Source organism: Carassius auratus, chromosome 32 (assembly GCF_003368295.1).
Source record: "Carassius auratus strain Wakin chromosome 32, ASM336829v1, whole genome shotgun sequence".
Taxonomy (NCBI): domain Eukaryota; kingdom Metazoa; phylum Chordata; class Actinopteri; order Cypriniformes; family Cyprinidae; genus Carassius; species Carassius auratus.
In genome coordinates this window covers 19,421,706-19,543,120 of record NC_039274.1, presented here as the reverse complement: position 1 = coordinate 19,543,120, position 121,415 = coordinate 19,421,706, and the positions used below count along the sequence as shown (strand labels likewise).

Genomic DNA, 121,415 nt, shown 5'->3' with positions numbered 1-121,415 from the left:
CACAACTGTATTCATGACCGTATGAATATTGTGTGGGTGTGACCACATTACAGATAATGAGTTCAGACGGGAAACACTGCACCTCTCGTTGGTTTTATATGAATTGCATTAACATGAAATTATTATATTTTTTTTTTCAATATAAATTGTTTCTTTTAAAAAGTAGACATTGATGCACCTGGGTCATTTCTGACACGTTTCAGAAAGAAGTTCAGTGAAACAGAACGAGATGGCAGAAAGCACACCCTGTTAGGTTCTTTATTTTACAACAGAGTTTTTAAAGTTTTCTTGTTATTTTGGATGTTTTACAACCAAAACTGACAGAGCTGAAGCTCTTTTGCTGTTATCGAGATCCCGGGGAATGTGCACTAGCCTAGCTTCAGTTGCTGTTGATTGTAGTAGCAAATGCAAATATGTTACCTGTGAGGTTTTTCTTAAATAGGCATAGAATAAAATGAGTAGGCAAAAAATCAGTAGGCTATCATAGGCCTATTCCATGTCGTTGTAGATCACATACAGTAAAAATAAAATGATATTGAATAAAGTCGTTTCCGTTTTGTCAGTAACATGCAGCAGCCGTGAAAATAAATAATAATAATAATAATAATAATAATAATAATAATATATTATTTTCTCAAAGATCAATCACAAAAAGAGTTACAAAACAGAAATGTTCAAGATCTCCAAAGGATTAATGATGCACTCAGTACTTGGTTGGGGCTACTTTTGCACAAATTATTGCTTCAATGTGGCGTGGCATGGAGGCGATCAGCCTGAGCCACTGCTGAGGCGTTATTGAAGCCCAGGTTGCTTTGATAGTGACCTTCAGCTCCTCTGTATTGTTTATCAGATATTAATTATCTTCCTCTTCACAATACCCCATAGAGTCTCTGTGAGGTTCAGGTCAGGTGAGTTGCCTGGCCAATCAAGCGCAGTGATATCATGGTCAGCAAACAACTTGGAAGTGGTTGTTGCAAAATGAAATCAGCATCTCCATAAAGCTTGTCAGCAGATGGAAGCATAAAGTTCTCAAAATTCTCCTGGTAGAAGGTTGCATTGACTTTAGACACAAAAAAAAAAAAACACAATGGACCAACAGACATCACGGCACAACAAATTATCACTGACTTCAGAAACTTCACACTGAACTTTAGATTCTGTGCCTCTCTAGTCTTCCTCCAGACCTTGATTTCCAAATGAAATGCTCAATTTACTTCCATCTGAAAAGAGGACTTTAGACCACTGAGCAACAGTCCAGTTCTTTTTCTCCCTAAACCAGGTGAAATGCTTTTGACGTGTTTTCTGGTTCAGGAGTGGTTTGGTTCTAGGAATGTGACAGCTGTAGCCCTTTTCCTGAAGACGTCTGAGTGTGGTGACTCCGGCTTCAGTCCACTCCTTGTGAAGCTCTCCGCAGTTCTTGAAAAAGTGAAAGTGACATGACATACAGCCAAGTATGGTGACCCATAATCGGAATTTGTGCTCTGCATTTAACCCATCCAAAGTGCACACACACAGCAGTGAACATGGGGAGCTCGAGGGCACCTCAGTCGTGGTATTGAGGGTGGAGAAGAGCGCTGTACATTCACTCCCCCCACCTACAATTCCTGCCGGCCCGAGACTTGAACTCACAACCTTTGGATTACAAGTTCAAATCTCTAACCATTAGGCCACAACTTCCTCACATTCCCTTCCTTTAATCGGCTTTTCCTGACAATCTTCCCAAGGCTGTGATCATCCCTGTGGCTTGTGCACCTTTTCCTACCACACATTTTCCTTCCAGTCAACTTTCTATGAATACATTTTGATACAGCACTCTGTGAACAGCCAGCCCTTTCAGCAATGACCTTCTGTGGCTTACCCTCCTTGTGGAGGGTGTTTATGATTGTCTTCTTGACAACTGTCAAGTCATAAGTCTCTCCCATAATTGTGGTTGTTCTAAACTAGCCCAAGAGGTACCCAGTATTTATACTCAAAATTAATCAAACCAATCGAGCTCAAAATGGAATATTCAAATTTTTGGAAAAAATCCCCCCCCCCAAGCTGTAAGGCGTAAACATAAAAAAAAAAAACACCTTTAAATATTTCAGTTTGTGTGCAACGAATATAGAATATAAGAAAGTTTATTTTTTATTTAAAATACAAAGAATAAAGACATCTTCCATGATATTACATTATTTTGAGATGCACATATATATATATATTTAATCTTGTAAACACCACAAGAATCCGCAGGATTAATGAACTCGGCTCACCTGGCACATTTCTCCTGCTGAAAATGAACTGAGCACATAGTTGCCGCATATCGGTACAGTACAGAAGGGATGAAAGGGGCATTTCAAGCATTAGCAAATTTTTTACCTATGAACAAAAATACGAAAAATCCAGCTACATTTTTTTCCCGTTTTTAAAAAAAACTAAACAATGAAAATCAATCAGTTTTTCATTTATTTTTATTTATTTTTAAGTAGAGAAATAAATGACCAAAAGATACATGGACCAGGAAAGCACACGAATCTAACAGCAAACATTGACTGACAAAGTGCAAATGAAACAAAATGGCTATTAATACCCAGGAAAACAAAGTGCTAACAAGCAACAGGTGAGACTGATTAATTGCCATGACATGATTGTAAGATAAAAATCACAATTACCTTTTTTTTTATTATTCTTTTGTGGAAACAAAAACAAAATTGCAAGATGTAAACTTAGAATTGTTAGATGTAAACTCGGAATTGTGAGGAAATAAGTCGAATAGACAAAGTTTTTTGATTGTGTCTAAAAAAGTAAGTTACTGAATATTAATAATATGAATATATAAAAACTAATTTAAAAAAAACTTGATTAATCACAGTACATTAAGGCTATTTTTGTGTTGTTGTTGTTGTTGTTGTTGTTTACTTCATATGTGCAAATAACGCATTGTCTAATGAATATGCAATAATTTGCATAAAGATTCAGAACAGAAATCTAAACATTTATGTTGAAGCCAGGTTCAAAATTCAACATTTTTTCAATCTGGTGTAGGTTCTCCTAAAGAAGAAATTCCAGGCTCAGTGCAAGAGAGAGAGAAAAAAAAAAAAAAGAAACGGAAAAAAGAAAAAGAGCCTTTAAAGATCCACATGCACACACACACACACACACACAAATTGAATACATAAATAAATAAATAAAACCGTAAGTGTATTTTGGATGTTTCTTTCCACTGGCCTGGAAGAAGACAATGGTTATTTCCTGTAGTGTTTTACAAATATGATATGGTCACTGGTCATGCATCCATAATTCTACATGATCATAATTTAATTCACATATTTATTTATATATATTCACAGATCCCTCTCTTAATATGGTTAAACTATGTGAAATGTCATATTCCAGCCCTCTTAAATCCAGCTCCAAACTGAACCTCCAAAATTCTTTCCATTACCAGACTCAAGTGGGTGAGAAAAAAATGCTTTCAAGAGCTGTAAGTGATGATAAGTGTTCAGAGTGACCCTGGATGAGACCTTCTTTCTGGCCGGACATTAGACACATGTAGGTTTTCGGGGTGAGGTCCAGGCTAAATTCTGCATCACTTTCATGTGTGACTGTTCCTGCTTTCTAAAATCTAGTCTTCATCAGTGCATTATCTCACTCCATAGTTACAGGGGATACTTTCACACAAAACCAGTATGCATATTTTAGGTGACAACGTGTTTGTTCTTAAAACGCAGAGCTAAAATATTTTCTGACATCTGTGTGAAATGTACTATATTCAGAAAACACTTCTCTTCACATCCCTGAAACTGTTTAGTTGCGTGTTTTGTTTGGTTATATCAAGATACATAAGGAAAGGTGGCTTGCATGTTGGAAGTTCAGTTTAATTAAAACCTCATTTTAATTTGATTATTCTGTTTACAGGTTGGGATGATGAATCAGGGTCATTTCCATGACTGATTTGCAAGGGAAAGACCAAAATCTCCTGTTGCCATTCATTCAGAAACAAACAAATAAATAAATGAGAGATACACTCATAAGTAAGAATAGCAATACATAAATAAATAAGATAAATGAGTTTTAATCTTCACAGAAGCCTCATAAACTAGATCTGTCAGCCTTAAACTGGAGAGAGTAAATATGACCCGTTAACGCCCTCAAGTGGTTTAACAAGAGCAGTACAATTCAATAACACTCCTTTAAATTCCATCTCATATTCAAACAATTCCCGGACCTAGCTTCAGTAGATTTTAACGTTTACTTTAAGATGATTTTTCTGCAGGAAAGTCCAGTGATCCTCAAAGCTTCAGTCTAGATAAAATCACTACTGTGGAGTCAAGACACCTGCAAAGATGAAAATGAGACAAAACTACAGAATGTCACATCTTATTACTATTTTATTAGATGTTTTTCCAGCTAAGAAGATTAGCCCTTTTAGAGTTTCATCTCCCTATCTGATATGAGCATTAGTATTGGGACAGTTGCCTCACAAGTCTTTCTAAGTGTTCAGCTGTGTGCTGTTGCAATAATTGTTCAGATATTAATATCAGGGAATGTGCTGTATCAGTTATAGCCATTGCTTCTGCACTTTGAGTCTTGCATTTGATTATGACAAGCAGAAGTGTGGGAAAAAAAGAAAGGAACTGCAAATAATCATAAGCATACAACCTCATCTGTGAAGCATGGTGGAGGTAGTGTCATGACGTGTACATGCAAAATTCATGAGGCATGATTTTTATATGGATATAAGAACATAATGATTGAGAATTTGCAGATTCGATCACATTGACTTGTCCTTCTTATGTTCTTGTCAATTCAGCAAATCTACCTTATCTTTGGGTAAAATACTCTAAGAAATATGGGCTGGTGTTTTTCTCCAAAACTAAAGATATTTCTGTAACCTGTAAAAGAAATATATATAATCTAATATATCATCAATTTATTTCCTATCAATATTTACATTTTTCAAAAAAAATAAAAAATAAAAATAAAATAAAATAAATAAATAAAATTACAAATCACATTTAACTTTTGAAATCTCTCTCTATCTATCTATCTCTCTACACTTTTTTATTGTTTTTTTTTTTTGGTTCCATGCCTTTTTTACTTTGAAAATCTCTTAGTCAAGTCTTAATTCTAGGGTAAAATAAGTACAGAAATATGTACACAATGTATTTGAAATCTTTATGTATTATTGCAACTCTATCTGCTGTCTGAATCATTAAGAAAATAGCAATATGTTTCTAAAATAAGCTTTTATAAACATTTAGCATTATTTCTGTGCACGCGAGTGTCTGCAGACAGTTTATGAACACTAGAGGGCGATATTTACCAACATAAACTACAAAATGTTGTTTAAAATTGAATTTTAGTGCTTTATTGGCTCAATTATTTGTTTTTGCTGCTATTCAGTTTGAAATCTGTATAAAAATGCCATGAAAGCTTTTTAGTTTTTTTTAGACAGGTTTCTGTATTATTCAAAAACAACAACAATTAATCTGCACAATGAAAATAAAATGGCAAAAAGTAATACAAGGCACAAGATTACTTCTTTATGTCTTAATAAATTAATAAGTGTATGGAAGCTGTAGCATATCTAGAGCCCTTTCTTTCTCCTCTGAGAAGATAAGAAAGAGAAGAATCCAACATTCATAAGCGGAAGGTTATCTCTTTCTGCCATCCACAGAATGAAAAGGTTAAAGCTGTTCATTTCTGATGTTCCTTGTTGTCAACTTAGGAGTATAGATATGTCAAAATGTCAAAACTAAAACGACTGTTCTTAGTATTCCCTTTTTCTGCTTCTTTGTTTTCTAGTTGTCTAATTCATTCTTTCTATCTCTGCATTCTGACGCCTCTATTTCTTTCACAATCTTGCCCGGGCTCGGTTCTCCGCAAGGGATTGCGTACAGTGCGGATTGATTTCATGTCTTTCCACCAACATGTGCTAGTCAATTCAATTATGTGATATGGGGCATACGTTACAAAACCATTTAAAACAGAACACTCTTTGCTTACGCAATTCCTGAAAGTAGATATCCAGTTGAAAAGCATTTAGCCCAATAACGCTGAGCAGATGATCTCTTCTGCTTTGGATAAGTGGTGTGAGGCGTGCAGCATTACATGCATGGAGACCAGAGAGAAAAAAAGGTCAATAATATGGAATTATACAAAGCTCTATGACTATGAATTATACAAAGCTATGTTTGTGTTTTTGAATGCTGTCTGTGAAACTGAAACATTGATATAAAATAAAGTCTATATAGTTTTTAATCAATTTGATTTCAATTTAAACATATATATGCAATGGCTTTTAAATCTCATTTACATGTTTGCATTTTCATCATGAACACCAATGTATTGCTTTTCCACAGCAGGTGTAGATGGAACAGACCCAAAGAAAAAGAGAGAGGCTGTAGTGTCAGGAGGTAAAGGAGGGGGGTGTTTTCTGTTCCTGACCTGGGCCAGAGTGACCTCAGCAGGGGTGCAGTGAGAGCCTCTGCGGTGGCCGGAAGCCAAAGGCCAGGATGTGAGTGGAGGCAGATGAGAGGGGGGCGGACCGAGCTAACCCTCCTCTCTCTGCTGTGCTGCTCTGACTGTGCACCTCTGCAGGGTCCCACTGAAGTGGAGGGAGAAAATAACAGATCAAACACATCTACAAAGGCCCCTGGAGGAACAAAAATACAGTGTTTCAAACATACCAATCATATCCTAAAGCACTCAGAGACTGGACTTTTCAATGGGCTAATCTCGTTCTTTAAGGTGCGTCTCGCTTTACTGAACGATCAACAATCATTTTTGGGAAAGGTGTCTGTGAAAAACCGGTAAGGTTATTTATAAATGTTTTATGCTAAACTTCGTTATCAAATGTTAAATTTAAATGTCTTCAACTTGTGTGTTAAGGTGTTGCTTGGTGGTTTCTGGAGGTTTTGGGTGGCCCATGCAAGTCTAAGTCTAATTGTAAATATACTATTATTTATTGTCAATTAATTGTTAAATAATTTTAGCCAAAAACTCTTTCATCATTTACTGTCATGTCATTTCAAACCTATAAGACTTCTGTTCATCTTCGAAGCACAAACAAAGATATTAATGAAATCGGAGAGATTCCTATCTTTCAAAGTCCATTCCCCGAAACACTGACACTTCAAAACGTTAAAAAGATATTATAAAAAAAGAAATCCATATGAAACAAGTAATCTAATCCAAGTCACAATTGCTTCATATTACGAGTTCATTTAGGCTTTTATACTGTGTAAACATTGATCAACTTATTTAAACTGTAAAAAATGGTTAAACAACTTGGCACAAGCTGATTGGTTCTTGCTGCATATGCAGCCAATGAACTTACTGCCTTACATGTATATGGCTGGCTAGAGATTCCTGCAGTGCGCTTTCAAAGTCTCTCTGAAACCCTCCACCTTCCCCAGCTCCACCTGTATTGATCTGCTTTGGGCTATCTTATATGCTATTTGTGCTGCAGCAGTATGTCTTAAATACTCATGGCACCATTTCGACATATGCATTGACAGTAGCAAGTTCCTTTACTTGCTTGAAGCAGCAGCAATAATCTACAACTACAGCAATTATCACCAGCAGCATCAGTAATTGAGCAGCAGCATAGCAGATCTATTTTGCCAAGACCAACATTGTCAAATGCATCATTTGTTTTCTGTATCGTTCAATGCAATTTCCACTTCATTTCAAATGAAAGCACGAAAGCTGTAATGTTTTATACAAGAGAGGACAAAAGCAAGGAAACAACCAGGACTTTTGAACTCTGGAACAGCTTCTAGTTTATGCTACTCAAGAAGTTTCTGTATCGTATCTCCACTTATTTCATAACATCCCAACTCCAGTTGGAGGACAAAGCCACATTAGGGCCTGCTTTGTTGGAATTAATGTTAAATGAGAACAACATCCTGACATCTGTGTTGTTGTTTGTCCAGGTGTGGATTCCATATGTATAGTTTTGGCATCCTCCACGAGTTTGTTTGTGCAGCAACTTCACATCCTCAGAGACGAGTGTGACTCATGACTTACAGATTATGTATGATGTGAAAGTGTTCACAAGGCTCCTTTCAAGCTCTTCACTGTGGCAGAAAATGGCATGTGGAAGAGTGAAGCATTGACCTCACAGTGAAGGTGTCAAGAACTCACAGTCTGACCCCACGCTGTCATTCGGCGAATTGAAAATACGGGGGGGCTAGTTGTGTAGCGTAAACTGAAAGCTGTTCTAGAGGTCAATTATAGTCCTGGTTGTGTCTTTGCTTTTGTCCTCTCTCGTAGCTGAAGATGGAGCCTGGGAGATTTCAGCTTTTCATTTGAATAGTCTTAGATGAAAAAAAAAATATTCTGACATGTACAACAGAATTATAGCATTCAAAAATGAAATTAAGTGGAAATTGCATTGAATGATAAAGTGGAGATAATGACTTAAAGATGGGCCAGAAAAAAAAAAAAATCAGCACCACAGTTTATTACAGCACTGAAAGACTGAATAAGAACACTACATTTGCTCATCCCAAAAATCCTTGGAAAACATAATACGTCTCTACAGTTATTTTATTGTGCATTTATATCAGACTTTATTATGTATTAAAATTCCTGTCTGAGTGCATGGCTTTGTGATAAAAGCTATAGAAGAAAGGTCAGACTATGTGTCGAGGCAGAGCGGTGACCTTGTTTTTCAGTGAGAGAGTTATACCGGACTGTGCGTAAGATTTTAGAGCATAACTGCATGGGAAATCTGCTCTGATGACAGCCCAGGGCCAGGCTGTGTCCATTGTGCCGCTTGTTTACATGGCTTTGAGGAGATAATTGTATCAGAGGGAAGGAGAAAAGGCTTACAAACTCAATGGGGTCTTTGTCAGGCTGAGCTACTCATTGTACTAAATGAGTTTTAGAGAAGTAAGTAGCAAGTCATGGCTAAATGATGACCGAAAAGCCAGTGCAATGATTACTTCATTTAAGGTGTTTTATAGAACCACATGCAGTTATAAAGAAACAATGTTCTAATACAAAGTACCAGAAACAGAGATTTCAAAAATCTTTCTTTCTTCCTTTTTTATTTTAATCACGTTTTTGTTTATTCTTTTCATGTAGAGTGTAAGTACAGTTGCACTGTTGTTGATATACAGTAGACTCAGTTATATGAGTGTTTTTAAAAGGCTGCACGTCTCTGCTGTGACATTAGAAGGAAGAGAAGTGGTTGTTGTTCATTGTGAGAGGTTGGGTAAATATTTAGGAAGTAAATTCATATTTTCAAATTAAAATTATGAATATATCCCTACAGTACACTGCGAGAAACGTTTCACAATTTCATTCATTTTTACTGGAGATAATGTATTTCAGAGTTCCCATGCATTCAGATTTCTTTATCAGTAATGAAATTCAAATATATGAATATTTAACCCTGTGCTGTGCAGAAAATCCTTTACTGAATTAAATTTTTTTTATTATGCTATATTATCATCAAATTCCGTCATTTTGTCAATTTTTCCTTTCTTTCAATTATCAGAAGTTGGAAATGACTGACTGATTAAAAAAAATTAATAATAATAATAATATTTGTGGATAATTTTGGCAATGTTCACTCAAAATCTGAGGTGCAAGATGAGAGATTCACAAGCAATATTTGTAGGCTGTAATTTTTTACCACCACAAATGTAACAAGATAGAATAATAATAACAACAGCAACAACAAAAATGTAGTTTTTTTATTTAGTTTGTCAATTTTGTTTTGTTGAAAAGTTATTTTACAAGCTGTTAATTAGCTGTTATGCATATGTTCTAAACCTAGTTCATGGGGAAGCTGGGAAGTTGCTTCCCTTGCCCTCAACTGACTGTGTTTAAGGCATGTTAGAAGCAGCTATAGCAGGATACAGTGTTGATTAAAAACAGGATGTTGATATCTCTAGGGATCTGTACCGATTCTTCTTCTGGACTGCCTCTCACAGGCATGTGCTGCAGCATTGCTTTACTGATTGGCCAGTATTGATGGGACCACTGGGCAGATGGAGAACGAGAGGCTGTTTAGAAGATCACCTACCTGAGGGCTAGTTGAGACGCCACGTGTCTGTGTCATTCACAGGATGGCAGACAGAGTCAATTAAATGAGAGATTCAATGACAAAGCAAGATTTAGAGGCTGAATCTATAAGCATTAACTATCACTAAACTGGTAACAGGTTTGAGAGTTACATGTCAACTATAGCAGTAGAAAGCCAACTAATGATACATTTGACACTGTCTGCATATTCAGGTCAACAGAGTGAATAGCAAATAAGTGCACTTAATCGTTTTGAGTATTCATTTATAGTGTTCTTTATATTTTTAAAAAATATATTTTGAAAGATAGTATTTGCAGAAAATATTATGTTGATTAAATGAAAGGTCACTGAAGTTTATTTAAAGATAGTACACTTTCATGTTTCTCAGCATACAGTACAATTAAAAGAAAAGTTTCTAATCACTTATAATGTCAAATTAACAGTTTTACTTTAAAGTTGCATTTTGTTTTAATAATGTTTATGCTTAATGAAAGTACACTTATTTTGATGTGTTGAGTAACATGAGCACATGAAAAGTAATTTTAAATGCAATTTAACATTACATTTACAGTGTAAAATAATTTTTTTTTAAATGTACTAAATTGAAAATTCATTATTAGAAATGTGCAGTTTCCTATATATTTAAATACATGCACACATTTCAATAGAAATTACATTAAAGTATTTTTTAGTTTACCATAACTTCTTGTTAGTATATATGGCAGCACACCATATTTAAAAAAAAAAAAAACAAAAAAAAAAAAAACAATACAAATAAAAATTACATATAAAGATGTACTTAAATCCTAATTAAGTGTGACTTAAAACCAGTTTACATTTTAACAATGCATTTAATATACGTTTATCTTAATGGTGATAACATGCAATTACATTCAGTTTTCACTTGTAATTTTGTTATTTCATTTATTTGTAAGCACTCTTTTTAAAAGTATGCATAAGTGTTTTTCTTTTTGAAGTGGGAATTGTAAAACTGCAAATGGGTTATAGTTGTCTCTGCATATTGTGCATATATTATGTAATAATTAAAATGCATACAAGTATTTAGTATTTTAAATAGAACTTATTTTAATCTACAAAATGAAAATAATAATACTTTTTAAGTCTAAAAATACACTCTTCACCTTCAACAGTGTTGAAATGTGTTTTTTTAGCGCTTTCTAAATATTCAGCAGATTTAGTGAATTGGGGGCCTCAGGCAAATATAGGAATGGGGCCCAATACATTTAAACACATTTACTTAGATCAACCTTGAGGTTCCTTTTTTGTTGTGATGCTTGCTGATGTGCAGTGATTCCACATTGTTGTGTCCAATGTTTCTAAATTGTTTGTGTTAGGGCTGCTCCGATCACAATCGACGGATCATCGTTAATGCGCATCTCGTCAGTAAAGCCGGTTTTCTAATCAGCAGTAAATTTCCTCAGGTGTGTGATTTCACATAGAGCCAGTGTTCGAACTATACCGTGTCCTTTGGGGGAGCCCACTTTTTTTTGGCGGGGTGGGGGGGTTGTGAGTGACAACAGCAACAAGGCACTATTATACATTATCGAAACGAGTGCCTCAAAAAAGGACTTACAATGACTTACAAAGGTACATAACAGCTACAAATGCACTATTATACTTTATCCACACAAATTGATAGGTCAAACAGCAAACAAACAGCCACCCACAAAATGTCTATAAATAGGCTGTCTTTGAGTTCACATAAACAAAGGTTAAAGGACAATTTCGGAGCAAAATGAACCTAAGGAATATGAAGCATTGAGAACTTTTTAAGTGTACTAATAAGAAGATACTTTATAAAGACGGACCGGCCTCTGTCGAGCTGTTACCATCTTCATAGTTGTCTGTTCTTCAGCTTCTTGTATTGTCACTATGGGCGCGGCAGGAGGTAACAGTGCTTGCAGCAGGTGAATCAGTCGTGCTATTAACGTCATCACTAAACAATTTCTTAATAAAACCAAAATTAATTAAACTGCCTTGTTTTCTTTTTGCCATGGCTATGATGCTATAACTGCAAAATGAATTAAGGACTATGCACGCGATAAATGGCCTCCAACGTTTATTTTTTTCTACGAATGTATATGACGTACTAACATATGGAATTTGCAGCGCAGCGTCCCCACACATTGATGCTCATTACAAGAATAGCATGTATAGTAATCTTTATTGAAGTAAATTAGGCTTTAATTGCCGTCATGCATGAATGTATGCATGAATAATATTTTTGCTATTTTACTCTTAATAATCCATCATGATTACATTACACAACTGACATCAATATTTTTGAGACCCCCCAAAATTTCACATTTCTCGTTTTCAGGGGAGCCCATGTCTTATTAAGGGGAGCCGAGCTCCCCCTAGCTCCCCCGTAGTTCGCACTATGCATAGAGCAGCTGTTACTACACAGAGCCGTTGTTAAATGAGAAGATGCGCAAATAAACGCTGAAAATGAACATGGATTTGCGCATCTTCTCAGTTAACAAGGGCCCTGTGTAGTAACAGCTGCTCTATGTGAAATCACGCACCTGATGGAATTTACCGCTGATTAGAAAACCGGCTTTACTGACGAGATGCGCATTAACAATCGGCCGATCGTGATCGGAGCAGCCTAGTTTATGTACGATATAATGGGATTCTTTCATTTACATTTATTAATTTAGCAGAAACTTTTATTATTTCATGTTGGAGACCACAAAATAACAATTTATTTACCACTTAAATACAAGTTTTAACAAACAAATAAATAAATAAATAAATTAATTAATTATTAAATAATTATAAAATAATAAACCTCACAGTTGAACCTTTATATCAATTTTTAAATAAAAGGGATGAGTCAGAAGTATAAATTATTATGTTATTTAAAACACTGATCTGAACAAAACTGCAGACTGGATTATTGAAAATGCACATTCATTCTCTGCCAGTAGGAGGTGCTTTTGGAATGTCAGAAATACAGTGGTTTCCCCAGTAACGGCTGTAAACAAAGCATTTAATTATACTTTATAAGGGAAAATGAAAATGCGATCAAAATATTTCTGAAGACAATGAGTTCCCTTCATAGGTTCATTCATATGAAAACTTCTAACATTTTCTTGCTTAAATATCTTAATTTAACTAAGGCCTAGTTCTGGCTTAACCAGCAACAGTTCACGTGTCCTTTATCTCATATATGAAAATCATTTTAGGGGGCCTTTTTGGCTTTTGGGGGCCGAAGGAAGTCACCTACCTTTGCCTAATTGGTAAGTCCACCCCTTCTTATGTTAATATATATATATATATATATATATATATATATATATATATATATATATATATATATATATATATATATATATATATATATATAAATAAAAATTAAGACTAAAAACTCCTCACCATCAACAATGCTAAAATGTGTTTTATAGTGGTTTCTGAACATTCTCTATTTTAATGAATATTGCACAATCTATTGATTGAAGGTCTGAGTTCTTTTGTTAAGCTGAACGTGTTCAGGGATGAATGCATAGCATTAAATGAGACGCTTTGAGTAGTCCCCTCCCCACTGAGGCCAATACTGCATAACTGACCTCCAGCAATGAGAAGCACAGCTTCAAAAAAGCTTTGTGTTCAGCTCTGCCATTTTGAGAATTGCTGCTAGATGACACTACCTTTTATGAAGTCATAGCATAAAGTGTGTATTTTTAATATTATATTCCTCAGATTGGCTTATAATATTAATCAAGGTTTCTTGCATCAGTGATGATTTTTGACTTTCTCTGGGAGACAGAAATTCCATGTTGCAGATTGTATGCCTAGGTTCAGTAAAGAGACTTAAGTTCAGAATTCAGAAAATTACAGCATATTTTCTATAGTGCTTTGAAATCTTATGAAGGAGAATTCAGTTTTTCATGACATGAAGCATAAAGTGGTTCAAGAGAAACCCTTTTTAGTTACCTTTGTATCATATTTTATTGATGTAGTGATGCATTTCTTTTCATAGTGTCTGAACTCCAGGAGAAGGGAATGAATGCGATTAACTTGCCCCTCAGTCCCACAGTTTTAGCTGGACCCTGAAGACACCATGCTTTCAGTTGGTAGAGCATTACGCTATCAAGAGCAAGGTTGGGGGTTCGATTCCCCGGGAACACGTTAGGTTAAAATTGATAGCCTGAATGCACTGTAAGTCACTTTGGATAAAAGCGTCTGCTAAATGCATAAATGTATTTATTTAAAATTCTCAACATAACTGAAGATTCAGACATGAACTACACATCCTTTGTTGTACTAAAAGCTGCTGTATTTCCCATTTATCTCTCAAAAGATTAGAATGAAGTCTGCACCATGGTTGATCCCAACTCAAGGAACGATCCCAAACTCCAAGAGCTAAGGAAAGTAAATCAGCTCCAGAATGATTGTAATACAACTCCTTCTCTGATCTTCTTCACAAGCGTTGGTATTTTTAAGCAAAGACTTTCATTGAGAGCTTTAACTTGCAACAATACAAGTTAGTTGAGTGTTACTGTTGTCATCTATCATGCAAAGGGACACAATGTTCAATTCCTGATCTAATGTTATTATACAAAGTACAATACTTACCGAAAAGATAACAATGGCAACCAAAATGTAAAATATGTGTAAAAAAATTACTGAAAGTACTCATTGTAAAAAACATATTTTGAATTTGTGAATAAAACTTTAAGATTATTGGAGTACATTTTAAAATTAAATACAATTTTTGTATTTTTACTTCAAAATGTAATTAATTTAATGTGTTATTGCCATTTTTGTGCGTGTGAAATTTAAAAAAAGTTAAATTTTTTTCAAAATAAATCCTTCACCAAAGTGTTTCAGTGCAGGTCATATAATAAGAATATCATCAAAAAGTTGATTTATTTCACTAATTCCATTCAAAAAGTGAAACTTGTATATTACATTCATTCATTACACACAGACTGATATATTTCAAATGTTTATTTCTTTTAATTTTGATGATTACTCAGGAATATCCCAAATTCAGTATCTCAGAAAATTTGAATATAACTTAAGACCAATACAAGAAATTTTGGCCAACTAAAAAGTATGAAAATGAAATGGTGTAATTTTGGGGTTGCAATCCACCAGCTGATTATCATTATCACTGATGGATATACCATACATTTTAGCATGTTTCATTGTTGAACTTTCTTTTCATTGTGATGAATGTAGATTATATTTAAAATTTCCATACATTTAAAATACATTTCCGTAGTTTTCTCCTGGTGTTTATTCTTTTGAGTATTTCTCAGCTGTTCATGCTGGTCACTCATTCTTCACCTGCTGGTGGTACTTTCTCTGCATTTCCGGTCCCCTATCAGACTGCCAGAACATGTGTCCATTCAAGTTGTAGTGGTTCAATTGCTTTATTTTTCTGTTCATAACTGATAGTTCTGCTTGTGTTCAGTAGTAGCACATGCAGAAACTTTATTTTCTGATATTAGGTTATAAAAATAAAATTATAAAAGATTATAAACTTTTTCTTGCTATTTTCACATTATTTAGTCAAATGTTACTCTATTCCAAAAGAAACGAGAAGGAATACTTCAGTCTCTGCAGATTCAGGAGGAAATTACAGGCAACATAGGGTGTTTTTACAGTAGGCCTATTGCAGATAAATAGCACTAGTTGATGCACTATTGTGAACTAACAATGACCAACAATATTTTATATAATATAAATGAACATTACCTTTAGATAAACCAACATTAAGTAAAAATGGCTCTTCATTGTAAGTTAATGATACTGAACCCTTGGTAAAAGTATATTGAAAAAAAAGGTCAACAAAATGTTGCTGTATGTAAGATTTTGACTCTACAAAAGCATAAAAATACCACAATATGTTTGCAGATATTTAAGAAACATGGCATTTTATCAGTTAAGTTAACAGTTTATCTGAAAAACAATGCTACTGTCAGCTATTCTCCTTTAAAAATGTGCGTTCCGGGCTGGAATGTCAATCTTTGTTTTGGTTTGTGAATACCGCCTACTGCCAATTTACCCAATTGTATTTCTGCACCCTGGGTTGTCAGTTGGCGGAAAACACCGCATATTTCATTTAATTTCCGTTACCTGGACCCCTCTGACAGCCACGATGTTGTCTCACATGTCTGAACTGTAAGCATGCTGAGAATTAGTTAGTGGATGGTTCATGCCCTCATTTTGACCACATGTCCATTGCAATTTTTCCCTCCACACACAACTTATTTTTTTTTCCCTTAATTGTTAATGAAAATAAATGCCTTTCTGGTGTGATATGAGATTTGAAAAAGGAGAATTTTTTTTTTTTTTGGTAAAAGGTAGATCCTTATAACATGTTTGTGGGAGGAGCTGGTTTAAATAGCCTCAGCCAGCAAGGAGTCCCATTCTTTAATTCACTGTGCCAGTATGTATTAGTTTCACACTTTCAATGCCATCAATATTTCTTACAATCCGTATGAACAGGGTCCAGTAATTACCCTTGTATCCAGTATGTATTCAGGGAACCTCTGCCTTGAATGCAATGGACATCCTACAATTCTATCAGGCCAAAGCACTAAAGGAGCTGCATGATGGTAGTTCTGAGCTGGAGTTGATGCAGGAACTGTGCCACCAACTTGGCTCTATGGGAGACCAAGGTCACAGTGTGGGCCCTTGGTGGTCCAGAAGCAACATCTCTGAATCAGCCTCGCTTTCATGTCACCCCCATCTCGCAGACTGAGTTGTTTTAGTGACACTGTTGAGGACTGCCCAGCAGTTCTCAGTAGACCAGAGACAGATGCAGGCCATCAAGCATTTCTTGTCCTGGCTTGATACCACTGCCACCAAGCTGCGCGGGCTTGCCTCCAGTCTGCTCATCGTTGAGTGAGTCCTCCTTTGGCATCTACACCTGGTCGGGTGCAAGTCCTCCAAGCAGACAGCGAAGTGACCCTGACATGGGTGATAGAGAATACTGCACTTTCCTAGGAGGTAGTGATGCTACTCCACATTCACCCCCCCCCCCCCACTCCAGGACATAGTGCCTTCTGGATTGGGTCCCACAACCCTCTCCCATGCTGCCCCTCTGTGTGTGTGCCGCTTGTGCGGAGTCTGAGAGCCTAGCTGCCGCTTCCTAGCCTGTCATGTTTGGCTTATTCAGACAATCATACTTGGCTATGAGATTCAGTTCACCAGGCATCCCCCCCAATTTCAGCAGTGTCCTCTTTACCTCATTGGCAGCCAAAGATGCTTCTGTCCTGCAGGTGGAGATCCCTCCATCTGAGATGAGGTCAGGGTTTTACAGACCTTACTTCATTGTACCCAAGAAAGGCAGTGGGTTACAGTCAATCTTGGATCTGCAAGCCTTGAATTGGACCCTGCGCAAGCTCCAGTTAAAGATGTTGACGCAGAATCACATTCATATGTATGGCCCCAAGATTGGTTTGCAGTGATCGACCTGTAGTATGCATAGTTCCATGTCTAGGTTTTGATTCGACACAGACAATTTCTTCAGTTTGCTTTAAAGGGCTGGGCATACCAGTACAAAGTCCTCCTCCGTGCTGTCCCTGTCTCCCCAAATCTTCACCAAAGCAGAGGGTGCCCTTGCTCCTTTAGTAGTAGTAGTAGTAGTAGCCCTTTATTGTCACTGGTCACAGGTACCAGCGAAATTAGCCATCAACCTGTCCATACTGCACATACAATATGACAAGTGGGTAGACAGGACAGGAAGACAGGGGATTAAGGAAGAAATACAGCATAACATGAGGGAGAGGAGGAGAAAAAAACCCCCAGACTATGCTCCTTTAGGGATTACAGTGTGGGAACAGGAAAAAACACTTCAGCAACATAAGCACATAATCAATACAGCATAAAAAACACACAACTTGCAACAAGGGAGGGGAGTGGGGGGTGGAAGTCTTGTCCTGGTGGTCCTCTGAGACAAGGTCTTTACAGGGGATCTGTATCTGGGGCTCTAGTTGTCCTGGTCTCCACTGTCTTTCAGGGCAGTAGAGGTCCTTTCTAGGTGCTGATCCACCATCTGGTCTGGATACAAGGTGGCGAAGGCGAGGTGGGTGTCTGTGAATGCATATCTTTTATATATGTGCATATGTATGTTTGTATGTATGTAAAAGTTCTTCTATGTGTAGGCCTGGAGAGTCGCAACTCCTGGCATCAAATCTAGGTACCTCAGTACCGCAGGATTGCCATAGCGATACACAGCAAGTTGCCATGGAGACAGCCTTGATCAGGTCCCAAGGGAGTATTTAAAGGGAGGTGCACATCTGTATCCTGCAAGATTCATATTTCAACCAACTTTTGCGGCTTAACATTTACAGATACTGGTCCCTATGGAGATTTGATTTGATTAATTCATGCTATCTTTGACAAATTCCGTGACTGTCCATATAAAAATGTAGATTTCATATTCATGACTGGACTTAAAGAAACCTGGTACCGTGATATTTTCATTTTTTTTTGTACCGACTTGGTACCGAAGTACTGGGTCTTTTGACAACACTAGCTGTTACTTAGCCATGATGAGAAGAAACACCACCTAGCCTCGTCAAACTTTAGTTCTGTTCTTTTAATTTAGTTTATTTTCTTTTCCAATGAGAGTTTCGTGTCCTGATTTAAGTTTTGTAACGCCGTGTCTCCAAGTCTGACCTCGAGTGCCCGTTCAACTTCAACCAGCCCACAACTCTGCATCTTCAGCCAACACCCAACCACAGCTTCCCAAGACATCACTTCTACGAATATTGAACTTCCAGCAACCTCAGGAAACCCCCTTTTCAACACAACAAAGGGAACCCCCTTTACAAAGGGCAATGCAAGCAACTTAACTCAAGACTCTGATCTGTACTGGTGTATCTAATATAATTTTAACCTCATTGAGGAACTCAGTGCAATGGTTAATCATGTGATTGATGGTTGTTCATGTCTATGCAATTTCAAGTATCGCTGAAAACTTGGGATTTAACATTTTCATTCTCTTAAACTCTATAAAAATTCTCTAAAACTTATAAGTTCCTGCATCTTGTGTGAATGTGTGAGTGCTTGTGCTTATGTGTTAGACTAGTTTATATGTATTAGATCTATCTAATAAAGCCTTATTCATACTGAAAAGACAAGTATCTTGTATTTTGTGCTTACAAGTTAATGTCTTAAACTGCCGATCTTGTTACTTTGCTAATTGTTAGTGTTTTCACTAACTTTGAATATTAATATCCATTGCAGAGTTGATGTTAAACTCTACCGGCATCTCCTCTTTTGAAGTCAGATGTGGCTCAAATCGATGCGTGCCATTCATATTCTGATGGAGCTTAATCATCCAGCTGGCATGCTTTCATGGCAGTTTACATTCCCTGAAGAATGGAGACTCCATGCCTAGGAGGTCCAGTTAATATGGAGCCGAATCAGGGACCCTCGGGTAGGCTTGTTTGCCTCCCACAATTCCTTCCACTGCCTGCTCCTTTATTCTCTGACCGAAGTGACCCTTTGTAAGACCAGGGAGGAGGTCTTGATGGTTGCACCTTACTGGCCCACCAGGACCTGGTTTTCTGACCTGATGTGTCCTTCTTTCTCAGGGGCAGGGCACAATTTGGCACATTATTTTGGGGCAGTGTGACACCAATCCCCTTTGTGAGCTTCTACAATCTCCACACTGAGCCAGTCTCTTCCAGTGTGTTTTCCGTACTAACAGGTAAATGATGGGGACTGTCTTGCTTTCAGTGCCATTCCCCCTCAATTGGGGGTGCGAGTGCAATCTATCTTGACAGAGTTGCTTCTGTCCAAATGTTGCATTAGTTTCTTCGCCATATGTAGCACTGCTTCTCTGTCAGTTCATATGTGTACTCTGCACATGCTACCTCCCTTTGGGCAGGATATGGTCTCCGTAGTGTCCTGCTCTACTTAGACTAGGTACGCTCCCCCAGTGTAATAAATCTGGCAATGGCTGTACCAACAACTATTCTCAAAAAGCAGAAGCTCTCTTTTCTGTTGGAAACAATAACAGTGTCTGCTGCCCTCCTCATTGTGAGTTCTGATTTTTGTGATCCCAACTGGATGAAAGTTTCTCTGGCTCACAATGTGGTTGAACATGACTGACTGAAAGGGAACATATTGGTTATGTATTTAACCCTTGATCCCTGAAGGAGGGAATAGAGATATCATGTCCCTCATGCCACAATCATGATCCCCACCGCTTAAGGGACAGGGATTCAGTCTCGGCTCCTCGGCACAAACCTGAATGAGTGAATGCATGATGCCTCCTTATACCCGTGAGCACAGATGAGTGGCAATGTCCCATTGGCCTATTTTTTACTACTCAGAGGTAAGTGGGGCTCCCAAGGGAAACCCCAAACATTAGTGTCTCCATAACATCTCCATTCCCTCCTTTAGGAAACAAGATTTACATACAGGTGCTGGTCATATAATTAGAATATAATCGGTAGGTAACTTTTGACGCTCTAGCAGTTAATAAACAGAACTGCTTGCGTGCTGCGGAAGAACATCGTAGCCGGAACTACTTCTCTCTGTTTATGTCTATGAAGAATCACAAAGGTACTGGGTTACTCCGCCGCGGTACCCCCTGGTGATTCAGGACAAGCTAAAAACACGGTTTGGAAAATTGATTCATGGTGTACTCGCTTATTATATACATTTTTCTACATTTTGAACACAAACAAAGTTACTGACCGCAACTCTGATTGGTTGTTTCTTACCGGGAGCGGATGAATTTCTGCAAATGGCAATAGGATCACTGGGAGGAGCCAGAGGAGCTTGATTTTTTCACAGATCATCTTGTCTCATATTCTACTGTCAGGGCATAATGACAGGTTTAACAAATATGTAAAAAATATATTTTTACAAAAGTTACCTACTGCAGCTTTAATAGAGAGGCAAAGGGAAGGAAAAGATGTGGTAGAACAAAGTGTACAAGCAATAGGGATAAGTGCACCCTGGAGAGGTTTCAGAATCAGAATCAGAATCAGAATGAGCTTTATTGCCAGGTATGTTTACACATACGAGGAATTTGTTTTCGTGACAGAAGCTCCGCAGTACAACAGAATGACAGCGACAGAACATAAAACACATAATAAAAGAATAAAAATACAAATATGTAGACAGTGAATGACAATATACTTTGTGAAACAAAACACATTGAAAAATGTGGGGGAGATTCACAAAGAGTGGACTGCAGCTGGAGTCAGTGCTTCAGACGTATGCAAGACATGGGTTTCAGCTGTCGCATTCCTTATGTCAAACCACTTTAGCCTAGGCTAAAGACAAAAAGTTATGTTCTCTGATGAAAACAAATTTTGCATTTCCTTTGGAAATCAGGGTCCCAGAGTCTGGAGGAAGAAAGGAGACGCACACAATCCATGTTGCTTGAGGTCCAGTGTAAGTTTCCACAGTCAGTGATTTGGGGTTTGGGGTGTCATGTCATCTGCTGATGTTGGTCCACTATGTTTTCTGTGGTCCAAGGTCAATGCAGCCGTATTCCAGAACTTTATGGACCAACTTTATGGAGAAAAAAAGGACTTGGCTCCTGCACATAGTGCCAAAGCTACCAGTACCTGGTTTAAGGACCATGGTATCCCTGTTCTTAATTGGCCAGCAAACTCGCCTGACCTTAACCCTATAGAAAATCTATTGGATATTGCAGGGGCGGACTGGGACCAAAAAGTGGCCCTGTACTTTCTGGCCCACAGCAGCCCACCACATCTAAACACATCCGCTCCTGTTTTGATGTAATTTATTAATTTAATATCTAAGTAAACAGTTTGGGGATTTTAACCAATAGGGCAACTGATCCTCCGTTGAAACAAAAAAACCTGTGTGCAGCAGCTGTTCATTTAGCGACTCCTAGTGAGCGATACATGCTCATCACGACACAAACATTCTCCCAGAACTCACACTCTGCATTCAGTTAATAGATCCATATGAATCATGCATAAAATCAAAAGATAGCTGTATGTGCTTTACAGATGAACTTAAATTCTTTATTCATGCGATATGTTCAATAATAGATCGTCTTTGACTCGGTAATACAAGTTCATGATCCGATTCGCGAACAGATCATTCTTTTGAGTCAATCTTTTAAAATAATAATTTCCTTGTTCAACGAAACCAGTGTGGAAACTAATGGTTCACAAACTGGATATATCTGAGGTGCAGGGCTAGCAAAATCGCAACTTATCGTAACTTCTGAATGAACACATACAAACAAAATTATCTCAAAATAATTGTCTCTGCAAGTATTCTCAGAAACACAGTCAGTTATGTTTTAAGTGAACGTATAGAGTTGCCTGCTGCTCAGAGAAATTCGCTGTACCGGATAAATCTGTATCTCTCTCTCTGTAAATAAGACGACGTGAAAGAGGGCGTGTTTCAAGATACGCAATGGAGTAGGCCAAACTAACAGGTAGGTAGGCCAAAACGCTCACATGCAAACAAAACACAATCCTTGTTGGCTGTGCGATCGACTCACTCATCCATTTGCGTAGAAAAGAGATGTAATATTATGATTTCCATCATTTAAACAATTTGTGTACCGGGTGGGCCGGCCCACATTGCCAGCAGCTCACTGGGAAAAGTACTGGTGCTCCAGATTTCCAGTCCGCCCCTGGGGTATTGTAAAGAGGAAGATGCGATATGCAAGACCAAACAATGCAGAAGAGCTGAAGGCCACTATCAGAGAATCCTGGGCTCTCATTACACCTGAGCAGTGCCACAGACTCCATGCCACGCCGCATTGCTGCAGTAATTCAGGCAAAAGGAGCTCCAACTAAGTATTGAGTGCTGTACATGCTCATACTTTTCATGCTCATACTTTTCAGTTGGCCAAGATTTCAAAAAATCCTTTCTTTGTATTGGTCTTAAGTAATATTGTAATTTTCTGAGAGACTGAATTTGGTATTTTCCTTAGTTGTCAGTTATAATCATCAAAATTAAAAGAAATAAACATTTGAAATATATCAGTCTGTGTGTAATGAATGAATATCCCTTATGAAAAATAACCATGGTTTTATTATAGTAAAACTGTAGTAACCCATGGTTTTTTGGCGTATTGACTGCCATTTGTAAAACCACAGATTTACTACAAATACCATGGTTAAACTATGGTTAATATAGCAAAACCATGGTTAATTTGTGGTTACCATGGTTTAACTACAGTAACCATGGTTTTTTGGTTTTATTTGTAGTAAAACCATGGTTAATTTTCGTAAGGGATAATATACACGTTTCACTTTTTAAATGGAATTAGTGAAATAAATCAACTTTCTGATGATACTCTAATTATATGACCAGCACTTGTACATAAACAAGACATTTACCATAAATACTTGTCAGTACATCTGGCATATTTCAAGAATATAAATAGAAGTAATTATAAAATAACATATAATAATGTACTTAAGTCCCAGTTAAGTGGGTCAAAAAAAAAAACACACCACTTCACTGTACATTAAATATAAATTTAAAGGGGGAGGGGTGAAATGCTCGTTTTCACTCAATATCCTGTTAAACTTGAGTACCTATAGAGTAGTACTGCATCCTTCATAACTCCAAAAAGTCTTTATTTTTATTATATTTATAAGAGAAAGATAGTCTGTACCGATTTTTCCCGGGAAAACAGGAGCGCCTAGAGGCGTGACGTGTGGGCGGAGCTAAAGAATCAAGAGCGCGAGTAAGCTTTTGAGTTGAGAGCATGTGGAAGCTGTGACACAGATCCAGAGGCTGAAATTTAACAAGAGCAGAATCAGCAAAGGCGGTATGCTATGTGGTATGTATTGAAACTGTATATATTTGCTTAGCGGTTTTGGAAAATGACTAAGTTCCACTTTATGTCGTCTTTTTTTTCTTTTTTTTTTTTTTTAAGCTGTACATGTGGAAAGTGCAGTTTGATGACAACATCGCATGTTGTTTACTTGATGTGCTTACGCGCTGATAGCTTAGTTAACAACACAGAGATATTTGAAGCAGTTTTACTCACCGCATGCGGTTCCAACACACGATCATGACCCTTTTTAGTTGGGACTGCATTATCCTTAAGAAATAAACGATGTGCAATCCAAAATGCAGGGAACAAACAAAAACACTTGCATAACTGCGTTGATGCTCTGTAAAAATAAACTCCATCCACTGGTCCCTTAATGCTGTTTCTCTTTTGGTAATCTGTGCAGGGTTGTCTTGCCCTGGCAACCAAAAACACACTTCTTTTGTGACTTTTCGCGACGCTCTCGCTCTGATCAGGCTGTGCTCAGCCTCTCTCTGCTCTGCTATATGGGAGCGCGCGCTCTTCCGGCAGGAGTGCCTTAGGACCCTTATAAGGAAATTCAGCTCCATCTAACGTCACACAGAGCCATACTCGAAAAAAACTTTCCGAAACTTGTGACAAACCGGAAGGAGTATTTTGGGAACAAAAATACTCCTTCAAACGTACAACTTAATTTTTGAAACTTTGTCCATGTTTAGCATGGGAATCCAACTCTTTAACAGTGTAAAAAACTCAGTATGCATGAAATAGCATTTCCCCCCCCCCCTTTAAACTACAATACATTGTCATCTAATTGCAAGTAACATTCAGTTAAGTGTTCAAAAACATTATATTCAGTTTGCATGTAGTTTGCATGAAGTATTTATTTCTTAACAAGTACTCTTTTTAAAAGCATGCTAATGTTAACATTATTTTTCACAAGGGAATGCACTAATGTCAATCCCTAGAACCTTTATATGTTATAAATGCATTTATAATGCTAATACATTTACACAGAATACACAGAATTTTAAGAGTATTAATAATAAGCTTGACAGAAAATGGGAGCACGAAGCAGATATAGTATTGTTTAATATTATATATTTGGTTTATGTGGTTAAGTATGAAGTAAATGGGGATCCAGAGGCTGGAACATGCAGGGACATGCCAGTCACTGAGCTGTGGTGTACAGGATGTGTGTGTGGGTCGTTGTGAGTTGGATCCTCCTGCTGCTGAGCAGATTTACAGTGGTTCTAGAGGTTGAGCACCGGAGCTCCTCACTGCCAGCTCTCCACTGCTGCTGATGATTAACAGCGGTCCAGTGGGCACAAATTAGCTTGGGAGATAAGGAAGAGAGCAGCTCCTTGGCTGCCGATGTGGACTCGGGCAGCAGCTGCTGAGACATGCCTCTGCCGGGGCAGAATTGACTGTGTGGAGATGAGCCGCTGCTGGGCAGACTTCCACTTGGCCATTATTCTGGAACCCAGTTCTGTTTGATCGGCCTACTCTTGGGACCGGAGCATCCCCTTCCCCCTAATCTTTGTGTTTGCCTTTCATCCTGGCACTCTTGATATGTCTCTTTGAATTTGGTTATTATTTTGCCATTCACGCTGTTTGTAAAACACTTTAATTCAAACATAAATAGATTGTTGATCTCTTTTGTTTCTCAAATTGATACTGAAATAATAATGCCCTCCCCCCCTTTCCCATAGGGCGTTGTCTGGAAGATATGATGTGTATTTTTAGAATAACAAAATAATTTATCATAATAGTATAATGTGATTATATATTAGATGATTTTCATATTCTAAAATGAATATATTAATAAATTATTTTAAAATATATGATTGATAAAATAATAATAATATATTTTAATAATTATTATAAAATATAATAACCATATAATATGACAAAATAATGATATAATATAAATGTAATATTTAAGTAATATTACACAGTTAACAATTTTATAAAAAAATATATAACAAACGTGGGCAAGAAAAATAAGTAGTTAGAAATTAGAAAACCTTTTTTTCATTAAAAGATATTTTATAAAATAATTATGCTGCACCAGAAATACTGGATTTAAATGATAAAACAATGGATATGCTTCCCAAAACTGAGGCAAACAGTATACAGACACTTTTGTCCAACTGAGAATTGAGACTTGCTAAAAACTGACTTCATACATTCACTAAAGTCACCTTGATACCAGCTGCTAATATTAATTGCCAACTGGTTTTGAGAAAAGGTTTACTATCATTTTTTAATATCTAATACTTTCTGACACTTTTTGCTTTAGTGTCCAAATACTTTTTGGGGACACTGCAAAGTGTAAAGTGATTTAAAATGTATTTTTTCACTTAAATTATGCCGTGCTGCCTTATGAGAAATCATTTTTATTTCACAGCGCGAGATGCCTTTGATACACTTTTTGATACACTTTTTGATAAACTGAATGAAGAATGGCATCTACGCTAATATTTGTCTGTTTCTGTCTTATTCCGAGGTCACCGTAGCCACCAGATCCAGTCTGTATCCAGATCAGAGGGTCACTGCAGTCACCCGGATCCAGTACGTATCCAGACCAGATGGTGGATCAGCACCTAGAAAGGACCTCTACTGCCCTGAAAGACAGTGGAGACCAGGACAACTAGAGCCCCAGATACAGATCCCCTGTAAAGACCTTGTCTCAGAGGAGCACCAGGACAAGACCACAGGAAACAGATGATTCTTCTGCACAATCTGACTTTGCTGCAGCCTGGAATTGAACTACTGGTTTCGTCTGGTCAGAGGAGAACTGACCCCCCAACTGAGCCTGGTTTCTCCCAAGGTTTTTTTCTCCATTCTGTCACCGATGGAGTTTCGGTTCCTTGCCACTGTCGCCTCTGGCTTGCTTAGTTGGGGTGACTTCATCTACAGCGATATCGTTGACTTGATTGCAAATAAATGCACAGACACTATTTCAACTGAACAGAGATGACATAACTGAATTCAATGATGAACTACCTTTAACTGTCCTTTTGCATTATTGAGACACTGTTTTCCTAATGAATGTTGTTCAGTGCTTTGACGCAATGTATTTTGTTTAAAGCACTATATAAATAAAGGTGATTGATTGATTGATTGAAAAAAGCAAGTGCAGAACACTATTTCTTGAGAGGTTTTACAAACGGAGAGCGTTGACTCTTTGACACTGATATCTTGGTCTTTTTTCAGACTCTTATCACATCTTAAGCACTTAAAAGTTGAATCTGGAGGTATCAGAGCTGAAAACTCAGGTAACATGATCATGACTCAACTTGACTTGAACATCAGTAGAGAGAGATATCCAAAAACAGAAAATGTCAGTGTTCTCCTCCAATCTGCTGATGGCGTGTACCTGGTGTAAATGATGGGACTCCTAGAAGGATGCTTTGTGCCCTTTTATAATTTCTCCATCATCCCTGAAAATTTTGATCATAAGGTATTATAAATTACTGTAAAAGTATGGTTAATTATTTAAACATAATAACCTTTAGCAAGAAACAGTAATAGCTACCAACTTTACTTATGTATTGTGACTTACTTCTGAGTAAAATGTCTCGAACAAGAAAAAAAATCTATAATTGTATAGATTTTTTTATTGGATGACAGTAAGACTCCTAACATGAATAAAAAAAATAAAAATAAAAAAAAATAAAAAAAGCCAAAGCCGAGGCCAGAAGGTAAACATTCTTGCTCTACTATGACTGGAGATCATCTAGAGATGCATGTAATGAACAGTGTGCTTGTGTTTGGTGTAGTAAGCTTGACTGCGCTTGATTTCTGAGGAACAGTCATGGCATGTTGCCTGATTGTAGTAGTTTATTGTAGTTGAGAGGAGTTGCTATCTGTCTTGTTAGTGTGGTCCAGGGGTGTAGCAAGCGGATGAGCCTGACTGGCATAGGCCCGCCCATTATTATGAATAGCCCCCTCCCGACGGTTTATTAAAGCTACAAATATAATATTTTTTAAATAATTTTCGTTTAATCTATTTAAACACAATTACTAAAGCATTATAACATCTCAAATACTTAAATAAATAAAATGTATTTTTGCATAATTCTTGATAAGTTTGATTGACAGTTGTGTTAAAAAATGAATTGTTACCCAAGCTGTCTCAGTAATGTGTCTCCGGATTTATTCACCTATTCAGTTAGCCTATAATTTGCAGTTGTGTGTAAGAAAATGTAATAAGAACAGCCACAATACATAATTCTTAAAAACTTGCACTGACATAGGAGAGATCCTGTCTATCAGCTTGGAAGTAACGGTAACGGTTTTCAGTTCCAAGCACAGGCTGATCCGGTTGATTCTGTAAAGCCATAAACACACTACTGTCAGGCAGATTATGAATGCAGTTTAGGCTCAGTCAGTGTTTTCAATGTGCTTAGTGTGCAGTGTCTAAAGAATTATTTTGACAGCCGTCCTCACAAAGATTACTTTTCTTATAGGATTTGCAACTATTAATAAAAAAAAAAATTAAACATTGTGAATAAAATATTTCTATACAGTTTACTTTTATCTATATTAATTTTATGTATTTCTAGCCTATTGTAATCTCCACTGGTGTGGGCTGCCTCAGAATATGTTCTCAGTTCTCACTAAATGAGGTTTAATGCAAAATACATTGATATTACACATAAAATGTTTTGCTGTTGTTAGTGGTGCTTGCTAAGGCTATAATTGCTCATTGCAGGGTGAAGGATTTTAATATAGCTGGAACGCCACTCTTTTGTGAACGTGCATACAACTGTTAGTGGAAGCTAGAGAATACAGTTTCTAAAGTTTTAAATATGGCTATTTGTTTTACAAAAAATACATCAGATCACTTCAGAAGGCTTTTATTAACGCCCTGGAGCCGTGTGGAGGATCTCTTGTGATGGAAGGATGCCCTTTATCATTCACAGCCATTGTTAAAGCTTGGAAGAGCCAGGACATGTTTTAATATAACTCTAACTGTATTCATCTGAATGAAGAGGCAGGTATGTTGAGAGAGGAAAGATAATGTTTCATATTGAAATGAATGGTGTGCGCCACCTCATTACATACCATGATCATGATCAGATCTTTTATGTGTCTCCTCAGACATTGTCGACTGTGACCTCAAGTCTACACTGAGAGTCCCCTACAACCTCTTCACCAAGGAATGTGGTGAGACAGAGAAGCTGAAATGTCTCCATTTAATCAAACTACCAAAAAAATGCTCAACACAGAGACATCACATCCTTATCAGTATTTTATATCAGTCCACAAGATGGGAAAAAAAAAAGATTTTATTTTGAATGTGGTCATGGATATATGGAAATATATGGAATGTATTGTGATATCAGTGTTTTTTGTTTACTGGCTAGATTTTCTCAAACAAAAAAAACAAACAAAAATATCAGCTATTTAATGTAAATTTTTCCAGATCACTTTAATTACTTTATTATTTTTGCTACAATAGTGTTATACACTTTGTTTGTTATTTTCACTTTTTGATTAGAAATTTGATCAGCAGTCCCATGTAATGCATGAACTAAAAAAATGTCTACCCAAATGTAATATAAGTCACTTGGATGCTTTGGATTTGTCAACCAAATGCATAAATTTATATAAAATATTTTCATGATAATATGAAATGTTCATCTAAAAATTGAATGCTATCCTATCAGTCTTAAAGTGGATTGAGAACAATCAGGCTGTGGGAGAATTATAGCATATCGATACAGAATATGATTTCTAGATTATAAAACTAACATATACATTTAATTAATAGAGATTTTGTTTTAATTTGGACGTTTCAGTCAGTATGACTGAAATATTAACTCCCTATAAATTCAACATATGTACACAAACATTCATTGCCAAAGAAGCTGGCTGTTCACAGAGTGCTGTATCCAAGCATGTTAACAGAAAGTTGAGTGGAAGGAAAAAGTGTGGAAGAAAAAGATGCACAACCAACCGCAGCCTTATGAAGATTGTCAAGCTAAATCGATTCAAGAATTTAAGTGAACTTCAGAAGGAATGGACTGAGACTGGGGTCAGGGCATCAAGAGCCACCACACACAGACGTGTCAAGGAATTTGGCTTCAGTTGTCGTATTACTCTTGTTAAGCCACTCCAGAACCACAGACAAATTCAGAGGTGTTTTACCTGGGCTAAGGAGAAGAAGAACTGGGCTGTTGCCCAGTGGCTAGCGTGATTTCTCCAAATACAACATGTACAACATTCCAATCAACCAATCAGAATTGAGATATAACTTTTCAGAAAATATCTGTTTTAGGCTTCAATTAGAGTTAGGTGCATCTACACCCTGGTTAATAAGTTATTATTTCCCACTGATTTTAGGAATAAATAATGGGTAAGGTTAGTTTTAGGGGTAGGGATTTGGTTTAGTCTATATTTTTGGACAATAATCAATAATGTTGATCCAGGATCATCAGAAGATGTTGATCCAGGAACATGTTTTACTTGGCAAAATCACGTCGATCATTGCCCAGTGGTCCAAAGTCATCTTTTCAGATGAGGGCAAGTTTTGTATTTAATTTGGAAACCAAGGTCCTAGCGTCTGGAAGAAGGGTGGAGAAGCTCATAGCCCAAGTTTTTTGAAGTCCAGTGTTAAGTTTCCACAGTCTGTGATGATTTGGGGTGCAATGTCATCTACTGGTGTTGGTCCATTGTGTTTTTTGAAAACCAAAGTCACTGCACCTGAAATTTTAAGGCACTTCATGCTTCCTTCTGCTGACCAGCTTTTTGAAGATGCTAATTTCATTTTCCAGCAGGATTTGGCACCTGCTTACCCTGCCAAAAACACCAAAAGTTGGTTAAATGACCATGGTGTTGGTGTGCTTGACTGGCGAGCAAACCCACCAGACCTGAACCCCAGAGAGAATCTATCGGGTATTGTCAAGAGGACAATGAGAAACAAGAGACCAAACAATGCAGATGAGCCGAAGACCACTGTAAAAGAAACCTGGGCTTCCAGACCACCTCAGCAGTAACACAAATTGATCACCTCCATGCCACGCCAAATTGAGGCAGTTATTTAAAAAAGGAGCCCCTGCCAAGTATTGAGTACATGTACAGTAAATGAACAAACTTTCTAGAAGGCCACCAATTCGCTAAAAATGTTTTATTTTTATTTTATTGGCCTTATGAAGCATTCTAATTTGTTGAGATTGTGAATTGGTGGGTTTTTGTTAAATGTGAACCAAAATCATCACAATTAAAAGAACCAAAGACTAAAACCACTTCAGTCTGTGTGCATTGGATTTATTTAATACACAAATTTCACAGTTTGAGCTGAATTACTGGTTGGTTCATTCAAAGTTGAACTGAACTTTTTGGTGTTGCCTTTTCAAGCATGTTCTTTTGAAGGTGTTAAATATTTCCTCTGATCCTTCTACTGTACACAGTAAGTGTAGGACTACATTTCAGGTTTCTTTAGATGAAATCCTGCTGGCACCTCTATGGGCTGATGGTATTGCTGTCTAAGTTATAGTGACATTGGGCCTCATGCATAAAACAAAAGCTGAAAGTTGTATGTCATTCCTAGATATCGAACTGAATGCAATGATTTACTCAAGAAGGGTATTAGGGTCTAAACAATTTGCTCAGGTTTCACTGAATGCATGTTTGACGTCTGTTTTATTTATTTAGACACATTTCACTCATTTCAAGGTTTTTGTATATATATGTATTCAGCTATTCAGTCTAAAGGTCACATTAGCAATATTTCAGAGAAATTTTGCAAGCAGAAAAAATGGTCCATTGTCAGTAGTGTAGCGTTGTATAAATCAAAGCTCACCCAGAAGTCACTTTCTGTTGATATAAGCGCAGCAAATTCAGACATGAGCGAAATCTGCATTAGTGATTATTTCACCAAAACTAAATTTATTTAAGTGTTGGTATTTGTTTACGGTCACTGCTTTCTAAAGAGTATGTAGAGTGGTGAGACAAAAACAAACCACGTACTTCAGTATAGAAAGATATTTTCTGTAGAAATGTGACAGAAAGTCTAATACTGAGAAGCACAGAAGTATCATAGCAGTCCTAAAAATTGTAGGTTGTCTGTCTCTTAATCTTTTTTTTCTTCTTTCCCTTTAAGCTTCTAAATTGCAGAGCCACACTGCAGCCTGTCCGGCATATGAAGTGTTCTGAAAAATAATGTTCTCCTATCATACACTTTGGCTGGTGTTAAGTGCCGGTGTTAAATACAAAACATGTGTTTAGGAGAGTCTGCAACAATGCCTTTCGATAAACCTTTGTTCTGACGCATTTTCTGCCGCCCCATTATCACGAGAGGTAGGGGATTAAGTGGCGAGTGTGTCTTCATCAGAGAAGCGCCTTTGAGAGCAGAAATAACAGAGAAGAACACCTGTGCAATCGAGCGTCCTGTGCGAAGGTGTCCTGAATAGCGGTGTCCCCACCATTAGCGGCCCACTGCAATTACCTTCCCCTGAGTTTCCTTCTGATCCCTCCCTTCATAATATCAAACAAGACCATGAGCTCGTTTCAGCTTCACCGAGCCAGAACTGCTGTTTACTCACAAATACAAAAGGGTGAGGCGAGGAGCCACTGAAATAGCTGCTAAATGCTTGACTTTCACTGGCTAAGCATCTGATCTGAGCTTCTATTGATTTGTACTAAAGATCCCGGTCATTACGAGTAATTGATTCCAGCATCTAAGCAGTGTCTTTAGAGAATTATTAGAAGGCCCCTAGCATTTATTCCCACCAGGGAATGCTTTTGAAGCTTTTCTCATGTTTTTCTCCAATTTTATTAGCAAAACAGCTATGAAATCTTTAACCGAAAAATCATGAAGTCAAGGTTTTGGTAGCCTTGTGAAGCAAGACATTTGTCTGATGAAGGTCTGTATAGGCACGATGTACTGACATATGTGAAACGAATTAGCATTTTAGCTTCCAGTTCCATCGTCCCTGAGTCACCTGTGTCTGTGTGTGTGTGTGTGTTTAATAGGTTTTCAATGCCTGAAACAAACTCTGTGGTGAATACAAGCTCAAGATATTTCCATATTTTAGTCTATGACATAAAATGTATCTTTAAAACTGGATTTTATTTTTTTTAAAGAAGCTTCTACACAATATGGTTGATTTCAAGCGACTAAATGCGACTACAGAGGCTGTCAGGGACATTAAACTCCATCACACCGAACAGGTAAACTCATCTGCATAAAATTGCACTCTTGCAATCTATTCTAACTTAATAATTTTTTTTCAAAATAGTCATCAGAAGCCTAATAGTATCAGATTCAGATGTCACACTCATGAACCGTTGGCTAAACGTCTGATGCATATGGGACACAAAAATAGAAACACTTCAGGAGTTTCGAAGTCGTCATCGGATTGGTTGAATTATACGGGATTTCCGGGAGACGTGTGTGTTGCATTCTTTAAAGTTCCACCTGAAAACAAAGATATTGTGGTGCCAAACCCACTCACGAAAAAAGCAAGCCGTAGTGTTTACAACTGTGATGACGAGTGCTTATCAGGATCAACTAAACGCTGGAGTTTCGTATGTGAAATTTTTAAAGTTTGCGAGAGATTTACACACCTCGAAATGTGCCGCGGAACGAAACGAACTGTGATTTGTTGTTTGACAACCAATGACAACCGTCGATCAAACGGCCTCATGGGCGGGCATTGGCAGTGAAAGTGAGACTAGAAGCCTAAATGTGGTGACTTTGAAGTCATGTGATCATAGTGTAGTTCCTTGATAGCCTACATTTAGCTTTTTAATTCTGGCAGTTATATTTATGACTTATGTCATGTTGAACAAAACATGTATTAGTCACAGAGCTTATTTTCTGCAATAATTTGAAAGACAATGGAAACCCCTTTTTTTTACACTTCCTTTGTTGGCCTACAAAAATATGTCACTGCTACAGAACTGCTGTGATTTGCCAAGAACTGCCCTGTTAGACAGGAACAGGCCATCCGACTGACATGTAAATTGTATAGTCACGGTTTATGTTGCTTATCATTAACATTGCTTAACATAGTGTTTAGGGGCGGTTCAATCTCACTACAATAACAGACTGCAATACAATAACAAATGATCGGTACTTTTATATTTATATGTTCCTTTTCAAATATATAAATTAATTACTGTTAAATACACACATAGAAAAATCATTCATTTTGCCCATGCTGTGGTTAAATTAGCTGCTAAAACCCACTTTCTGCCAATTCTGTAGCCCCGTGTCACTGATCTAATCATCCCTCACATCTGGTGTTAATCGTATTTAACGGATAAGTCATGCCAGAAGCTACCTCAGCTTTAAGATAGCTTTGACAGATCCTGTTTGTTCCTGAAAACTCCTGCTGAATCTCACCAATCAGTGCTTTTGGTAATATAAAATGGAAATAAGTTCCTTAATTAAATAATTTCTTGCTAAAATCGTGTCTTAATAGAGACTTGCGATGTTTAAATAACTTTTTAATGACATTGATGAATGAACCGTCATTAGGTGGAAATCTCCCTCTTCTACATTTCACTGTGCTCATCTTACATTAACCTAATAACATGCTTTTAGAAATAGGGAGGAAACAAACGAACAATATGATTTGCCCCTTTCAGCGTGCTGGTCTGTCGTATAGCATGTGTGGCTAATCCTTTTCTGGCAAGGATTGGCTATTAAACCCCCCTCCTTTCTCTTTTAGAGCAACATCAGCAGCAGAATATGATCATAGCTTTATTTGTTGCGTCCCCGCAGTGTGGGATTGTCACAATGACATGCCTCTGAGTACCAGGAGGACCATCAAAGGCAGTAGCCATTGATCCATATCTTCAAACACTGCATTACAGAATTGAATTAAAGAGACATTTAGTCCACAAACATTTGGACATCAAAAACCTCAGCTGTTGCCTGGAGACTGCTGCTCTTCCTGGTACTCAGCCAGAGCACAGCAGCTAGCAGTCCTACTGTAACACAGTGACATCTCAAAACCTTAGAGTACATATTCAGATGGATTTCTTATTCTGCTGTCACAGTGCATAAGCTCTGTTAGGGACATATATTATGCCACAAAGAGTGACTTGTTGAGGAGAGGCGTGCTATTAATTTTCCAAGGTATTGCAGAAATGCCATAGACTTATATTAAAGGGAGGACTCAAGTGCTGGCTGATGAGCTGTTTTTACTTGAACCAGTGAGCAATCTTCCAGAAACCACCCGGAGCACCCTAGCAACCAACCAGAACATCCTAGCAACCACATTGCAAGGCCTTGGCAACCATCCAGAACATCCAAACATTGTGGTGGCGAGTTTTTTTTTTTATATATGATGAGGACTGCCCATGTTTAATTTAGAAAATGTAAAGATCTAGAGAGATTATTTGTGAATAGATTTTGTGTAACAATGCTTTCCCATACTGTCAAATTTCAATGAGCTGACTTGCTGCTTTTTTCCAGACTGGGGTTTGTGAGTTGATTAAAGGCCAATAATTAAAAAATCCTAAACATGTAAAATTAAAATAAATAATTAAATAAATAAATAAATGAACAAACTATTTATAAAAGTAAAAAGGCAGAAGGAGTGAAAATATTTGAAATAACTGGGGGAATGTGTTTGGCACCGGTCAATGAGTAAAATAATTCATCAGGAAGCTTTGAACACATGCCGATACTTCTAACAAAGAGTTAATTAATGAGAAATGTTGATTAAATATTGTGGATGCTGCTTTTCATCAGATTCCTCCATTGAACAACAGAGTAATAACTGACATGCAAAATCGCTGTGGAAATAATGTCACCAAAATCTAATTAAAATACTTTTGATGACAAACAAAGGCAGCAAATATCTAGATGCATGACAACTTATTTAAACTTTGCGGTATGAGAAATCAGTGTTACACAGATTAATAGAACCTATTCATAAACAAATAGTCACTCTAAAAGAAACACAATTTTTGTATTATAATAATATATATTTAAAATTGGAAAAACCTAATGTTTTTAATTGCATGTCGATACCATTAATTAAAATAATTTTGCCAGAACCATTATCAGAAAGCCATGAACGTGAATGTGTGAAAATGCTTTGTTATTAAAATATTAATTTCAAATCTCAGTCATCTCAGGTGCTTCAAGTAAATATTTTAGGCAAAAATGATTCAGCAGCAACAAAAAAGTTAGGCAATCACGGTCTCAGAGCAAAAGTCTGAGGCCAACTTTTTCACATTTTTCTTCAATAAATATGAAATTCTGGTTTCTTGAGTGACTATTTGTTCATGAATAGGTTCTAATATTCTATGTTACTCTGAATTCCCATATTGCAAAATTTAAATAAGCTCTCAGGTGTCAAAATATTTCCTTATTTTGTTTGTCATCGAAAAGATTTTAATTTACTTTTGATTGTTTTGAGGTATTTATTTGGGGCTGGTTAGTAAAGGTTTGCAATCACTATGGCACATCCGGTTAGAATGCAATGACTCTGATGTTTCTTCTTTAATTTTTTTTCTCCACTGTAGATGGGTATGTGTGGTTCTGAAAGGATACACACCATAATGGTAAACAAAAGGTACACAATAATAAGTATAACAACAATAAACATTTACAACAATATTATATAGTTACAAAAGGCATTAAATAGGATTAACTGTATTCAATGTATAATTACAATAAATCAACATTATGTACAGACTGCTCTGAGCGGGACTCGAACCCGGGGCCGTAACATTATTAGCGCCATTCCGGCGGTCTTATGTAAACAAATGACGGTGCAATTTTAGAACCTTAATCTTGAGGCATTTATAGGTACGCATGCAAATAAGCATATAATCCACATAACGAGTCTGATAAGCATATAAACAGCTGTCATGAACTATCATAATTACATTAATTCACACAAAGGAATGGCAATTGCTGAATCTTTGTACACACGCATACAGTATTGCCATTAATATCTGAAGTCTGGGATTAAATTAAACCGCAACAATACACAAATGTATTAATAACAAAGATAAGAACATTGAACTTACTTATAGCTGCACGCACACTTGAAATAAACTTTTGGAGAACACTCATTAGCTCCGCACTAAACTTTCTGATGCAACACACTTCTATATCCTTTGGCGGAGCTACTTTCAGATGACGCTAAAGCTGTACTGATTCGTAGTTTCAACTGTCAATTAAAAAGCCCACCAATAGCATTCACTGTCCATTGTTTGTTATCACAGTCCTTTACAACATTGATAAAATTATTTCCTTTCAAAAAGTGTTTTTGAGGACAGTGTGACCTCTGAGGCCCCAGCACTGACCACAAGGTGGCGACTCCATATATGCAATATTTAGTCTCATATTTAAACTACAACTAGAATGCATCGAGCATCATACTGAAGCTCTTTTGTCCACGCAGGCATTTTATCAAAACACATTTTAATTCAACGTGCAATTCGTGCCCAGCTGGACACAGTTTAAAACTAATTTTCCACACTGGCATCTTAAAGTCGCTGCTGAATTTTCATTTAATTAAAGGTGCTTAAAGTCTTTACCATTAAAGACACATTCCCAAAATCTGATGAAAAAGCCCTATGTGGTGGCTTTGATTTAGCTAGGACCTCTTTCCCCCTGGTGCTCCATGCTTTGATTGAAATGCAGCTCTGTGTTGTTATCAGTGAATGGCTCTGGCTGACGCGGCCCTTATCTCTTAGTAAAGCTCTGAGAGGCTCTGAATAGGCAGAGTAGAGCTCTGTGGCCGGGTCTGCTCTGCACCTGGCCTCGCAGGGGCCCCTGATTACGTGAGGTCACAGGGCAACAGCCGAGTAAACTAAACCAGAGCTGTACCACCTTGCTCCACCTCTAGCCCCCTGGAGCAAAAAGGCTGACACACTCCAGTCTTCAAAGTGCGCACACACACACAAACGAGGCCTTTGGGGCTTGATCTGATGACATCAGATTACACTGCTGATAATGGACATGGAAAAGACGCTCAATCAAGCAAAGGAGCTACAGCTTGTTTCACGTGTTTGTTAATGTCCATTTAAACCCCTGCTGCAACTGAACATTTTGCCTTATGTCTAATTAACTAAAACGTATCTTTGTAAATATGCTTGCTTTGTTATGTGAACAAACCCCTCATTACTTAAAGGTATAGTTTGTTACTCACCCTTATGTTGTTCCAAACCCATTCTTCTGTCGAACACAACACATTCTCATCCTTTTTTGGGAAAGAAAGTTAGACATACAGGAATGATGTGGGTTTGTAATAGATGACATCATTTTCATGTTTCATCACTTTAAGTAAGAAATCCTTCATGCTTTGTTTGTGCTTCCGAAGTGAATGATGTCTCAAATCGTGCAGATTAAAGAAGGGATCAAGAAGTATATCTGGGGACCAAAATATCATAAAGTTACAGCTGAGCTACAGTCTTTATTCCTCTGTCCATACACACAATGCACAATCAAATATTTGAAAGATTAAAAACACGTCGTGTGTCACGTCTATTTATCAGACCAGGATTTTCCAAACTGGGGTTTATGAGTTGATGAAAAGCTAAAAATGAATAAATGAATCTACAATTATTATTTTTTAACTAAAATAATACATCTACATTATGTTATTTTAATTAATTAATTATTTAATTATTAGTTCTAATTCCATGCTGTGACCATTAACCGACATGTGAAATATAAACTAAAAATCTGTCATCTCAGGTACTTAAAGTAAATATGTTTGTATTGATGTGCAGAAATGATTGTGGGTTGTAAAAATATTTATTTATTTACATAGAAGATATGATGCATATCACATTAAACAAAATTTTAAACTGTTTTTATATGTAAACACGATTAAACATTGACTTACAAAATCTTTAAGTACTTTTTATTTGAACTATTTTAGCTTTTGTTTATGGTGAAATCAAGTTGTAAAAAAAGGGAAAAAATATATGTTATCTTTTCAATTTGTGTTTAAACAGAGAATTTCAACTGCACGCTTTATTTGAACAAAATATCAATTTTTGTGAAAAACAGAGGCAGTCTGCATTGAAACTCCATGAGTTTAGCATGTTATTTACCCCTGCTTTACTAGCAGCTCCTCTCTGACACAGGCTCTCTCAGGTTTCCGCTGTGCATCAGACGCTTTGTTCTCTAGCCACACCCAGTGTTAATTCAGGTGAGCTCTGCTTGTGTGCACTGGCTGTTTGAGCATATGGAGAGGCCTGTGTGTGAGTGTGTGTGTGTGTGAGGCACAATATTGAGGTTGACACCTGAGAGTGTGTTTTAGAGTAAGCAACATACAGCTTTTGATTTGTCCACAGCTCCCTCTTTTTTGCCTGAGGGTCTCTGCCAGTACCAAAATATTTGATAATTGTTTATCTAATAATAATCTTTGGTTGAGCCACTGTATAAACATGTCTTTTTATAACAAATATCAGGTGTGCATTTACAAACTCTGTGTTACAGTGAGTCATCATATGCGTAACGTGGTTTCTTAACTAGGCCAAGGCTCCACTAAATTGTGTAAGTTCTCATATTGTTCGTAATATATCAAACTGCGGTTGAATGTTCAGCCTCCAGGCATTGGTAGGGATTGCGAGAATATTGCTCAATTGTACCTTGTATGAAATTGATTGAATCAGATGCACAATGCTGCATGAAGCTGGAATGCTTATTGGTTTCTCAAATGATGCACTTTATCATTTTATCTGTGTGCACCTCAACCGTGCCATCATGAAATATGTAAGCTCATCCATACGTTTACAGGCTGTGTGCGATTCTTAAATTGTCTGCGACATGAACAGATCCACGTTCTGCACTACACCGAGACGATTTAAAGCTACTTTAGCCAACAGCGGCATTGATTTACTTGGATTTTGTGCTGCCAAAAAAATCTGTAAATGCATTATTGACTGATGTACTTGTTCCTCAAAGAGCCAAACGTGGCCTTTAATGTTGCTAGCTGAGCACGGCGGCTCGAAGATATACAGTACGCCTTCTGTGTTTAACGGTAACCATTTGCTTTGGCATTGTATTTCCTGAACGACATTTCCACCTGGGTTCACAGACATGGAGGGATTTTCATATGGCTGCTTTCCACCAATCCAATCTGTTTGGGCAGCTCAGCTCTTAGATAAGGCAATGAAAACAGGCTCTGATGTAAGGCTATGAAGCCATTTACAGTCCTCTATTATGCCGGGATCCTTCGCTGAGGCTTCCTGGATACACAGAGCTAATGTTTAACAAGGAGCTTGTGAAAACCTTCTGGCAGATGACCCATGACGGTGAATGAATCACTGCTGTGACTGCACTCAGGTGCTGGAGCTCTGCGCCTAGCTGAAGGGAAAGGCTGGCTCCTCCAGGGCTAGCTGGATTTGCATAGATAAGCCTTCCCTTTTGATGCTTAATAGTACGGTATTGAAGGAACAGACACCATTCGCGAGGATGAGAAGCGGCAGATAAGATAACAAAGACTTGGAAAGCAGAAGGGATGCTGATATAACAGATAGAGCAGGAAAGGGAAGCGCTGCACTTAAGCAAAAGTCATTATTCACTAGTAATTAAACTTTAGGGGTTTCAAGGAGGCTATTTTATGTTTGTTGTACTTTTATAGTGTTACGTTAGCTTGATAGAAGAGAAGCTTGTGATTCTTAAAAATCACATTTAAAAATGTGTGAAGAGGATGAACAGTAAACACATATATTGTGAAGAACAATTATGAATCTTTTTATATAAGTCACTTGTGCTCACCAAGGCTGCATTTCTTTGATCAAAAATATCATAAAAGCAGTAATATCATGACATATTACATTTACTTGCAATACATTACATTTATTAAAGTAGCAGTTTTCTCTCTTTTTTATAATTCATTAATCCATTTTCAACTTCAATCTTCAGTGTCACATGATCCTTCTGCTGATTTAATGAACAAGGCAAATGTATTATTATTATCAGTGTTGACAACAATAGTAGTGCTAAATATTTTAGTGGATGCTGCAATACACTACTATTTAAAAGTTTAAGGTATGTAATATTTAAAAGAATAATAATAAGAAGAAATCAATTAATTTAATTTGAAAAGGAAGGTAAATACATTTATAATGATACAAAAGATTTATATATATTTTTAATGCTTTTCTTCAAAGCTACATCTGAAAAAAAAATGATCATTGTTTCCACATAAATATTAAGCGGCAAAAAATGTTTTTAACATTGATAATAATAATAATAATAATAAGAAACATTATTATTAATTCAGCACCAATATTAATTAAGCACAACTGAGCATCATGTAACAATGAAGACTGGAGTAATGACTACTGAAAAATCAGCTTTACTTTCACAGATATAAATGATAAAATCATATATTTTAATATATGATTGTATTTTTATATATATTTGAATATACTGGAATATATCAAAAAATGTTTTCTTACTTTAAATAATATATTAAAATAGAAAACATTAAAGAAATATATAAAAAATTTATAAAAAACAAGGTAAGGCAATCTTACTACTGTATATAGGGTAAACTTTGGAAAAATATAGTCTGTAATTTGTCTTGGATTATAAATACATATATATATATATTACAATGATTATTCATGTATAATAAGGTTTTTAAATATTTTAATATGATTAAATATTTCATTACACTTATCTAATCTAAATAAAGGCATGCCTACTGTAAAGACAGTGAGCCATTAAAACCTCGAAAGCGCTACTATTGCATTCATCCGAATCAATAGGTTGCAAACAAGTGGGCACGAAAGTATAAACAAGCCAGCGCTGTCTCCCATTGGAGGACGGCTTGGACGTGTCCTGTGAGGTCATCCCCATGGATGTGGGAGAAGCTGCGGGATGACGCCACCCTCTGGCTCCGCCCTCCTGCAAACTCGACGCAACTCGCGTTCATTTCATTCCTGCTCTCATTCCGAGCATTCTTCGCATCTCTCTCGGTGCGGCGGAGATTCCCGTTCACATTCCCGGCCGGCCCCAAAACACAAGAATAACTTTACACAGTTCGCAAACAACTATACAAACCCACAGTAGAACAAAACAAAGGGGCCGAACTTAAATGTTGATATAAATAAAGCGGACGTTAAGGTAAGTTTTAAGGTAATTAACAGCTTAAGAGCAAACGATTTTAAGGATTAAGTAAAAGCAGACGAGCAAATATAAAACTGTTTTGCACGATTATGGCTATTGATAGGCATGTATCAAGAGTGGTCGGGCTCAAAGTATCTTTTCAATGGGATTTAGTTCGACGCTGCAGCAGCAACAGGGTGCTTTCACTTTGTCCAGTGACTCAGTCTGACATAGCACGAAAATCTTTGACATTTTTCACATTTTTGCTAAAGAAGCTGACCTCGCGCGCTCGTGCTCTGCAGTAAGTCCTCTACATTTACACCCAGAAACAATACGCGTCGTTTTGGGGGAACATTTTTATTTTATTTTTGGACATTGATTATTGCATGAAAAGAATTTTGGACAAGATGACGGATCCAAATGTTGCTGTTTTCTCCTCCATAGTTGGCTACGCCGCACATTTCGGAGCTGAGCACAAATATAGCGCGGAGAGAGACTTGTTGCTCGCGTATCTTTGGCGTTTATTCCCCAGCTTCTGTTCACATCTCACCCGTAAGTACACATTTGACTTTTCTTCTCTTTATTTATCTGACTTACGTCAACTCTTGGCGTCTTTATTTAGTTATATCACAGTGCTCGTCTCGTTATTTAACATACGCAGAATGACGTGGACAACACACCACATCCCTAAGCTTTAACATTTGTGTCCTTTATTTTTAAAACGACAACCTGTGTACTCGCACTGAACTTTCCAGTTACTCTGGAGAAACTTTAGCCTACTTCACGCTTGTGCAATTGTAAAAGTAGCCCATTTGTTTGTCCAAAGCTGCTAGCTACAGTCGCAGCAGTTGCTGACATTGTTTTAATGTATCAGCTTGTTCCAGAAAGATTGCATGGGAGAATCTGGCTGCTATTCCTCTGTCATTTCCTTTGTTGGGATTTGCCCGCCCTGTTTTCCTCTGGAGTAACGTCGTGCTTTGGCGCGTTGTATTTGGACTTTATAAACGACAATGCCAGTTAAAACACAGCTTTTGTCTTTTAAAGCCACTTATTATTATCACACGGAACGAAACTATGAACGTAACGAGAGTATAACAGCGGGACGGCGTAGCTTAGCTTAGCACGTCATCAGAACTAGGCTTTACCAACTCCACTAACTATCCAGGCTTTTGCCTAATGGCGTACAGGTCGTTATTTTAAAATGCCTTAAACATTTCACTGTCCTTTTGTGAATTCATTCATAGTGAAATCACACATGCCTCTGTTCTTCATTCACACATCCATCTGCTCAAACCCCAAAAATAAACCGAGCTGTGAGTTTCACTTTTAGGTGATACATTCTATATAATCAAGCTAATTATGATTCATCCATTATACAGACGTGCTGTTATTACTATTGCAATAAAACTGTAACTTAGTATTAATCACCAGAAAAAGCTTGTGAAAGCTTCCTGAAATTAAAGCCCTAATGATTTATTACAGCTTTAAATGTAGAAACGCATTTTAGTGGAAACTAGAAAACAGATGAGCATTTTTTAGTCACAACCTGCAGGTCATTTGACTTTTTTGGATCAATTCAAATGTCATTTTGAATGAAAATGGAGTTCATGACATACAAAATTGAGTAGAAATGACAGAAATGATTGCGAATGGATGGAAACAAACTGATTACAGCGCAGGTAGAAATAGGTAAAGGTGTCCGCTGCACTTTTTCACATTTTACAGTGTACAATAAAGAGCATACTATGTATTTATTGTCTTTCTAATGCAAAAGCTTTAAAACCTTAGCCCCTAAGCCTGTTCTGGACTTTAATACTTAACAGGAAGCAAGTTCCTCTGTTGTGTCTTTTTGTGAAAATGCCTCTTTCCTTGTAGTTAATTATTGTCTTATATTTCACATTTGCCCTTTTTATAAAGAAGGGTCTGAGCGACGACACAATGTGTTGTTTGTGTCCTCTAACTGGCCCATGATCATGTACTACAGTAAACAGATTGAATTCTAGCAGATGTAACCTCTGACATACAGTATCACAGCGATGAGAAGCAAATCTGCTCGTTGTGTAGAATTGGCATAGCAGTAAGTGCTTTGTGCTCAGTGTTATAGGGTGCATACGTAGACCTGTTGAACACACGCTTGACATTTTCAAGTGAGCGGATGAAACATTGTGTCATGTTAAATCCATGACTTAATGTCAAACACTCTTGATCAGATGGTTCGAAAATAGAGGAACCTTATCAAAAGTGCTCATTAGCTACATATATAAAAAGAAACCTTACATTCAGAGTACAAACATATTTTGATGCTATGACTAAATAGTTTCAAACTTAACCTTTACTTAATGTGCTTTTTGTTAGTTTATTGCTAATTTGTGTGTTTACTGGCTTGCCTGAGTGTAGTTATTATTGTAAGTTATGTGTTGTTAGTGTGTGTTGTTAATATATTGATAATATATTATTATTTATTATGTCTATGAACAGCATTGATAGATGGATGCAGGCTGCCGGCGAGCTTCATATCATAAACAGTACTGCATCTTTCACATTTAGTGTAGATCTAAAATGTGAATTGAGTATGTGTTACATACAGTGGAGTTTTAAATAGTTACTTATTGCTCAAAACACAACCGAGAAAACTTCAATTGAAGCTGTTTGTTTAGCTTCTAAAAGAAGTGGGTTGCCCTTTTCAAAAAAGGGCGACAATCTCTGTTAAGGAAAATCGCATGTCACTGACCATAAATAATGAATTTGAACGAGGAGGGAAAAAACTGTAATTTCAGTACTTTCTGTTTCAGTGGTGCTCTCCAGTGTGGATCAGGAAGAAGGCAGTCTTTCAGTTGTGAAATGAGAAGAGAATAGGTGCATTGCTCAGACATAGTGGATTGGGTTACCTCTGGGAATGAAGGATTGTGGGGGAACGGGAGCGCACAGAGAGAACCTATTGTTTTTCCTGTTGCTGAGCCGGGGAGGAGTGTGTGTGTGTGTGAGGATGTTGAATTGTAGAAGGCAAACAGTGTTGCGCTCAAGCAGACATCTGGTTTAGACCCTTTCTGCACCTGTAAGAGAGAAAAAAAATGCAAATATGAACGTTTGCTCTCACGTTTACTGCTCTGGGAATCCAAGCTGATGCTGTGCCCGTTATGCCATTACTATTGTCATGCCAGCGACAGACGGCAGCGGCCGTGGCACCATATGGCCCCCGTATGCTTCAGATAAGTTATCTGTTCACTTTAGCTTATCAATGGCATTTTAAATCGCTTCATATTTGAGTCACCAAGTTTCTGTTGACTGCCATCAAATTGTTCGTAAGAAGTTTCTTTGAAAAGGATGAATGATCAAAAAGTCGAACCGAAGTCAGATAATATTCTAGTCTCACTGACATCCTGCATGCTAAACAATAGCATTTCCTCTGTCTGTATTTTTCATGTTCCCGTGTGGGATGTTTGCTAACAGTCCGTTTTAAAATTTGTGCACTGATGGAAATCAGATGGAATAGGAATATGTAGTATATGCAAGTTCAATATTTTTAGTATCACTGCTATCAGAATCTACTTATGGTTTCTAAAAGCCTATGGTCGATCCATTTTTGTACTGACAATACCCCCCGCTTGAAAGATTGCATCATTCTAGTGAATCATTTGAAGAGTTGCTCTGAATAATGTCCGAACGAGCGGTTTTCTTGAATTAAATCCTGGCACATTAAGAACAAGCAATAGGTGTTCAGAAATGCACTCGGCCTCGCTAGGCGTATGTTGATGTTTTTATTGACTGCATGTGATTTATGTTCACCCGGCGGGGAACGTGAAACAAATAGGTTTATAATGGCGACACACTATGAAATAGGGTTTACCACTACAAGGCTACAACAGATATGAATGAACCGCACAAAAGTGCCTTTGCCACTTCTAGAAGCAGCTAACTCACTTTGCTGTGCTCTGTGGTCAGGGGTAATGTGAACTACTAAACTCTGCTGGGAGACAGACCAACACAAACAGCCACGTCCTGTGTGTTTTACTCTTCATAGGCATCATTTCCTATTAGAATCTGTCTGTGGTCGAACAGGAACTAAGATTATCACCGGGAGGGGGAGAAAAATCAAAGCCATGGAAAATATGAAGGTCCTTGGAAGGTCCTGCTTTTAAAGATTTTATTTTAAATTATAGCAGGTGAACGTTAAGATGGAATTCCGTATTCTGTAATATATTTAGTGAATACAAGGATTTAGTGCATACAAGGATGTTGCATTTTGCAACAATATTCTTGTCTCTCTTCTTAGTAGTAATGGAAACAGCTGTTTTAAATGAAGAGCTTGATCAGATGCTGTTTTGTTTTCAAACCCAAGCATTAGTCACTCTTTCCTGATGGATGAACTCAGTAGATGTTTTTATGATCTCTGGATGGACCCTCCATTTTTGTTTGTAACACAATGCAATGTTTTGTAGAAAATAAATCACATACATTGGATGGAGAAAAGAGAAAATGTGTCATAATGGTTGAATGTTGGTTATTAACATCAAACTTACCAATGATTTACAGCTCGCTACCGCAAGCATCAAACCCGCAGATGCTACAGTGACATTTTAAAACTAATCAACGCCCATCATGTATCGTTCACTGTTCACTCAATTCACTTAATTCACTTTCACACTAATGTTTAAATTGAGTTATTGCTGCCACTCTGTTTTTAATGTTTCAGTGCTGGAATTGTTTATATTCATTCACATTAACTGATTTAAGTTGCATTTGTGTAAAATAAACTGCCATTGCCCCTGGTTTTGTCAGACTATACCTGGAAGTATTTTCCACTATCAGGGCTGAGTTTCCCAAAAGCTTTGTAAGCCTAAGAAGTTCGTAAAAATTATCGACTGATCTTAATATTACGGTCTGTTTCCCAAAAGCATCATAACTTAAGTAGCACTTGAAAATCATTGTAGATCTACGGCTGCTCTGGAGTAATCGTAAAGCCCTAAATACATTGTAAAAAGACAGATTTATGCAGTCACCTGCAGTTTGGTATGTCAATGACTTGCTGAAGTGCACGAAAAACAGTTATGTATTAGACCAGGAAATAACATCTCTCTCTCTCTCTCCATACTGTATATAAAGTATATTATTATGTAATGTATAATATTATACACTATAATATAATATTGTATTGTATTATAGTTATTATATCTATTATATTAAGATCCATTCTATAAGGTGACATTTCAGCACTTGACAAACAGATAGCGAGGCCTAAATAGCACTTAAAGCTCAGATATGTGCAATTGCTTTACGTGCATTTTTGGGAAGCGCAAGTGAAACAATAATGAACGATCATAGAATTACTCGTACAAAACATTCTTAAGTGATAAGATCAATCATTATCGGGAAACCCGGCCCAGGCTGGTTTACTTTTCCATCAGTTTTATCACAAATACTTTTTTTTGTGTTTGTAGGGAGCCGTATCTGTTATCGGCGAGAATCATAAAGTTAAACACCACAGCACTAAAAGAACCCACAAAAGCGAAAATACCAAATACCACAATACCAAACACTACAATTTAAGTAAGTAATCCAAATATTTAATGTTTCTTAATAATTTGATACCACATGAAAATTAATGCTTAAAACACTTAAATAAAGTTAAATATTTATATAGCACTTAATATATTAAAATAATGCAATGGTATAATAACAACAAAATGGTATATACATTTTTTTTATAAATTATTCTAAAAAAGATAGTACATGTATTTCTGTATGTCTCAAAATAAACACATTTTTAAATAAATTATTCAAGGAAACATTTAGTACTTTAAAACAATGACAACAACAAAAAATATTTTTCAAAAGTTGTTTTTAATGAACTTAAAACATAATCTTTCTACTTCAAAAAGTCACATTTTAATATAGTGTGTCACTCGCTGTTTTTATGTTTACTGATCTAACGGAGGTTAAATCGAATGATCATTTGCTACTTTCAAAAAATAAATAAATTGTGGTTGTTTAATATTGTGTTACAAACCAAAACTGGTAGCCTTGAGTCTGAGCACGACCCGCTGTAAATTGATTCTCCAAGGGAATAACTGAGTGTGGTCTGCTGTTTAGTTGTAACAACAAGCCCTTAAAGAAGCTGAGGTAAATTGCCACCAAATGAAAAGCTGGTTCTTAGCCGCTGACGTCATGTGAGTAAATGTGCTTCAGGACAACTGCCATAAAATGACTGCCAACCACGGAGCGTACTTTGGTCCTGACGACCATTTCTGCAAGCTCTGTTTGTGTTTTGCCCCCCGCTGATAATATACATTATTTTTTTAAATATAAATTTGGACTTGGCCTATCAGCTGTGGTAGGGATTATGATGCACTAATATGCTTTGGAGTGATTTGTACATTTAAAACACTGAGACCAGTTTAGTTTGAAGTTTAATTGTTGCATGATTTTGGAGTGTTCTCCGAGTAAACATTCCTAGTAGAAGAGATTTTCGGTGAATTCAAGAGCATTTTTTTGCTTGTTGTTAAAACTGAAACGACGAGCAAGACAAGTTCCAGCACTTCAAAGTTATAGCCTTGTAATTCAAACCAGATGGAGGGCTTAGTCAGTTCAGAGGAAGAAATTAATGTTGATAGAAATGGCAAACAGCAGTTATTCTGAAGAACGTATGGTTTACATCTAATGATATTGTGCCATTCAGCCATCTTTGGCGCACCAAAATGTTATATGTTCTTATTCAAGCAAGTTTTTCCATGACCAGACACATGTAAAAAGCAATCTCTGATCCATGAATCATTAGATGAGTCAGTTCCTGAAACCGCCATAAACCTCCAAGTTCTTGGCCACAGCTGAAAGCAGGAAATCCAGGCTTCAATAACTTCCTTTCCCAGAGCTGGCCACGCTAGTGGTTAGAGCGCCCTGTTCCTTGCTAGCAATAGGAAGATGTACGCCTGTGGAACAAAGACACTCAGTCACTTCATTTACTGAAACTGTTTATAATTTGTGGCCTGTATTCAAATGTCTAGCGTCCAGGATCTCTGGCACCGTATTCTGGTCTCCTCCATCGTAATAAATCCCTAGCAGGCCTTTCATTAATTCCTGCTGTATTGTTATCATGAGCGGCGGAGCCCGGGCAGATTCCCTCTGCCCTGGAGCTGGCCTGGATTTACAGGGAAAAGATACAGACTTTAAGCTACCTCTGGACATTAGTATGCAAAGTGGGCATGCTCATTGAGTTTGAAATCTTGCTACAGTGGGGCTTTAAGCTTTGTAAACATCATTTAACCTCTCCAATGCCTTATGCAAATACTAAATTACAGGGTTTTTATATTAAGGTTACAGTTGCTGGAAACATTTACTATGGTATTCATCCATTGATTTAAAGGTGAAGTGCATCATTTTTATATTAAAGGGATATTCCATCCAAAATGGTTTTCTTCCTTGGAACATAAAAGAAGATATTTTGAGAAATGGCTCAATATCTCAAGCCAATGGCCTTCAATGTTGTTTGGTTCCCAAGATTCTTCAGATTTCTTCACTGTAAACCCTAAGAACTTCACAGAACTCAAAAAATATTTTGTTACAGATTACACAAAAACATTTAAGTGATGTTTTTAATTTTTTTAAGTTTACATAAAATTAGGGGTGTGACGGTTAGTATATAACCGTGAGACAGGCGGTTATAGTTGAACACCGTCATTAGAACTCTATAACCGCCAAAACCGTGTCATTAAAATATTTTTTACAAACATTTTTTATCAAAAATTATTTTCATTTTTTAGATAGGATCATAAGATGCGCAATATATCGGGAGACATGGTTTTTACCACTTAATGAAGTTTTGTAAATCGCAAGACATGATATTTACCACTTCATAAAATTTTGCTTTGTAGAAAACCTTTCCTAAAAACGAATTTCGTTTTGTACAAATTGTATCTTAATTTTAATAAATGTTTCATCAACCAATTGTATGTATTTTAATAAATAAAAAGCAAATATAGCAGACAATGATAACCGTGACGCATTCACTTGCACTGCACTGTGAACTAGAGCGCATCTCATCATAAATGAAACTCAGCGTAGGCCTATGCCTCATACTTTAGCATTAAATATCTTTGCTGCATCCTTTCTAGAACAGACAATGGCTTTTTTTCGCGGCTCGCATCAGCAAAGTATTGCATCGCCATAGACCGCAAAATATCAGCGGATGGCGGGCGGGTGCGACTTTGAAATTTGCTCAAAAAACGCTGGCGCAGATGATGAGTTTTGTGACAGATCTCCTTAATAAACGGAGGTCTGAAATCTCTGCCCCTTTACCGATCAGAGCGAGCGCTGACACAGAGTTAACCCGCTATCTCCAAAGACAACCAATTGACTCTACGGCAGATCCACTAACCCCCCGCCCCCCCCCGACGGTTATGTTATGAACCGTCACATTTGACTCACGTCATAACCATCATCACCAATTCTGAAACCGGCACACCCCTACATAAAATAAAAAATTACATTTCCAGTTGCCTTAAATTAACTCAGTTATCTTATAAATATTGATATTTCTCAAATTATAATTAGGGAGTAATACACTAATTACACAATTTTCTCTATTTTTCAATATATTTTTCATATAACGTGGGAAATACACTCAAATTTAGTCTTTTGCTGTCCATCCTCAGCCGGACCACAGGCTCTAATCTTCACCACAACGGTAACACTACAAAACCAACATAACAGAAAACTTTGTAAATTCTAACACAACATATAAGTACTAACTTATGTCCCTCTATGTTAATCTTGTGTAAAAACACACAAGATAACACTTCATTTCTACATTTATATTCCTTGTTTTCTGATGCAATGCATGCTGGGAACTAGAAAACACAATCATTTTACAGTTTACAGGACTTATTTAAACTAAGTCCAATGAAATTTCATTATTATTTGAGTGCAATTAACTAATTTAATTTGATTAATTTCACTGTTCTGTTTGTTTTCTAAAAAAACAAAAAAGGCATGCGAGTTTGGAACTACACAAGGGTGAGTAAATGATGACAGTTCTCTTTTGTTGGGTAAATTATCCCTTTAACATAGAAACACCTTTAAAGCATTTGTGTAAAAACTGACCTTGTGGTGCTTTTTAAACAGTTTGTTTGAGCTGCTCAACATGTCTACTTCTGGCTCAGCCAGTGGCGTGAGTGTGGGGTGGGACTCCCTGTTTTGCGAACAATGGAAGACTGAATAAGTTTTTGCAGTACAGTTAGTGGCTCACCACTAGCAAACTAATTACACATTTGAGCTTATAAGGTTTATACTTTAAACTTGAATCTAAAAACAGTCAAGTAAAGCTATAAATACACTGGAAAAAGGTCTAACCTAATGGTCTAACCTAATTTGAAAGGCTGATTTAAAAATAAATTTTTTGACTTGAATGAACACTTTATTTTTTAATTTTAGAGTGTTGGTTTATGCTGAATATACTAAAGAGCCTCAGTATTTATATTATAACAGTATAAGCTAAAAGACTGTGATTTATATGTAGTATTACACTTGGAATGTCATAATATACGTTTTAAAACATTTCCATTACATTATTCTGAAAAATATTAACCTAAAAAATTACTGAATCAACCTAAATACAACAAAAGGAAATTGATTTTAATGGCGTCTTAAAGAAATCACACAAAAATGAAAATTGTCATCATTTACTCACCCTCCAATTGTTCCAAACCTGTGTGAGTTTGTTTCTAGTGTGGAATATAAAACGAAGACATTTAGAAGAATTGTGGTTACCAAAACGTTGCTGGGAGCCATTGATTTCCACAGTAAGGAAAAATACTATGGAAGTCAACATGTTTTAAACATTCTTCAAAATATCTTTCGTGTACTACAAACAAAAGAAATTCATATATGTTTGCAAAATGAGGGTTTGTTAATGATGACAGAATTTTCATTTTTAGGTGAACTATCCCTTTAAGGAAACTCGTATTAGAGGTTCTAAGAAACGTTAACATTTTGTAATATGGTCACGATTATTTTTCAGTTAACTTTTTTGAAGCGATACTCTTTCAAAACATTATTTTTAATTAGCTTTGCTCAAGCTGACCATCCAGGCGGTTTTACTAGCATGTTAGTGGAGAGCCCTGTGGATGGGTCTCATCTGGTCTCCACTGCTCATGAAGCACCAATAAACACTAGTGCATCCCTTTGCTGGTGGATGACAAACAAACAGTGTATCAGAAAATGCCATGTGACCTTTCCGCCATTAGTGCTATGGTGGGAAGAAGTGATTTATGACAGATGGAGGTGCACTCCAAACAGACGCTGTCTTTGACATGCTGGGACTTGTGAAATGCAGATGGCCTCTCTGCTCATCACTGCCATTTCATTCTTCATGCCTCACCGCATGTCGCTCGGCCCGTGTCCTCGGCTCTAGCCGGGAAATCTCTCTTTACTCACAGCTTTTATTACTTGATTTAATCAACTATTTCCACACTTGCTTAACATCTACACAAGTTGGGATGGTGGAATTTGGTTCATATTGTGATACACAACTAATGCATTCTAAAGAAGCATGGATAAGGCCAACAATACTGAAGTAGAACTGAACTCTTCAACCCTCTACGCGCAATAGAATCGCCATTTACTAGTACATTTTTTTTAGTTTACTTGCAAATAAATAAATAAATAAATACACTACACACACCAACCAACCCCCCCCCCACACACACATATATATAAATATCAGTTCTAAACACACTGGCTCACACACTTGTGAGTTAAATCGAAGAATTTATTAGCCAATAGCAAATGAGAGACATCATTGAGTTAGACAGAGTGAAAATTGTAATCGCATATGCGAGTGAATTATTTGCAATGTAGAGGGTTGACTTTTTATTTTTTGAGGCTGTACTACAGTATTTAAAGAAATGCATTAAGTGCTACTTAAGTTCAATGCTTTTGGAAAACAGACCGTAATATTAAGATCAGTTGTATGATCGTTTAGGCTTAGGCTTACAAAACGTTTGGGAAATGCATCCCTGATTGTTGTCTATTTTGGAACAAAAAAGAGCAGAATTCGATCATTTCCATGCAATCTAATTTACATTGTTTATCCTTGATAATTAAATTGATGTCTATTCAAAACTGCTCCATCAATTTTTTTTTTCTCGTAATATGGGCATAACAAAGTTGCACAAATAAGATTAAAGCTTAAATTTATATATGTTTCTCACACAAAATACTTGGAATGTAGTGCACAAGTGGTTGGACTTTTTTTCATCATAATTGGTCACCATTCACTTTGAATGGAATTAAGCATGAATTAATATTCTTTAAAACAGGGTGGGTAAATTATTAAAAAAATATTCATGTTTGTGTAAACTATTACTTTGAGCCTCAGGCAGGAAAACGGACTAATGTTTCTGCCCTTCCATGTGCCATCGATGTGATGGGCCAAACATTGCACATGATTGTGGTGCATTGGAGGCAGGTGGAGAAAGTTGTTTTGACAGCCCCTGTAAATCAATCCAGCACTCCGGCCAGCAGAAATTGATCCCAGAGCGGCCTGTAGTTGCAGCACCGGGCGGTAAGCTTCGGGCCTCAGGTTTGAGTTGGATGCTATCAGACGGTTTCACCGCATCTAACCCCATCGGTTTAAAGAGGCATGAAATAAACGCTTGGGTCTTGCCAGCAGGAGAGCGCCAGTGGCCATCCACTCCACTGGACCTTTGCTGTCTGCTTTAGGAGATTGGTCGTGAGAGACTCAATCATTGATTCATCAGCGTTCTGGGACTTTAGATTTATTCATGGAACCAGCAGAAAGATCCAGTACAAAACAGATCAATTGATTTTCTCTTTCCGTGCAAACAGAGATTCTTGGAGAGTTCATAGACTTGGGCAAAACTCGAAAAGCCTTCCTAATGATGTTTAGATACTTGTTTAATTTCAAAAAAAATATTTTAAAAACAAATATGGAAAGTTTAAATATTAAAAGAAAGGAATATCGCAAGACCTAGTAAGTTATATGCAACAAAAAAACTGATAATTGGCTGACAAGGCATTTTGATGAAGCATTTTTTATTTAATTTCAGTCATTGTAGACTTTGGTTTCTATGAAAATATGTTATTATGCAAACAATGTTAATGAAATCTGAATGGTCCTTTTCAATTTCAACTTAAAAATTAGTAAAATTGTCTCTCAAGGTTCATGCGTTGTACTAAAGTCGTTTCAAACATTCCAGCGATAATGAATTTGTTAGGAGGACGGATGCGGAGCGTGGAATCTCAGTTATGTCTCGCAGCTATGAATATGCATAATTTGATGCTGCTTGTTCCAAACAAGCATACTTTGAAATACTTCAGACATTGCTGAAATAATTCCCCATAGCAAATAATTGACAATATGAGGTATTTAGTAATTATATGGTAATTATAGTTCTTCATTCAGAGGCCATAACTACCGTGGGTCATTATTGGGTAAGTGAAAGTCGTTCAGCGAACCATTATTGCACCTTCAGAGATAACAGCACAAAAGAAGTCCACACGGAAAATTACATTTCAGACCTCTCGTCTTCTATTTCATTACCTCGGCCCTGTGCGATGGCTGAAATTGGTTCTCTTCATTTAGGGAGTCAAATTCCTGCTTAGCTAGAACCTGAGTGGTTTATGTAATCTGTCGATAAGTGTCATCTCCCATCATGCCGTGTCACAGCCACGGGCCGCTCTCACCATGGCATTCACTTGTTGCCTGCTTCCTCCTTTATCTCGCTAATAAGACCATTTCCATGGTGCTGGAGACGGGCAGATAGGAACATGCAATTATTTGTTAAGGCTGCAACTGTTTCTACAGGTGACATTCCTGCCTCTTAGAAGCTGTGATAATTAGTGTTCTAACAGGCTTTGGCACACTAGACTTTGACTTTAACAGACTTGTGACCAGATGCAGAGATGGAAGCCGTCGTCACTAAAGTTAGTGGAGAGCCACTTATCGCGCACCCGTTCGGTGCTGTTGCTTTCGCCTAGTTCAAGTTCAAGTTCAAAGTAAGATGCTCAAAAACGACATAGTTTCAAAGTTGACTAATTTGCGGGCTGCCCAACTTACTATTTGACTTGGTTTTGTTCTGAATTTATCAGTGAAATTTACTGATTGTAGCAACTGCATGTTTTCACTTTTTAATCAGCAATCAAAAGTCAGATTTCAATTAATTTCAGTTTTCAATTAATTAATTTAGTAGGTCTTACTATATGTCAGCAATTTCTTTTTCTTTAAAAAGTATTTCCTAATACATTGGAAAAAAATAAAAAATCTAATTTCTAATCTAAAATCTCTTTATCTCTTTCAATCTCTTTATTTTTAATTTTTCAGATTTTTATGTTTTTTATTCTTATGTTTTTATCATTTTCTTTCTTTACTTTTTTTTTAAATATCTATTTGGCTTTAATTTTTTTTATTTCAAATAAAAAAAAATATATATATTTTTAGTGTAATTCTTCCATGGAATATTTATTTTCAGTTTAATCAGTTTAAGAAAAAAAAAGATATATTTTTTAATAGTTTTAGTTCTAGCTATCTTGAAGAGCAAAAAAGCAATAACATTTACTAATGCTGAAATTAAATGAAACCTTTTTGGAGATAATAAAACTAGAATTTAAGACTATCAGCTCTTTACAGACCTGTTTATTAAATACCATTTAATATATTTGTATAGAACTTTAGAATTTATATTCCAAAGCAGCTTTATTGTGATTAGTGGCTTGCAATTCCCAGCAAGCATCCCACAAGAAAAACTCCCTCATGTTTGGGTTTGCTTGGAAACAGCATCATCCACAGAATTACATAGAAAGCTTTGCAGATTTCCACAGAATTCAAAAGCTCGCCATTAACAATAATTCTACATGTCCATTACCCCTTGCATGTTCAAAATATATTTTAGATGACTATATAATGCTTTTTCTAATGATATTGTAGTCCTCTCAACCTCATTCAATGTATATTAGCAGATTTAAATTCCTTCCACAGGAAAAAAAAAAAAACAATCCATGTTTCTCTAGTCTAAACTTTTACACAGTTCGCCTGTATATTATAATTACTCAAAATAGTTTGATATAATGATGACAAGTTAATGAACATGCAAATGGGTGTATTAAACATTGTGAAATGTTTCAAATGGCCATAGCGCATGAAGCATGATGCCTTACAAGACTTGGAGCAGAGCCCACACCACTACAATAAGAGATGTGCAAACACAAATATGCTATTGAAATGCAAATTCCCACCACAAAAGAATAACCCCTTAAAGAGCGCATTCATAAACCTTATTTGAGATTCCTAACCGATATATGAAAAAGCATAAGAATTATGCTAATAATGTAATATATGCATTATATCGCAGCAGAGAAGCATCAAATCTATGTACTCACAGTAGTTACTGTGCACAATACAGTACTTCACTAATAACTTGTTCACCCACACGTGACTCTCTTTGCCTGGTTTTAAATAATCAGAATAATTGGAGCATGCAGACATGTGTTAACTTTATTGACAATGAAGAAACGCCCCCACATACATGTTCAAAACTCTCCATGTCACCTCTCATACGTTTCCTCTCTTCAGTATCCTGTTGTGAGAGAGACTACAGTATATAATGGCATCGAGTTGTGAGGGAGGCATGTTCAGGCACATCCTGGCTCAGGTCTGCTGGTCTATTATCAGCATCACACACATATAATGCAACACAAATGTGCTGACACATTTGAGCACCCAGACACAAAGCTTGCACGCATACACACACACACACACACATACACACACACACATGCATGCATAGAGTGGTATAGAAGTGAACGAGCCTCTAATGTGTGCAGAAGGTTAACAGTGTTTGGTTTAGTGCCTCAGGCCAGTACAGGGAATTACAGCTTGTTTGGCAGCTGCTGTATAATGTATGAAGAATTAAAAATAACAGTCAATCCTGTAGGAAACTGTGAGCTCGTATGATCACAATCATGATTATTCATATCACACAGGTTTTGAACATTGTATTTTCTCCTAAAGATCTTTTTATATAGCTTCAGCAAGATGAATACAAAATATAGACATTCAGATGAAAGATGATGTTATTTAAAATATTTTTATATGTGATATACTTTGTTCTGTGAATTAATTTGGGTCTGGGGAAGAAAATTAGGTTTGTAAGATATTCAAAGGAAAATGAGTGAAAAGGTTTTTTGCTTTAAGGTATTATGTGTGAGCGTGCCCTCTGAGCAACTTGCAGGTGCTCACATTGTTTAAGCACAGAGTAGCACTTGTTTCTCCATTATAGTGCAATTTTTAATGAATCAAAATGGAGAGGCTTCTAGCTACATTCTTATTCACTCTTGCCAAAATGCATTCGTCAAGGCTTTTTGGCTGTTTGTGTGTCTTTGAGCTGCTGCGCCATAAGGAAAAATCACTTTGCCTTTCTTTCTGTAGTCTTTGCGGTAGTTTAGTTGTTTCATTAGGTAAGCAAAGTGTCAGTTCCAAGTCTATATTAAAAATGTAACTATACCAGTCACTCATTTGTATAAAGGTTTTGTCATAACGGCTGCATGTGCGAATCAAATTAACTTCATGGTCAAAATGTGCTCTTGCTGAGTTATTAATACATTACATATACATTATACAGTATTATAATGCTTTATATACATTTCAAAATAAATATTCATTTTCAAATATTTAAACTCATTTGTAGCATACAATAAATTCATTTTAGTTTTAAATAATTATCAATATATCAATATCACCAGATTTAATATTGGCACACCCTTAATGCTGATAAAAAAACTGTGATAAAAAAGTGATAGAAAAAGTGTACAGAAAAAAACTGTGAAACTAATTTAAATGCGAATTCCAACAGTATTAAGTCTGTTTTAAAGTAGTATGTTGAATAATCATGCGTGCCATTAAGTTAAAAATTATGGAAAAAATTTGAGTGCAATACGTGAAGGCTACATAACATTGTTTTCATTTAATTGAATTGAATTTTTTTTTTTTATCAGTATTTCACTTTTTTGAATAAAGCAGCTTCTTCAATAGCATATTATTTATTTTGTTTGGTGTCTAGTATTGTGAAATTTCACTGGTTTTAATAATATCAACTTTTTCGATTTTAGTATTGTGACAGCATTCGTTTAGATAATATTAAAGTGTAAGAATTACTTTCTTTGTTCATAATTCTTTTGAAATGTATGTCTGTTTCTCTCAAGCTCCCTCCTAGAAGCAAAGAAATGGTCCCATTTACTACTGACATTTAACTACTGTTTGTCTCTATTTAGAAAAGACATGTAAGAACTTACAGTTCGCTGTGAAATTTTTCAGAGAGCACTCACCATAAGACGGAGACCTGATAGAGTTGTCTTCTTAAATGTTATTCACTTTTATAGCAAGTATTTTGTTTTCCTCTTAGAGCGCCGTAAGACTTGCAATGGATTTTCTTGGTCCCATCTGATGAATGACTGCTTTATTATCAATCGCAGGGGAAATGCTTAAAGATAAAATCCTGCTTTAATCAAACTCCCATTTTTTGTGCATGTTGAAGTAATCCAATAATGCAGTGCTCTCGAACTAGGCGGAAATTATCATTATCTTTTAGGCAGCATTGATCTGGGCCTCCCATGAGAGATGTTGCATGAAATAGTGGCAGAGGTGAATCAGTTACGATGATGTATCGAAGGCTAAATGATCGTCGAGGGACTTTAGCATTGGAGCGTGATTAGGCTGTTTTTAGGCTATTGATTTTTTTCTTTAACACTTGTTTTTGAAAATGCATGTCCATTTCAAAATTGATCTGCTACAGCAAACACTGCTTGTTTTTAATTGTTTTTTAAATGTAAAAGATACAACCCATGGCCTGATCTCTAACATTTAACCCAACCATATGACCCAGTCCAGCGACTGTTTCTCTTCACTAAAGAGAGTCTGCCTATCTAGAACCAGCTACTACACTTTCCATTACCATCAAAGGCAGAATAACCTCCAATTAATGTAAGTGGAAATGTAAATTCAGAGTAGATCCATTTGGTCTGATGACAGAACTCAGAGCAATGAGTGGTTAGAAATTGCCATGGTGTAGTATTATTCTGAGCATCCATCTCATGCAGTTTAAGCTTGGCATTCATCTTGTGCAAATTAAACTTTAATTGCTAGCACATTTTACTACCAAGGCTTAAATAATCTTTTGAAAATATGGTCATTGCCTAAACGATGTGTGATTTAAAATAGACAAATGACTGTCCTTTATCGGTAGGCTTTGTAATATTATCAAAAATGCTTTATTTTGAATATTGACTGTGTTTTTTTATACACTAATTTTCCCAATATGTTATATTAAATGCATGTAATGCATAACGATTTGCTACAGGTTGGCATGTGGCTGTAATGTTGGTCGCTAATAAGTATGTGACTTTGTGTCATTGTTAAAGGTGCTAATGTTTCCACAAATACCAATTTGCTTGCTTAGTGTTCAGTAAAAGTACATTGTGTACTTTTATTCTGGCCTGTGAGTATGTAGTAATAAATTGTTTGCAATACAGCATTGGGACATACATTATTTAAATTGCTAGTAAATTTCACAAATTATAAGAAAATAAGCAACTAGTTAATATTGAGAATTGGACCCCTATACTAAATTGTTACCTAGAAAACATACTCAGGAGTAATTTAGAGAATAAATCTCACTATTAACTATTACTATTAACTATTAGTCTATTGGCTGTTTATTAGTAATAATAAAGTAAATATTAATTATTTAATTTGCATGACCGAATACGAATACAATACCGGATGGGAAGCTAGGGGCAGAACACACTTTAAATACACAGGAGCAAATGAACATAATTAATGACACAGCTGGAACTAATAGAACTAATCAGGTAACAGGAAAAATGAAGGACCAAATAAGGGCATATAAAATAATGGTCTGGAATTGGGAACTGCAGCCCTATCTTGACGCTGGTCTGGGGATAGAGCCATCTCTCGACTGTGGTCAGAGGATAGAGCTGATTGTAGAGGACCGAGGAGACGAGGAGATGCATGAGTTAACTCAAAAACACAGTCTTTAATCTTCCAAATACAATACCGAACAGGAAATGAGGGGCAGAGCACACTTTAAATACACAGGAGCAAATCAGGGAACAGGAAACAAGAAGGACCAAATAGGGGTATAAAAATAACATGGTGCACGTTGGGGGAGGAAAACACACATGGAATCTACCTGTTGAGATAGGATTGCTCATGTCACTTCGAAACCACACCCTCTTGTCACTGGTATTTTTCTATAGGGAAATCAAACTCCATCAGGTGAAACTGACATGTTGAAACATTGGCCTTAGATCCCCCTAGGCCACGCGTGACCGAGGGATCCATGGCAGCCATTTTTCAAGAAGGCTTTCTGTTAGCATATGGGAGTCAGCACTGCCAGAATAGCCGAAGTAAACATGTTTATCTACGCTGAGCTCCTGAGCGTTCCCTTGAAACTGGCCATCTTTAAACAGTTTGTATATCTGACAGTTGGGGGAGAAAGCAGTTCCAGGATGAGGTACTGCACTGAACAACCACATTATGTTTGCAGCAGCGCTGGAAGTGATTACCAGTGTAGTTCATTATTCAGTTAGGTCGGGGGGGGGGGGGGGGGTGCAAACCATTTAGTGGTCAAAAAGGGGAGGCTTTTTTCCCTCTCTCATCAGTCTGTGAGTCTGTTCTGCAGTGTCAGCATTCAGCACACAAACACGGAATTCAGTAAAAGCTCCCTCCACTCTCCCAGAGCGTTTTCCCCCCTTTTTTTTCCCAACAGCCTGCTCCCTTCCCCCCTCGTGAACTGACATTCTAGAAGAAACATATGCTGCTAGTCCCACATCACAACAGCTTGTGCTGGCTGAATGGAAGCATGCACGGAGAGAGGAAGCTGTCGGGAGGGTGGGGGAAGCGGTGGAGTGGCACACAGAGTAATGGGGGAAAGTCTCTAAGAATTAAAGTCCTCAGAGCTGTTGTGTGTTGGACATCCTCGTCAGTTCATGTGAAGCTGGGTGGAGAATTGAACATTTTAAGAAGGAAATTGCATTCTCATGGTTTATGACCCCGGTTTGTGGGGTGATTTGGAGTAGTGGCCAAAACTCTCTTGGTCTTGAATATCTTTATTTTCATTTTAAAATATGTCAGATTAGTCACTTGTTCAGTCACTTTAAAAAAAAAAAAGTGACCTTAAGAAAGGCACACTTGGATTAAAAGATCTGCCAAAAGACTACATATTGTACATAAGTTTTCTTAAGGCCATTTAAGTTTTTCCACTTCCTCTATGATTTTTATTTATTGATTTTTAATTAGATTTCACTATTGTATTGTATTGTATTGTGTGCTCCGTCCTTCGGATGAGACGTTAAACCGAGGTCCTGACTCTCTGTGGTCATTAAAAATCCCAGGATGTCTTTCGAAAAGAGTAGAGGTGTGACCTCGGCATCCTGGCTAAAATTCGCCCATTGGCCTCTGACCATCATGGCCTCCTAACAATCCCCATATCCGCTGATTGGCTTCATCACTCCGTCTCCTCTCCACCAGTAAGCTGGTGTGTGGTGGGCGTTCTGGCGCAATATGGCTGCCGTCGCATCATCCAGGTGGATGCTGCACACTGGTGGTGGATGAGGAGATACCCCCTGTCTATGTAAAGCGCTTTGAGTGCCTAGAAAAGCGCTATATAAATGTAAGGAATTATTATTATTATTAATTATTATTAATTATGTTGCTCAAGTTACAGCACATTACAGGAGACATTGCATTGCAGAACAGATGTTAGGTCATTATTTAATTCCTTGGGAATATGATTGCCCTTGATGTTGACAGGAAGGGGCAACTCGAGACCAGGCAGTTGGGTTTTATATTCTTCTTTCAACAGATGAGTTTTATGGTTTTTATACAATTTTATGGAGATGCCAGGTGGTTTTAGGAAATGTTTGAAGGTTAATCCTTCTAGTCAGAAACATTTTCCTCAGGCAATTGGATTTCAGTTACAGTAATCTTAGATGGATGTCTTCAAAATTCATAGTCATAATTCTGCATACAAAAAGAAAACCTTAAAAGGAAAGGAGAGTAATTTAAGGACCACTACCTTCATTTTGTTATTCCCACTTTGACTTTTTAAGGAAAATAACACATTCAGTGTCGCGGTGCTATGTAGTTAAAGCTGAAGTGTGTAATTTTTTCTTTGTTGTCTAATGCCAGTTCAATATGTAGAGACAACTATGAGTAACCCATTCACTGAATTCACCAAGGAGGGCTACCTATTTTAAACTGGGCTCTGTTTTTACGACCAGTGTCATGAACTGAGCATGATCCTACCACAAAACAATTGTATCACCTGATATCTCAATGACACATATCTGTTCCAGAGAGAGTAACCACAACTAGTTTTTGTTTATTGTCACTTCCAGGATTCACCCTAGTCTGCTCCAGGCTTCGGCTTGGAGGTCCCAACCGCCACCATTGATCCCAGCAGCTGGAGTGGCAGTGAAAGCTCTGCCGAGGATATTGAGAGGATGAGTGACTCGGCAGACAAGCCCATTGACAATGATGCCGAGGGGGTGTGGAGTCCTGACATTGAGCAGAGCTTCCAGGAGGCACTGGCCATCTACCCGCCCTGTGGACGCCGCAAAATTATCCTCTCGGATGAGGGCAAGATGTATGGTAAGAGCTCTTTCAGACTGTTCCCTATAAGATACGGGCAAAATCAGTTTGTCTGTTTCAAGAGTAGAGAGAGAAATGCAAGGTGTATTTATAAAATGCCAAATAACACATTGCCCTTACCAGCTGCACATGCTGTATCTCTTTAATGGTCATCTAAGGGTTCTTCCGAAGCAGTCACAACCATTGATCACAACAGTTTGTCACTTAGGATCACTTGGTTTCCAATTTTTGTTGAAGTGGGTGGTCCCAGACACAGTGCGATCTAGAAGGTCCAAAATCTTGCTCATCAATATTGACCCAGTAAAAAAAAAAAAAAAAAAATGAAGACAGGCATTCATTTTATTTTTATTATTTAGCAATATTGATATAATCACAAAGTTATGTGCCCTACAAATAAGCACAGAAAATTAATTTTTTTATCCTCATTTTAAATTAAAATTTTCAGGGTAGAAGAAAGAAAATTGTAAAATTGTGCCCCTATTGGCAACAGGACATTTTCGTGTAGCTCAGTTGGTAGAGTAATGCATTATACGACTATATGTAATCATGTGATCATGAGTTCGATCCCAAAGAAGGCATGTACTTATAAAATGTATATGATCTATAAATTATAATTTTGCATGATTTCTGTGAGAGGTAGGATTAGGGGTGGGGTTAGGTTCGAGCGAATAAGCCACCAAGTAAAATATGTACAAATTACTGTGAGATTGGTGAAAAAAGTCTACACATTCCATTTAAATATTATTATAGTGATTGGTAATGACGTTATATGTCATTTCATGATGACAGACACAACACAATACTGTCATTATTTTTACGCTCGTTAGAGGGCGGTTAACTCAGTTCATAATAACATGCTTGCACAAACAAACTATATGGTCATTTTTTGTTGGAGGACAGGCTCTATTTTTCACTTCTTCAGCTACCTGGACAACTAATAAGAACCAATCCATTGCTGGTGCATTGTCAGAACCTAGATAGTTTTTATCTTATTGAATATCCTGTTACATATCCCATTATTAAAGTAAAATGGATTTGGCAATACTGTTTTTGTGTTAAATATGTAGAAATATGTCATTTTTACTGTGGATAGAGATATTACTTGTTGCTGGTAACTTGTCAAGTTGCGTCTGGTTAAGACACATTGTCAGTGTCACATGACAGAGTAACAAGACCAATTCCCTATGATGTAGCCTCAGCGCTCAGGGTGCTTGGATCGTCCCAGAGGTGATCGCTGGAGGTGAGAAGTGAAACGGAGGGCTCGGAGGATTCACATGAGAGTGAAGTGGTGGAGAAGATGAGAATAATTGTCAATCAGGAATCTCCAAAGTCTTTGCGGGCCTCTGCAGCAGGCTTCCCATTCGTTCACTAGTTGTTGAGTAGTGGGAGTGTAAGTAAAGCAGCATGAACTATTAGTCAGGAGCAGATGGTACTGCGGCTGTCACCAGCTGTGCCACCTCCTCCTCCTCCTCTCCTGCTCCTGCCGTCCTCCCCCTTTCCTCCATTCCAGACTGGGTGATGTCATGGAAAGAGGGAATATTTCCACGGTGTTGGAGTCTCTCACAGCTTGTCAGTGTCAAGTGAAAGCAGAAGGCCTTCGGGGCATTCGTTTACAGCTGTCATGTGACCCCTCCAGCCAAATCAAATTTAAAGTTTAGGAGTGGCAGCAAAGCCTCTCATGCTGCTACTGCAAAAAGCATTTTGGGGCTCACTGCTACAGAAATACTCTTATGCAGCCTCTTCTCTCCAACTTGCTTTCACTCTGTTCAAGATTAAAGCATGAAAATAGGTTTGACTGACCAGTTTTTAATGACCAAGTCCAAGTGCAAGATTCAGTAGTGCTTACTGATATAAAGAGGGCTAGGGCTGTCGATATGACTAAAAAACTAAATTCACATTTTCTACTTAAATAATATCAAAATTCGAATTATATTTAAATTAAAAAGACATAATTTCAGTTAGGGGGGAAAAAGCTTTTGGACTCTCTACTGAGGCAACAAGAGGGTGCATTGAACAAAATATTATGCACGTTTCTTCAAGGCGTAATAAAATAACACGACGATCTTTGTTTCAGTTTTGACGTAAACAGCATCTTCTCCACACTAATGCTTTCCTTTTCCGCAATATATTGAATGAACAATGTAGCAACGCCACATCTAGTGGGTTCATCAGGATAGAATAACTAAAGCGTTAAAGTGCAAATAATTTACATCGTCGTCACATTTCGTGCACCACTGAAAAAGCTGCCTGACGGCTGACGAAGACCTAAGATTTGAATGCAACGTTTTTGTATTCGAATGTGGATTTTTTTTTATTTGACATATATTCGGAATTCACTTTTTTTTTTACGGCCCTAAAGAGGGCTTATTTTGTGGTTTTATTCATTACATTATATAAGTAAATGCTGAACCAACAAATGATTTACACTACCATTCAAAAGTTGGGAATCTTGATGAAAGTCTAACTATGAACTAGTTGCATATTAGCATGCATATTACTAGAATATTAGATGTTTAATAGTACGTATAAAGCCTTATTCTGCATATTTTAGATCCCTTTTATCCTTCCTCATAGTTAACAACTACCCTATAACTATTAATAAGCAGCAAATTAGGAGTTTATTGAGGCAAAAGTTGTAGTTAATAGTTAGTTAATATTTACAGTTGGTCCCCAACCATTTCTTCTTATTAATGTAATAAAAAATTTTTTTGCTGCTTAATTAAAATAAACATTATATATATGACCATTTAAATAAATAAATTGTATCTTAAATTTTTGTCACATTAGTGGATTTGTCACTGGCTGCTTTTTTAACATAAACCATAGAAATAAAATATTTTTTTTCAAGGTAAATATTTCACATTAAATAATATTGTTTTAAATTAAGGTATTTTAACTCAAAAAGTACTAAGAACAGGATTTTTTGCATTCATGAATAGAATTTTGTACAGTCACTCAAACAATCCTGAATTTTCTATTACGGTTTGCTATGATTTGTACAGAGGAAGTAATATGTGAGCCAATATAGATCCAACAGGAAATTGTAATGACAAAATCACCTGAGTGTGAGACCAGTAGAGAGCTGGTGTGCAGTGCTGGGGTTGCTGACCTGTCTGAGAGTGCAGAGATTGACCAGAGGTCAGCTTTGGCAGCTGTTCAGGGTGTCCGGTTGCATGTTTACTCAACAGCGATCTCCATCATAGCCTCAGGAGTAATGTTTCACAGTCCTCCAGACCACAGGCAGAGACAACAGGAAAACAGCACAGTGTCACGGGCCACATTGTTACACATGTAATACGTATTACAAGCTAATGATCACAAATTGTAGACAAATCAGATTTGTAAACAAATCACTGACAGCAAAGTTTAGACTTGATGCTATACAAGCATATTGATTCAGTTACTCTTCAAATGAAGACCTCAAGATTGTTTGTTTGGGAGGTTTTTGGTTTTTGTGCTCATAATCTGTTACAGAACGGTGAAGTTATTTTAAGAAAATACAATTTTTCTGGACTCAAGTAATACACTGTGCTCAAATAATATCAAACTGTATATTTATTGTTCTCTACAGTAAATAAGTTCAGTTCAGTACCACATGAGAAAATTGTTATTATAATATTTATGTGAAAAATACTGTGGATCTGCGAAATGAACACTGGCAGAACATACAACTAGAAAATATGATGCTTTAAACCATATACTCCTCTTTGACAACATAAATAATTTTACAAATATTAAAACAACATATACAAATATTTACTTAACAAGTTTGTAGACTTGGTGGAGAAGCTCACCAAGATGGATGACGAACGTCTTCTGTCTGCGATGGTCTTCATAAGTCTCACGATAAGTGATTTGGGAACATGACATTATCAACACATTCTTTAAGTTGAGGCGGCAAACCTCTAGTTCTGTCAATTTACAAACTAGTTGAGACAGTGAAAATGTAAAATGTTAAGTTGAATGAACAAACTCAGAAACTGTACGGTGTGTCAACTTAAAAAAAAATGTAAACAATTGAACTACAAAATATTTTTTTACAGTGTAAACTGTAAACAGTTTATTTAAAGCAAAACTACCATGTGGTTCAGCATGAATCGAAGTTTTGTGTGCTTGGCATTAAGTGCATGATATAAGTTGTTTTGGAATACAAATCTCAGCACTTTTCAGGTGATAAAAAAAAGGTCTTGTTTTCCGGAAAATACGGTACATGATTTGGAAATGTAAACTTTTTTTTTTTTTTTTTTTAGTGTAGTATCTGTAGAGTAGAGCTCTGAAAGGCAGTGTTTGGGCTTTTACAAAGTTTGGCGGGACACTGAAGGCAGCAGATTGAGCGCAGAGTCTTTGTATAGTCTCGTCTTTCAGCTCTGCAGCTGTCACTGGGTCCTAGTGCCAAAGCCATCACACCGTGAACTGTGACCTGCTCACTCACTCAACCATTAACAAGGGCCGTTGCAACTGTCAAAACAAGTGGATGCGTCTGTCAGTGGGGTTCCGGGACAAATTAGAGAAACAGACTTGATTGGCATTTTCGGTGAATTGAATGCGGGTTAATGGGCCGTTTTTTATGCAGGTTATTTTGACTCCTGGGTTGTTTTGCGTGTCTGTTGTGGCCCATATAAAAAAAGCAGACATAAAAGGCTTTACTGAAATCTAAAAATTTTATCAGCTGAGCTTCTTTTGATGTCATTCTGCAAAATGATCAGCTAATTTGCATTTATTTTATGTATATGTAATTTTGTGTTAGTTCTTTTAGAGTCCCTGTAATTAGTAAGGAAACTTGACATTAACCAACTAGCATTTTTTTTCTGTTTCATTTTTACAGTATTTTACAGTGAAAATTACAATGATTTTTGTAAAAACACATTCAATGATCTAGTCAGACAGCTGACTAGTGATAATTGATTTTGAGTAGATTTTTTTTATATCTTTTTAAAGGGGGGGTGAAATGCTCGTTTTCACTCAATATCATGTTAATCTTGAGTACCTATAGAGTAGTACTGCATCCTTCATAAATCCAAAAAGTCTTTAGTTTTATTATATTCATAAGAGAAAGATAGTCTGTACCGATTTTTCCCGGAAAAACACGACCGACTGGAGGCGTGATGTGTGGGTGGAGCTAAAGAATCACGAGCGCGAATAGGCTTTGCGTTGAGAGCATGAGGAAGCTGTGACATTACCGTGAGGGAAAAACCATCATCCAAAACAAACCATGGCTTACAGTCAGATTCAGCCATTTATTTATGATCCAGAATCAGATCCAGAGGCTGAAACTGAACGAGAGCAGCAGCAGCAACGACTCGCTCCGAGCGGGGCCCGTGGACATTTATCCTAGTTAAACAAATCCAGGTTTCCTGATTTGTAAATTAGTTGTTTGGCCTAATCTTGAAAATATGTAGTTTTTTCAGTAGTGAGCACCCATTGATCTAATAGTCTGTCTGCAAATCTTTTTTAAATCTTATGATAATCAAGTAAACCTTCTTAACATTGTCAGGTCACACAAATAGGAACCTTACAACATTGTGACCTTACAACATTGTGACTCGTGTCTCTCTGTTACTACTCCATTGTGTAAGACCGCTATAATGAAATGCACTTTCTGGCAGGCCACTCTCTAGAATGCCACAGGAGCTGATGAGATCTGCTTCGAGAGGTCCTCCATGCTGATGAAGCACCCTGATTGGCTGGGGATTCAGTGATTATTGTTGTTTTAGGGCCACTTCGAACCTGATGGCATCGAGATTCACACAGTCCTCTAATTGGTGTCCAGCAGCCTTTTGCCTTGATAAAATGACCGCCGCTTGTCTCCTGGCTCATTCAAGGAGGAGAGAAGCAGAGGCACAGGTATTTTGGTGCAGAGAGACCCACGGGATCGCACATATTCGCTGCACATAGCTCTCTGCGAGAGACGCCGTCCTGAGTACCCTTAAGCCCTTTGTTCCCCTGGCTGAATGCAGTTAATTAGCAACAGTCACTATAGCAACTGCCTCTCACTTCAAAACAATGTCTAATTTTTGCAGCAAAGCTTATCATACTGTTTACCTGATGGGCTCTCTAGCGCCCTGAGTTGTGCCGGGGCTGGCTCCTTGCCCAGCCTCAGAGGTTAATTGTGACCGCGGTGAAAAACATCACAACAGCTGCTTTGTGATGAGAGGAGCATGAAAAGGGCTGGAAGAAAGTGGCGGTCCCCTCCAACAGAAAGAAGTGAAGACGCAGCACTTACATAATTCACCTGTTTTGCGAGCCTCCATTCAGCACGCCCTGCGTGATTGCATACCCTCCGGAGTATATAAATGAACACATGACCAGATGTGAAAAATGACAAGAAATGCACAATGGGACATTCAGTTCCCAGAAATTGAATTTAATGGGTGTTATTGTGCACGCAGCAGAGCCTTAAGTCAAATTGTTAGGAATAATGCGCCACAGCACGATGCTGACTGTAATGCATAATATGTAGAAACTCTTGAGTTTCGTTTTCCAAAACTTCAACTGTTTCAAACAGATTTTTGAGAATTTTTTTTTTTTTTGACATTTTTTTAATTAAATGCAAAAAGCATCAAATTATAACATTTATATCTTGCATGTTGCATGAGTTTTTGTTCTAATGAGCCATTGCTGCAACATTTGCACTGGGTAGCCTCGCCCAAAATCACACTGGACAGAAGTACACCATCTTAAAGGGATAGTTCACCCCAAAAAAATTTAATTCTGTCTCTATTTACTCACCCACTTGTCATTCCTAGCTTGAATGTCTTTCTTCTGTGGGGCATAAAATAAGTAATTTTATGAGAAATATCAGTTTGTGGTTACTAAAATTCTTCAAAAGATCATCCTTTGTGTCATGGAACAACATGAGTATGAGAAAATGTTGATTTAGATTGTCAATCCAACAGTGTCTGATGCAATAAATAATTCTCTAAAACAGTAGTAATGCTTTGTTTTCTATTAAATAAAAAATATATATTTAAAACATGGTGAATTATATATATATAAAAAATCTCAAGTCTTAATATTTTATACAGTTTAGGTTTTCAAGTTTAGATGTTTAGATATTTTTGCCTGAAAAGATGACAAAACCGCTGGTTAAGAAATAGAAGTAGAATGCACTGGATTTCATACATGTGTTGTGTAAGTTTTCATGACATTTATTAGTATAATCAGTCAGATTATTACCATAAAGCAGTGTAAATATCACAATGTGACAGGAGCGTGTGAATACATGAGGCTGCTGTAATTATTACGTGTGAAACGACCATCTGTCTCAGGAGCAACGAGCTGCTTTTAGTAGCCGTAGCACTTGCCGATATCAGGTTTTCGCCACCAGAGCGGTTCCCACAGCGCATCTGTTTGCTTTGAAGGTGGCAAACATTTATCATATTGTGTCATTTCCACCCTGACCGAAGGATGAAAGACATTTCCAAGGAGTGCTCTGCCACATTATCACCCAAACGTTCGCTGGACCCATTTGCTGGAGTTACTGTCGCCATTGTGAGGCCATTTTTGTTCGCTGTGTTATTACAGATATGCAGTGTGCTCAGCAATCTCATCAGGGCTGGACTGGCGTCTCAGATTAGCACTAAGTGGCACTTGGTTTGCAGGGCTGCCGTGGATCATTTAGGCCTAATGAGTGAGCCTGGCCTCCCCCGTGGGGCTGCCAGAGCTCTGTTCCCAGACCTGCCTCAGCGGAGGCCCGCTTCTCGCTCGCACCGCTGGCGCACCCTAGCTACCCGCTGTGAAGATAATGAGGAATTCTGGGATCCGCTCAGGCCCCTGCTTCCTGCATTCGCTCAGAATGGAGTCTGGAGAACTTTAGTCTGACACGCACCTCCAATATAATCCCTCGCTTTTGTTTGTGCGCAATTGTAGCTTTGACACGCTGCTGTGATTTTACACCTGCAAGAAACACATTTCCGATTACAAAACGATTACATTTTACACCGGCAAAATGAGTCAGAAATACCACCAGGGTTGTTCTCATGCAGTAAACAGAGTGTGAAGAAAAAAAATGTTTCTGTATCATTCAGTTTGGGCTTTGTTTTCCTTTTGCAGCATTTTTCTGTTCATTGAGTTAATTGTGTCATTCTGCTCAGGTGTGTGTTAATAATGAGTCTCTTCTGCTTGTGTATTTAATTTGCTCTCTTTCTGTTCATTGTGTCAAGTCTCGTTGATGTTGTGTGTGTTGTAAGCCCTCTCTCTGGATTTACCTTCTGTATATTTATTAAAGACTGCCCATCATCATCGAGTTCATCAACACAGTAGTGTGACAGACGACCTGACCCAGAAGTAATTACACCTCCTGTTATAGTTGGTGACTCTCATGTTTTTGTGTGCATTTTTCCCTTTATTTTTGGATTCACTTTTTCCCCATCATGGACAGTCCATCTGTTGTAATGTTATGCATTGAGCATGGAACTCGCTCCCTCAAAGAACATGTGGAGGATTTCCTGTTTCTAGCCCCTCTCATCCACTACCCTGCCAACTGCTTATGCTCATTGTTGAGTGGCTGCTGGTATCCTGTGGATCATCTTTGACCATTGGACCAGCTAATGATGACCCAAGCCCCACTCCTAGCCCAGTGCCCAGCCAGAAACAGAGACAGAAGGAGCCACCTCCTCTCCCAGCTGCTTTAACAGAGTTTTAACTTTTTTTAGGATTTCATGCATTTCTTCATTGTCCTCAGCCACTCCTGCTGTCCATTCATCTTTGTTCCACATCAGTCTTTCTGTGTCTCCTCCTCTCAGTGGTGGGGCTCCATATTGGGCCAGCCAGGAGTCTTAGTCTCCTGGACTTGAGGAGCCTCTGGCTCCGCCTCCAACATCGGATGGCTCCCCTACACCTCATCCTGACTCCTGCGCCTGCGCTCCTCCCACCCTCTTTTCCAGTGGACGGCCCGCAAGTCTACAGTTGAGGCATGGTGAAGTCATGGGCAGAGGGAGTCATGTCATAGAAGTGTATGTTCCCATCACACCATAGGCTTTCCCTCCAGCGGCGCCACCATAGAGTACAGTCCTGGCTGTGGCATGGGTCATCACTTTCCTGTTCCTGTTCAAGGCCATGCATTGGATCACACCACCTTCACCACCCTGGACTTTTCATTTGATCCTTCTCCTGGACTCTTAATCTCCATCTGAGCCTCCTCCTCCATCCTTTTTTCTGCCGATGTGAGGTTGCACCTTTCTGTGAGGGGACGTAATGTCACCTTATCATTCAGTTTGGACTTTGTTTTCCTTTGCACCATTTCTGCTCATTGAGTTAACTTGAGTTATTCTGTTCTTATGTGTTAATTAGTCTTGTCTGCTTGTGTATTTAAGTTGCTCTCAATGCTACGTGTGTTGAAGCTTTCCCTTTGTTTGGATTTACCTTCTGTGGATTTATTAAAGACTTCCTATCATCATCGTGTTTGTGTGAGTTTATCAACAAAGTAGTGTAACAATTAGTCATTTTAGCGTAAAAATCTGCTGAATGCTTTCCCATCAAATGTTCCTGAGGGGAACAGCTGCATTGATTTTCTGTATGGATAATACAAACCAGCAAACTAGCTGTGCCTTTTTTTCTGTGCTTTGTGGGATTTATTTATTTATTTTTCATTTTGCTGAAATATTTGGAGTGGTTTCTAACAAAGCATATTGAATTGTCATTGATTGTGTGCCCTTAAAATTCATACTACTGTCGTCCGTCTGACTGCAAAATAAGAGAGAGGGTTTTTGCAATGTAGTGACAAAAATATGCATGTGTTTGACCGTGAAAACACAAAAGTAGCATCAAAATCTGTCAGATCAGAAGCTATTTAGCCATGTTTTCAGAGTGATGGACGTGGACTTTATCTTACGGCTCCTGGCCATGTCACATTTAACAAAGCTTATGTCTGACAAGCCTTGTTAGGGCTTGTCAGCACCTGCTGTTTTTTGCCAACAATGAATGAAGAGGAATTTTTTGTTCTTTTGGACCTAGACGTTGTAAACATATAGACCTGCCAGAGAACCAATATAATTTAGTTTGTATTGACACAGGCTGGTTTTCAATGGAGTTCAGATTTCTTCACTTATCTTTAGTGTTTGTGACCAGGACGTGCCCCTGTGTTGACCTTCTGAGTTGTTTAAATGAACCTGGGGTCCCATGCTGCATGTCCCCACTGGTCAGACATTCTCCAGGCCTGCCAGTTGAAAAGAAGTGCAACCCAGAATGCTTTGGGTTGTCTAGTCTATCCCATGCTTGGCTGGCTAAGTCTGAAAGCCAAACGCCTAAGGCATTTCATGTTTGCTATTTGTTGACCACAATGTGATATGATACTATTGACAGCTTCTCTGATTGCACAAATAGCTGGTTTTAAAGTTCAGAGAGCATGAGGGCATGCAATATCTTGTGGTCAATTTTTAGCAATTTCATCTTTAGTGTGAAAGGAAATGACTTTGTGATTCTGAAGGATATAAAAATCAAAAGAATAAGTCTGGAATGTCAAAAAATCCACTGGTCCAATCCAATTGTGTGTTTTTTTGTTTTCAGTTCAGGTCAGCTTCCATTTAGTTCTTTTTCATTTGAACTTTAAGTTTAACGTCATACCAGTTATTAAGGTATTTAAACTGTCTTGTAAAGAATGAATGTCCTGGAAAGAATGAATGTGCCTGCTCAACAGATTTGACTGCATTTTTTGGACGTTGACTGCAGAGATTTGTGGTGATCATATTAGCTGTCTTCTTCACTGCTGAAGAGCAGCTCGAGCAGAGTCAGCCAGTGCTGAGGCTGGTCTCATATTTCATCTCTCCAATTGGCTGCTTTTGTCTGAGTGAAGCAGGATACTGTGATCCATTTAAAGAAGCAGCAGCATTCATTGGTTAACATATTGTGGCTAATATCGTAATGGCATACTGGTGTACTGCTTATACTGAATACTGCTTTCTGTTTTATTTTTTTTAAGTAGTATTTCAAACTTTTTATACAGTGACAAATGCTTTAGTATAGTGCTTTATCAAATGACCTTATTACATTGACTGTTTTAATTCCATCTCAGAAATGTAAAAGCTTATGCAATGGTCCCATTTTGTGGTTAAAAACTGATCTAATAATGGGTCAAGAAAGACATTTTAAAGAGAAATTAAAATTGTGATTGCTTAGTATTCCTTTGTCACGTTGGAAGTTTAAAGTCAAGAAAGATTCTATTCTGGGCGAAGGCTGAAATCACAATGTGATGTAGACGTTGTCCATTTCTGATTATGCAACATGAAATTATTATTTTTTAATGTCTTACCAAATGTATTTTGCCTTGTTTGGTGCATCATTTGTCAGTTTTTAACTCTGCCTGACCGACTGCATGGGTGGGGGAAATAATATAATATTTCAGCTCAGTCAGAAACAATTACATCTAGATTTAGCCCCATCCTATATTTTTATTTTCTTGCTAATAAATGTTATAGTTCAAAATAAATAATAATATAATAATAATAATAAAATAAATACATAAATGCCTTTATTAAATTATTTACGTATTAAATAAATAACGGAACAAATACATACATACCAGTGATGCGCGGGTTGATCCAAAATGAGCGGGTGCCTGCGGTCACCCGCGGTTGCCCGCGGTTACGAGTCATCCAAAAATATTTTTAATGATATTCGGGTCGCGGTCGGTCGGGTCGTTTGAAATATAGATGCCAATTATACCTTTGTAATTAATATAGTACTAGACACAATTTTGAAATACATAGGCCTACACTTTATTGGCTGAATAACTGGCGCGAAGATGACGCACGAGCTCAGTCTGCACGTAGAGATGAAAGCGGCACGAGAAAAGGTGAAGACCTGTTTTTGGTAAAACATGATTTTAAAGACTTCATTAAGTGTTGTTTTATAGAAAACTCTTTTTAACCCTCTGTAGTCGATTAACGCATATAGGCGTTATGAGTCATTTTCTCCTGATAACTACGAAAAGAACTTAAATTACACTTTCATTTTTTGATCGTACAGTTAAGAGTAATACATCAATCGAATCTGTAAAGGGTCTACTTTTTTTGAATACAGACATAATAACAACAGAACTTTGCGCACTTAAAAAATAAAGATAACAAACAAGGTGTGCTGTCTTCGCTGATCGTCATGTACAAACACGTCATTAAAATGAACTGTAACTCCGTGAATACTCAACGAAGAGACATGAGATATATACAGGCCCGTCGTCAAGGGGGGGCATTGGGGGGCAGTGCCCCCCCAAATGACTTTTAGTGCCCCCCTAAACGTAACGCACAGAACAATTAACCAAAATTGCATTACTGTGCATTCACACCGCCGGTGTTCTGTCGATTTGTCCTACGCTGTCAGATTTTCCTACCTCCCACCAAAACAGTGGGTAGTACAATTCCACAACGAAAATTCTACTGTAACGTTATGGTTTAATAATGTCTACACCTATCACAACCCTAATCATACCCTTACAGAACTGCAAATACAGTAATTATGTGTTATATTCGCGGTTGTAGCTAAAATGGATACAGTTACAGGAAACCAACAATAAATATTTTCTACCAATTAGATTGCGTTTTTATTAAAGTCTACAGCTACCCCAGCCCTAAACCTACCCTTACAGTAATGCAGATACATTAAATATCGTTGTTTAGCATGAGACAAAGGACGCGATATTGATGTGCGCGTGCGCAGTAAACCCGCGTAGGAAAATCTGACAGGGTAGGATAAAATGTCAGGACACCGGCGTCGAGAGCGTCAAAGTGGCCGGAAGTCATTCATTTTCAATGTAAACCAGTGGCGAGGAGCAGCGAGGCGCGACTTGGCCGCTGAGAGCGTCGAGCAGAGTTTAAATCAAGGCAACTTTATGGTAATGAGCTATGACGCGGTTGGGCAGCAATCAATCGGAACGTAAAAGTCATCCGCTTGAGAGGATTCCAGAGGACGCAGCTCCGATCACATTAGTTCCCAAGCAAAATAGAGGACAGGTTGATTATTGGTGTTTCGCGTTTGCAGTAATCTATGATGTGTCCCTGTTTGCGTACAGGGACATAAGAAAATAATTCAAAGTGATACGTGGACCAAGGTGTCTGAGATCGTTCATTTTAAGTAAAGGATCTTAAAATTTCGTCCACAACAACATTTAATGAGATCAACTTTTAACGTTAACCTCCTTGTGGTTAATCTGCATAAGATCAACAAGTCTGTTCGCTTTGCGGCCACTATTAATACAAAATAAGAATTCGGTCTACGTGACTACGTCAGAGCATCTGAGCGCTCACGAATCTTTCTGCAGCGTCGTGAACAGAACAGCAAGGGCGATTTTTCACGCTCCCGACGCCGCCGGCGTGAACGCACAGCTAGACGCTTAACAGTGAATGGTATTGGTTTAGATCATTGCTCTAATAACGATGTTTCAGCAGAACTTGGCTCACATGAACAGTAATCACTACAACGGTAACAGTAGAAATGCATAACACATTACCTTCAGAAATGATTCAGAAGATTCATTATTCAACGCATTATTACACAGAACATAATTTTAAATATAATTATATTCATAAATGACTGTTAAAACATCCCAAAACAGCACCAAAACCTTGCAAAGACCTACCTCATTAATTATTCAAATACAACAGCCAATGGCAAGTCTCCAGCAGCAGACCTTTCAATATGTTATTTTTGTGTTAGTAGTTTTATTAATTCAAATTACAATATGCAGTTTGTGTGTAAGTATATGTATATGTATATGTATATGTATATATAAATCATGCAATTCATTTAGTTAAGCATACAGTATTGTATTGTTTATACGCAATTCCTTTGCGCAGCTGAGCTGCGCGTTGCATGCGATCTCAGAATAAATTTTTGGCGGTTTTGGAAATGTTAAGAGACAATAAACAGAGACGTTGAGATCAAACGGTGAAGTATTTTATTTGAATAATTGAAAAAACAAGATTATTGTGGTCTATTTTAGTTATAGCCTAATATGGGTTTATGTTATGGTCCGTCTCAGATCATTAAAAAAAGTGTGCCCCCCTATGAAAATTAAATGCCCCCCCATTTGGTTTGTTCTGGCGACGGCCCTGGATATATATCTATAGAAAGCTTGACATGTCTGCTTTTAAACTAAACAAGTGCTGCCAAAACAGATATGCTGTGATAAAGTAATCCATATGAAAACAACGCGATGTCTAGTTTTTCACGTCTCCCTTCATTATATTTACTGTGACCACGCCCCCGCGCTGAACGCTCTATTCAGATTCAAACTGAAGCGCGCGGCTTGAATACACCAATAACAGAAGAAAAAGCAGCGAGACTGTTCAAGTTTTTTTATTTTACTGTTTGCTTCGCGATGAGAGCAATAAGACATAATGAACCCCGAAAAGATGTGATGTGGTTGAGGATTTGAGAAATGGATTTCCTCAGAAAAAAAGGATGAAGTGCTTTATTCAGCAGAGATCATTAACATGAGTAAGTCTCTTTTTATTTATGTGTATACTTGTAGTACTAGTTTTCTATGGAGCCAGAAGAGTCTCAATAAAGATAAATGCACACACTACATTCACATATGCACACACAGGATTCATAGATGCACACACATGATTCATAAATACACACACAAGATGCACAAATGCACACACAAAATTTAAAAAGCACAGAAGATTCACAAATGCATACAAAATTCATAAATGCACACAAAAATCAGAAATACACACACAATTCAGAAATGCAAACAACATTTACAAATGCACTCAAGATTCACAAATGCACAGGACAAGATTCACAAATGCACAGGACAAGATTCAGAAATGTATTTCTGATGCACACACACATATATCTTGATTCACAAACTGCTTGCGGTCTGTGAACTTCACTGCATTTGTGTGTGAATTTTGAGACTCCCCTGACTTGGCTCAACACACAAATGCTTTTTTTTTAAACAGGGAATGATCAGCAACCAATCAGATATCTCCCTTCTTTTAGCCAATCACAAGAATGCACCCCATGTGGGGGGATTGTTTACTTATAAGCCAATCACATGAACTTGTTCACACAGCAATTGTATTAAATTGTATGAAAATACAGATGTTTAGATTACAATTCAGGTTTATTTTTTATTATTTTTTACTAAATATAAATTAAAAAATGTCTCAATACATATAGCCCAGTGACTGCAGAAAAAAAGTTAACCATGGATTCATAAATTTGCAATAGGCAATTATTTCATTTTATTGAAATATTTTAATGAAAGTAAAAAAAAAAATGTTTAAACCTTTTTGAATATTTAAATATATCTAAATATTCTTTTGGATGCAATATAGAAGTCACTTTAATTATAATATTCAGTCCCTACATGAAGAGAGAGTCAGTGGTCCACTGCGAGAGGAAAGTGGCTCTCTGCCTGCGAAAAGTGGGTCTCCGGCTGTCGTTCGCTTAGGAAAGTGAGTTGATCGCTGCGTGAGGAAAGTGAATCGTTCGCTCAACTTCACTGCTTGAGGAAAGTGAATCGTTCGCTGAGGAAAGTGAGTCGCTCGCTGGGTGAGGAAAGTGAGTCGTTCGCTGCGTGACTCGTGAGGAAAGTGAGTCGCTCGCTGGGTGAGGAAAGTGAGTCGTTCGCTGCGTGACTCGTGAGGAAAGTGAGTCGTTCGCTGCGCAAAGTGGGTCGCTAGCTGCGCAAAGTGAGTCACTGGCTGTGTGAGGTAAGTGAGTCGTTCGCTGAGGAAAGTGAGTCTTTCGCTGCGTGAGGAAAGTGAGTCGTTCGCTGATTGGCTTATAAGTAAACAATCCCCCACCTGGGGTGCATTCTTGTGATTGGCTAAAACAAGGGAGATATCTGATTGGTTGCAGATCATTCCCTGTTTAAAAAAAGGCATTTGTGTGTCGAGCCAAGTCAAGGGAGTCTCAAAATTCACACACAAAAGCAGTGAAGTTCACAGACCGCAAGCAGTTTGTAAATCAAGATGTATGTGTGTGTGCATCAGAAATACATTTCTGAATCTTGTCCTGTGCATTTGTGAATCTTGAGCGCATTTGTAAATGTTGTTTGCATTTCTAAATTGTGTGTGTATTTCTGAATTTTGTGTGCATTTCTGAATTTTGTATGCATTTGTGAATCTTCTGTGCTTCTTAAATTTTGTGTGTGCATTTGTGAATTTTGTGTGCATTTGTGTATCCTGTGTGTGTATTTATGAATTATGTGAGTGCATGTATGAATCCTATGTGTGCATATGTGACTGTAGTGTGTGCATTTATCTTTATTGAGACTCTTCTGGCTCCATAGTTTTCACATAACCTGTAAACATTTTACTAGTTAGACTTTTTCCAAAATATAATTCCTGACTAAATGTATAATCAAGTGAAACATTATGAAGTTTCAGTAACAATATATAATACTATACCATTCAAAAGCTTGTTGTAAATAATATAAATGTAACAAATAAATGACTGTAACAAATTTAATAATGCTGTTCTTTCAATTTATCCCCCCTAATAAACCTGAAAAAATATTTTCAGCTCTTTTCAACATTAATTATAATAATAATAATGATAATGATGATAATAATAACAATAAATGTTTTTTTTTTTTTTTTTTGTAGAAAATCAGATTGTTAAGATAAAGATTTTCGTTTTCTATAAATTGTATCTTAATTTTGATCAATGTTTTATCAATCAGTTGCCCGTAATTTTATAAATAAGAAGCAAATATATAACAGACAATGTAATGAGGCGCCGGCAGGATCACTTGCATGTGACCTGGAGGGCGCCGAAACTCAGCGTGTGCCTAACAGATTTGAGAAATATAAGGCTATCTATTACAGAAAGCTTGAAATGTCTACTTTTAAACGAAAATATTAAAACCAAAATAAATAGGCTACTCTCTGATTATGTAGGCTAATCCATAATGTGCATTTCTCTCTGGCGTTGTCAACTTAATCTTTGCAGCGACACAGAAAACACCAGTTTATTATTACTAAACAATTAAATGTATCCTTGCATATTTTGGAACCAGCAGGCCATTCTGGGTCGAGCGAGACCCCACGGAATGAGCGAACGGAGCGTAATATATGGAGAAATGCGCAAACCCGAAGCTCATGTCTGCTGAACAGAAACATAAAAATAGACATAGCCAGACTAGACTATTTTAGAACAAATTATGAGCTTATTGACGATTTTTTTAAATAATTCTTGACAAAAATAGAATATATTAAGGATTTTGTTTTAGTTTTTTTTTTTTTTTTTTTTTTTTTTTTTTGCCTAGTTCCTACGTCTATGGCCCAATGACGATATGATGAGCATTTACTACATATTAAAAATGCGGGTCAGGAAGCGGGTCGGGTACAATATTTTTTTTTCCTTTTTTTGCGGTCCGAGTTGCGGGCGGTTAGTTGAAAATGTCGGTCGGGTGCGGGTTATTAATACATTGACCCGCGCATCACTGATACATACATAAATGTATAATTTATTCTAAAAATACAAATATAAAAAAAATAAATGTATTATTATATAAAATGCTAATATAAAATATTTAGGAACTTTGAAACTGAATTTTATGTGTTTATATTCTGTTAAGTTTTTAGATGGTGGTGTGGTACAAGAGCCCAATTCACTTGAAACTCGAAACATTTCAGCTGAGTTTGGGCTTGTTAGGGAGCTGCATTGCAGGAGATGGAGCAAGGAACTTAGAGACGAGAACTATCAAGGTCATGAAGTTTGGCTTTTCATTTACACATATTGGTGACTGCTAACAGGTTTTTCTTCATGTTCAGATGCGGGATTGATCTTGAGAGATTGAAAATATTGATTTAACCCTCTTTCTTGCTCCGAACATGCACTCGCTTGGAGGTGCCAGCCGACAGTGTGTTCACACATCCGTGGGGCTGGAGGTGGAGTTGTCCCACACCTCTGGGGAGCCCTGATGATGGCGACCGACTCTAGCATATCAGTCCACTTTCAATCCATCCATCTCCACCGCTCTCTCCATCCTAACCCCCACAGCCAGGCCTGCCTCAGCAGTAATATATGTGATGATGTGCTCACAACCTCCTAATTGATAGAGTGATTCAGTGGAGGACTTGCTGTAATAATTGGTCCTATGGGAGCACGAGCAGACCCTGGGAGGGAGGGTGTTTCTCTGCCTGCTGGGAAACACAGAGGAATGAACTGAGGAAAGATGCCCAGGCCTCCTCTTCCTCCTTACCTGCCATGAGGATTTACGAGGGGTCATCAAGCGTAATCCTTTCTGTCTCAGTGAAGCCTTGAGGTTGCGACCCACAGCTTTCTGCCGGTGGCTTGTCTGTTCCTGTAATGGATGCCCATTGTTAATCCTTCCGCGGTTTTCTGAATCGTGACCTAAAGCCCCGACCAGAGCTTTTAGACTTCTCACAGGTCAACAGAAGTTATCTATCGATCTCATTTAGTGTTCATACACTTTAAATTGATTTTTAAAGAGGTATTTATTATATTTAAAGACAGTGTTATGAGGAATTAATTGATTGGATGTCTAGTCGATGTACTTATGATAAGACTGATCATCTATTAGTCAGCGTTAAATTCTGCATTACCAAATTCTATTCTTAAGTCATACTCACCGATTTCTGGTGAACTTTGACCTGGTGATCACTTTTGTGAATGAATTGCCATTTTGAACTGGTTCTTTGTAATAACATTGTTGTTGGATCATACTACTCAATTTTTGTGAGATCTTTTTGAGAGGGAAAGTAAAATGTTGGGATATTGTTGTTCATATGTGTGTGTGTGTGTGTACATATATATTGTGACGAGTGCTGAAACATCTGCTGTTTAAACAGCTTACAGCCATAGGATAGTATATGCTTTTTTTGTCATTTGTCATAAACTCTCAGAGACTTCTTTTGTTAATTTGACCATTAATAGATTGTGATAACTATATACTCTCACCTAAAAGATTATTAGGAACACCAGTTCAATTTCTCAAAAATGCAATTATCTAAACAACCAATTACATGGCAGTTGCTTCAATGCATTTAGGGGTGTGGTCAAGACAATACCCTGAACGCCAAAATGAATGTCAAAATGGGAAAGAAAGGTGATTTAAGCAATTTTTTAGCGTGGCATTTCACAATCTGCTCAGTTACTGCGATTTTCACGCACAACCATTTCTAGGGTTTACAAAGAATGGTGTGAAAAGGGAAAAACATCCAGTATGCAGCAGTCCTGTGGGCGAAAATGACTTGTTGATGCTAGAGGTCAGAGGAAAATGGGCCGACTGATTCAAGCTGATAGAAGAGCAACTTTGAAATAACCACTCGTTACAACAGAGGTATGCAGCAAAGCATTTGTGAAGCCACAACACACACAACCTTGAGGCGGATGGGCTACAACAGCAGAAAACCCACCGGGTACCACTCATCTCCACTACAAATAGGAAAAAGAGGCTACAATTTGCACAAGCTCACCAAAATTGGACAGTTGAAGACTGGAAAAATGTTGCCTGGTCTGATGAGTCTCGATTTCTGTTGAGACATTTGGATGGTAGAGTCAGAATTTGGCGTAAACAGAATGAGAACATGGATCCATCATGGCTTGTTACCACTGTGCAGGCTGGTGGTGGTGGTGTAATGGTGTGGGGGATGTTTTCATGGCACACTTAGACGCCTTAGTGCCAATTGGGCATTGTTTTAATGCCACGGCCTACCTGAGCATTGTTTCTGACCATGTCCATCCCTTTATGACCACCATGTACCCATCGTCTGATGGCTACTTCCAGCAGGATAATGCACCACAAAGCTCGAATCATTTCAGATTGGTTTCTTGAACATGACAATGAGTTCACTGTATTAAAATGGCCCCCACAGTCACAAGATCTCAACCCAATAGAGCATCTTTGGGATGTGGTGGAACGGGAGCTTCGTGCCCTGGATGTGCATCCCACATATCCCATCAACTGCAAGATGCTATCCTATCAATATGGGCCAACATTTCTAAAGAATGCTTTCAGCACCTTGTTGAATCAATGCCACATAGAATTAAGGCAGTTCTGAAGGTGAAAGGGGGTCAAACACAGTATTAGTATGGTGTTCCTAATAATCCTTTAGGTGAGTGTAATTTCTCAGGTGTGCTCCAGTCTCTGGTAGTCCTTTGGATGGAAGTGATGGTCTATTACCAACGTATGCTTGTAGATCTTGATTACATACCAGATTCCCACTCACTTCAGACCAGCAATGCACTGCATGACAGTAATAGAGTGGGGGAATTTTCAGGCAGACGTAATAGCTGAATAAGAAACATGAAACATTTTTCAGGCATGCAGACCTATTTCTTTGTCCTTTGCAGACCACAGAAACAAGTGTGTCTATTGAATGCAGTCTTGTGTTACAGTCTACTGGGGATGCACACTAATCCATCATTATAAGCCATCACCCATGAGCTTCTGATAAGTGATTGGCTCAAACAGAAGCTGCTTTTGTACATTAAGGTTAAATGCTTTTAATGATTTTTATGTGTATTGAGAAATGGCTCATAAAATATAGGAGTATAGATATGAAAGCTGCGAGACAAAGCCAGAAATCCTTGGCTCAAGTGTGGATTGGAAATATATAAAAGCCTGTGAATATTAGATTTAATGAAAATCTTAAAGATTAAAGATGTACCATCAGTGTACCTATGTCCTATGAGATATATCCTGCATTATTGACAAAATGAATGCCTCCTTACAAGATGGGGTTAAATACTTCTCCAAAACTGTATTATTTGGTCCATTCAAAGAATTTCTCTGTATGTTTATGTTATATAATATTAGTGTATAAATAATTTTATATAACATTAGTTATATTTGTTGTTAAGTATTGTTTTTGAGCTCTAAAATATGTGCATAGGTCGGATATCAGAAGAAGTACTTCCATTTACCTGATACCCCTAAAACTAGCTTGCTTTTTTGCTTAAATGTGACTAGCAGGTACCTTCATGATGCTGAGAATCGTGTCCCAAAGAGGAAAAAAACACTATAATATCTATTAATTAAAAAAAAAAAAGTGCCAGGAGCTTTTAGAAGGTAGACCTTTGTACCTCATTTACCCCAAAAGGAAATATATGACAGCTTTTGTACCAATTTCTGAAAGTGTATAGACTAAAGCCTACTTTACTTGTTCACTTTCTGCTCTGGTTTGTGGATAGTGGTGCAGGTATAGTCCACATGATGCAATTTTCATCAGCAGCATAGTCCCCTAATTTTTTATGCATACCATTTGCGCACAGCTCCATTTCTCTGTGTGCATGGGCACCAGCGCAAGTGATCTGAGCAAAAAATAAGTTCTCTAGATGTCTCTCTTGGTCAATGGAGTATGTGTTGAAAAGTCTTGTGCACTTAATTTCTCTAAAGACATAGCTGAACGCAGAAAATTAAGCATACTTGGGTCTTCAGTGGTTCATTTGCTAAGGTGTTCACTGTGGTTGCTAGGTGGTTCATCAGTTGCCCAAGTCAAAGAGCCTTTAGGCAAATCTCTATGATATGTTGATCCTTAGTTCTGACAGTAGTCTTACGTTTAATCTAAGTATATTAGATTTTATAAGTTTTTAGAAAATAGTCTGTCGCCAAATTTTTATTATTTGTATAAGTGGTCCTGTCTTGGCAAACATCACTAATAAATGGACATGACATGAAGAAGCTTGTTTCTTGTTCCATTCTCTCATGAATGGGCTTTTTGAGTGTGGTTAAGTGGGGGATGCATAAATGTGTGTGATAGAGTGTGTGTGAGTGAGGTCTTGCCTTCTCAGCAGGTGGCAGATGGCACAGAAGACCCGTCCGAATGGCCCAAACCCAGACACGTGCACACACACACTCATTAGGTCATGGGGCAAAGTGCATAATCTTGAACTCTAAGCTTGTTCAAGCCAAAGGATGGGTGAGAGGCTAGTGTTTTGTCCTTAAAAAGGCCAGGGCACCACTAAGTGCATGACAAATTTGGTCGACTTAAGGTGCTGAGACTTTATTTGGTTGTCCAAATTACCATTCAGTGAAAGGTGCTTAATATTTTGTCAGTGTGACCTTTGAAGAACATTTGATAAATCCTAAAATCTTACATTTCTTACGCACTTTTTGTGTAATTGAGGTAAAAAGTTCTTAATGAAACAATAATGCCAGTAGAGAAACATTTATCTTATGACCCTTCGTGTAAATGTAAGCCCCCTGATATAGGCAGCTGGTTTGCATGAGTGAGATGTTTATAAACAGTCTTCCTATACAGATTTCAATTGTTAGATTAAGGTTAGGTGCTTTCTCTTTTAAGATTTAGCACTTTCATCCTGATGGAAGTTCGAGTTCAGATATATTGTCACGTTTACTGATTTCACTTGAAGCAGAATATACAAGAACATTTTGTAATTTTCATTTTCAGTTGTGAATGTACTTAGTTGTTGAAGCAAGTCACAATCCTGAAAATCATTTTGCCTGGAAAAACTTTTGCACGAACCTCCTTTTTTGGTGCCTCACTTTGTGCACTAGAATCTAGTTCTGTGTCACCTGCTCAACTTCCAAGGCACAAATCTCTCTCTTTGTCTCCTGTCTATGTGGGTTCCCCTCTTAGCAAGCCGTGTTCCTTGAATGCTGTTGTTCTTGAGAGTAAAAGGCTTCCTGCCTGCCTCCCTTTGCCCTGCGCTGGCCCTTCCCCCAGCCCAGCCGAGCCAGGGACCCTTGGAGTGAATGCCTCCATATTGTTGGTTTAGTCTATTGTGATGCTAATGGAAGCCGGAGACCCTCGAGTCATCTATCACGCGTGACAGGGAAGCAGGGGCATTGTGTCTTGTACTGCACACAGGAGAAGGGCTGCTGTCTCCACAGGTCTCACCAGGAGAATATCAAACTCAAAGAATTCATGCTTTTGTGAAAGATAGTTCATAGTGACTGTGGAAGTGCTACTCAATAATTGCACTACCCCTAATTACGAGCAACCAAACATGTTCATCTTTATTAAAATGTACTCCACGAAAAACTCATACGCAATTCATTGCATTCAACATTAACATTTTGTCTTTGGGTATTTTGACTAGCAATTTATTTGATAACATTGCTCAGTCGGTTTGCATTTTTTGACCAGTTGATGAAAAAAAGTGGCTCATGAAAGTCATTTATTCAGAAGACGAACTTTATTGCACAAGTATGAAATCTCATATGAGGAATTTTAAGAATGATAAAACTTCATTTTTTTGTGCTGTGACAACTGACAGATTCAGGATGGGTTGAAGTACGCCTTTATGTCAGAAATCTCTCACTGCTTACTGGCTGTATGGCCACGCTCCAGCATCCAGTGACATCATAGTTGCCCAACCGGCCAGATGTGAGTGCGGTCAGGCCTGTGTTAAACAAATGTGGTATAACAGGAAATGAGTCCTTTAAAAAGCTCTGAGAAAAAAAAAAAAGTGATGTGTTTTTAGCAATCAAACAGCATAACCAAAGCCATTAAAAGGATTTAATATGCTATAACTATAAATGAGGACAATGTTTATGGCATGGGGTTTGAGCCGAGCTGCAGGATTTTGCTTTGATTAAATCATCTTTGCTATGACATGCTGGCAGGAAGGATGATGGGGCTTTATTTGCTTCACCCCCTCGGTGTGGAATCAATGGCAATTTTATGCTGTCTTTTTAAATGATATAACACACTCCTGCTGTAGAGGCTCTTTGGCTCCTGTGGAGTGCTATCTGTGAGGGGCTGGGAGGATGTTAATGGGTGGGCTGGTGTTGATGGTTTCATCACAGTTAGACCTGTAAGGAGGAGGACACAGCCACAAGTTGCAAGAAAAAAACAACTCATACCAGCTTAAGGTGGTCAGGCTCATTTTTGGGACTTGAAATCCTGGTTTGTTGCTGCTCCAAGGTGTTATACCAACTCGAACCAGCTCGATCAAGATTTTCACCAGGTCTAAAACAATCTTCTGTTTGTTCTTAAAAGCTGAATAATTCTAAATGAACTGTTATTTTGACAGAAAAATATAAACAAAGAATATTGTTTAAATGTAGCCCGTCGATACAGCGTGGCATGTAAGATTCGCTGTCTCTCTTTGCTTCTGTGAGAAACAGTGAAACTATCAGCAAAGAGTTGTGCACCTTCACACTAGAGTTTTGCGACGATGCGACGGCAGCCATATTGCGCCAGAACGCCCACCACACACCAGCTTACTGATGGAGAGGAGACAGAGTGATGAAGCCAATCAGCAGATATTGGGATTGTTGGGAGGCCATGATGGTCGGAGGCTCACAGAGTGAAATATATCTATTCTAAATTTAATTAGCCACACATACTGGTAAGTAAAATCTTGGAATTTATTAGCCAATGGCTAATGATAGACATTATTTAGTCACCCAGAGTGAAGATTTAGTCAAATATGCGAGTGGTTTACTCGCAATGTAGAGGGTTGCAGTACAAGGTGGTCAAGCAGGTTTTTGAAACAGAGTAGATGATTTATTGCTGTTCCAAGGTGGTCTACCAGCACTATCCAGATTGACCAGGGTGGTCTACCAGGATGAAAAAGGCCCACCAAAACACAGTACAGTTAATCAGTAATCTTGACCTGCTTGAACCTACCATAGGGCTCAGAGGATGCTAATGTAAGGGCTGATGAGGATGGATTCATAACTTCAAACTGTCAGGAGGAGGAGAAGGGAGCTGCTAAACATAGCAGCTGGTTTATTGCTGTCCATGGTGGTCTACCAGCTACTGTATAACCAGATGGTCTAAGATGTTCTACCAGTTGAAGTCCAGTTGATCAACCAGCTAATGACTATACAGGGCCATGCCAGGCCTATTGTACATGCTCTTACCTGGGTGGTCAAGCTGAATTTTAGGACATTATAACTGAATTTCCTATGTCCCTAGCCAGCTGCACTGACCAGCTTTATCAACTAGATCAGCTTGGACCTATGATTGTTCAGCAGGAATTTATATCAAGTATCAACATGGATCTTCACAAGCGACTATAAGATATTGAGTCTTGACACATTACTGGTGATTAGTAATTTGAAAGTCCACTGCTGCTAGGGTGTTTTGGCAAATCTGAGAAACAGCTATAAAACACAGAGAAAATGCTTGCTGTGCTGAGCCTTTTGAGAGCAGCCCAGTTGAGGCAATGAAACCTCATCCTAATTAAAAAGTGTGATGCAGCACAGTGAGGTGAGAGTTTATATGTGGTAAAGCGGGCTGCAGCGGGGGGTTGTGGGGGGAGTAGTGGCCAATGCAGCAGCTGTGTAAACCTCCTCAGTTCAAGGAGGCGATGCAGGAACCAAGGAATGGACGGATGTAAGAAGACGGTGAACTCTTGTTCCAGGACTGTTAATTGCTCTCTGGCTTAGCCAATGTCCAGCTACAGTCTTTGGCTCCAGACTGCGAAATTATCGAAGACACACCCTATTCAATGGCCAGAGTCTGTCGGTGCATATCTGTGAAGTCTGAGCAGGGGAGGACGAGTTAGTGTCTAAATCGAGGTGGGAGTGCTGACAGCTCTCAGTAGGAAACGGGGAGGCAATCCGCTCCTCTTTCCTCTGAGGGAGTTGGTGCAAAGGGTGGAGATGCATTGCTAATTGAATGAAGAGTCAGATGGGGGACAATCCAAGAAAGAGGGGTGCCGGCAGGCCCCACTGAGTGGCTTCTGCTGTTTTAGGAGCTATTGATATGGTCTCTGGTGTCTTTGAAATTAAGGGAAGCCTTTTCCTACTCAAGAGAACGGATTTCTTCTTTGCCCGATGCTCTGCTATTTAAGCAGGACCATAAATACCTAATCCTTTCCCTGCTGTTTTGACTGACAACTGGAGAACTCTTGCAAGAGTTCACATCCTCCCCGATTCCCACCCACTGCTCTGCCATCCTTCTCATGTTCACCATATTGCAAAATGAATATATTCGCCATGAATATCCACCACAAACGAGACTTTAAATTAAATTGGTGCATTCCAACCTGTTCACACAAAGTGAATAATTTCTTCATTATTTGTATTATTATTATTATTATTCATAAATATTCTTATTGACTTGACTCATTAATCCAATATATGACAAAACAATCATGATTGAATTTTTGGGTAGTGCATATGAGATTCTGTAACCTGAACTGTTAATATTTTAATTTAATATCTGAATATGAATTTACAGGGCACCTGGTCACACTCTTTTAGAATAAAACCGGAACACATATTACTTTAAAAAGTATTTTCTCTTATTATTGTCATTGGGGCGAAGCTTTTTTCCTGGGGTTTCAAGACCTCCAGTGTGTCATTACCCTCTTTTTTGACTTTGCCAACCTTGTTTTGCACTGCAAACACAGGGAAGAAAGTCCCGCTGAGCAAGGTTTTTTTCCAAGGCGGTGAAAATAATGAATTATTCAGCAGTAAGCATGCTTACAGCTGGCCGTTTGTGAGCTTTGATCTAGGAATCAGGCTTCTGCATGAATGCCCTTATTGTCATGTTATGTGTACACAGTGTGTGAATTATTGAAAGTGGCGAGACCTTGGCTTCATCTGGGAGAGATTACAGTGTTGGCACGCTGGGGAGGTGGGCTAGGACTGAAAATCCCCAGATGCTATTTATTTGTCCTGGAGGTCACATGATCTCCCACCGTTGTTATAGCCTTATCAGAATGGCCTATGTGAAGAAAGAGAGCTGTCCCTCTATTCAGCCTGCACATGTATCAAGCACACATATTGGAATCATATGCTCATTAGCCTCAGGCTGTGTTTGGGAGGGCTACCAATTGTTAGTACAAGGTCTTCGTAGAAGGAGTTTGTACTGTACTGTTTCATTTAGACATCTCAATATTGCCACATGTGTACGAGTTTGTGGGTATTTCCAGAATTTGGTCTACCTAGGATTCAGTCTCCAGTTGGGGCTTTTCAGAGACACTTGCTGATGACCACATAGTTAAAGGCATTGAATGAAAATTCACCCTATCTATTTTCTGTTATGTTATAGTTGTTATAGATGTTATAAATCTTATAAAGAGCGCAGGTCTTCTCCAATCATTTAACTAATCTACTTGAACTTGCTCCAGCAAACCCATGCTTATCTTCCTACACTTTTGAGTGCAACGCCCACATAACCAAATCCAGTTAACAACAGATGAATAGAACTAAATAAAATTTTATTTTTGGATGATATGTTACACTCGGATGCAGATCACAGTAGAAGAACTTTTATACAAATTATGTTCAGCACTGATTTTTTTGGGCGTGTTTGCATCATTACCTCATTTGCATAATTTGTTCAAGTGCTAAAACGTACACAGGACATGAAAAGAAAACTAGCAACAGCAGGTGCATTTCATTCTTTATTATTCCTCTTGGTTTTAAAGCTCATGAGGATTTTGCTGACAGAAAGGAAAATGACTGGTACGTAAGAGAGAGGAGGTGAGTGAGAAAGAGATTCCCTTTCACACGACAGGTGTGCCTTATAGCAGAAGCTCAGGAGATTACCCATCCCACCTGAACACAGCGAGCCCAGCGCACAGCAGGTGGATGATGGGCCTTTGCCATCTCAGTGTGTGCTTGTTTCACAAACAACAGACCTCAGCCCAGACACGGCCACGGCCAGTCACCCCACTCCTCACCCAGAACACATCTGCTGCCGTTCCTCCCTCACAAATCTTCCTTTACTTTTAATGTGTGATTTGTTAGGTGTTTAGATGGGAATTTAAATATCAAGTCTTGCTGAGTTCAAGTCATTTCTTTTTAAATAAGCAGTATTTGTTGCCAAAGATTTAAAAAATTTGTAATTTTTAAATTTTTTAAATAAGGTCTATACTAATAAAGGCTAATTTATGTTGGTGTAGGGAAAAGCAGAAACCCCAATGCAGATTTGATTGATTTATATAATATCAGGTTTAGCTTCTTAATATTTTTTGGAAACATTTTTCAGGATTCTTTGAGGAGTAGAAAGTTCAAAATAACAGCATTTATTTGAATTAAAATATTTTGTAGCATTAAAATGTTTTTGTTCTCACATTTGATAAATGTTAACGCATATCCCCCCCCCAAAAAAAATAAAAAATAAAATAAAATTTGAACAATTGAATGCTGGTATATCATGATTTCTGCATAAATATGAATGTTTCATATTGATACGGTTTCAAATGTTTTCACCTTTGATAATAATAAGAAATGTTTCTTAAGCAGTAAGCCAGAATATTAGAAACATGTGACACAGAAGACCGTAGTAATGATGCTGAAAATTAAACTTTGCATCACAGAAATAAATCACATTTTTAAATATATTACAACAGAAAACAATTTAAAATTGCAATACTATTTCACAATATCAGTGTCTTTACTGTATCCTGAGCACATTAATGCACCCTTGGTGAGCTTTGACAAGTACTACATTTTTAAGACTATACACTGTATTTGTATTGAAACTGGTTGAGTGATGGCAAATATGACATCTTTCTTTTGACCAACTTAATCTCTCAGTATTTTTTATATACATACATATGTACAACAAAACGACATGTGTTTCTATCTCATGTTTCTATTTAGTATTCTTTTTACTTTATGCTAATTATATTTTGCAGTAAATACAGTTTAATGTGGTTCCAATGTAAATTAGGTGGACACGTGGTAAATTGCAGCTACATCAATTCTGCGGCTGCTGTTTAAAAATCTAGTTTTATTAACAAAACAAAAATGATCAAAAAAACAAAAGCTCTGTGGCAACCGTTGCCTAAAGCTGGACACATAATTAGAGTGGCTCTTTACCTGTAATTTGCGTAATAGTTTTGGGGTGGCGGTATGTTATTAACACATGAAAAGGCTAAGCAGGGGTCATTGTGCCTAGCATTAGTAATTAGAGCAGTGCCGAGGGTGCAAGAATGTGTAGAGCTGCCATTAATTGGAGATCACTACAAAACCATGCTTTAATTATTATTTAGTGCGAACAGTAGTGTTTTAAATGAATAGGTATGGTTCCTATGCCATTACGTGCTTTAACCATATGAAAGACTGGATCTGGATTCTTTTCATAGCATGAGGCTTTGAAAATACTGGGATTAAATTAGATTTAATTGAAAGGCTGTAGAGTTGTTGGGCTATTTTAATGTAAATAGTCATGTTTGTTGATTCAATGGGGTTAGGATTGCTACATGTTACTAACATGGTGGGAACAACTGAGGCTATAGAAAGTTTGGCTCATGCATACAAACTCAAGGCCATGCATTCCTGCTTTGATTAGGTTAGTTAAATTGAAAGTATCCCATTTCCAAAGTTTTTACATTAACACATCTCATCTATTGTCTTTCCGTAGGTCGGAATGAGCTGATTGCCAGATACATTAAACTCAGAACTGGGAAGACAAGGACAAGGAAACAGGTAAGAGAATCCTTGTTCTTGCATGCATGCCAATGAACAGGAAGGCCAGTACTGTCCAATGCATCTGCTTTCCAAGCTTTTGCAGGAAGAAATCTTACAGCTCACACAATGACCAGCAGAAATAAAGACATACTCCCACTCAGGGCTGGGCGATATAAAGGAAAAATATTTATTACAGTGTTCTTGAATTTTTTTTTTTAATCATGTTCTTTACAAACTGCATATACTTTTACAGAAAAAAATAATATTATATATTTTGCTCAGTCATCTAAATTGCAATTTTTAAAATACATTATCTGCTCAGAATCCCTTTTTTCAATTCAAAGAAAAAAAAGGCTTTTCTTGTTTGCAAGTGCATATACAGTAATTGTAAGCTTATAAATTACAAAATGAATTATATATAATAATTCAATAACTTTATTATGACATTATATATATATATATATATATATATATATATATATATATATATATATATATATATATATATAAATATATATATATATATATATATATATATATATATGTGTGTGTGTGTGTGTGTGTGTGTGTGTGTGTGTGTTAATTGATATATAAAAATATATTATAAAAAAATATATAAAATTGACAGCTGAAGTGCTAAAAATGTCGTAATTCAGTCAGATCTACTGAATAGAAAGTATGTGTGCCCTGTAAAGCTTGACTGAAAAATGAATGGTTTGCTCGTGTATTTGGTTGTATAATAGAACACCTGTTCAGAAAAACCTAAAAGATGTGTTGGAAATAGAATAAATTAACAAGTGGGGCATCTTCCATCTTTTACTGCACATCTAGGCGGCTGAAGTGATTGGAAAACCAATTATCTTGACTAATTTTTAATGTTTTATTTTTTATTTTTATATCGCCCACCCCTGCTCATACACACACATAAACATAGGTTAATACAATGCACACACACACACACACACACACACACATACAAACACACACACACATAGCCACTCATGCAGGAGCATGGAGCTTTGCAGCATGTTCAGGCTGGGTGCAAGAACGCTAATGCGATTGTAGAAGAGATGGAGCCTGAACGCTGGGCTCAGCCGGCAGATGTTTCATTCAGCTGTATGCGAACACGCCGCTGAACAGTTATGGCCAAGACACTCACTCACACAATAGCAATCACAAATCATCACTATTTAAAAAAAGGCTTATTTAAAAAAAAAAAAAAACTAAAATTAATAAAAATTAAATAGACGTGTTTTTACACAAATGGCCTGTTCAGAACTGAAATGTCTTTTGAAATCCATGAATTCGTGTTTTTTGTTTTTTTTTGGACTAATGTAATTTGTGATGTTGATCTGTATGTGCTCGTGCAGAAGTAACACTTCAGTGGGCTGTGCTTAGATGGCTCTGTCTCAAAGCTTTATCAGCTAGATTTACTACAGCAGACAGGGATTGTGATTCAAGACATCTTTTGTTTTAAATTAGATATATGAATATTCCGGGTTATGTAGTATCCAGGCCACTTTCTGATCACTCAAACATACAGTGTAAGAGTGAATCCCCTTCACAATATCTAAATGATCACGCTAATTTAAGTATGTTAACTTAAACTTTACATGTCTCACTAAACGTCTAAAATTATCAATTTTGAGTGGTCAGTTGCTGCTTTCAACAATAAAATATTGGTAACACTGTACAATAAGGTTTCACTAACAATGAAATAGTGTTAATTTCATTATGTAGTAATATCTTATTAAAATCAAAATTGTACCTGTTGATATTTCTAATGGACCTGAGGTACATTAGTACAACAATATACTGTAAAAGTACTTAATATACTGTATTTTTCGAACTATAAGTCGCACCTGAGTATAAATCGCATCAGTCAAAAAATACGTCATGACGAGGAAAAAAAAAACATATATAAGTCGCACTGGACTATAAGTATCATTTATTTAGAACCAAGAACCAAGAGAAAACATTACCGTCTACAGCCGCAAGAGGGCGTTTTAAGGGGTAAACTACAGTAGCACTGAGGAGCACTGAGCAGCATAGAGCGCCCTCTCGTGGCTGAAGACGGTAATGTTTTCTATTGGTTCATTTCTCTTGGTTCATTTCTCTCGGTTCATGTCAAATTAATTTTGATAAATAAGTCGCATCTGACTATAGGTCGCAGGACCAGCCAAACTATGAAAAAAAGTGAGACTTATAGTCCGGAAAATATGGTAAGTGTTAATTTCAGTATTTAATAATACACTATTCTTATTGGACCTGAGCAAACTTAAAGTTACAATGAACATTTGGAATGTTATTAAATAATGCTAGCAAAGATTAGTAAACTCTGTAACATGCATTTGCTTATTATTAGTTAAAGTTGACGTTAACTAATGGATCTATACTGTAAAGTATTTATAAATTTTTGAAAAACGACCATTGTCTAGGACTATATAAATGACCATACATATTTGCTACAACTAGTTAATGTAAGTACAGAAACTTTTCTGCATTTTAATTCAGAACTTCCAATTAAAAAGTGCAAGGTGTAGTATACACCGGATTTTAAATATGAAGTTTTGTAATCTGCAGCACGCCACAGATTATGTTGACAGAGCGGAAATAGTTTGTAACCCAGAACATACCTATCAGTGATAGAAAAAAACGTACATAAATCTATGTGTATGATATTATAAAAGATTGACACCTGTTAAACTCGCAGCAAAGTGAGAAGTCCAGAAATCGACCCAAACGCTGAAACATCACAACAATACCATTGTAATTTCATTTGGCTGAGCCTGAACCATTGAAGTGATTGTTGTAATTAATTTGGAAAGGTTAAAGGGCCACTTGTGCTGCTGAGATATGTGTAAATGTGACTTTGCCAGGCTGGAGAGTCGAGAGTGGCGAGCCTCCGGAGACCACCCCGACCTCATTAACACACGGCGTCGAGCGCGAGGCCCGCTCAACAACCACTTGTGCGTGATTGGCCTGATTAAGACGAGGAACAGCAGAGCTTCACTACAACATCACACAGCCTCCCACCTCACATGACTATTAATGCACCATTAGTACATAATTCACAAACAGAACTCTGACTTGGTGGAATATGCAGAGAGGCTTTTAAAGGGCCCCGGGGCCCGCGCAGCCGCTCTCGCTCTCCTCCCCGAAGAATACTAGACATGGCCATTCTCATTCAGCACACAGAAGATCACATCTGCGCTCTCTTAATGTGCTTAAGAAGCCTGCGTTCTCCTTAATCAGCTCACTTAAGTGAGGAGTTGAGCGGGCCGGTGCGCTGGGCGGCCGTCGGCTTGGCCACGCTTTCCTTTTTACGAAGGCCCTCCTCAAATGTTATGCCTGTTAAAAATGTCTGTAATTCTTTATTGCTTTTTCTTTTTGCTTTTCTTGTTTCGTTTTGAAAAACGGAGGTGTCTAGTCACATACAGGTCTTAGCAAGAAAGAAAGTTCGAGAAATCCAAGCTGCCATCAAGGTACGTCTGGCTCTGCCCAGTTGCAGGGGGGCTTTTCATCGCCATGGTTACAGGCTGTTCCTTTGTTTTCCTCCCCTCCCCTACCCCGCAGGTGTCTAGTCACATTCAGGTTCTTGCCAGAAGGAAATCTCGCGAATTTCATTCCAAGCTAAAGGTATGCGCTTTTCTGCTTTTGGGCTTGTGGTTGCCATGCGTCTCACTTCCTGTTTCCTGGGAATGCCTTGTTGCTCTAATTCCTGTAACCTAGATCCCTCGCATGTGACGGCCTGTTTAGCATACATAATTCAGTGCCTCTACCCCGTCCCCGATGTGCATCCTCCTTTCACGCTTGTCTGTTTTCCAGGCCGCTTTGGCCTCTGTCTCTCATTGACCACTAAGTGCGTGTGCTCTGAGTCTATCGCTATAGGTCCCACGGCGGCTCCTGGTTAAATATAGCTGGAGTGCAGGAACTGTCGGCACATGCCGCAGACCTGAAAAGCAGCATATACTTTGGAAATTAATATGGATGTGAAATTCAATCGCTCTGGAGAGCAAAGGCATCTATTAAGTTTGTTCCATAATGCAGCACAATTTAGCTACTCACCGAATTGGAACTGAGGTTTTATAAATCCCAGTTTTCTATCCCTGTAATTTCGGGGACAGTATTTTTAGAAGTTCACAAACTATATCTGTAGGTTCCATCTTTGTAGTATACAGAAAAAAAAGTTAAATTATGAATTAATTTATGAAAGTTCATAAATTACTAAATGGACTTTATTAATAAGTAAGCATCTGTTACATAATAAAAGCTCCATATATATATATATATATATATATATATATATATATATATATATAATTTTAATTATATTAATTTTATTTCAAGTAACAGCGATGCTTTTATAATTTTCATTTCAATTTAGTTCATTTTAGCTTTTTTATTTTGCTAAATTTTAGTTTTAGTTAAGTAGAATCTTTGCAATACATTTTGATTCTAATAATAGTAAAAGTTTAAGATGAAAGGTGAAGTCTTATTTCTATGCCACTGTCTTCACAAAATTAATTGTGGGTTATGACTTACGCATGCAATATAAACCTGACTTATGCATGCAATAAAATAACTGCAGAATCGTCAAATTGTTAGTTTTGCTAAAAAGTCTCTCTGTCTGCCATTGGTCAGGCAAACAAATGCATGTCCCCAAACCGACACTATTGGTTCATTCAATGGTACTATGTCAGGATGCTCAAAAAACAGAAGAATGTTTTGAAAGGTTAATCAGGTAAATCAACTAGCTATAGTTGCCTCTGCAAATGCAACTATCATGAGACCAATAAAAAGTTCCTTTAAAGATGTGAGATATAAACATTTGAAAACCATTATATGATGAAACAAAGCCACAGAAGCACAGTGCACTTTGCTGGTTACGTGAATGTCTTTCTGTGTGTCGTGTTTGCATGTTTGTGTCGTGTGTGGAGTGTTGTCTCGTGCTGGCAGTACGCTTCAGCTGGTGAGAGTGGCTTAGAGCTGGAGGTCAGAGTTCAGCGGGATTGTGGTCACTGCTTAAACAACACAAGCGGCCACATGACTACAGGAAGAGCACAGTCTAGAGTAAAACCTGCGCTGCTTTGCCTTTATCTCTCCTGGAGTTTAATGAGGTCATCTGTTCTTCCCAAACGCTCTGCACAAGAAGTCTGGACCAAAGAGACCCATTAGGGCCGTCACTCAGATGCTTTTTGTGGCGTTCCCCTCTCTTCTCGCTCTTTCTCTTGGCTTTTTTTTTTCTATAACCCACTGGCCGTCAAACGCTTTTCTCATGCTGCATTAATGAAACTACTGAAATCACCCCCCCCCCCCAATTCTCTCCCACCATTTCCAATCGTCCCCCCCTTTGTGATTCAGTCATATAAACAGCAAAGTGTGTAGCATATAATCACCTTACATCAAATGCATCTCATGCACAAAGGCTGCGGCTTACAAAAAAAGGGGCCTTTTGTGGAAGGGATAATCTGATAATAAATTGACCTGTCATTTAAGATACATCTGCAAGGGTCGTTTCCTAATGTCTGTGTTTACTGAAAGGACCTTGAGGTTGGTCTGACTTCTCGGTCTCCTTCTGTTTCTTTCTCTTTCTTTTTGTGAGGTGATGACTAACTCCTTTTGACCAGCACACTTTTCCACAGTTCCCAGTTTACTCAGATAGATTAATGACTCCCCCATTTGTGTGCGTGTGTAGGAGTGTGTGTGTGTGTGCCTAGTGGAGCATCTGTGTGCATTTCCGCCATGAATGGCTGGTCTTTCAGGGACACTGGCGGCTACCTGAGTTAAAACAGCCAGCTTTTGTATGGGTCTCTGTCTACTCTCATCTAAAGCAAATTAGAAATCAGGAGCGGGGAAGAATTTGAGCTTCCTCCTGCCATTTGCAGCGTAGCATTATAGTAAACCTGCCCAGTGTGCTCTTATCTGAGACATGTTGACTGAAATGACTGTCATTATGGTGCCACTCTTTGAGCTGGTCTGTAATGAAACCCTAGCCACAGTGATCTCAAACTGCCATATTATCAGCTAAAAATCTTTCCCAAAGATGCTTCCTGCAGTCCATCTGCTTGAGTCCTTAATCTTGGTTTAACTATTAGCATGTGCGGTGTGACTTCAGAGGGCTTAGCATGTCATGGGAAGCATATGACTAAAATCATAATTATACATTAAAAAAGGTCTTTTTCATTACTGAATTACAATTTGGTCATAATCAAAATTAGTAATATTCAGGAAATCCTTGAATCTAAAACCAACATTTCAGTCCTTGTGTTATATCACTGCTGAAAAGACCAGCATAGACCGATATTTCAGTTCTAGTTTATGCTGGGTAGGACTAGTTCTGTACTGGTCAGCACCATGTTCACCCGCTGATACTACAATGCATTTTTGAAGAAATATAAGATAGGGTAGGCGATTTTAGAGAGGTTTGCAATACCAAGCTAGCTTTAAAAGCATATGATTCCACCCTGCCTGCATTTTCACTCTCCAAAGCCATGCCTCCTCCAAAACATATGACCGAGCAGAGGCTAAACAGTGACATGATGAGAGATGGCGTTGTTGGAGGGTTGAATTCAATGCTGTCAGATCACCTCATGTCTCATTCTCTGGTGAGAAAATACTACAGCACAAAGCTCATAATGGAACGTGCATGGAGGTGTGCAAATACATATGTTGAAAGGCAGGTAGGACAGCCCTCGGTTTGAGGGAAATGATTGGATGACCATTTCATGGTCCTACACCTTCCGCAGATGATATCATTACATGTAAATACATTTAGACCAATTAACTTAGGGATTGCTTTTGGTATGTGAAGAGACTTTTTCAACCAGCATTACAAAAAATGTTTTTGGACCAAACGAACTGACCTGCTTTTAACTAAGAAGTTGTGACTATTTCCTAAAACTGTATAATAAATTGGTCGCCTTCTGCTAATTCATCAATTCATAATTAATGTATATAGTTCATTCATTAATAAAAAAAAAAAAGCTTGTAAATGGTGTTCACTGTATTTATCCAGCATCTTTCTCCACAGTGTAATTTCTCTGAAATGCTGCTGTAATGAACATGTTATCTGAGGACTACTTCACTATGAATCCATCAGGTTTTGCTTTATTTGATGTTTGATTCATTGCGGGTTCCCTCTTGTGTTGTACTCTTGGGTTCCCATATGCATTTCTACACATATGCACTCTTTAAAAATGGTGCTGATTGTTGACATGCTAAAATATATTGATTGAAATGTGTATATATATTTTTTTCAAATGAAATTGAATGTATAGAATGTGCTGCATGTAAGAATATTACTGTGCTCAACAGAATTATCTAAGTCCACATCATACTAACACGAAACCACATGTCGAAAGCTGTTGTTCCGACATGTTTGCAAAAGTTAGTTGGAACTATGGTTTCAGGAAATGCCTAATCTGTGAATTTACATGTGCGACCATATTTGGTGTATGATGCTTTTGAGAAACGCACATCAAATTAAGACATCAAACTTTGTTTTCTTACTAAATTAAACCATTGATTTTAATAGACAGAAATCTAGTTTTGGCGTGTCATGACATGTCCCACGTGGCAGGTGTGAACATGGTGTTAGTTGGTGAAGATTTTCCAGCATGGTCTTTAAAAAGCCTGGTGCTACACCAGCATCCAAAACACAACATATGCTGGTCTTTTCAGCAGGAATACATCTGTAAATCAGTTCTATAAATGTGTGGACCTGACACAAATCTCTCAGCATCCATGTAGACTGTTTGAATTAAATTTGCCAAAAAGTGCAAACTGAACATTGACAATGAAACCTTGTCTGTTTGCGTTTAGGTGACAAGCATGGTAAGTACGAGTTCTCAGTGCTCTTGACATGTTGCCATTGCAGTATAGCAGCTGCTAAACACCTGCTTGAGCTCTGAGCCTCTCTGCCGCTCTCTAAGCCATACATTAGCCACTGTTCCCAGCATGTTTATCCTCAACCTGTGTGCACTTTTCAATGCTGTTCACTGGCTGTTTCACGTGTTTAGAGGCAGGACTTCCATCCTGTTACGGTCGTGCACGCTATACAGTCTGCATGTTAAATGTTTGCCTTTGAAACGTTTAGGCTTAAACACTTTAGCTCGATTAATTAAATAACCAGTTTTAGAAACCCTTTTAGGCATGGGCATTCATTGTGTTATTAAAAGTCTATACTGAGAGATCATCTTTAGTCTTCTTGTGAAAATAACAAGGAGGTTGTGTAAAGGAGAAAGTGATGTCTTTCAGGCCCTTTTCTTTGATGCATTCATCTGTACTGTTTCGGCTCGGTTGGATGACCTTGATAGGAGCTTGTAGAATAGAACATTACACACAGCAGAAAAGAAAAGTTAGTATTACTTAACCCTTGTTCCTGACAGACACAATGCATTTTATTAGACATGTAGGAGCTGCGGGATAATATATAACATCGATGTCAGTTCTCTTTGGGTTTAGTTCTCTTTCAGCTTTGCGCTCGATGTTAAACTTCATCATCCCCCGTGCTCTGTGCTAGAAGCTTTCGTTCTTTTCAGACTTTTCGTCTTTAATGCTAGCACATTCCTCTTAAGATCAATGGCTTTATAGCTCTGAAAAATCTTTTAACATGCTTTCTGTCTGTGGATTTGTGTGTGTGTGGATGTGGGCTCAGGCTGCTTTATTGTCCTGTGTTCTGTGTTCACTGCAGGGGGTGATTGTTTGTATCACGGTTCTGTATTCCGTTTCAGTTCGGTTTTTACACCATTTTTGTGATGACTATTAATGAAAGCCACTAATCAGTGTCATTATTGCAGCCAGTTTTCACAATTAACCTAACAATTTAAGTGAAAAGTTGAAATAAATTTAGCTTTCACTCCAACTATTGAGCAGATAATTTTCACTTTTTACTACCATTCAGAAGTTGTTGTTTTTTCCCTGTGATGGCAAGGCTGAATTTTCACCAGTCATTACTCCAGTCTTCAGTGTTCCATGATTATTCAGAAACCATTCTAATATGCTAATTACTTATTATCAACTCAATCTCAGTTATTAATAGTGGTTCTTTTATTATATATTTTGAAAACTATTAATAGTTTTTACTAATGGTTTTACTATACTAATAGTTTAATTGCTGATTAATTTTTTTATGAAAAATGATACGTTTTTGAATAAAATAAAATGTGCAAAGGAACAGCATTTATTAAAAACTGGAATCTAATATATTTATCATTAAAAATATACAGTTGTGGTCAAAATTTTACATACACTTTGAAGTATCTGCAAAATTTTAATTTTTCTACCAAAATAAGAGGGATCCTAAAAAATGCATGTTATTTTATTTATTACAGATCTGATAAAGATATTTCACATAAAAGAGAAGTAAAAGAGAAAATAATAGTTAAACCTTTAAAATAACTGTTGAACTGCATGCTGTTCTTCAGGAACATCATTCAGGTCCCACAAATGGATGATCCACAGCTGTTTTTTTTTTTGTTTTGTTTTTTTTGTGATAGTTGTTCACCAGTCCCTTAAAAAAAATCCTTATGGAGTTCACCAATTCTTTGGTTCTCCATCTTTTGCATATTTGAACCCTTACCAACAATGACTGTATAATTTAGAGATTTAATCTTTTAACACTGAGGACAACTGATGGATTCATATGCAGCTGTTACAAAAGGTTCAAACGCTCACTAATGTTCCAAATGGAAAAACGATGCATTAAGCTGCAGAAACTGCTGTTGATCATACATTTAACAACACAGTATTAAGAATCAAGTCTATGTATACTGTTTCATTTTTATAAATGTAACTATTATTTACTTTAGGAATGCACTATACATCGGCAACCATATCGGTACTGACCGATAAATGTTAATTTTAATGTTATCGGCATCGAACCGATAAGAACATTTTGCCTATATATTTAAGCCGAGTATTTTTTTTTTTTCTTCTGCAGAGACACTACAGATGCACACTGTTCACCATGATGGTTATTAATTGCTTGAAATATTATTGAAATCACTTAGAAATAAATATTTTTCTTTTTATTTTATAATGATTCCTGACATTGAAGACTGGAGTAATAGCTGCTGAAAATTCTGCTTTGAAAAACAGTTCTTTTAAATTGTAATAATATTTCAGTAAATTAATCTCTTTCTATTCCAAACTTATGACTGGTAGTATATATATATATTTTTTATAATTAGATAATGTATTATAATTTGTTAAAAATAAAGTAATTAGAGAACAATTCAAGAAGCATTTAAATTAGTGGTGTCAGACTTTTGGTATTGTTAGACATGAGATAAAACCGTGCTACAAACGTGTATACCGAACCGAACCGTGTTGTTGCAGAAACCATTTAACTCCTTCCTCACTTTGTCTGAACCCTTTCTGCATCCTGATTTCTTTTGAAAATGTTATTGAAGGACCAGAGTGTGAAGGACAAAGCTCTTCAGAGTATGGCCTCCATGTCCTCGGCGCAGATTGTTTCTGCCACCGCCATCCACAACAAGCTGGGTCTTCCGGGCATCCCGCGTCCTGCTTTCCCCGGAGCAGCAGGGGTAAGACTGCCCTGTGGCACCCACCTATCAGTACACTTATTTCAGCCACATGGCTGGCCACCAGGCTGCCTGCGTCAGCTCCAATCCCATTAATCACCCTCAGAGCCATGCCCACATCACCTGCCTTCATCAGATAAACCCACTAATGCCACACTCAAGATAACTAGACTGCATGCAACATAGTCCAACTCATTTTTCAATGAACGTGATAACTGATGTATCAAGAGTGCACAGACGTGTGTGTGCCTGTGGATAGGCTGTGTTTTGTTGTCTATTTATTTATCTAATTCTCTAGTTTTGGCAGGGCATGATATCCACGGGCCAGCCTGGATCCTCACAAGAGTGAGTATCTCCACTAGAAGATCTGCTCCCATTGGCTTACTAAAGTTTTAACTATTATTACAGTGCTTGAAAAGAACATCAGACATTCTTCTTCTTCTGCTGCTGCACCTTCTGTACCTTTATCATTGGAATCAACTACTTTTTCACCAACTTCTTCTGCATCTTCTTCACCGTTGCTGTCTTCACTTTCTTCATCACCACTATTGTCACTTTCTTCCTGATCATTTTCACTTTCTTCTCCTCCTTTTTCCTCTTCACCGCCATTTCACCTTCTTTTCTACACCTCCTCCCATCTTGTTCTTCACCTTTTTCTTCTTCATCACCATATTCTGCACCTCTTCCTTCTTGTTCTTCAAATTCTGCACTTTCTTTTTCACCACTGTCTTTACCTTCCTCACTTTCTTCTGCACCTCCTTTATCACCACCTTATTCTTCACTTTCTCCTTCTTCTGCACTTTTTCTTCTTCATCTTTCCTTCTACATCTTTTCCACTGTCTTTACCTTCTTCATCATCTAATTCTTCAACTTCTTCTTCTGCAACTAATTTACTGCTTACACTTACACTAATGGGCCTGTTAGACTCAAACTTGTTCATATGCTTAGGTGTGTTGTTGTTGTTGTTTTTTAAATATTAACAAAATGTAATTTGTTAATATTATTTTGTGTAATAATATACATTTTTATACTTATTTATTAGTATTATTAATTAATATTATTTAAATAATAATCAAAAGTTTGGTTTGGTTTAGAGCATCTACTGCTGCTTTAAGACAAGTGCACACTACAAGACAGATCCTTTAATTCCACCACTAGTGTGCCGCAAAAAGCCCTAGATTATAGCCAACTTATAGTGAATGCATGCTGCCAGTGCTCTATGGTATGAACACTTGTAAAGTAGTAAGCTTGTTTGAAATTTAGTCAGCCAGTTGCTAGATGTGCACACAGTCCTGACTATACAGAAAGTTGCAATATCCAATGATATTAAGAGAATGTGAGAGCAGGAGCGGGGAAACCTATTTCTAATTCATCTTTTTTTTTTTTTTTTTTACTGGGTATCATGACTTTTCTCTAATTCAGCATTTAATTTAAGCAGAACCAAATGTATAGCCTAAAACTTTAATATGGCTCTATTGCTGCCTTGCAAACACTGGTATTTCCTTCAGGAAATGTGAATCTTCTTTTTTCCCCGTCTCTGTTTTTTCTGCTTTATTGTCGATCTCTTGATGTCTGTATTTTCCCCGATCCTTCCAGCTCTCTCTCTTTTCCTCAGAGAGATCAGAGATAGAAGAAGCCTTTCCAGAACAGGGATGGATTGAATCCTAGTGTAAAAACTTTGTGCAGCTTTGTTTCTTCTTTGCTGTATACCCCTCTTAATCTCTTCAGTATGTAGTGCCGCTAAACTTCAGGCTGCTCGTTTTCCTGTTCTTAATTCTTATTTGTCTATGTCTTAGCATCAAGCCATTTGCTCAGCAAGCGTACCCCATCCAGCCAGCAGTCACAACTACAATCTCAAGTATGTCTGTCATCGTTTGCCATGCGTTCTTGATTAATTCACATACAGATGTAGCATTCTGTTTGTTTAGAAGAGCTAATATTCACTGTGTGTGTGTGTGTGTGTAGGCTATGAGCCCCCGACAGCGCCGGCGCCCACGATGCCCGCCTGGCAGGGCCGATCTATCGGCACATCCAAACTCAGACTGGTGGAGTTCTCTGCTTTTCTGGAGCACCAGAGAGATCCGGATTCTGTGAGTAGCTTCTATATGTCACTGTAAGTCAAAGTGAAATGAAAACCGAGTCAGTTTACTTCCTAATACACAGTCCTGCTCTTATTGCATGATTTGTCAGGCTTTATCCTCCTAGACTGAAAGCCTTCTCAAAAGTGAGTGTTTTAAGATAGACGTTCTCCACAATTGACTGAAAACGCATCTCGTATGCAAATGTGTACTTTTCACACTCAAACCTATTCCCAATAGGGAAAAATAGACACCCTACATTTTGGGCTCTTTGAATATCTTAGTTAAATATTTTGGTCAGAAATATGATCATACCATAATATGACTGTAATACAATGAAAGAGAGCGAGTTGTGAATACCATTTCATGTTGATGTTGAGGAATGTCAAAATACAATGTCCTGTTTTATTTTCATTTATTTAATCTGTAACAAAATTCAGATGTTATCATACTTACGTATCATATTAAAGTACTATCTCTAACACCATATTATTTTTTATATGCTGTGGTGTGTATATATATATATATATATATATATATATATATATATATATATATATATATATATATATATATATATATATATTGTTTCCAATTAGGGGGCGTTTCTCACTAAATATAATATTGATTAATTATTTTGATTAACTTTAAATAATTAGCATTATTATTTAACACATCTATAAATTAATTTACAGTAGAGAACAGATGGATAGTCCTAGTTCAAGTCATTTTAGCAAGTTTTTGTGTTTCTAACTTGTTGTTGTTGTTGTTTTTCTGTGCAGTATAACAAGCATCTTTTCGTGCACATCGGTCAGACTAATTACTCTTACAATGATGCCTTGCTTGAGTCAGTGGACATTCGTCAGATCTACGACAAATTCCCTGAGAAGAAGGGAGGGCTGAAGGAATTGTTTGGCAAGGGTCCTCAGAATTCATTCTTTCTCATAAAGTTCTGGGTGAGTGAATCCCTGTAAAGAACGAGCATCTGTTTAGTGGTTCACAGGACCCCCCCCACACCCCAACATGCACGGGACAATTATCCACAATAGGAGACATCAATTAGTCCAAGAAAAACTTTTGTGTTTTTGTCTATTTAGGCTTAAAAATGAACATGTATTTGTAATGAATGCCCAGGTTTCTACACTAATTAGAGTGAAATTACCACAGTTCATGTTTACCACGCATACAACTGCCTATTTAACACAAATATTTATCCACCGAGTGATTACATGCATGAATAATCGTGCATTTCCCTAAAGACACTGGGCCACTTTAGTTTTAAAGACAGCCGTCTCTGTTTACGCCGCTATATTTGGCACAGCATCGCTGAAGTGTCCAAGATCAAAGCTCGCACTTATTCTGTTTAATATCGTGAAACAATTGGATGACCTGGATGCTCCTCTAATAGCTATTCAAACATTGCATGCATTTTGTGAAATGCTAACTAGCGGCAACCAACAAAGTGGGCCTCGTCGTGGTCGGAGCGAGGCTGCTTGAATTCCGTTTGAAGTGACACAGGGATCTGAATTTCAAATGAAACTCTGGATCTGCACAATAATGCCTCTCTTGAATACGATGTGAAAATGTAACAGGCTCGTCTTAATGAAAAGAGAGTATGCCAGAAATGAATATTTGAGCTTTTTCTCGGTAATGAACATTGTGTTGGCTTACTGAAAGAGCTGTTCTTTTTTTCCGCTCTTTTCAGAATTTTTTTTGAATGGCTTTTTACTCAAAGTTATTTAATCTATTCTCTCTAACCTTAGAAACAGTCTTTTTCTTTAATCCTTGAATAGAGTAATATGGAGAAATAGTCATGATTGGTAGTTTAGTATAGGTATAATGCATTCTTAAAGGGATAGTTCATGCAAAAATGTTCTTCCTAAACTGATCTGTTTCTTCCCTGTAACACTAACATATTGCAGAAGGTCCATAGTGGTCTTTTCATAATGTGGATGGAAGACAAAAAGCACCATAAAAGCATAATAAAAGCTCAATACAAGCTGTGTTCTACGCTCTATGTCTATTTGAGGAAAATATTCCATTTAGGTTTTTTTTTTTAAGTTGTGCATACAATCTCCACTAGATGGCAGTTTTGTATTGAATGTTATATGTTGGTATATGCTGTAGATTTCTTTGTAATTGAAGTATTTGACAGTGTAGCTTATTAAATCGAAAGTAAAAGCTACAGTCTCGTTGGTTCCTAGGCTGACTTGAACTGCAACATTCAGGATGAAACTGGGGCTTTCTATGGAGTGAGCAGTCAGTACGAGAGCCCGGAGAACATGACCATCACCTGCTCCACAAAGGTTTGCTCGTTTGGCAAACAGGTCGTGGAGAAAGTGGAGGTAGATTTCAAATATTCGCTTCTGAGTACAGATCTAAATGGAGCAATAAATGAGTTTCCCAGAGGAAAATGTAATTGCTCTTTCATTACTCAGGACACTTAATGGAGTTCTGTTCTTAGTCTGAAATTTCTTAGTAGAAAGAAAAAGACACGCATTGTTTTGGGATAATTTTTATCAGAAATCTCAGGATTTTAATTGAAGACTATGAAATCTTAATCTTAGCGCAATTTGAGACATTGAGATTTTGTGATCGGTAATGTGATGTTACAACTTGTTTAGTCGTGTAAGAAAAAAAAAAACCTTCTGCACTAAATGGTATTATCATGGTAGTTTTTGTATGTGCATTACTGGTCAAAAGTTTGGAATAATTCATATTTTTAATTTTTTTGTAAGACCCATGTTCACCAAGGGTGCATTATAGGTCTCATTTGTAAAAGTGCGACTTCCTGTTAAAAAATCTTCCTGTTTTATCTTAAATACAGTAAAAACAGTAATAGTTTTAAATATTATTACAGTTATTATATTATTACATTATTATTAAAGTATCATTTTAATATATAAAACAAATATTATAGTGATGTTAATGCTGATATTTCAGTCTTCAGTGTCACATGATCCTTCAGAGATCCTTCTAATATGCTGATTTGTTGTTTGAGAAACATTAATTATTGTCAATGTTGAAAAGAGTTGTGCTGTTCAATATTTTTAAGGAACCATTGATACACTAGCACTTAGAAGTCTAGGGTATCATGGTTTATAAAAAAATATTAAGCTGTTTTATTAGTAAGAAAGTAAGAAGTTCTTCTTAAAAGTAAGAATTATTAAAAGTCAATTATTAATTGAGCCGCAAATCAGCATAACAGAATGATTTCTGAAGGATCATGTGACACTGAAAACTAGAGTACTGATAATGAAAATTCAGCTTTGTCATCACAAGAATAAATTATATCTTAATATAAATATATATATATATATATATATATATATATATATATATATATATATATATATATATATATATATATATATATATATATATATATATATATAAAAGAAACATATTTTAAATTGTGTATATATATATATATATATATATATATATATATATATATATATATATATATATATATATATTTATTTATAAAATTGTGAATAAACGACTGTATTTTCATTGACGAACATTAACAAAGATAAATAAATACTGTACATTAACTAATATTAACTAATGGAATTTTATTGTAAAATGTTGCCGAAATTAATATATTTCACATTTTTGACTGGAATGGTTCTTTCTTGTTGTGCATTTTCACACATCTCTCTTTTCTCTCAGACAGAGTACGCTCGCTTTGAGAACGGACGCTTTGTTTACCGGATAAGTCGGTCTCCAATGTGTGAATACATGATCAACTTCATCCACAAACTCAAACACCTGCCTGAGAAATACATGATGAACAGCGTCCTGGAGAACTTCACCATCTTATTGGTGAGTCTGCATGTCAGTCAGTGATGTTTTAACCAATCAGTGCGAGCTGTCAGTGCGGGGCGGAGCCTGTGGCCTCTGAGCAGAGACGGCCCAGCATTCCTGGCATTCCTGCGGCGCTGTGCAAAGCCTGATAATCTCCTGCAAAGGGGGAGGAACCCCTTTCTCTAACCTTAATACACACCAGGATTAGAGCCCTATTCTTTCCTCTAGTGAGGGTCTTACTAATGCACTTTCCCAATCCCTCACATCCTGGTGCTGTGCATCTGTGAACCTGCTCTCTTGGGTTGCGACTCTCACCTGCCATAGAGAGGTTTTAGTTGTTATTATAGAGAGGCGGTGTGTGTGTTTATAGTGAATGCTTGTGTACAGTATATGTTGTTGAAAGGTGGTGGCATTGTTACTAACATCCATCTCAGGTGATCCAATCACATCGTGCATTCAATATTTAACATTGGATCAAACAAAAATGAATAGGATCCAGTATGTAAAAAATTATCCAATCACTGAAACTGTTTTTAAATGTTAATTTGTCTTAATGCAACCCAGAATTACTCACCATTGTAGCAAAACAAGTGTTTTATACATTGTCAGTTGATTCTGGCTTAAAAAAAAAAAAACTGATTTACTGTACCTGAAATCGACATGCAATTTGACATGGACGTAAAGTGATGCAGTCAAAAATCAAAGACTGGATTGAAACCATTTACTGCATGAAATCCATTTACAGATCGAATATGTGCACAGGTGACTGTCACAAAAAGCTTGTCCAAAACCAAAAAAGGAAAAGAAAAAAGAATGCTCATGAAAATCTGTCCTTAAACTATTTTAGAACTGTAAATATTGTTTGTTTTGCCCCGTATTTAGAACAGTTCAGCACATTTGCTCACACCAAATCTTATGTGTAGATTTCTTTTACAGCATTAAAGAACTTTAATTTTAGAATTTTCATTTTTTCTCATCACATTTCTATCGCTGCTGCAGTACAATCATTTTTAGTGTGTACAACTGTGCAGTAATGCCATCTCTCTCCTCTCTGTCTTCCTCTGTTTCAGGTGGTGACTAACAGAGACACACAGGAGACCCTGCTGTGCATGGCCTGTGTGTTCGAAGTGTCAAACAGCGAGCACGGAGCCCAGCATCACATCTACAGACTAGTGAAGGAATGAAGCAGCTCTTTCACACAGACTCTGGACCTCACTACAGTGGCAGTGCCTCTAGCTCAACACTCACTCAAGATGACTTTTCCCTCACATTTGGGTGATGCTTATAATTATATATATATATATAAATATATTTTTTCTTTATTAATATGTGTTTGACGTTTAACTGCAGCTGTGAATCGCGGTACAGTTGTATTATGTTTTAACACAGGAAAGAATGTCAAAGAATGCGATTCAACATTCATTCATTCATTCGTAGACTATACTTATAAAGTGGCAGTATCATTCAACTTAAAGTCTAGGTTGAGTTCGAATGAATCTGAAAACGACCTCATTTAGAATTGTATTTTTGTTTATCTTGAAAGCGTACACATATGGGTGCAGCCATAAATGTGTGTACAGATGAATACACATGCTCGCATACGTAGGTATTTCTCCCAAAGTAAAAGTATTGGAGGAATTTCCTCCTGTAACCGATTTATTGAAAAGAAAAAGAAAACAAATGATCGTGGCCATCGGTAAACAAACCGTTCCTGCATTCCGAACGTTCAGGGAATTCAGAAGCCCAGCCCTTGAAAATAATGACTCTGTACAAACTACTTTTTTCTCCTTCGTTGAGGAATTACTGCACTGTGATATGAAATGTTTGTATCAACCTGTGTCTGTTTTCATGTGTCATCACCTGCAATAAGAAAATGCAGAGAATCGACCCCTTACTGTTGACTGTACAGCTAAACGCCTCCTGCCAACACGCTTGTGTGAAAGGTAACTCTAGAAACAAGAAGCACTGCATTAACCACCAGGGGCTGATGGACGATCCATCAGACTGACCCGAGCACTTGGACTGTGTTTGCCGCTGGGAAAGCCACACGTTTTACCAAGCCCATCCCTGAATGTGCTGTACATCCCCCGTACGTCACGGAGCACTCCTTCATCCTCTGTAAGAATCTGTCCCAGAGTTCCTGGCTGCCTTTGACATCCCCACACAGCCCACGTCTCTGTGGCCTGATCGATTTCTACGACCGCAAGCCTTAATAACGGTTGTGTGAACTCCAAAGATGCCACTAAAACTGTGATCTCTTTCCTAAGCTGGAAGACTTTCTTGTTATCGTCACTTGTTGTAGGAGTTGCACAGTACAAACCTGCCAAAGTGTAACAATATACAGCACAGTGCCTTAGCGTATGAAGCGGATGTGGATGAGCGCAGTCGTTTTGGGGGAAAAGTAATGTGGTCACATTTACTGTTGCTAGGCAAAGTTTGCAGATGAAATCAAATGTTTTGATCGGAATCTGTGTGGTTGGGAGTTTCGCGTTGAGGCGGAAAAATTCCCCATGCAGATTTTGCTCTTTTTCAAGTTATTTTCATGTGAGTTTGCTGAACTGAGCAGATGCTTGGTTTGACAGTGACTTCTGTGTGAGCTGTGCTTTATACATCAATGCAAGAATGCAAATTTCGCTGCAGTTTAGCAAATATGACCACACCTTACCATTCTACGAGTCATCTTTATAAAAGAGCACTGACCATTCGGTTGACCTTTCACTCTCAGAGACGGGAGACATATTTAGACATACAGATCTTGCCTTTCTTATAGGAAAAGACCAAAAAGTTGAAGGAGATGCATTGAGCTCCTCTTTATTTTCTGCACTGTAGCATGAAAGTGCCTTTGGTTCCATTTTTCCAGCTTAGAAAAGACTGATATAGAAAACCAAAAAAAAAAAAAAAAAGTGGATGTAGGTCAAATATTCACCACATTGCCTTCGTAAGAATTTTATAGAAAAACAACATGGGCTAGTGAGTGGATATGTTCTGAAATAAAGTTATGTAATAATTATTAATGACACATTTCTATCAGCATTTAATTTGGTGGATGTGGCGAACTTTTTCTTTTTTTCTTTCGAACTGTGAACTTCGGTTCCATTCTATGAGAGATTTATTTGACATAAGAGCTTTAGCTACTTTTCAAGTGCATAATCAAATTGTGTAAGTGGAAAACCTCACAGCACCTCGGGGATTACGATCGCTGAATGCTGTTTGCTTTTCCCTTTCTTCTTGTTTCAAGCCATTTCAATGTCTTATTTTTCTTTTGTGAATATAGTAAACACTATATTAAGTGACGCCAAGGTGTGTTGCTCCTCAGACCTTAAAGATGGTCAAGGATATTAACTGCAGAGTCATGTGTAGGCTACGTTCTTCACAGACAAAGCTGGCTTCACCAAACCATATCATCTTAACTGCATAATTTATTCATGCTGTTCATTAAAGTGGAGCGAACCCTCAAAGTGTGAGAGACTTGAGTTAGATTTCCAGCTGTGTATGTTGTAGCGCTTCAAGTGAACTGTGGAGTGAAGTACGCGCCATATCCAAACGGCAGACGATGTTGATTGTTTCGTGTTTGCCGTGCCTTCGCCCTTCGTTCTTGTTCACGTTTCATATGGAGATCTTCCCATATTGTTCTACATGTGCGCGATGGTTTTGTGACGATGTCAGTATGTATATTCGGAGCCCGTTTGGTTGGGGATACTGTTATTGCAGCGCTGCTGGTGCGTCTGCTACATCCGTTCCTCCTTAACAGTCCCCTTCACTTCTCTAGGGATCTGAGAACTAATGCCTTTAATATGATGAATGTTAAACGGACATTGTTTTGCTAGTAACGGACACTAAGCAAGGATTTGTGCTGAATCCGGACTACAGTATGTCAGCAGTTTAGCTTCTGTTTTTTGATCTCTGTTTGTATTTTGTCTATGTGTAGGTACTGGTACCTCATATGTTCATTACCATTTAAGATGTTGGCTTTAAAGTGAACTTTTCCCTAAGATATTGGGTTTGTGTGCAGAGATTTTTTTGTAAAAAGGTGCTTTGTATAAAATTATATATTCTGGCTTTTCTTGGTACAAAGGTGTGATATCTTTTAATAAACCTGATGGAGAAGAAAAAAAAAGCATTGGAGCAAGGCTGAGAGAGAGAAAAGTAAATCTATTATGTGTGTGTTCTTTATCGCATATGGTCTTGTCTTCGCTCCGTAACATTTTGATGCCTTCTTGATAAAGTGGTAGATATTTTGTAGCTTTCTAGATACTTTGTATGTATACGACATTGAATAAAATAAGTAATTAAAAAAAGCTTATTTTGTCATGTGGTATTTTTTTCTCTGTTTCATTTAAAAGGATAGTTCACCCAAGTTAATTTCCAAACCTGTATGACCAACTGACTTTTTTCAAATTGTGAAAATCGTAATAAATAAAATGAACACAGACTGAAGTAGTTTACGTCTTTGGATCTTTTAATTGTGATGATTTTGGCTCACATTTAACAAAAACGCAACAATTCACTTTATCAAAAAATTTGAATATGATGACATGCCAATCAGCTTATCAACTCAAAACACCTGCAAAGGTTTCCTGAGCCTTCAAAATGGTCTCTGACAATCATTGACTACTTCACTAGGAGTGTAAGCCACAAACATTAATTGCCAAAGAAGCTGGCTGTTCACAGAGTGCTGTATCCAAGCATGTTAACAGAAAATTGAGTGGAAGGAAAAAGTGTGGGAAAAAAAGATGCAAAACCAACCGAGAGAACTGCAGCCTTATGAGGATTGTCAAGCCAAAATCAATTCAAGAATTTGAGTGAACTTGAGAAGGAATGGACTGAGACTGGAGTCAAGGCATACAGACGTGTCAATGAATTTGCTGAACCACAGACGTCAGAGGCATCTTACCTGGACTAACGAGATGAAGAACTGGACCGTTGCCCAGTGGTCCAAAGCCCTCTTTCCAGATGAGAGCAAGTTTTGTATTTCATTTGAAACCAAGGTCCTAGAGTCTAAAGGAAGGGTGGAGAAGTTCATAGCCCAAGTTGCTTGAAGTCCAGTGTTAAGTTTCCACAGTCTGTGATGATTTGGGGTGCAATGTCATCTACTGGTGTTTATCCATTGTGTTTTTTGAAAACCAAAGTCACTGCCCCCGTTTACCAAGAAATCTTGGACCACTTCATGCTTCCTACTGCTGACCAGCTTTTTGAAGATGCTGATTTCATTTTCCAGCAGGTTTTGCCACCTGCTTACCCTGCCAAAAACACCAAAAGTGGGTAAAATGACCATGGTGTTGGTGTGCTTGACTGGCCAGCAAACCCACCAGACCTGAACCCCAGAGAGAATCTATCGGGTATTGTCAAGAGGAAAATGAGAAACAAGAGACCAAACAATGCAGATGAGCCGAAGACCACTGTCAAAGAAACCTGGGCTTCCAGACCACCTCAGCAGTAACACAAACTGATCACCTCCATGCCACACTGAATTGAGGCAGTAATTAAAGCAAAATTAGCCCCTACCAAGTATTGAGTACATGTACAGTAAATTAACAAACTTTCTAGAAGGCCCACAATTCATTAAAAATATTTTGGTTTTATAAAATATTCAAATTTGTTGACAGTGAATTGGTGGGTTTTTGTTAAATGTGAGCCAAAATCATCACAATTAAAAGAACCAAAGACTTCTTCAGTCTGTGTGCATTTCATTTATTTAATACACAAGTTTCACAATTTAAGTTGAAGTCATGAAATGAACTTTTCCACAACTTTCTAATTTATTGAGATGCACCTGTGTGTGTGTGTGTGTGTGTGTATATATATATATATATAGAAGATAGCCATTCAGTTTTGGAAAATGTGAGTGAGTAAACGTGAATTTTATTATTATTAATAATATTATTTTAATAGAAAAATTTCTCTAATAATGTTTTAATAGGGGACAACTGATGTACTTCTAGTTGGGATTGATTGTAGTACTGAAAGTATCTTTAAGTCTGCAGCGCCCTCTTTTGTCAATTCTAGTAACAGACATAGAAAACAAAGTTGACTCGAAAAGTATTTTCCCCCAGTGCAATTTTTCGGTTTAATTTCTAAGAATTTATGACACAAATTGTAGTGCATGTTTATTGAAAGTAGATGATCCACATGATTACCCTTTACTCCAGTACATCTGTACAACAGTGTACCTCACACACATATAAAATGCAATTGGAATTTGGGAATGTATTCACCGTATTCACCCAGTGTTTATTCATTAGGACAGATTTGGGGAAATTTAAATAACATATTTTACATAACTTGTTCACCAATGGATACTCTACAGCAGGGTTTTTAAAATCTTGTCCTGGGTGGCCAATGTACTGCAGAGTTTAGCTCCAAACACACCTGTGCATGCTAATCAGTGTCTTCAGGATCATTAGAAAATCACAGGTGAGTTTGATCAGGGCTGGAGCTAAACTCTGCAGCTCATTGGACCTCCAGGACAAGATTTTAATAACCCTGCTCTACACTGAATGGGTGCCGTCAGAATACGAGTCCAAACAACTGATAAAAACGTCACAATAATTCACAAATAATCCACATGACTCTAGTCCAACAATTAACATCTGGCAAAGTGAAAAGCCGCATGTTTGCTTCTGGCTCAAATATGAGTAATCTATCAATAATGTTTTCTTCGGTGAAAATGTTTTGTCACCAGAGATAAATATGCACAGATCAAGCACTGTTTGCAAGCACCAAAACTGTTCTAAACAAAGATATTTTTAGATTCTGAACTCACATTCTGACGGCACCCATTAACTGCAAAGGGTCCACTTGTGAACAAGCGATGTATTTCTCTAAATCTGTTTGAATGAAGAAACAAACTCGTCAAGCTCACAAACCGATGGTGAGTTCATTTTCTGCAAATTTTCATTTTGGGTGAACGATCCCTTTAATATTTAGGGTTTATTGGCGATGTAGCCTACTGTCGATCTTCTCGAACACTACATGTGGTGGTAACACTTTAGAATAATGGTCCAATAGTTAATGTTAGTTAATTACTTTAGTTAACGTGATCTAAGCAAGAACAATTCTTCTACAGCATTTATTAATCTTAGTTGATGTTAATTTCAACATTTACTAATGCATTATTCAAATCAAAAGTTGTGCTTGTTGACATTAGTTAATGCACTGTGAATTAGCATGAACTAACAATGAATAACTGTATTTTCAATAACTAACAATAACAAAGGTTAATAAATACAGTAATAAATGTATTGTTCATTGTTTGTTCATGTTAATTAATGAATGAACTAACATTAACTAATGGACCATTATTCTAAAGTGTTACCCATGTGGTTACAGTAATAGCATTGAACACTAGAGGGCGGGATTGTTCCGCTATTATTTGTGAATGTTGTGTAATAAACGTGAACAGCAGGGGTCACTGCTGGATCATTCTTATGAAGCAGTGAACAACGACTTGATTTCTAAATTGATTTAAAGCTTTTTATTACTCAAAGACATTTAAAAGGTTTAAAAAGTAAAATAAAATACATTATAACACCGGTTTGACCCTGAAATTGGATCTGGTTTGACCCTGAAATTCGAATTTCTTTTATCATAAATAGCATCTCCATGATTACGACAGTGTTTATTTTTATGATGCACAATTTCTTAATAACGTGCAATAATCTTGATGAAGCAACATTCACCTACCCCAAACTTGAAGAAGCTGTTAACTTAATTTTTGCCTTCAAAACTAAGACAGATACAAGACACAGATGCTAGCAATATCATTCTTTAAGAAGACAATAATCCTAATGAATGAATCAAATATTATATTTATTTCAGCTGAACTTCAAACTTTAATGAAAAAAAATAATAATACAAATCTGGAATTATATTCAGATATTTTTTTAAATGTATCTTTTTTTTTACTATTGTATTTTTTGCTTATTTTTTTTACCCCCCTTTATATATATATATAGAGAGAGAGAGAGAGAGACAGATGAGATGAGCCAAAGGCAACAGTTTGTTAAAAACGTCTTAATGACGAATTTATTACAAACATGCTGCTTTTCACTTCACCAGATGTTAATTGTTAACTGTTCACTTTATTGTGAAGTTTTTGTCAGTTGTTTGGACTCTCATTCTGACGGCACCCATTCACTGCTGATCCATTGGTGAACAAGTGATATAATATAACTTGTCTATTTAAATTTCCCCAAATATGTCCTAATGAGGAAACACACTCATCTACATCTTTAATGAACTGAGAGCGAATAGCCTACATTTATTTACTTGATGTATACATGATGAAGATGTATGTTTTATGATGTTTTATGATTTAAGATGTTTGTTTTATGTCTTGTTTGTTTGTACGTTTTTGAAGCTGTAAATAAATAAATAGCTAGTATAAAAATAACCATAATTAAGTTTTGTAAAAGACAATATTAGGTATGTGTTCAATGAATATTATCATGTGAGATGAATTTATGTATGTCATGAATTCGATGACTTTTGTGTATGTTTTCATGGATGTGTTTTTTTTTTTTTTTTTTTTTTGTAAACTATCAAAACAACATCAGAGCAGTTTTGTTTGTTTGACTATTTTTTATTATTAACTATTAATTTTTTATTTTGATTTTTTGATTTGATCTAATCTAAACTCAAGTACACACAGGAGGTAGGAATATCATAATGTGGGTCACGTGATCGGTGTGGTGCACTCGCAGCTGAAGCGCTGTCCCGTCTGCGCTCGTTCACTCACACAGACTGAGAGACAAACCTGCCAACACGGGACTATGACGAACTCTTGATTCTTACACGGACAGCATTCCGGCTGTTTCATTACTGAGGATTACCCCTTAACATTTCATAGAATATTTCTGTTTTTATAATAGTTTCACGTCACCTGAGTAATTTCCTGCACTGGAAACTTTTAGAGACTTGCCGGGACAGTGACTGTCGGTCTGAGAGATGGAAGCAGAGGAGAATAAAATTGCAGTGTGGGTTTGTCGCGAGGAGAAGCTCGTGTCGGGCTTGTCGAAGCGCACGAGCTGCGCGGATGTGATCCGGGTTTTACTCGGGGAGCAGAACCCGGAGCAGCGCGTTTCCCTCTCAGGCTCTCCTCAGTCCTACTGCATCGTGGAGAAATGGAGAGGATTCGAACGGATTTTACCTAACAATACCAAGATATTGCGACTGTGGAGCGCGTGGGGAGAGGAACAAGAAAACGTCCGGTTCGTGTTGGTGAAAAACGAAGCATCTTTACCCAGCAACGGGCCTCGGAGCGCAGAGGCGCGCGTCGTTTTCAGTAAAGAGAGCCCGTGCGTCTACAAGGGGACCGCCAGAGTGACCATGGCTCTGTCACAGGACAAACATAGACGGATAGTCAGGAAAGCGTTCAGAAAGTTGGATAAAATCAACAAGAAGCGGGCGCAGGCTGCGTCTAAAGACTCCTTATCCACGGAGAAGATGGAGACCCTTGTGCACCTGGTCGTTTCTCAAGATCACACCAACCGCCAGCAGATTGAGAGGATAAAAGAGCTCGACAGGGACATTGAAAGGTATGAGGCCAAAGTTCATTTTGATAGAATGAAGTTGCATGGGATCAACTACGTCCAGGATACGTATTTGGTGGACGCCAACCCAGATAAAGTTAGCGAGGGGGACAAAACGAGCCCAGAAGCAGCTCTCGCCCAGTTTGAGGAATATGTACAGAGATGCGAGGAGGTCATCAAACTGCAGGAAGAACTGTCTAAACAGGAGACCCTCATGGAGAGCATTACGACTGAGATTCAAGAGGAACTCAACCAGAGGTGGATGAAAAGAAGACACGAGGAACTCGCGAATAAAGAGTCTGAAACCACTTCTGGAGAGACGTCTCTCAGAGTCACAACTACAGAAAAAGACGATGGACCTTCAGCGAGGGATGTGTCTTCTGACACCGACTTGCTTCTGGAAGAAGAGAGGATCAGAACCCAGCTTGACGCAAGTTTGTACATCGGTCTGCGGCTGAACACTGATTTGGAGGCCATAAGGAATGACTTGGACCTGACCCAGGAGATATGGGGGGCGAAAGAGAAAGAACTGAGGCATTTAATGGAGAAAGTCAACTCTTTGGATCTTGAGGAGGACAGTGAGGCCGATGCTGAGCTGAAAGAGGAAAACACAATAGAAACAGACAGACTGATGCCGCTCCAGGGGGACAGCGTGTGGGTGGAGCAGGCAAGAGGGCTTTCAAAAACATGTGACATGAATGATGACGACTCAGATACAGGACTCAGCTCAATGCACAGTCAAGACTCAGATATCACACCCATCTGCGAATCTTTGGTGTAAAAAAACTAATATTATCTGTTGCTGGATAGTTGAAATGAACAATGTAACTGTCTTAATATAACACATTTTTCATTTGCATACAGTAAACAAGCACAAAGCGGAAGCAAACACGAGTGCTGGGAAAGTAGAAAGGTACGTTGCTACAAATCAAAATGAATTACATGACCAAATCACATTAAAAACATAACTATGCACTTATTGAGCAGTCTTAGTCATATATTTTATTATGTTGATGTCTATAAGAATATACAGTAGCCTAATTCTGCCATTGAAACAAAAAGAATAAAAACTGCAACAGGAAGTCAGATAAGTAGCAATTACCTGGTGGAAACAAAGAACAGAATATTGAGATGTAAACTCAGAATTCTGAGATAAAAGTCAGAATTGCAAGATGCAAACTTTGATCAACCTTGAAACTAATTTAAATATAAAAAGTCATAAAGGTTTTGTTTTTTTTCATGTTGAAAGAAAAAATTAATTTCGAAATGTAATTCAGAATTCTAAGCAAAAACTTCAAAGAGAGGTAAACTCAAATGTGAGGAAGTCAGAACTGTGACAGAAATAAGCTTCCAAGATTCAGTGTTAACTTCATAAATGTATCTGTGGTTATAGCACTGATATTTTGAAAAAAAAAAAAAAACTTCCAGGATTGAAATCTCGGTGGGTGGATTTTTCTGTATGAGGCGGTATGATGGATGCATTCCAACAGTATGCTTTACAGATCAATTTTACATAACATTATGGTTTATGCATAACGATTAACTGTTTAAACCTTAAGTGTGTGATTTCTGTGCATCATCAAGTGGAATTATTAATATTTTTTTAAATAATCTAAATGTTTTCAGACTGATTTTGTGGAAATATTTTGGCCATGCAAAAGCATGAAATAAAATGTATTTTTCTGTTGCCAATCTGCATTGTTGTGACATTTTCATGGAGCTCCAGAGTGTTTAGTCCCATGGTGCTAGCTGCTCAAGTGATTGGCTGATTGCAGAACCCATGAACAGAATTGATGGCCAGTTTGAAAATACATTGTGCACTTCTGGAGAAATGGTGGCCAGCCAAACAATAGCCTTTTTGAGATCACTGGGTGAATTGATAATAACAGATAATTTATTAACAGATAAGTATTACAGACTTCTTTGACAGAATTTTAACATAAGTGATGCACAATTCAGCTTTAAGTTGCATTATGGTATTGCTTAAGCCCAAGAAAGGTACAGTATATTTATGTATGTGGGTAAACTAGTTTGAATGACTGTAAGAGACAATTGGTGATCTGAAGAGCTTAATGATATGGAATTTATTTGTTATTATTATACTGTTTTTAACAGAGAATCAATGTATTTAGAATTGTACAGGTGTAACATTTGTGTAATATGATAATCTATCATATAAATTGTCATATCAACTAAAATACAGAGGAATGTTTGCTTTATTGATTTTTGAAACACATCATCATCTCACAAAACAATAAGCAATTAAAAAAAGAAAGAAAAAAAGACTGACCTTAAACTTTTGAATGGTAGTGTGTGTGTGTGTTATTATAAATATTTTTTAATATATATATATATATATATATATATATATATATATATATATATTTTTTTTTACAAAATATTTCTAATTTGCATAAATACCGGCCTTTTTAACATTTTATTCATCAAAGGATCCTGAAATGTAAACTATACAATATTTTAACACTTAAGTACCTCTGAAAGAAGTTAACTTTGTAATAGCATCAATTTAAAAGTTTACTTTAAAGTGCATTAGAAATAATTATGCAAATTACATATAAAAATATACCTATGTCAGTCCCAAAAAAATGCACTTAATATCTAAATTCAAACTGGAATTCAATTTATTTAAATGTAAATAACATCTATTTACAGTGTCTGAAAACATAACATTTAGCTCGCACAAATATATTCTTTAAAGTATTTTATTTCCGTAATAAATACCTTTTTAAAAAAAAGTCTGATAAGTGTTCTTCACTTTTACCAGTGTGTCCAAAATGGGCCTCACAAAAATACTCATAAAAGTTTATTTAGATGTGTCCATCAATCACAACCAGCCAAACTATCAGTACAGGTATTTGTAGCATAAATGGCTCAAATAGAAGATACAGGCTGGTCTGTGAGGGAATACTTTTTTGGCAGTACAGTGCGAGTGCCTTTCACACCATAAAGTCAAGTGCTGTTAAATGGCAGGAGTGCAGTCAAAGATAAAATTATCAAGGCACACAGGCCTCATCTGGTTATATACCTTTATATTTGTTGCAGCAAATTCAGAATCTCTGAAATGTAGATTTATCGTTTATTCGTCCCGTGGTTTGTGAGGGTAGAAACATGTCATGCCAACATACACCTGAGCTCTAACTTGCCAAACCCTTACTGTTCAACCAGTTCTGTGTTCCCACAGCTTCAAGTACCAGTGGTTTTCTCCCTGAAACATAAGCCTGAGGGCTCTTTCATTTACTGTGTGTTGCTGGAGGTCTTTGTGCTTCACCTTTATGCAATATGATAAGGTTATGGTTATGGTTATGACATAACTGAAGCAAATTTTCACCTCAGCTCTTTTTCCAAGGTATTGTCGGTATAACTGCTGCTGCGTCAAGGTGCCCATGAGCAAGGCACCAAACCCCCAACTGCTCCCCGGGTGCCGCAGCATAAATGGCTGCCCACTGCTCCGGGTGTGTGTTCACGGTGTGTGTGTGTTCACTGCTGTGTGTGTGCACTGAGTATGGGTCACCATACTTGGCTGAATGTCACGTCACTTTCACGTCACTTTAGTATTTACAAACAAGTTTTTGTGACTTGTGAATATTAATATTGGCTCACGTGTGAGACAAAAGTTGAATGGCTTTTTGTAGCCAGAACTTTTAGATTGTGCCTATACAA

The 121,415-nt window shown here is 37.4% G+C and overlaps 2 protein-coding genes across 8 annotated transcripts; both read left to right on the top strand.

The window, feature by feature from the left end:
* The first annotated feature begins 41,642 nt into the window (after window positions 1-41,642).
* LOC113051768 (transcriptional enhancer factor TEF-1-like) lies at window positions 41,643-109,477 on the top strand. Of its 7 annotated transcripts, none has more exons than XM_026215824.1 (15): window positions 41,643-41,844; window positions 42,271-42,378; window positions 62,254-62,506; window positions 91,723-91,787; window positions 95,192-95,254; window positions 95,346-95,408; window positions 99,594-99,605; window positions 102,185-102,319; window positions 102,624-102,661; window positions 104,113-104,174; window positions 104,282-104,406; window positions 105,177-105,350; window positions 106,599-106,739; window positions 108,070-108,222; window positions 109,275-109,477. In XM_026215824.1, exons 3-15 carry the CDS (start codon window positions 62,359-62,361, stop codon window positions 109,386-109,388), a joined length of 1,293 nt encoding a protein of 430 aa, XP_026071609.1. In that variant the 5' UTR covers window positions 41,643-41,844; window positions 42,271-42,378; window positions 62,254-62,358; the 3' UTR covers window positions 109,389-109,477. The 7 variants fall into 7 exon arrangements, with proteins under 7 accessions (XP_026071609.1, XP_026071608.1, XP_026071612.1 ...); XM_026215823.1 differs by having other exon boundaries at window positions 102,615-102,661; XM_026215827.1 differs by lacking the exon at window positions 95,192-95,254 and having other exon boundaries at window positions 102,615-102,661.
* A 7,334-nt stretch (window positions 109,478-116,811) lies between these two features.
* Window positions 116,812-119,962, top strand: LOC113051767 (ras association domain-containing protein 10). The gene has a single exon (XM_026215822.1). It carries the CDS (start codon window positions 117,151-117,153, stop codon window positions 118,513-118,515), a length of 1,365 nt encoding a protein of 454 aa, XP_026071607.1. The 5' UTR covers window positions 116,812-117,150; the 3' UTR covers window positions 118,516-119,962.
* Window positions 119,963-121,415: the final 1,453 nt, after the last annotated feature.

Bases quoted from the DNA above. Each gene is read 5' to 3' on its own strand.
- LOC113051768 (XM_026215823.1), top strand. From the start codon at position 62,359: ATGAGTGACTCGGCAGACAAGCCCATTGACAATGATGCCGAGGGGGTG. The intron at 102,320-102,614 runs GTAAGACTGCCC...CTAATTCTCTAG, and splicing joins CTTTCCCCGGAGCAGCAGGG to TTTTGGCAGGGCATGATATC. The intron at 108,223-109,274 runs GTGAGTCTGCAT...CCTCTGTTTCAG, and splicing joins AGAACTTCACCATCTTATTG to GTGGTGACTAACAGAGACAC.
- LOC113051767 (XM_026215822.1), top strand. From the start codon at position 117,151: ATGGAAGCAGAGGAGAATAAAATTGCAGTGTGGGTTTGTCGCGAGGAG.